Consider the following 144179-nt stretch of genomic DNA (forward strand, 5'->3'; position numbering starts at 1 on the left):
TAATGTATTATTGGATTCAGTTTGCTAATATTTTGTTGAGGATTTTTGCATCTATGTTCATCAGGGATATTGGCCTGTAGTTCTCTTTTTTAGTGGTGTCTTTATCTGGTTTTGGTATCAGGGTAATGCTGCCCTCACTGAGTCTGGAACCTTTCCTTCCTCTCTCCTATTTTTTGAAATATTTTGAGAAGAATAGGTATTAACTCTTCTTTGAATGTTTGGTAGGATTCACCTGCAGAGCCATCTGATTTTGTTTGAGTCTCTCTCTTTTTTTTTTCTTATGAGTCTGGCTAATGGACTATCAATTTTGTTTGTTGAGAGTTTTTAAATTATTGATTCAATACTGTTCTTGTAACTCGTCTGTTCAAATTTTCTATTTCTTCCTAATTCAGTTTTGGAAGGTTGTATGTTTCTGGGAATTTATCCATTTTCTGGGTTGTCCAATCTGTTGGCATATAGTTTTTTCTATGTTATGTTAATCACCATACATTACATCATCAATTTTTGATGTAGTGTTCCAAGATTCGTTGTTTGCATATAACACAGTGCTCCATGCAGAACGTGCCCTCTTTAATACCCATCAGCAGGCTAACCCATCCCCCTACCCCCCTCCCCTCTAGAACCCTCAGTTTTTTCCTCAGAGTCCATAGTCTCTCATGGTTCGTCTCCCCCTCCAATTTCCCCCGCTTCATTTTTCCCCTCCTGCTATCTTCTTCTTTTTTTTTTAACATAAAATGTATTATTTGTTTCAGAGGTACAGGTCTGTGATTCAACAGTCTTACACAATTCACAGTGCTCACCATAGCACATACCCTCCCCAATGTCTATCACCCAGCCACCCCATCCCTCCCACCCCCCCACCTCTCCAGCAACCCTCAGTTTGTTTCCTGAGATTAAGAATTCCTCATATCAGTGAGATCATATGATACATGTCTTTCTCTGATTGACTTATTTCGCTCAGCATAATACCCTCCAGTTCCATCCACGTCGTTGCAAATGGCAAGAGTTCATTCCTTTTGATGGCTGCATAATATTCCATCCTGTATATCTACCACATCTTCTTTATCCATTCATCTGTCGATGGACATCTTGGCTCTTTCCACAGTTTGGCTATTGTGGACATTGCTGCTATAAACATTGGGGTACACGTACCCCTTCGGATCCCTACATTTGTATCTTTGGGGTAAATACCCAGTAGTGCAATTGCTAGGTCATAGGGTAGCTCTATTTTCAACTTTTTGAAGAACCTCCGTACTGTTTTCCAGAGTGGCTGCACCAGCTTGCATTCCCACCAACAGTGTACGAGGGTTCCCCTTTCTCCACATCCCCACCAACATTTGTCGTTTCCTGACTTATTAATTTTAGCCATTCTGACTGGTATGAGGTGGTATCTCAGGTTTTGATTTGGATTTCCCTGATGCTAAGCGATGTTGAGCACTTTTTCATGTGTCTGTTGGCCATTTGGATGTCTTCTTTGGAAAAATGTCTGTTCATGTCTTCTGCCCATTTCTTGATTGGATCATTTGTTCTTTGGGTGTTGAGTTTAATAAGTTCTTTATAGATTTTGGATACTTGCCCTTTATTTGGTATATCATTTGCAAATATCTTCTCCCATTCTGTCAGTTGTCTTTTGGTTTTGTGGACTGTTTCTTTTGCTGTGCAAAAGCTTCTTATCTTGATGAAGTCCCAATAGTTCATTTTTGCCCTTGAACAAAGACAGTCTCTTCAACAAATGGTGTTGGGAAAATTGGACAGCCACATGCAGAAGAATGAAACTGGACCATTTCCTTACACCACACACAAAAATAGACTCCAAATGGTTGAAAGACCTAAATGTGAGACAGGAGTCCATCAAAATCCTAAGTAGAACACAGGCAGCAACCTCTTCGACCTCAGCCGCAGCAACTTCTTCCTAGAAACATCGTCAAAGGCAAGGGAAGGAAGGGCATATAGTTTTTCATAATATTCTCTTTGTAGAAAGATTGCAGATATCTCTCAGAGATTACAAATAATTATAGATTTTTATTTCATAATAGTCCTTTGTATTTGTGTTGGTTGTTACTTCTCCTCTTTAATTTCTGATTTTGAGTCTCTGTCTCTCTTTTTTTCTTATGAGTCTGGCTAATGGATTATCAGTTTTGTTAATCTTTCAAAGAACCAGTTTCTGGTTTCATTGATTTATTGTTTTTTAAGTCTCTATTTCATTTATTTCTGCTCTGATTTTTATTTCCCTCCTTCTATTGGCTTTGTGCTTTGTTTGTTCTTCTTTTTCTAGCTTCTTTAGGTGTAAGGTTAGGCTGTTATTTTGAGATTCTTCTTCCTTCCTGAGGTAAGCCTGTATTGCTATAATCTTCCATCTTAGAACAGCTTTTGCTGTATCCCAAAGATTTAGGACCTTTGGGTTTTCATTTTTGTTTGTCTCCAAGTATTTTTTTATTTTCTCTTTGATTTCTTGGTTGACCTATTCATTGTTTATTTAACCCCCATGCATTTATGTCCTATTCAGATTTTTTTCTTACAATTGATTTCTAGTTTTATACCATTGTGATTGGTAAAGACACATGATATGATTTCAGTCTTTTTGAATTTGTTGAGACTTGTTTTGTGGTCTAACATGTGATCTGTTCTGGACAATGTTCCACGTGTACTTTAAAAGAATGTATATTCCACTGCTGTTGGATGTAATGTTCTGAATATACCTATTAGATCCATCTGGTCCAGTTAATCATTAATTCCACTATTGTTAATTTTCTGTTTGGAAGATCTACCCATTAATGTAAATATGGTGTTAAAGTCCCATAGCATTATTGTATTACTATTAATTTCTTCCTTTATGTCTGTTAATAGTTGCTTTATGTATTTGAGTGTGCCCATGTTGGGTGCATATATTTATAATTATTATGTCTTTTGTTGGATTGTTCCCTTTATCATTTGTGTAGCACTGCTTTAGAGAATACAAAGAAAAAAAAGATACTGCCATTAAATTTAAGAGATTTATGAGCTAATGGAGCCAAATCTGCTAACAAATAATAATAATACAAGGTGTAAAATACAATATGTGCTCTAAAATAAGAACTAGTTTCTAGCACATGAACATATTTTCTGCAAACTTGACCTACCTATCTGAAATAGCCAATTATGCTACACACACACATGCACACACACACATGCATGCACATGCACACCATGTCCAAAGAAGTTATTTAATGTATACCAACTATTATTAAAACTTTTTTATTTGATAATCTCTCTCTCTCTCTCTATATATATATATATATATACATATATATGTAATTTTTCTCTTTTTTTTTTGTTTTGAAAGGTGCTTGTGAAATTTAGAAGGAAAAACTCCTCTCCTAGACATCATTATGAACAATTCTTAGTGAATGAAACTTCGGAAAACATTCAACTCAGTTACTAGTGTAGCTGCAGCTGGCCAACTAGAGACAGAGGCTATTGTTATTTCCATGTTAAATGGCTTGTTTCTCCCTCCAATGAGAACCATTACTCTTTATATGCTAATAGTAAAAACCATGCAGGAAATATTTTAATATTTTTAAATATGTAATGTAGTAGGTTCAAGCCAGATTATAGTGAAGTGGAGTAAAAATTCTTGACATTTGAGAGTTTATGGCCATTATCCTCCCCCATGCCTTTTTAAAATGAACTCTTTTCTTGTTCATTCCTTTTTCTGTCTTCCAAGGAAGGACTTCTGATGACAAATTGGTATGAGAGCTTCTGTGCTGTAGTCAGAAAAAAATGATGAAGCAGAGTGTGTAGATAAGAGTTTTGTGGAATCATGAGTTGCTAGATGTGGACTAGTCATCCATGTAAACATTGGTTGCTAATGTCGAAATGTTGGTTGGAAGGAGAGAGAAAAGGGAGCACCTGTGGTGTGTGATGGGAGTGTATGGGCAAGGAATACAAAGGGGAATTTTAAGACTTATTGCTGAGGACTATGTGTTTCCCTTCACAGAGTTGTTGAAATTATTTAACTTATTTAGAATTTACCATGAGTTGCATGAAATATGCTCTTTTGAGAACAACACCATGTGGGGAACAGTTTTATAACACAAACATTTTTTGTGTAAACTAGTAATAATTAACTAGTAACATTTTATTTTGTCCCTTTCCCCCCTCAAGGGTCTCAAAGAATGTTTCAAGCTGCATCTTTTGAGTCTGTCAGAGCTACCATGTTTTATGTTCTCTTTTTTTTTGTACTTTTCCTCCTTGTAATTATTTATTTATTTTGATTATTTATTTTATAACTGGAAATTTGTACCTCTTAATCCCCTTCACCTATTTTGCCCATTCCCCCTACCCTGTTCCCCTCTGGCAACTACCAGTGTGTTCTCCGTATTTATGAGTCCACATAAATCTAAGTGGTAAAATCATATGGTATTTGTCTTTCTCTGTCTGACTTATTTCACTTAGCATAATGGGTCCATTCATGTTGTCATAAATGGCAAGATTTCATTCCCTTTTATGACTGAGTGATATTCCAGTGTGTGTGTGTGTGTGTGTGTGTGTGTCTGTGTGTGTGTGTCTGTGTGTGTGTGTCTGTGTGTGTGTGTGTCTGTGTGTCTGTGTATACACCAAAGCTGCTTTATTAATTTATCTATCAGAGGACACTTAGCTTACTTCCATATCTTGGCTATTATAAATAGCGCTGCAATGAACATAGGAGTACAGATATCTTTTTGAATTAGTGTTTTTGTTTTCTTTGAGTAAATACGCAGCAGTGGAATTACTGGATAGTATGGTATTTGTATTTCTGAGTTTTGGGGGAAACTCCATACTGTTTTCCTTAGTGGCTGCACCAATTTACATTCCCACCAACAGTGCACAGGTTTCCCATTCTCCTTTATCCTTGCCAACACTTGTTATTTTTTGTCTTTTGGTACTAGCCATTTTGACAGGTGTGAGGTCATAGCTCATTGTGGTTTTGATTTGCATTTCCCTGATAATTAGTGAGGCTGAGCATCTTTTCATATGTCTGTCAGCCATCTGTATGTCTTTGGAAAAATATCTATTCAGGTCCTCTGCCCATTTTGAACTTAGATCATTAGGTTTTTTTGGTGTTGAATTGTATGAGCTCTTTATATATTTTGGATATTAATGCCTTAACAGATATATCATTTGCAAATGTCTTCTCCTATTCAGTAGGTTGCCTTTTTGTTTTGTTGATGGTTCCTTTGCTGTGCAAAAGCTTTTTATTTTGGTGTAGTCCCAATAATTTATGTTTGCTTTTGTTCCCTTGCTTGAAGAGACATAACTAGAAAAATGTCGTTAAGGCTGATATCAAAGAGACCACCGCCTACATTTTCTTTTAGGAGTTTTATGGTTTCAGGTCTCACATTTAGATCTTTAATTCATTTTGAGTTTATTTCTGTGTATGTTGTAAGAGAATGGTCTAGTTTTCATCTTTTGCATGTAGCTGTCCAGTTTTCCTAACACCCTTTACTGAAGAGCCTGTCTTTTCCCCCATTGTATATTCTTACCTCTTTTGTCACAGATTAATTGACAATACAAGTGTGAGTTTGTTTCTGGGTTCTCTATCCTGTTCCATTGATCTACGCATCTCTTTTTGTGCCAGTATCATGCAGTTTTGGTTACTACAGCCTTATAATATAGTTTTAAATCTAGGATTGTGATACCTTCAGTTTTATTCTTCTTTCTTAAGATTGCTTTGGCTATTTGGGGTCTTTTGTGGTTTCTACAAATTTTAGGATTATTCTAATTCTGTGAAAAATACTATTGGCATTTTGAAAGGGATGCTAAGTTTTCTTTTGATGAATACAAAACCAACATGGTTAATGTTGAAAGATTCCTGTGACTCATATTTGACATTTTATTTTGGCCATTATAACCTGATTAAATTAAAATCAAGGTATTTTCCTCTTCATAAGAACATATGGAATGAAGAAGAGATAAGTAACATTATCTTAGTTCTACAAATGGATGAATTTAGGTGTAAGAAACTAAATGCTTCCACTAGAGTCCCTTGGTGAATTGGGTCTCCTGATTAAATCGCAGAGCTGGAATGTACCTCCAGTATTTTTTTTTTTTTGTCCCTAAGAGAATGCCCAGATGACTTTGGCAACTAGATCAGCTATGGATGTAAGAATGAGGAAGAGACCAAATCAATCCCCTGATAGTCCAGCAGTCTCTTCATCCTAATATCCTGCTGTGACCACCAGGATGCTCCCCCAGAGACATCACTCTTGAGGAAAGGTCATTTGGGACTTTTTCTGCTTTGAAAAAGGCTTCACTTCACATATATCCCTGGATCCCAACTTCAACCTCTCCTCTCCCTTCACATTACCCTACATGAGTCATACCCTCGGCTACTTTAAGTTGGGCTGACATCTTGAAGAGATTTCAGACATTGAAATTTTAAAAAAAGGTTTTTATTTTGCTGTTTTGAGGAGCAAATACCCATGCAATTTTACCAGGACAAGAGTGGGACAGAAAGCAGACAGAGTACAAATTTTGCTTGAGTCCATTTGTTTTTTATTATGCTGTGAAAGAGAAAGCTTAAGATTATTCTTGATAACATATCCATGAATAAATGGGTCGGGGAAGAGTACTCTGAATCAGTCTTGTCATTAATAAGAGAAGAGGAGGATGCCAGCCTCTGAAACTCCCCGCCATGGGGAATAGATCCATTAGGTAGATATTGTCCCCCTCCCTGACAGCAAAACACAATTAATGTCATGGAGAAAGCTCAAGTGTGATTGGAGAGTGCACATTTTATAAAAAAAAAAAAAAAAAGCTGACTGTCTAAAACCTAAAATGTATGTATTTAATTTTCTCCAGAAATGGTTTGCAATCATCTTCCCTCATCACTGCATTTTTCAGAATGGAGAAAGTCATTGTGTTTGTGGTATATTTCAAGTTCTTAGAGTGACTGATAGCATTGCAACTTGGATGATTTGGGAAGGATTTTTATTCTCTTTAATATATTATTTTAATAAGTAAATTTAAAGCAGACTATTTCTCTAACTTAATTGCTTTTGTGACATTCTACTGAATCCCCACAGTTTATATAATAAGGCTGACTCCGTTGGAAGGGTGACCTGCCTGGCCAGAGAGAAGAGAAATCACTGTTGGGCCTAAACTTATTCCCAGTGTTGACTCATCTTCCCAGATGCATCAGCACAATCCTATTCACCTTGACATAGCAAGAATGAGACCATTGATCTGAGTCAGGGACTCTTCAAATTTCTGTTCCTAGTTCTTCCAAGGCAAGAATGCAAACTCAGCATCTGGCATATGGGTCATACCCTTTTTTAGGTCACAGAACTTTTGAGTATCTGATGAAAGCTGTGTTGAGTCAAGTCCTCTAAGATGGGATTAGTTGTGCAGGAGATTCACTGAGAGAGAGGTTCATGAGGGAATATGAGGGGGGAGGGCAGAACAGGGGAGGCTAGGAGAGCTGTCAGACTGAGGATATCTGATCTGACTCCCTGTAGAAGAGAAAGGAAGGGAAGGAAAGTTAGGTGGAAGTGTCTTAGACTTCAGTGCAGTTTTCAGACAGTTCAGCAAGGTTCTTCAGGAGTCCTTGAGCCGAAGTTGGCCTGTCATAGGAATCCTACATCTGCCAGGAACATGCCTGCCTTAGTATTCCTACCATACTCACTCACTGGCTGGGAGCCAATGGGCTGTGGGTCACTTTCACTCCTTACAGTCAGAGGTCTAAAAAGGGCATTCTTGTGGCTGCCTGTCTACTTCTTGTGCTGCACAGAACTACCTCACACAAATTCAGAGAACAGATCCTCCACCATGGACCTCTTTTCCTGAGGGGAAATCTCAGAAAAGGAGGCTTAGTGGGGCAAATTGTAACCCCCGTTGCTGCAGTTGGTCTTGGAGCTGCATATTAGAATTCATCATCTCTCTCCTCTACTATCCATTTTCAATTTCTCTCACCCTCAGTTATCATCTCCGTAGGTCTTACTGGCTTTACCTGATGGTATAATCAAAACATTCATTCCTGAGATATCTAAGCCTTTGGGAATCATACTCTTCTGAAGCTAGAATTGCTACACTTGCCCATTCATAGTTATAATTGGGTAAGAGCATACCAAGAGGTGCCCAAGTGTATCACTTGGGTAGCACACATATTCCTCCCTACTGTTATTATGTAAAAGCAGCCCTACTTCCTCCTGATAATCAGTGTCAGTTACTCTTGCCATGACTGTGACTCCTCTTCTTGCCTTCTGATCCTTGGACACAAGAAATCCAAAGTTTCCTGGTAGTAGCCATAGCTTAAAGTTTAGTGGAACCCTTTCTGCGTCCTCTGGCAAGAGTGTGTCCTCTTTGAAGACCATGACCACCAACCCTGTCATGCCCAGAGTTGATGGGACTAGAAGCAGAGTCCTCCAGTGGTACTTCCACCCCTTAGTCTCTGCATCCATGTATTCTTTTTTATTATTATTAATTTTTTTTTATTTTTAGAGAGTGGGGGAGAGGCAGAGGGAAAAGAAGAGAGAAACTCTAAGTGGATTCTGTGTGCTAAGTGTGGAGTCTGACACAGGGCTTGATCTCACCATCCTGAGATCACAACCTGAGCCAAAACCAAGAGTCAGATGCTTAACCAACTGCGCCACCCAGGTGCCACTGGATCCATGTATTCTTCCTACTGGGGACACAGCACCAGATAGAGGTCTCTGATTTAATATATACACTGTGTCCTGAAGGTCCCCCTTCTTTTAGAGTGTTGCCTCAAAACTGGCACTTTAGTTACTCATTTCAAAACCATTCCAGTGTTCTATGAGGCTGGCTGCTTCTGGATAATATGGTGCATGATATGACCAGTGGATCCCATGGTCATGGGCTCACTTCCACCCCACCTTTGCTGTAAAATGAGCCCCCTGGTCAGATGCTATGTTGCATGCTTGTGGATCAGGCCTTCCATAATCCCTTGGATAGTGCTACTGACTGAGGCTCTACAAGCAGGAAAGATGAACCCATACCCACCCTTCCGGGATGGGTTGACTTAACACCAAATGACCAAGGGAAGTGCCATACCTGGGAGTTCAGTATGGATCTCTGTTGCCAACAGGTTGGACATTCAGAGGCAGCAGTAACTAGATCAGCTTTGATAAGTGGGAATCCATGTTATTGGCCTGTATCTTGGTCACCATGGCCACTTCATAAATATGCCTATCATGCCAGTTCTGAAGTGGCTGATGACAGAGGCTAGCTGATGTCAACTAGCTGAGTCGTTTTGCCTCCTTGGTTGTTTGGTGCCTCTTCTGTGGTGTATGCTTTCTGGTGGACATTTACATGTGATGTAAATATCTTCACATTTTGTACCCACTCCTATATTTCTATCCACATTGCTCTACCCCAGAACTTCTTGTATCTGATCTTTGAGTCTTTCCTCCCAGGCCATTGGCCACTGCCCATGAATCTAAATATTCTTATCTCAGACCATCATTCCTTCCACACAAAATGGATGACCAGATGCACCATTTATTTTCCACCCATTGGGAAAATTTTTCCTCTCATTATTATTCAGGGATACTCCTAAACATAGTGTAATATAGCCGCCATCCATTTTCAGCTTTCACTCACACACTGAACCAAACTACCTATAAACCAAGCGAGAGCTTTATTCTCTTCCTTCAGCTGGTCATATGAGAACCCTCCCCCATATAGCTATAGGTTCAAGCCTTGGTGGGGCACTGGTACGACTCTTATGGGTGACATGGGTATCTGGGATGCCTGCTCATGCAGTTTACTTGTTTCCCCTCACCTTGCCCAGGTCCCATCCAGGATGTACCATTTCCATGTTATTAAGGACTGATGCTAGGCCTATCTGACTTTATAACTTGACAGTTCAGAAAAAACTCAGCTCAGTGGGTAGCTCCAGCTGCACAGTCACTTGGTACCTGTAGTCAAACATTTTGTCTCTTCTGGGGCCCAGTAACATATCAGGACTCGTTTCTCAAAAGGCATATCATTTTCTGCTGTGGATGGCCCTTGCTTCTGATTCCCAGGGCCTGCATTGCTTTTCTCCTGCTGGGGCTTGCCATAAGTTCCATACCATATCGTTTTCCACCACTGATATTTGTAACACCATAAAGTCTTTCCACTTGGGCTGTACAATCCAACAGACCGTATGGTGTTACAAAAACCTGGATCCTGCCGCAGAACCTTTTCCTGCTCTGGACGCTACTGAAAGCTGTCAGTCTTCCATGTCAGAGGAATATTCCTAGGAGTGTAATGTGCTATCTCCAGAACCCACAGAGGCCTCCCAGACGCTGTGCTTCTCTGTGGTAGGGGATATAAGATACAGCACTGTTTTTTACTTTGTAAAGAGTATTCCAGCATGCCCGTGACCCCTGGACTCCTCCACTGGGATAACCACCTGTGAAATCTTTAGCAATTAAGTCACTACTTTGTGCCAGGGACAATCTGTGCCCCACCTACCAACCAGGACAGTATCGTATTCACCTGAGGGCAGTGAATGACCAAGTTTTAATTGTATATCTTAGTGCCTATATTCTCAGACTCCTGGTACTACTTATGTAGTCCAGGCCTCATGAGAAGTAGATGCCACAATGGAACTAACCATATAAGAGATTTACTGGGGACTGTGACTGTGAGAGGAAATAGGGAGGGAAGCAGGGGGGCTGGAACCCTCAAAGCAGATCTGACTCTGGGTAAAAGGGAGAGAAGGGAGGAAGGTTGGGTCTTAGACTGCAGTGCAGTTCTGAAGGCATTCTGCAAAGCTGTCAGGGAGTCCTTGAGCCAGAGGTGCCATCAGAGAAGTCCCGCATCATTGGCTTGGAGCAGGCTGTGGGAAGCATGGCCTTGGCATCAACACAGTGATGGATTTCAGAGTACAGCAGCTGGGACCATCAGTCACTTATGGTCCTTGCAGTGGATTTGAGAGGTCCATTTTCATGGCTACCACAAAAGTTTTGTTACCCTTCACAGAAAAATACTCATATACGCATAGAAAAATGTGTGTAATTTTGTGGGGTTCATGGACCACTTCAAGTCCATTCGTTGGACCACATGGTTGGTTAAGAACACCCATTTACAGAATTTATTGCTGATCTCATTTAACAAGAGACTTCTGTAGGCCTTTTTTTTTCTGTCCTATCAGGATTCTTTTTTAATTATGTTTAATTAGACAACATACAGTACATCATTAGGTTTTGATATAGTGTTCAAGGATTCATTAGTTGCATATAACACCCAGTGCTCATCACAACATGTGCCCTCCTTAATGCCCATCATCCCCCCACCCCCTCCCTTCTGTAACCCTGTTTGTTTCCCAGAGTCCAGAGTCTCTCATGGTTTGTCTCCCTCTCTGATTTCTTCCCAGTTTTCCCTCACTTTCCCTATGGTTCTCTGAGCTACTCTCTATGTTCCACATAGGAATGAAACCATATGATAATTGCCTTTCTCTGCTTGACTTATTTCACTTAGCATAATCCCCTCCAGTTCCATCCATGTTGATGCAAATGGTAGGTATTCATCCTTTCTGATGGCTGAGTAATATTCCATTGTATATATGGACCACATCTTCTTTGTCCATTCGTCTGTTGAAGGGCATCTCGGCTCTTTCCACAGTTTGGCTCTTGTGGACATTGCTGCTACGAACATTGGGATGCCTGTGCCCCTTCTTTTCACTGTCCCATCAGGATCTTTTCAGTGACTGTAGGTTTGCTACTTAAAAGTGAATTAGAAAGATAAGCAACACATCTTCAAAAGACACTGTAATTTTCTTAAGGATGTATTATAGCCTCTTCATTAAAAAGGGAGGAGCCTATATCCTCTTAATATAAGGTACAGTACTAAATACATTATAGATAATCTGAATATGTTGGATGGGTAGCCAGTAAGGATCCCAGCCAAAATAGTCTCATTCTGGGGATAGTTTTAGCACTGGGATTGGGAAACAGCAAGAGGCTTTTCAATCTTGAATCTCTCTCGTTTCATAGTTTGGAAGAGCAGAAATTTGGTGAATCTACCAATTGCAGAAGATTCAGACTTTCATTCTAATAAAGAAGATGCCCAATTTCTGTAATCAAATCAAATGTTTTCAAAATGTAATTCCACTTTGGTAAGCAGTGTAGTTGAAGCAATGCAGTGGAATATATATACAAATCCAGACAAAAGATGACCTTGGGCAACTCATTTAATTGCTCTGCTTTGGATCCCCCTACCTTTTTTAGTGTTCAAAAATATAAATACATTTGTTTATTTATTTTTAATTGTAATTGAGATAAAGTTTATATACTTCAAAGTGTACAAATTTTAAAAGAATGGTTCAGTTCAGTACATAGGTTACATACACCTATGTAACCACCAATCAGATCAAAATATAGATCATTTTGAAAACCCCCAAGGCTCCCTCGTGCTCCTTGCCAGTCAGGACCCATTCATGTAAAAGTAACCACTCTTCTGACTTCTATAACCATATATTAACTTTGCCTATCCTTTAATTTTATGAGCTCCTTTTTGCCTGGGTTGACTCTGCATTATGTCCATGAGTTTCATCTATGTTTCATTTATTTTCATCGCTATGTAGTATTACATTGCATGAATATACTATCATTTACTGACCCATTTTACTATTGATGGGTATTAGGGTTGTTGCCAGTTTGGGGCTCTTATGAAAAAAGCTGCTACAGATTCTTGAACATGTCTTTTGATGGACATGAACACTCATTTCTCTTGAGTGCATATCCAAAAGTGAAATTGCTGGGTCATGGGACATATGTATGTTCGGCTTTGTTAGATATTTGTCAAATAGTTCTGTAATGTGGTTGCACCAGTTCGCCTTCCCATCAGCAAGGTGTGAGAGTTTTAGTTATTCCTTATCCTATCCTAGCCTCACAGACAATAGGTATTGTAATTCCTTTAAATTTTAGCCATTCTGGTAGAGATTCTCCACTTTTAAGTAAGACTAACTGGGCTATTACCTGGCAAGAAAAAGCCATGTCAGTGCTCTCAGAACCTCTTAGAGAGCTTGGCCTGATTTTACCCTGCTAGATGCACAGGGTTTTGATGTGGGTTTATTTTACTGACTACTTATTATGGTATTCTTGGTTCTTTGGAAGCAGACCTCTAGAAAGAACAGATTTACAATTCCAAAGGCCCTTAGAAAAGCCACTGGAAATGATTCCTGGAAACTGAAAGGCAAGTCTATGGCCCAAATTGAAGTGGGATGAGGGGGGAAATGGTCACCTCAGGGATCAGAGAAGTCATTTTCAGAGGAAGGAATGAACCCTGCATTTTATTACTGAGAATAACTGTCCACTCTTACTTAAATATGTATAGCTTCTTCTAAATGGCAATTAAAGGATTAATAATTTAATTATCAAAGAACTTGGACTTTGTTAGGTCAGAGAAACAGATGTTTACATCCATGAGGTTCTGCTGTTCTGAGCTTTTACTTATGAAAGAGGAAAGACAGGGAAACCATTAATAATTATAACTAAGGATTTTCCCTGCTTTATTCTACTCCTAGGCCCATGAGCAGGAAATGTTTGTTTAATCTATTAATGTGTAAATCAGGATTTGAAGACAAGAAATATAGATCCAGCACTTCCTTTAATCCTTTCCCTGATCTAGTGTTACTGTATAAAACTGCCTTGATTTGAATGTGGGGCTCTATTTCCAAGGTATCAAAATAATTAAAAATGAACAAGTGTTTATTCATTGCTTTCCTTGTGCTGGGTAAGGGGCTAGGGATCCTTGCATCTATTATCATAGTCATGCTTCACACTAAGTATCTTGCTTATGTTCTCATCCCTGTGTAGCTGAGAGATTATATGTTATTAACACTGCTTTTAAAATAGAATTACAGAGGCAAAGAGGCAAAGTGACCTGCTTTTCTATGTTTTACAATGATTTCAAATTCAAAGTGTTTATTCTTCTCCTTAACTTTTAGATTCAATTGTCAAACCCCATCCGTTTTCTCCGGGATCAAATCTTCTGTTTCCCCCAACAGCTACTCTAGTTCAGGTGGTAAAATAGTCATGAAACTAGTTTCTCAAATAAATCTACACAGTATCATCAGATCCATATCGATGAAAGAACTCTTTCATTATGTCCCTCTCTCATGTCAAACTGTTCAATGGCTCTCCAAAGCTGGTAGGAAAAATTCTAAACTTGGTACCTTATTGATGAAGGTGCGCCTCAGTTTTGCATTAACATACTTTTCCAAATACTTCGACAGACACACAAATTCGCCGTTTCTAAAAATTTGGACTACTCACTGACCATCAAATAAGAATTCTCATCTTATACATTCCCATCTCACACATTTGATCACAATCCTGTTGACTTGAATGCCTTTTTTTTTTTTTTTTGCCTAATCAAATGTGGTCAGTCCTTCAATGATGGAGTCATATCCATCTACTGACCTGAAGGGTTTCTTATCAGTCCTAAGTGAGGTATTTTCTCCCTTCTCTGAAGTCTTGTGGCATTTCACAGTTGTATTAAGCAGACAGAGAATTATTTATAGAGTAACAACAGAATGAAAGGTGGCACGGTCGATTTGAAAATATATACTTCTTGAACAGAAAGAGCTCAAAATGTGAGAGGACAATAAATATGGAAAATTTAATTAGAAAATTTAAGATATATTAGTAACATTTTTGAGCATGTGCTATGCAACAGACCATACACTGTTTTCCCTGAATTCGCACATTTATATCTGTAAGTAGGCACTATTTTTATCCTCTATTTACAGATGAGGAATATGAGGCTTAGAGATGTTATAGGACTTAGACAAGGTCATCCAGCTAGTAACAAGAGAGGTAGGATTCCAATAAGCCATATTCTTATCCCTTAGGCTATAGAGCACTTAAGATGTGTTCTCAAGGAGGAAGAAAGGGAGATTGGGGGAAATGACCCATTGAAAGACTAATAGATGAATTCAGAGAAGCAGAGGAGGGAAAGAATTAACAATGGAGAAATAAAAAGTTGGAGTGACACATGGGCCAATAAAATGGAGCTTAGGATTCTGGAGCTGGTTCTGTCAACATTTATCTTCCAGGGTCCTCCTTTTAGAAGCAGATCTGTTGTAGAGTCTTCAACGGTTCAAATTCAGTCAGATATTTAGTTTTCAGCTTTAAAGTTGTAGATATGCCATCTTACTGGTTTGTCAATAGTTGAGTAGACTTTAAGGACTAACTCATACCCACCAAATATCTAAGAGATCTATAGATAATCCAGATAACAGTATATTCATGTACAATGACACTATTTTACTATACATTCAACTCATAGCTGTCATCACAGAACACTCATAATGGATATGTCCTACCATTGGCTTCTCATTACATTTAGAATAAAAACCAAAATCCTTGTGTTGGCCTCAAAGGCCTACATGGGCTCACTCCTGCTGAGCTTCCCAGGCTTGTCTTGTGCTCCGCTCTCCCTTGCTCTTTACATTCTAGCTATAGCCATCTTCTTCCAGTTCTTTGAAGAAGCCAAGCCCTTTTTCTCCGCAGGGCCGAACCTGTATACTATCCCCTCTAGCTGGAATACTCTTATCCTCCATTTTTCACTTAATTATATGAGGATCAGAAATTAAATACCTTAATTTCTTTTACTGATTTTAGTTAAAGAAATGTAATTTTTACAATTATATTTAATGAAAAGCCTTGAGGGGAGATAATCTTATTAGCATAAGCACTTTGAGAATTAATTCAAAGTGTCATGATGACACTTTGTACAAGTCTCAGGAAGATAACAAAAAGAAGTCGGAGGACATTTGCATTCCAGTGACCATGTAAAAAGTCACTGTTGGAAAGTAGCCCATAGGGGCATAAATTTTTAAAAATAAAGATATGTGCTGTGTCTCTTGTTAATGGGATAAGATCTTCAGAGAGATGTTTTATGACAAGGATTGTAAATACCAAATGTCTAGTGTAACCACTTTTGCTCATTAAACTGTTATAGAAACTTATAGTTCACTAAAGTGACAAAATGTTTTTGTAATAAGAAACAGAATGGGCTCACTTAAGCAATAAATGAACTTACCAGCCCTAAAGTTCAACCTACAACTGTAGAAGAATTGGCATCTCCTCAGACAAATCTGACCCAAATCCAGTGAAAAGCTTGGGCACCGCCACGCCACCCCTCCCCCCCCCCAATTATTCTCACCAGTCAGGACTCAGTTTTAAGATGACTTTCTCTGAGAGGCTTGCTCTGGGCACTGTATTTAAAGCAGCACTGGTCAAATTTAGAAAATCACTTGGTCAAACTACAGAGGCCCAGGCCCTCCCTACTTTAATAAATCAGGGCCTCTGTATTCTCTATTAGCTCTCCAGGTCATTCTCATACTCACCAAAGCTTGAGAACTGATTCAAATGTGTATCCATCCTTTCATACCTTTGTTCCCTATTAGAGCATCCCATTTGTTTCCTTTAGCTCTATCACAATATCTATTTACACGCGGTTGGTTTTCTGTGTCTCCTGCTAGACGATAAGCACCATGTGGGCAGGGACCGTGTCCTTCTTGTCAATTACTCTATCTCCAGTGCTCAACCCAGTGTGTGGCACAAAGCTGGCACTCAAAACAATAGATGACTTGGTATGCACGGGATGAATAAAAAAATTTTTCAATGTGGATTTTATCCATAGTTAGTGCAGCCAAGACTTGCTTTATAGAAGTGAGTCATAAACTTTTTATTTTCCACCAGAATCTTTTTAGGGATGCTACTAATTACAGATAAAATCAGAGTACAGTCAGCTGCTGTGATTTAATCAGGTTTGAGTGTTCCAGAGTTCTTCCCACATGGCCTCCCTTGGATCCCTGGAGGCAGTATAGGACCTCGCTTCACAGTGGTTGGTCTCCGTACCAGCAGCATCAATGGATGGTACAAAAGGAATGGTGGGTAAAATTGCTGACACCTTAGCACAAATCAAAGCAGTAGAACCAAAAGTCATTTCATTCTTCACTAGCACATTCAGGCAGTGTTCTTAAAAGCCAGACTCACTTATGAATATCCTTGATGAAGCGGTAAATATCATTAATATTAAATTTCAACCCTTGAATACACGTCTCTTTAATATTCTGTGTAATGACATGAGACATAAGCATTACAAAATATTGTAATTGTCTTGAAGAAAAGCACCTGTGCAATTCCTTGTGTTGTGTGTTGAACTAGCTGCCTTTTGCATGGTACACCAGTTTTAATTAGGAAAAAAACAACTGACAAACTATGGTCATTAGGTCTTGGTATTTGGCAGATATCTAGAAAATGAACGAGGTAAACCTGTCACTTCAAGGAGACAAACCGACAGCATTTATTGCCGAAGATAAAATTTGAGCTTCCAAGAGAAAATTAGATTTGTATAAAACTTGTATCTGCTTTGCAATACTTAAAGATTTTTCTAATGAGAGAGGTGGTTATCTTAGTCCATTTGGGCTGCTGTAACAAACCACTACGCGCTGGGTAGCTTATAAGCAGGTATTTACTTCTCACAATCCCGGAGGTTGGGAAGTACAAGATGAAGGTGCTGGCAGATTCAATGTCTCGTGAGGGCCCACTTCCCAATTCATAAACGGCTGACTTCTAGCTGTGCCCTAATGGTAGAAAGGGCTAGGGAGCTCTGTGGGGTCTCTTTTTATAAGACACTAATTCCATTCATGAATGGAGAACCCTCATGACTTAAACACCTCCCAAAGGCTGCACCTCTCAATACCATAATCTTTGGGGGTTAGGATTTCAATATATGAAATTTGGGGGGACACATTCAGACCATACCAGTGGTGATATTAACAAATGTGATTTTTAAAATTTTATGTAATGTAATATGCCATCATTTGGGAAGATCTGTATAATTCAGTGAACTAATATTTTCCAAATGACCAATGTGGAATCACACATGGATAAAAAAATTATTCAAAGTGCAAGACAGGCATGAGGCTTAATGTAACAGTGTAGAAAAAAGTCCATTGATGCAGTTTCAGATTCCAAATTGCAATTAATCTTCAAGGAGTTGTCACTTGAGGAGTTTCAGTGTAACATCAAAGAATATCCATGATTATTTGAAAATGCTATTAAAATAGCCCTCCCTTTCCAACTACTTATCTGTGTGAGGCTGGATGTTCTTCCTATACTTCAAACCAACATAGCACCACAGATGGAATGCAGAAGTAGATATGAGAATTCAGCTGTCTTCTATTAAGGTGGGCACCAAAGACATGTCAGAAGTATAACACAGTGTCAACTATTTTATTCGTTAACTTTGTTTTGGAAAACAGAGTTACTTTTTATAAAAATATTTATGTTAACCCGTAATGGGTTTACTATTGATATTTTTAAATGAATCGATAAAAAATTATTTCTAAAATTTCTGTCTTAATTTCTACTGTGTATATGAGTACATATATCCCACATAAACAAAGGCTCTTTGAGATCTTTGTAATTTATGAGAGTGTAAAGAGGTCCTAGACCAAAATGTTCAAGAACTGCTGCCTTAACAGTTTTAAAACTTCTTTCTTTGAGGAGTTCTAGCCTCAGAGATAGATAAATCTTGATGAGTTCTTTCTAATCCCTTTCTCCTTTTATCAGCTAGACCCCAAGTCCAACAATTGCCAAATGTCTCTAGTTTAGTTCACATAAATGTACATTCCCATCATGTTTTCCTAAGCAAAGAGTTTAGTCACTTTGGTTAGATTTTTGAACTTGTTGGCATCAATGATTTGACTTGGCAAAGAGCCAGGTCGCTCACCTGGGTAACATTCACAAACCAGTTCCTAGAGAGACATAGCTCAACTGAAGCCTCATCTGGGTTCTGCCAACTTAAGAAGGCAAGCTCATTCCTTCCTTTTTTTTTTTTTTTTTTTTTTGGACACCAACTATTCTACTCAATATATTTCTGATGGTGGAATATAATTTTGTTATGAAGGGCCAAAGAAAAACATAAAGTACTAGAAATAACAGATCAAATAAAAAGAGGCTAGTATTTATTTAGCACCTGCTCTAAGCCAGATACTCTTATATATGTTACTTCATTTAATCCTCCCAACATACTATGAGGTGGGCATTATTATTCCCATTTTACAGATAAGGAGAGCAGAGAGATAGCTGTTATATAGCAGAGGAGATACGAAATCAGGGCCTCAGTAGCTCCAAAGACAGATTAATAGAAGATCTGGGTTGTATCAAATGCTTTATGGATGTGGGGATAAAAATACTTCAACTAAGTCTCTTGAATTGCCTCAGACCAATGATTCTCAAAGTGTGGTCCCTGGATCAGCAGCATCAGCATTTCTGGGAACTTGTTAAAAACACAGATTCTCAGGCCCCAATCCAGACCTGCTGAATAAGAAGCTTTGGGGGAAGTCAAGAAACAAACACAAAGGGCAGGCCAACTAAGTCTATTAAGATACTAAAATATTACAGAAATAAACCAGAAATATTGTGTCAGTTAACTCAGCTCTACTCTTCTGTGGGGAAAATGAATTGGTCTCCTAGTCCATACAGCTAATAAATTCCTTTTTAGGAATTTGTACATGTGGCAGGAAAATAATATTTGTCATGTATAATGTTCTGCTTCCTTCTAAGAAAGGCTGATCCTGGTAACCAGAGAAGTTTTTGCTTACTAAACACAAGCTCTTCACCATTTTCTAATGGCTTCTTAACTCCCTACTCCTCCCTTGATGCCCTGAAGGATGAGCAGTACGGTACAGACCTCTAAAAACTCTTATTTGGGGATTGTCTTAGATCAGATTCCCTACAAGCAGAGCCTGAGATGGGGATTCTTGTGCAAGTAACCTACTGAGAAAGCATTCTCAGGAGAAGGGGCACAGGTTAAGCAGCAGGCGAAGCTAACCAAAGATGTGTTCTTAAACAGATACTCACTTCAGCCTGATCCCATGGGGAGCTCTGGAGCATGAATTTTACCACAGTTGGTCCTATCTGGAGGGAAGGGAGCCAAGTCTTTGTACACCCCTCTCTCAGTCACTCACTGACTGTGGGCTGCTGGTGGGCGGATGAGGGTGAGTCTAATCTCCTGGGCTAAGTGCTTCCTGGTAGCTGTGGGTAGCACTTCAGGGCAGCTGTGAGCCATTAACAGACAACCCTGATGGCAGTTGGGGGATGGGCAAACCTAGCTAAAAGGGATCTGGATGGGGCACCAACAGTATCTACTACATCAATATTTTTTGGATCTCCGTTCATATTCCTGGGTATCTATATCCATGCCTGCCTTGGGTATGAACTCTCCTCTCTATCCCTTGGCCTCACAGACCCATAATCTTGGACCAGCCAGCTTTCTGTTCTCCACTCAGCCTATAAGGTAAATCAGGCCAAGTGGCTACATTTGTAGGATCCCAGATAGTTTGCAGAGGGTGTTGAATATGCATTATCCCTTATTTTCTGCATCCTTTCACAACTTTCACATCAGTATATGGTGTTCCCAGTTGTAGGAGTCTGATCATTGTGACTGAACTGGTTTTCCATTCTTTGATATAACCCTTTATATTTATCAAAAGACATCAATCCTACAAAATTGCTGAGTGGTGCCATGTCTCAAAATGTGCCTTAACCACCTCCATAATCTAGATGTTGATGAGAGATTTCAAAACAGAAAGGTGCCCCCCAAAAGTATATTCGGGATATACCTTCTCTGTATGTATTCTTTGTTCATTTTTATCACATGAGGAGACTTGCCTTGAAACTTTGGCATTGGACCAAGGGGTCCCTGCCATTTTAACTGAGGTTCTAGGGTCACTTGCTTGTGTAGGAGGTCTAACGTGGCATTGCCATGCTAATCTGTGCAGATATGCCTGGGGATTTTACTATAGGCAAATCATTAATGCAATATCCATTAGAAATATCTGACAATGAATTACTTTTCTAAAGTTCCTAGAAACTTATAATTGGGAAAAAACTGTTAATTCTTCTCCAACACTGAAATCATTGCAGTGTAATTACTTGATGTTTTACTTCCAATATTGCAATGAAGAAAGCCTGGAAGAAAGGAACTCTTTGGCTAATTATATTAAGTGGATAGGATCTATTATGTACACCAGAGACCCAAGGGTCATTGCTGGAGTTTTTGTTAATCTTTGTTGATGAAGTAGATACATAGGAAGGGTGATGAGGGAGGAAAGCATAAAAAGAAACAGGACATTAAAAATAGCTTTGGAAAAATTAAGGCTAAATCTTCCTTCCCTGTTTTCTTTATTCCTAATATTATAAATAATGTCTTCTTAAGATGAAAAGTTAGGAAAGCAAATAAATTCCTATGGTTTTGGGTTGAGAACGATATTAAATTGTGTGTATACAAAAAAGAAAACTTTGAGGATTTTTGAGGTAAAGTGACTACATTATGACAAGAAAATGATTAGAAGTTCTTTCTGATTGAGTGAAGAAAAGTATACCTTCCATTTGGTTCAGAGAGTAAGCAGTAAAGAGATATGTTTTTAATTGTGTTCTGTTTTTGGTAGTTTTTAAGTGCCATGCCATGGGCAACCATTTAGAAAGTGGAAGGATATTCAGGATTATGTCCTTTGTACGTAGGTAATTGGAGGGACAGCCTCCACAGTCTACATGGCACCTTCTGGTTCAATCATTCTATAGTCTCTACTGGAAGAAGTCTTTTAAACTCCATTATTTCTTTCTTAAGTGGTCCCAAGAAATTATCATAGACAAGAAAGTCAACTTTGATATGTACTAGAAAAACTGATTTTTCTCTTGCAACATTAGCAGCCTTTTTCCCCTCTAAAAATGTGTTTTATTGCATGTTCATCGCAAATCTATTTTGTAATTCATCTCTTACTCATTTAAGTCATAGGTATCTGCTAAAGAATATCTGTCAACCAGCCTGGAAACATTCTTCTAATAGTAGAGGTGAAACATAAAGATGGTTACTTTTTTTGTCCTCTGCAAAATACATTATTTTCTTAAAGTTCCACTTATGTTATTTAATATTTTAACTAAAAATGTTTAATTTGTATCATAATAATTCAACAATACAAATTTTGGTCACCCACAAAAGCATGTAGCTTTAATTACATTATAATAATCCAGTGATGCAAATTTTTATTATCCTGAACCAAAATCGTAGAGAAAGAATGGACTAAAATGTGGCAAGCAGTGGATTTATAGACACATTCAGCGTGTGGTGTGAGTAGATGCACAATAAGCACAAACATGAAAAAATTAAATTGCTCCTGCTGGAGAATTTGAACCTACGAAAATGCCGCTCTGTAACGGATCTTACGTTCCCAGCTAGGTTTCCATGGTTTTGCCACTTGTTCACAAAGGCTTCTTTAGGCTTTTGACATTGAGTGTTCATTACGGCGAAGAGATGTGTGCTCTTGAAAAATCCTCCTTCCCACATATGACTGGAAAAAAAACTTGAGTTTGGGCACAGTTATAGCTATTTTCTGAGAATTTCATCATTTACCTCCATAAGTGAATAGTCTGTGCACCTCATTTGCCTGAAAACTGTACTACATCAGCAAGATGGATCATTTGGCTTCCTTGTTGGTCCTGGGGGATATGAACACAGCCCACAGATCTACCAGCAGCTGACTGCTGGTAAATGTTTACTTATAAATTAGCACGGGTGATAATTTATTAAGGTAATAAGCATAGATTACATTTAATGGCTTAGACATTATGCATTATGAACACAGTATTTTATGTTTAGTTGAAGCAAATGTATATGATGATTAATATGATACCCAAATGTAACTCAGAAATTGTGCATTAGAGAGTTTAAACCAAGTCAAGCCATGTATTGTAGTACATCTGCACTTCAATTAAGGCCTTCAGGAAGGTTCCACAATGGCAAAGCAATAGCATTTCATTCACCTGTACTGTGTATCAGGATTTGTTTCTTAGATTCTCTTCTTCTTCCTCCATAAACTGACTCATTCGGTTACTGAAGAACATTATTTCTCTCTTGACAAACATCACTGCATCAAAACTTTGGTTTCTGAAGCTGAGGTGAATAATCTGTCAGCAGGGACACCATGACAGCCTGGGACGACACAACAAAGAAAGAGAGAGAAAGAAAGAAATGGGTAAACAGTAGCAAGAGTCTGCCTAGGGACTTAAGGAAGAGGAACTGGGTTGCCACTTTGAAGGCCTGTCATTAAAATGTGTTTTCCCAAGGAAATGACAAGGGGACAGTTCTGAATTAATATTTATTTTTATTTGGATAGAGGAAGGTCAGGAGGGATCAGGCTGACCCAAATAAATGCAGAAACCCCATGTTTACTTAGGCCTCATTCCAGGACTAGCGGGTGAGAGACATGAAATGAGATACCATGGTGGTAGCCATGACTGGATTTTCCAGTCATAAGTGAAACTTAGGTATTGGCTGGTTTTGGAGAAATATAGTCCCTCTCATCCTGATTTTATGCTGTGGTTTGGTCACTTGTAACCTAGAGAAGTTTAGAATCAATCGATGTAGAGTAAGAAAAGTAAATTATTTGGGCTAGTGAACAATGTCTATCTGAATCTGGGTCCTCATGAAGGAATATTTATAACCAAGAATATAGCTTCCCATTAGGCTGTCACCCACAAATGGTAATTTGCACTGTTACTATTCCCAACTTCCACAATGACAACAGTAAAAATATCAGAAACAACCACAACAAGTGCTTACTGAGTGCTTACTATGTGCCAGACTAAGTGCCTTATCATGTGTTGGTCACTTAAGAAATATTTGCCAGGCACTGTGCTAGGTGCTGCTAGGTAAGTTAGAGAGAAATGTCTATACATTATCTCATTTAATGCAATAAGCTTCTAAGATAACTTCTGTTATTATCATTTATAGATGGGAAAATCCTGGAAACAACAGATAGTACACAACTGGGTTTGGACTCAGGTTTCTCTGACTTCACCCTTAGGAGGTGGTTTTACTGCCTTACAGGTACTTACTGTCTCCTTTTGACCATAATGTATATGTGTCCCTAGCCTGTATCAGAAATGCAGGTCTTATATTTCATAGGTATTCATTGAATGTATTTATTGAACAGTTTACCATGTGTTGGGCCCTGTACTGAGTGCTTTATGTGCATCATACCACTTAATATCCTTCCCTACTTGTGTGAATTGCTGAGAGAGAGAAAATCCAGAGGAGGAAGGAGTAGGTATTTTCCTGAGTGGTGATAGTAGGGGATAGATCTGCATCTGCCTGTCCCTAAGACCTGAACCACTATGCTCAGATGACTCTTACTTCATTTAATCCTCATAAACTTATGAAGTTGTTCCTATTTTTATATCCATTATCGTATGAATAAACTGGACTTATACTTGCTCAAGATCACACAGAGAGCCAGATTTTAACTTGATTTCCAAAGTCTGTGTTCTAGAACCAATACCCTATATCGCCATTAGGCTACAAAAATGTTTTGAGCACATATTTAGGGTGTCATGCACCATACCGGGTATAACAAAGAACAATATAGACAAGATCGATGCTCTTATGAAGGAGTTTTCATTATAGTAGGGGGACAGGAAACAAACAAGAAAATATTAAATAGTGATAAGTGTCGTTAGAAAATAAAATAAAAAATGGAGGGGCACCTGGGTGCCTAAGTCAATTGGGCGTCTGCTTTTGGCTCAGGTCATGATCCTGGGCTCCTGGGATTGAGCCCTACGTCAGGCACCCTGCTCAGCAGGGAGTCTGCTTCTCCTTCTCTCTCTGACCTCCCCCCCCTGCTCATGCTCTTGCTTGCTCTCCCTCTCTCTGTCTCTCTCAAATGAATAAATAAAAAATCTTTAAATAAAATAAAATTTAAAATGGGATAAAGGAGCCTGGAGAACCTCTTAAGAGTGGGTGGCCAGGGAAGGCCTTGTTAAAGGAATGGCATTTGAGATCTGAATGACAAGAAGAAACTAGGAAGGCCAAACTCTGGGATAAGAACATCTCCCAGGTGAAATATTTTAGCTTCTTTATGGGTTTCTAGGATCACATCTCAGATTTTGTTTTATTTTTAATGGTCATTGCATGTGTCAAATTTATTTTCAAATGTTAAATCTTAGAAAGTCAACTTGGAGTAGAGTTGCCAGATTTGGTTAAATCAATAAATGCAGACAGTTAAATTGGCATTTCAGAAAGCAGTTTTTTAAAAAACCGTAAGTATGTTCCAAATATTGCATGGGACATACCTCTACTAAAAAATTATTTGTTGTTTATCTGAAATTCCAGTTTAACTGGGTATCTTGTATTTAATCTGGCACCCCTAACTTGGAGAGAAATAAAGGACTAAAATACTGTGAATTAGATTTGCAGTGGTCTTGTATTATCTAAGGATCATCCTGATAGCAGTGCTTTGAAGTATCAGCTCTTTTGCAGGGTCCCTTTAGGTTACTTTAGGTTCACAGTAAAAATTGTAGGCAAAGGAAGAAAGGTACTTGACATTTTATGAGTCCTACAACCTTACTAATTATTCAAAAATGCAAAAGCAACCTTTGTGGGGAGGAGAGGGTATATTTAAAAAACAAAACAAAGGGATCCAAAAGCCTGTGCACTATGGAGAGAATGATGTGATTACTAGAGTGTTCTGACAAGCACAGCTGGAATTCACCCAACATGGAGGCCTTGAAAAGCTCCTCTAAGTACTGAAAGAGTATGCATTTGCATTAAAAATGTTATATGCTTTTAGAACAAGCCCCACCCAATTTAGTTATATACTTGCCATCAGTCATTGTGGACATGTTAGAACTTGAGGCTAGATTATATTTTTCCTTTCTTTTTCCACGTGATTTTAAATGATATTGTGTGTGGAAGTCATTCTCTAAACAGTAGTCCTGTCTAGGAGAACATTGTGCAATTATCAAAATGTTCTATGTCTCTGCTGTCAAATACAAATAATGTAGCCACCAGCCAAGTGTGGCTATTGAGCACTTAAAATGTACTTAGTATGTCTGAGGAATTCACTTGTACATTGTATTATATTTTAATTAGTTTAAATTTAAATAGAAATAGCCACATGTGCCTAGTAGCTATTGCATTGGATAGGGAAGTTCTAGAGGAAAACAGATACTGTGACTTTAGAACATCCCAGATAAATCTATCTCAGTAGTGTTGAGCCTAAACGCCATTCTAAGTAAGCTACGTAAGAATCATTTCTTTGCACGTAAAATAGGAATTTAGACTAGACAATCTCTAGGGTCTCATCTCTCTTGAAAATGTCATATTCCTATGAATTGTACAGGCTGAGTGGGGACTGCATACTATTCATTTTTTTTTTAAATCACCAATGCCTGGCAGAGGGACTGGCACCCGGTAGATGCATAGTATATGATTGCCAACACGAACTTCACTCAGTGGGACCTCCAATCATCTAGCTCAGAGACATGAAGAGTGTAGCATGTGTGTCACCACCTCTCTTCCAGAACATAGGACTTCAGTAGCCTGTTCGTGAGATTGAGGACCTATAAAAAAAAATCATTTGCCATCTATATGGCTTGACCTGTTGATCTTATTTGTGAGGAAACCAGGACCAGAGAGTTAATACCTATCCAAGATGGCACAGCTGACTAGCATTAAAGACTATATAAAGTATATGAAGGAAGCAGTATGTAAAGAATGCAGCTAGGGTACAGGTCTCCTCACTCCCAGGCAAGTATTCTTTCTATTTTAGATGCTCTACCTTCATTTTAACATGGCTATGCCTCTTGTTTGCTTTAAAATATATTTTCCCCTAATAATAGTGGGCACTTCAGGAAGGTGGGGTATGGAGAGATGGTGGTAGGGCTTAGACAGATGGAAAATAGGTGGGCATAAGATTTCACTTTGTGTATGTACGTGTGTATGTGTATCTATCTATCTATGTATATATATGCATATATATATTTATCCTTGTAAGCATATCAACAATGTGAATACATGATGTATTTAATTTTTTAAAGTAAATTCAAGGGACGCCTGGGTGGCTCAGTGGGTTAAGCATCTGCCTTAGGCTCAGGTCATGATCCCAGGGTCCTGGGATCCGGCCCCACGTCGGGCTCCTTGCTCAGCTGGGAGTCTGCTTCTCCCTCTGCCTGCCACTCCCCCTGCTTGTGCTCTCTCTCTCTCTCTCTCTCTGACAATAAATAAAATCTTTAAAAAATAAAGTAAATTAAATTTAAAGATGTTGTTTAATAAGCTCTTCAAAAATTCGGAAGCACAGAGCATCTCCATAAACGATATTTTGGCAACATTTCTTTTAATTTTTCCCCACTGAATTTCTACAAAGGTCATATTTTAACAGATTCAGGTGATTTATCTTTGTAACTTCAATTGTCTTCTGAGAAAGAATAGAGCTTGAGGAAAATTTTTTGCCATGACTCTTCCTGAGGTATATGGTTGGAGAGCTTACATTTTCTTTTTTGTCATCTAGATCTTTGCAACTCAAAATGTGGTCTGCAGGACAGCAGCATCTGCATTATCTAGGTGCTTGTTAGAAATGCTGGCTCTTGGGCCCCATCTCAGGCCTACTGGGTCTGTACTTTTAACAAGATCCCTAGGTGATTCAAATAGACATTTGAAGCTTTAGAAGCACTGGGCTAGATAACGTGGCAGTTGCCATTTTGGCCAAAGCTAGTGTCCTGAGGTGGCAAGCTGGAAGGCACAGTAAAAAAAAAAAAACCCATCCCTCTTATTAGATATGACAAATTTAGTCCTGAAACGTAACTTTCCTTTGGAAAGGGAATCATGACTGGCTTTCAAGCAGCCATAGTGGAGCTCAAACCCTTGCTGGTCACTGTATTAGGTCAACAATGAAGATGATGTCAGTGATAATAATTGTAATAATATTTACAGTGTATTAGATACCATAGTAAAGGCTCTACATGTATTATTTTAATGCTCACAATAACCCTATCTATTCCCACTTAGATAAAATGTATTCCCATTAGATAAAAAAAAAATTACCAGAGTCTTTTCCAGCTCGTTTTTCTGTACTCCAGAAGTTGCAAGCTATAAACTACATTTCCCAGAAGCTAAGGTGCAGACATGCCACTCAAATGTATCTACTCAAGTCTTTGAGCCATAAGTGAACAATGTGCAGTGGAAGCCGTCCTCTGGGAGATTAGATCTGGTCTATTTGCAGGTGGGGGTATCTGGTTCAGCTGGGGCAGCAATAATGGAGTATCTGGCATTTAGTTTCAGGGGTCTTAGGTACCAGGCTTTGGGTAGCTGTGTCAGTGGTGTTTGGCTACTAAAGAACCACAGTGTTGTTGGGTGATTGTCCTGCCTATATTTCTGAATATGTGGTGTCCAAGAATGATTAGCTGTACCTTCTTTCTCCAGAGATTCTGGGCACTGCTAAATGTCTTTTAATAAATTCCTATATTATCTTTTTATCTTTCCTAGAGTGGACTCTGTTTGCCAGTAAGACTCCAGCTGGTACAAAAATTGAGATCAGTTAAATCAACTAAAAACGAAAAAACAGTGGTACTAAATTATGGCACTTGAATATCAGTTTTCTAGAGAAGAAGGTGATGTTTGGAATATTGTAACACACAGATGTGAGGTTAATATTTCCTAGAATAGCAGTGATGAAGGTGAAAGTTATGTTAAGGGGACAAGTATTTTTTAAGATTTGTTTTGTTGCAGTTCTCGAAATGTTCAATACCTAAAACGGATATATCTATAAGCCAAAGTCAAGTAGAGAACCAAAACAATGAGCTAGGTAAGTCATGAAAGGAAGAGAAGAGAAAGGAAATATGATTTCTTTGAACACTCATTTTGTGCCAGGCACTGAATTAGGGACCTCTATAAACATTAACAAGGGGATTGTAAAATAAGAATTGTACCATATAATGGTTGGCCGGCAATGGTGGCTGGTGTTCAGGCTGATCAAGAGCAGTCAGAATTTTTACTAAAATAGATATATTCGGAGGCACCTGGGTGTCTCAGTTGGTTGAGCACCCGACTCTTGATTTCAGCTCAGGTCATGATCTCAGGGTCATGAGATTGAGCCCAGCGTGAAGCCTGCTTGGGATTCTCTCTCTCCCTCTCCCTCTGCCCCTCCCCCCTGCTCTCTCTCTCTCTCTCTCTCTAAAAAATAATAATAGATATATTTGGAAGGAGATCAATTTTACACCATTAAAATGTAATATAAATGCTAATAAGCAATAATAATCTTTTATGAACTTTCTGGGAAAAAAATAGATGCCATATGAGCAAGTCATGTAGGTGGATAATCTCAGTTGCTTATTATTTACCAAAAGGTATGAATGACTAAGTTAGGGCCACAAAGAGAACCCCTTCTGAGCCTCCATTCCCCATTTCTTGCTTACCATGATTGTCCACTTCCTGTTTTCAGCCTCTGGGAACACTAGTGACTGTGGAGAATAAAACACTTCATCATCCACTTCTTCTGGCTTTCTGGGCAAGCAGTGTAAAAATGTCCAGTCAGAGGCAGCAACTTTAGCAGTCTAAAGAAGAGATGGGATGAGACTTTGTTTTGACTAGCGTACACAGCTATCACATTTGTCTTCTTCAATATTTAAACACACATATGGTGTGGAGTCAGAGACCAAATGCAAAGGGAGAGATGAGGCAGAGGGGTGGCTTAAATTCAAGGCACCAAAGGGAAACATAAATGGTACTTTCAACGTATGGAATTTTATAGCCATTTTTTTTTGATTCGGGAGATCATTACTCCAAATTAAACCACTAACTCAGTTTTCTGGTTCTCTGTCTAGAGGGATTGTGGACATTTCAGTAAAGAGCTCTATTGGTACAATATGTGGCTGATAGCAAAAGTCACCCATTATGCCCAATATATTTTAAAAGTCACTTTTATGGGATTATGTTATATTTTGAGCTTATCTCCAAGTTACGGTTTTTAACGGTTGAAGCACACTTCATCACTAATTAAAACACTTTTGAAAGAGAGCGTGCTGAGATAGGAGTACATTAAACAGGATTATGGGCACTATGCACCAGAGGTTTCCTTCTTAATGCAAAAGTCCTAACAGTTTTAATTTTCTCCAGCCATTAAGTCCTAAAAGCTACATTTTCCCATCCATTTCCATTGTTCACTTACAGAGTCAAAACTGCATTCCCTCATAATTTCTTACCTCAAAATGACTGCCTTTGTACTAAAATTTTGTTTTACTTCCCATACTTGTTCGAGGTTCAGAACCTTCTGAATTTCTAAAATAACGGCAAAGTAACATGGGAAAGGAATAACATTTGAGTCAGTCACACATCAGTGAGATGAATGTCCTTCAAGCTGCAGTCCCAGCACCACAAAAATGCATAAGGTCAGTCAAGGCAAGTACGAGATAAACCACAAGGAGTTTAGAATTTCTCCACGAACGTATTTGCCACATATATGACAAGCGATTAGCCATAATGTATAAACAATTCCTATGACCAATAATGGCAAAAAAATAGAAAATGGGCAAAGGATAGGATAGCATTTTATAGAAAAGCAGATGGAAGTGGCCAGTAAACATGAAAAGATGTTTAGCTTCATTAGTAATCAAGGAAATGCAAAATTTAAGAAGCATGAGATACAAATTTTAAAAATTAAAAATGCAAATAACAGAATAGAAAGAGTGTGGAGAGAGTATAAATTATCAATTCTTTTTGGATGGCTATTTAGCAGCATTTATCTATTTTAAAAAGTATATACCACTTTACCCAGAAATTATTTTTCCAGGGATCTATTCTCCAATAATACTTGCACAAGGAAATATGTATAAGGATCTTCATTGCAGCATTGTTTGTAATTGGGATCGTTGGAAATAAGCCTGATTTATCAACATAAAACATAGTCCACCCAGACTTCGGAATTTTATGCAACCATTTAAAGGAATGAAAAATATCTAAATAAATGGCCAAGAAAATCTAAGATTTGTTAAGTGGGAAATGTAAGTCAGAATAATATGTCTAATATGCCATTTATGAGCAATCAGGAGTTGTGTGTGTGTATGTGAAGGCATACATAAATACACGGAAAAGGTCTGCAAAGAGATGCATCAAATTGTTGAACAGTGGCTCCCTCTGGGAATAGTCACTGTTGAAGGGATGAAGGAAAGACACTTTCACTTTTTATTTTCCAAACTTCATTCTATTGACATGGATAAATAAGGAGCTTGTATTTATGTATTGCTTTATCAGTGAAATATCTATTGTGTTTGCTCAATCCCTTTCTCCACCGAAACAGACTAGCTGCTCTGCTGACAAAATCCCAATGTACACTTGCCTGGTAGAGTATTCCTCCAGAAGAGCCGTTCTCCAAGTGTGACCCCAGAGCAGCAGCATTGCAGTTCTTGGGTCCCACCTCTGACCTACTAATTCTGAACCCCAGGGGAGTGGGGTCCTGCCAGCTGTGTATTAACAGCTCCAGGCAATCCGGAGGCAGGCTCAACACTGAGAAGCATTGCTTCGGATCTTAAGGAAAGGCATCAGAGTAGATGGGATTCCCCTGGGAATGAATACCCTGGAAGCAGTAAGCAAAGCTAAACCGGACTTGAGAGTCCTTAACAACTAGAGGCAAGGACTAGCCTGAAGAACATAATTATGCAGCTTTTCTTAGAGGAGAAATCAGAAGAAACTGCATGCAACAAAAGTAGCACCGTCTCTAGACACACACAGAGCAAAGCACTCCCATGCCTCCATGCCTCCATTGCTGTGAGAGGGAAAAGCTTGCCTCTCCCTTCCGCCTGGGTTGCAAATTCCTGCATCCAGGACAAAAGTGTCTTTCCAAAGGACATAGCTAAGCTTCAGGAGGAGAGAAATCCCTGGAGGATGCAGTCAGCGAGTCCTTTATAAGGAAGGAAAGGACAGTCGGCTGTCCCCAAAGTGAACGAGTGATTAGATGGTTCGGCCCTGTATGGATGGAATTGATGAACCCTCAGAGAGGCATCAATTTGTACCTTCATTGTAACCTGGTAACCTTGGAAAGCCTGGAGCCGCTTTTTCTTCTCCTCTTCTTGTCCCATGCTTATCCACGTGTCTGTAATTAATACATTGCCTCCACGAGCCGCTTCCAGTGGATCATTCGTCAGCGACAGCTTGGTGCCGTTCTAGCATACACAAGCATGCCAGTTAAACCACTTCATGGGACCGAGAAAGGCCATTCTAAGTTTACATATAAGGAGCATACCTCCTTGGCATATTGCTCTGCCAACTTGGTCACACTGGGATCTGGTTCATAACCCTGCAGAGGGAAGAATTCAACTATTATTTAGGCAATTGTTTTGTGCTAGGCTGTCTTATATATGCATTATTTTACTCTCAACAGTATTCTCGCTGTCCTTCAAGTTGTAGCTCAGCCGCCTTCAGTAGAATACGATATTTATATCTAGAATTCCAAACCTTCATAGTGCTTTTGGGAATTTAGCAAGGTAACCAGCTGCCCCATCTTTCTCTTATTATCCTTGACCTCTTTAATTAGCCAGATAAACAGGGCGTGGTGCTTTTCAGCTCTCCGTAGTGCCTCTTCTCTTCCCTCTAATAGTGTAAGAGGATTATATTCATAATTCTACAAGCTGATGCAGTTTTGTCGCCATCTTTCCACGAGCTGTGTGGGTTTTTTGTTTTGTCTTGTTTTTGTTTTTAAGATTCATTTATTTTTTTTGTAACTTGTTTCTCTTTTTATTTTTTTATTAACATACAATGTATTATTTGTTTCAGGGGTACCCGTCTGTGATTCAACAGTCTTACACAGTTCACCACGCTCACCGTAGCACATACCCTCCCCAATGTCCATCACCCAGCCACCCATCCCTCCCACCCCACCCCCACTCCAGCAACCCTCAGATTGTTTCTTGAGATTAAGAGTCTGTTAGTTTTTTTTTAATGCTTTTTTTGTCTGGAATGCTTTGCTCCGCTCACTTCATGTGGATAATGCTTTCAGGTCTCAGCTCAAATGTCTCCTTCTCAGAAGAACCTTCCCCAAGCACCCCAGCTAAATACTCACAGGCCACGTGCCAGGGTTCTGAGTGCAGGGTGCGTGCTTTGAAATGGCATTTACACCACAAGTACGCTGGTTTTGCTCAAATGTATTTGTTTGGGATGGTTTGGTGAGAGCAGGGTCGGGGTTTGGGTGAAGCACGCCGGGTGCCTGGGACACAGGGTTTAAGCAGGCCTGTCAGAGTCTTTGCGAGCACAAATGGCACACCAGAAGAGCCTTGCTGGCTTGGCCTAGTCTCAACTCTAGGTGAGGGGACGTTAGGGGGCACTAAAGCCCCCCCTGAGCTATTCCAGACCCCCCGGTAGCCCCTCTGTCTCCCTCCTTACCCTCCAATCTGTGCCGTACACAGCAGCAAGGATTGTTTCCTCTGAAGCCTGCAATTTTTACCACGTGTTCCTTAAGTCGAAGCTGATTAAGAGTACCAAGTCTCCCCCCCACCCCGCCGCCCCGCCCGCCAACATTCCCTGTTTCTGTCTCTTTTAATTCTTCGCAACATCTTGCTGCAGGAAAGCCAATCTTAGTGTTACCGCCGTACGTGTCTTGCCCTTTTCTGCCATCTCAGCCTTTCACCCTTGAACACCTCCCCCTGTCGCCTCCTGGGCGTCTTCGTTGGAACATGTCAGCTCTTCTTTTGTCAAACCTCTAGCCCAGCCTCACCTCCGGACCCTCCATCTGGAGGTCTTGTCAGTCTACACACCACAGCTACTCTCACCTTCCTCTGTCCTTCTCATTTTCTTGAATTCTTAGCATTTATTATAAGTCGGGTTTTATAAATGCTCAGTGGAGCATTGTGGTGCTCCCTGTGATACGCCACTCATATCCCCACTTCGTGAAGAAAGGACTTATGCCCCCAGCTGCTGGGCGTGCTGCCAGAAGATGGCTTTCCGCCGCCAACCCTCTTTGGGCACTGCCTCAGCTGCAGAGAGAGCTGACTCATCCAAGGTTGCATCCCCTTCTGGGGCGACCTACATTCAATGACTGATTGACAGGAGGAGATAGAAACTTGACTCCCTCCTCCCAACTTGGAACAGCTCCAAATGGCCATCTCGGATCTAGAAGTCTCTGCAAGGTCAGACGAGGCTGTTGTTGGGCCTGAATTATGGCTCGGCTTCTTCCTCTGCCCACTCCTGCTTCCTTCCCTTCCCTTCCACAGATGTTGATCTCAAGGGCATGCCCTAATAAACATCCTGCACACCAAACTCTGTCTCAGAGTCTACTCCCAGTAACCTCATCCTGCCACAGGTATGTTCAGGTTCATTCATTTGAAACTGTGTCTATTTGCACACGAGTGTCTACTGTAGGTCCTTCTCTCCTTACAAAATTCTCGAAAGAAACTATGCATGACGCTGATGATGATGGCTGCAGACATTTTAGCACCCTCAAATAGCCATAAGTTCTGGAGCTTTTTTATCGGGATTTGGAGAAGGTAATTAATAAAGCTTTGCTAATTTAGTAACTAATGTTGTGACCATTCATACTACTAAACATAAATGAAGAGACTTGACCATTACCCCATGTGGCTCCTGCCCTGAAAATTTAGCCTTCCCTCTAGAAAGCAGGTTTTATACTCCCTACATATAATCATTCTTACAGAAGGAATCAATAAGTACTTCGAGAACCAACAGAGAGGTTTGGAAATTAGAAAATCACCCAACCTTGCATGCACTGGGCCATGACTGAGAATACAAAGAGAAATTCTTTACTCACAGCTCAGCTTTCAATACTAAATCACTCATTGGCTTTTACATAAATCTTAAAACCAGAGGAAGAAGGTGATTAACAAACCCAGTTCAGTCTAAATATTCACTTAGAACAATGTTAAAAAATCATTACCATCAATAGTTTATGGAGCAATTTTACAGTCAAGGACAAAATTATGTTTTCTTGAACATGTAAGTTATTCTCAGTTGAAGAATGGGGAAATAGATTAATTATGGCCTTGGAAACTTCAGGGCTTCTTAAATTTACAATAAATCTCCTGGCTTTATCTTGAAAGAAAATAGGCCTACTTACAGATTAACTGAACAACTTCTGCACTACCGCACTTTCCCAAAGACTTTTTAAAACTCTTACTCCCACTAAGATTTAACAAAGTTTTAGCACTCTCTGTCATTTAAATGAGTTTCTGCATAAGAACAATACTGAACCTACTTTGTAAGACTCAAACTTTTCCCTTTGGTGTTAATAAAACATCTCTGACACACCATAAAATGTTTAAATCCTATATTTTTCCAACAGAATAAAGCCTCTCCAGAAACATCTTCTAGCAGGGAACAGTTATTGTTAATAGATGTTTTCACTGTAAAAACCAAATACAATCATAGTTTGCATTAATACAGAGCCTTTCTTCAAACTGGATTTGTAGTGACAGTGTGCTAACTTTTCCCATAAAGTGAAGAAGAACCGCCTTAAGCACATGTCAGATCTGACCCTTCATTTCCATTTATGCTGAATGAAAGAGAATTATCTGCTGTAAGAGTTCTCTCTCTGAGTCCCCACAGTTTACTATAATAGGGTAGTTTCTGAATACATGCTATGGTCCGTGCCCGCCATTCCTTCTATGGCAAGCGTATTAGGTAGAATAGTATCCTCCCCAAAATTCATTCTCAGCCAGAACCTCAGAATGTAACCTTGCTTAGGAGGGTCTTCACAGATGTAATTAGTTAAGATGAGGTCACGCTGGAATAGGGTGGGCCTACATCAACATGACTGATGTCCTCTCGTGAAGAGGGACATTTGTATAAAGAAACACAGGCATAAAGGCAAGAACATGGAGGCAGAGACTGGAGGGATGTAGCCACAAGCCCAGGAAGCCTGGGGCTGTGGAGAGAGACAAGGAGGATCCTCTCCGAGAGGCTTCAGAGAGAGCGTGGGCCCGGCCACCATCTTGATTTTGGACTTCTAGTCTCCAGAACTATAAACAATATATTTCTGTTGTTCAAAGCCACCCAGTTTGTGGTACTTTGTTATGGCAGCCCTTGCAAACTAAGGCAGCAGGGCGCATTGACTCAAACTGGTTCAGCAAGAGCACTAGGGAAAAGCATTTTGTTTCCTTTTCCTTTGGCAGGGGGCAGCGGACAATGCCGGTGCTCTGCCCAGGTACCGTCCTAGGATTCCTTTTTATAGCTTTTGCTCCCTCTCCCCATTTCAGTGGGCTTTGAACAGCACTTGTAGCTCTTTCTCAGAAGACAGCCCTCTGGCTACCCAGCTGCTTTTCCTGCCAAAAGTGCCAGGGGATTTGCCACCCTCCCTCCCCTTGCTGCCCTTGACCAATGACTGGTTCAAAGGATGAAAGCCTACCTTCGGGGGCACGTGGGTGGCTTAGTTGGTTAAGCATCTGATTCTTGATTTTGGCTCAGGTCATGATCTCAGGGTCCTGAGATCGAGCCCTGCATCGGCTCTCAGTGTGGAGCCCGCTTGGGATTCTCTCTCAGCCCCTCCCCTCGCTCAAGCACTCTCTCTCTCTCTCTCTCTCTCTCTTTTTAATAAATAAAATCTTTAAGAAAAAAAAAAAAGAAAGCCCACCCTCCTTGCCTCAGGTTGAGACCACTCTGGGGCATAAGTTACACTCCTGAGCTCACCTGTGGGATCAGGCTGAAGCTTCCTTCTGTAGGATGGTGCCTGACATGGCACAAGCGTGACCAAATCATGCCGGCTTGCCTGAGAGTCTCCCAGTTTTAGCACCGATTGTCTGATGTTCCTGGAAATCCCTCCATCTTAGGCACACCGGGATGGTTGGTGACTATAAATGGCCCTCTTGCTTAGATTCTTCCCTTTCTCTGTCCTCCTATTCTCCTACAGGCCTTCCTTAGGAGTACTTCTTTAATAAATCACCTGTACACAAATCCTCATCAAATCCCTTGTGGGGAACCCAGCCCAAGACACTGGTGCGGGAAGGGGTGAAAAGCACATGAAAGCCTTGGGGATTTGGGTATTTCCTACTAGAGAAATTCAGCCATTAATCCACATTGTGTAATTCATGTTCCTGGTGACTGGCAAATAAACATCTCAAACTCAAGAAGCAGAAGCAGGGAGCCATTTTTAGGCCTGACATATTCGCCTCTGGATGTCTTAGCTTCTGAGTGAACCCTCCCACTCACTACTGAGATAACAGCAAACACATGCCTGGCCAGAAACACCCTAGTGCACAGTAATTGTGAATAGTCATCTCTTAATGAGAGGACCAATTCTATCTTTCACTTTGTTTCTGAAGCAGTCTCTGTTTAGGGGAGTTTTCCCTTTAAAGACTCCTGGTCGGATATTAGTAGCCAATCAGAAACATAATGGGGAAATATTCAGTAGTGATGGGGTATTTATTTTTTTGAATTTTATTTTATTATGTTGTTAGTCACCACACAGTACATCATTAGTTTGTGATGCAGTGTTCCATGAGTCCTTGTTTGTGCATAACACCCAGTGCTCCATGCAGTACGTGCCCTCCTTAATACCCATCACCGGGCCAACCCATCCCCCCACTCCCTCCCCTCTAGAACCCTCAGTTGGTTTCCCAGAGTCCATCATCTCTCATGGTTCATCTCCCCCTCTGATTCCCCCCCTTCATTCTTCCCTTCCTTCCCCTAATGTCCTCCATGCTGTTCCTTATGTTCCACAAATAAGAGAAACCCTATGATAATTGACTTTCTCTGCTTGACTTATTAGTGATGGGGTATTTAAAAGGTTCTGTGGGGATCCTTCAGGACTGGTTTGTGTATGAGTCTCTTGGAGGATTAATTTTTGTCCTCTAAAATGCCTATTTATTTTGTATGAGACTGGGGGTATCTTAACATAGGGCTTCTCTTTGGGGCATCTATATTTTTTTATTTGGGTGTATTTATTTGTCATTTTGTAGGTAAAATATAAACATGTTAAGAAATTCAAACCATATAAAAGGATATACCATGAAAATAAATTCTCCCTCCTATCTCTGTCCTTGAACCTCCCAGTTCCCCTTCTCAGAGGCAGCAACTATTACCAGTTTCTTACATATCAAAAGGGTTACTTTGGACCCATGAAAGAAGTCATGCCTCCTGTACATTCTGCGTGAAATTAGCAGCAGAGCAGGAACTATATAGGGGGCATTTTCACAGCCGCCTGGGACTCAGATTTAAGAAGCCGCAAGACTGCTGGAGTTGAGTTTGAAATATTAAGCTGGTGTAGATGCCATCACTGTGACCTTCACACTAGAGTGACATTTTTCTACTAAATTGCAGTATTAGAAAAATGACAACATTCTCTCCCTGCCTTGGGAATTCTATGCTGTCTGGATCTCATCGCTTTCTTCAGCCTGTGGTAGCTGTGCACAAGGATGCCAGTCGTCATAATGGCTGGTTTCAGGGCAGTCAGAGGGATAATTCAGAGGGGCTTTCAGGAAAGACTCACGGATGAGAGGCCTCAGCCAAGATGGGAAATGGGCACTCAAGAGGGAGATGGGCACTCCAGAGGCCACATGGCTGTAATAGTAAGGCTGGTAACATAGCTTTAGGTCTGTGGGCTCACCTGTGCTTTCCTGGAATGGAAGAGAGTTTGTTTTCGTTTAAGAGGGGCTTAGTCTCAAGGCAGGAAGTCCCCCTACCTTTGGAGTAGCTGCCTGAAGGTGCATCCCGAATTTTGCAGCACTCATCATGATGGAATGCAGAATGTTGTTCCCATCCCCAATCCAGCTGAGGGTGAGGCCTTTCAGAGAGCCATAGTGTTCCTAAGAGGCAAGGGAAGAGGAGTTACATCCAGGAGGAAATCCACTTATGTGAAATAATTATTAGGGCTAAAATAAAGGAAACAGTCTTCACCTCATTTTTAAAGCTTTGTTGGAATGAATAAACTACTAGGTTTTGGGTTTTGTTTTGGTTTGGTTTGGTTTTTTTTGCATTATACAGAGCAATTCAATACATGAATGCACAATCACAACCAATACCAAAACGACTTAATATCTTAAACCATGACATCATATGAACTCATACAGAGACTCAGTTTCACACATTTCAAATCTGAATCTTTGTTGTATTCATTCATTCATTCATTCATTCAACAAATTGAGTGCCGTCAATGTCCAGAGGCTTTCCTTGGCCCTGGAGAGAGAACAATGAAGAAAGGAGACCAAAAAAAAAAAAAAAAAAAAAAAGACTACCTTTATGGAGCTTACATTCATTGGTATTAGAATGGGGAAACAATGCATCTGGAACAGTGGAACATGGTGTCTATGTTCACATTTATATAAAGTTAAAAAACATGCCCATTAATATTCTTGATTGTTTACAGATATAGACATGTGTAGTTAAAGTATAAACGCATGCCTGGGAATTATAAATACGAACATCAGGATAATAATTTCTTTGTGGGGTAAAAGGAAATGGAATCAGGGAGAGTTACACAGTAGGCTTCAACTCTGTTTATAATATTTTATTTAAAAACAAAAAAATTCTAAAGTAAAATTTGACAAAACTATGTAATGGGCACAAGGGTGTTTACTTTTCTTGAACGGTCTGTAGGTTTCACAGATTTTATATATTCATAAAGATAATATTTTAAAAAGAGAAAGGCTAAGCAACTTTGAGATACAGAACTACTACATGGCAAACCTTGGATTTAAACCCAAGTCCGTCTGATTTAGATGCCATGTTCTTAATAAGCTGCTATCTATTCATTCAACTACTGTTTGAATATCTTCTGTATGAAGGCATCGCACCAGGTCCTGCAGGGGACAATATGGTGAATAGGAAATTTTATCGTCCTTCAACAAATTTGTAATCTAGTAATGATGAAGGCCCGGGGGGAAACATTAAATTATCTGGCATGTATGTAAAGCCACGCGTTCAGGCAGCCCCTTGGTATCTGACATTGCTGTATTGTCTTCTCTGCATGAATCTTATCCTCATCACCAAAGAGTTCCATTTCATTTTGAGCTTAACTTCACATTAATATGTGTGTGGCTTATTCAAATAAGGAGAAATATGGACCTATCCAGTTTTCCCTGTCTTCCCAGAACAGTCCACCGACACGGAAACCATGGTTGTCAGGATTCCTGGTGGCAAGACCATGCAGACTGGCTGTGGCAAACCAAATGAGATGAATATTTTCAAAGTTATTCAAGTTTCTAATTTAAGGGGACATGGCTAAATTTGCCTCAATTCTATAAATTCTACATGTTCTTAACTTCAGTCTCAAACAATTAGTTTATTAAAATGATAGAAAACGACCTCCTTCTCAGAAAGTGATTTGGTAGTTGACCATTTTGAATATTCAAAGCACACTCCACCAGTCTTCACTCCCAAGCCATAGAGCCAGATATATGTAGGGTTACAAAAAGCTTTTCCAATGTGTATGCACCAGCATTCTCTATTCATCCGTCGTGTTAAATATGTCACCAAAAAGCAAAATGATTGAGAAAAGAGGGGATGGGAGGGGTGCTAAAAGAGGTTGGGAATTGAGTTGTGAACAGAAGGATCTGATGATCTGTTTTTTAAATGCCCTGTCTCCCTTGGAGATCTAGTATTCACACATATGCTACAATTCTTTGCCAAAATGATATTTGAAAACAAAACACCAATACCATGATTTAAATCGTTCCATTTAGAGCTAGTCGGAAACAATTTGTTTATTTTGCTCTTGTGTAAGGCAAACAAATAAGCCAACCTGGAGCGTGAGGTAATCAGCCAGGATCTGGATAGGATGGTACAAATCTGACAGCCCATTGATGATTGGGATGGATGCTTCTTTAGCCAGGATATCTAGATCTGATTGTTTGTACACTCGAGCCAGCACTGCATCTGTCATGCTAGACAACACACTGCAGGAAACCAAGAAAAGATAATCTAAGTTAATTATGCTTAATAATTCCTTCTTTAAACATGATCTTAAACAGGAATAAATGCTAATAAATTAGAATTTTTACTAAGTTACAGCTACCTATCAACATGACAGATTTAAAAGCTAATATTATGGCGCCTGGGTGGCTCAGTTGGTTAAGCATCTGCCTTTGGCTCAGGTCATGATCCCCAGGGTCCTGGGATCCAGCCCCGCCTCAGGGCTCCCCGCTCAGCAGGGAGTCTGCTTCTCCCTTTCCCTCTGCGCCTCCCCCCATTCGTGCTCTCTCTCTCTCTCATACTGTCTCTCTCAAATAAAATCTAAAAAAAAATAAAAGCTAATATTAAACATGTGGTCATTATAGAAGCCAGATGTTGTTCCACCAATCTCATCCAAGGACCACTGATTTTACTACTTTTTACAGAGATAAGAAAACAATTGTGGGCCTAACAAGTTATGATGATGAATTATAATTGATAAGGGGCAGTTGGTAAACTTAAAAGGGACAAGACGAAAAACAAGGTATACAGAGAAACATTAATGACCCGGCATGTGGCTCGTTTTCTTTGACATCATCCCCCAGACATATATACACTGTCGATGTAAAATTGAAAGTACCCATGTGGCAGCCATGAAGGTACGCACACAGATTGCCGCAGCACCGGAGGAAACCTTCTGGGAGGAGTCCCATTAGCTGACAACTCCCAGCTGCTGCACTTTTGGGATACGCTGTAGGGTTTCCACTAAGGCCACACTCCCCCCACGCTATTCCCAGCCAATGGCTGAGCCCAGTGGGGGCACAAGAGCTGAGCGATTGTGCCTGACTTGGGACTGCTCCAATGGGCAGTCTTTGCTCTGAGGTCCCCCATTGGCCTGGCCAAGACTTTCCCAGAGCTGTGCTGCAGTCTCAGGTTCTTTTTACCCTCCTCCTTCCTCCCTCTTTTCCCTTTACCGGGATAGGACCCGCACTGTGGTCTGAAGGCTTTCCCTGCCTACTCCCGCTTCCTTCCTCCTTCATTCTTCACAGTTCTTTCGTCCTATAAACCTCTTGCATCTCTAATTCCATTGTGGAGTCTGCTTCTCCGTGAACTTGAATGACACAGCCCACAATAAACTCCTGTAGGGGCCAAGCCTGAGAAGGCATCCAGCCTTTGTCCCTGCACCCTGTATAGCTATCATCATCTCTGAGAAAGACAGAAAATGTTCAACATCGTTAACACAAAAATCCACCAAAAAAGCAACACGAACCAAATCATGGCTATGAATTCAAACAACACACAGAAAGATGGATGTTATTATTCTCATTTTATGGCTGAAGGACCTGAGACACAAAGAGATTAACTAACTTGCCCCAGATCACACAGCTAATTAAGTTGGAAGAGTTCATACTCAAACCAAAGTCAATTGAAGTCAAAAGTCCATGTTCTTGGGGCACCTGGGTGGCTCATTTGGTTGTGTCTGACTCTTGGTTTCTGCTCAGGTCATGATCTCAGGGTTGTGAGATTGAGCCCCACATCAGGCTCTGTTCTCCGTGGAGAGTCTGCTTGAAGATTTTCTCCCTCTGCCCTTCTCCCCACTCGTTCTCTCTCTCTCTCAAATAAATAAATCAATCTAAAGTCCATGTTCTTACCATTACAACACATTGCCTCAACTTTGCACATGAAAATATCTGGAAGGAAAGCCCGGGATCCAGACTTTAACTTTTTTCCATGCATCAGAGTGATGGTGGTTCCTCAGCTAAAGCTTCAGCCTTACAAGACTAACAAGGATAGCCTTTGGTTTAAAATCTTGGTTTCTTATTATTTAAAGGGAAACCTCTACAACAGAGGCTTCTAACCATTCCAGTTTTAAAGGATTCTTTTTAATGACAAAAAAATTTGGAAAGTCTCTCATGATAGAAGTTAGAGTAAATGTAATCGTGATTATAAACTATCTGGTTTGGGGTTCTTATTCTGGTTCTGTAACTTACTAGCTGTGTGACCTTGGAAATGTTATTTATGACTGAGTTTCTTCATCTTTAAAACCATAATAATAATATCTATCCTATTGAGTTGTGAGGATTTCATGAGATTACCTATTTACAGTGTACAGTACAATGCCTTATTCATAGCAAGAGATCAAAAAAGTAGTAGATATTATTACCATGTCAAAAGAAGCTGTAACTCAACACCAAAAAAAATCCCACAAATAATCCAATTAAAAAATCGGCAGAGGACCTGAATAGACATTTTTCCAAAGAAGATATACAGATGGCCAACAGACACATGAAAAGATGCTCAGCATCACTAATCATCAGGGGAATGCAAATCAAACCACAATGAGGTATCACTTTATACCTGTCCAAATGGCTAAAATCAAAAACAAAAACATGAGAAATAATAAGTTTTGGCAAGGATATGGAAAAAATAGAACGCTCATGCACGGTTGGTAGGAATGCAAGTTGTGCAACTACTGTGGAAAAGAGTATGAACATGCCTCAAAAAGTTAAAAATAGAATTACTATATGATCCAGTAATTCTACTATTGGGTACTCACCAAAGAAAGTGAAAACATTAATTCAAAAAGATATGTGCACCCCTCCATCTACTGCAGAGTTACTTACAATAGCCAAATTATGGAAGCAACCCAAGTGTCTACCAATAGATGAATGGATAAAGAAGATGTGATATGTAGATGTATATACACACACAATGGAATATTACTCAGCCATAAAAGGAATGAAATCTTGCCATTTGCAACAACATGGATGGATCTAGAGGTTATAATGCTAAGTGAAATAAGTCAGAGAAAGACAAATACCATATGATTTCACTCATATGTGGAATTTAAGAAACAAAACAAATGAACAACAACAACAAAAAGACAATAAAACAGACTCTTAACTATAGAGAACAAACTGGTGGCTGCCAGAAGGGGAGGTTGGTGGAGGGATGGGTGAAATAGAAAAAGGGGATAAGAGTACACTTATCTTGATGAGCACTGAGAAATGTATAGAATTGTTGAACCATTATACTGTACACCTGAGACTAATATAACACTATGTTAATTATATTTGAATAGAAAGATTTAAAATTTTTTTAAATGCATAAAAACTAAAGCTAGTATATATTCAGTAAGGTCTTCATAAATTTGTATTTTAATTATCATATATTTGGAAAATGAGTCCCTCTTATATATCTGAGATATATTATTTACCTCAATCTGTGGAAAACTGTTGGTGCTTATAAAATTCAAGAACCACTAAAAAAGCTCCTTGCCCCCAGGGATTAGAGAATCAAATACTGAAAACCATTTCCCTGTAACAATATCTTGTAGACTCAGATTTTTTTCAAATTTTCATAGATTTCTCATACCCATAGTTCCCAGATTTTCAGATTTCATGGATCAGCACAATTTCCCAAAAACACATGGAGATCGTAGGATTGCCAACGTTTTTTTTTTTAAACGATAAAATTTTATTCATTTATTTGACAGAGAGAGACACAGCGAGAGAGGAAACACAAGCAGGGGGAGTGGGAGAGGGAGAAGCAGGCTTCCCGCGGAGCAGGGAGCCCGATTCGGGGCTTGATCCCAGGACCCTGGGATCATGACCTGAGCCGAAGGCAGATGCTTAACGACTGAGCCACCCAGGCACCCCAGATTGCCAACTTTTTGCTTAGCAAATTAGGGGCATAAAACAACAAGCAATTATACACGTAGAATATGTTAATATCTTCATTTAATAAAAGAGAGGGCATTTTAACACCAAAAAAGGTATGAATGACCTAACCTGAAAGAATGCTCCTTGAAATTGAATTAAATTAGGTTATGAAATTCACTATATTATCTTTATGTTTCTTATTTGACCACTTCTGATGAAAATTTCCAGGGTGCCTGGGTGGTTCAGTCATTAAGTGTCTGCCTTGGGTTCAGGTCATGATCCCAGGGTCCTGGGATCAAGCCCTACATTGGGCTCCCTGTTCAGAGGGAAGCCTGCTTCTCCCTCTCCCACTCCCCCTGCTTGTGTTCCCTCTCTCGCTGTCTCTCTCTCTCTCTCTCTCTCTCTCTCTCTGTCAAATAAATAAATAAAATCTTAAAAAAAAAAAGAAAGAAAACTTCCTATGGCAGGGCATCAGTGGAGGGGTCAAGATTTGGAATCCAGTGCTCTTAACTATCTAAACACATTGTATATTGTAGCATGAAAGAGGTAAATGAAAGAGCCACTTTAGAGTTTCTCTTGCAAAACAAATGATGTTTGATGGATGTCTAAGACAGGGGTTTTCAAATGTTTGCTGCATATAAGAGTCACTTAGAGAGTTTTTAAAATTTTTGGTGCCCAGACCATAATCTCTATCAATTATTGTTAGAAAAACAGAATCTCTAGGGATAGGACCTAGGGATTAGTATTTTTTAAAAGCTTTCCAGGAGATTCCAATATGCATCCAAGGTTGACAACCAAAGCTAGCACCTCACTCCTCAGATCAACAGCATCACCATCACCTGGGAACTTGTTGGAACTGCAGAAAAGAAAGAGAGAGAGAGAGAGAAAGAAAAAGAAAGAAAGAAAAGAAAGAAAGAAAGAAAGAAAGAAAGAAAGAAAGAAAGAAAGAAAAGGAAGAAAGAAAAGAAAGAAAAGAAAGAAAAAGAAAGAGAAAGAGAGAGAGAGAACTGCAGAATCACAGGCCCCACCCAGAAACAAAAGAAAAAAAGAAAGAAAGAAAGAAAGAAAGAAAGAAAGAAAGAAAGAACGAACTGCAGAATCACAGGCCCCACCCAGATTTACTGAATCAGAAGCAGCATTTTAACAAGGTTTCTAGGTGATAATTTTCATGTTAAAGTTTGAGATGCCTAATAAAAACAGAATTGAGGCCACCATATTTTTAAAAGTACCATCCATTCTTTTCTTAGAACCCTAACCAGGCCAAAAAAAAAAAACTATCAAGAGATGGCAGCCCACAAAAACAGGATTTTGTCCATAATCTCTGGCAGGGAGTGCTTTCTAGTTCAACTGAAGGAAAAAGGCATCTGAAATCCTAAGAAGTGAATAATCCACTCCATTAAGGCCTCCCTCATTAGAATAACCAGGCCCTGAGCCATCTGATGACCTATGGCATTGTTTCCCAAACCTTGGTGTGTATCAGAACTAAATAAAGAACTAATAAACTACAGAGGCCCAAGCTCCTGAAATAGGGGAGAAGTCTGGGTCTTTGTACTATTACCAGGTTTCCCAGGTAACTCAGATAACCTTACAAACGTTGAGAACCACTGTTCTAAGGCAAAAGCTTTATGTTAAAAAAATTTTAAATCTTCTTCCTTTTCTTCAAGATCTTAATAAAAATTGCCTCCCCAGTACAGATATACTGATGCTTCATGGTATGGAATGCAGGCTTTTAACTCTATCATGACGAAGTCACTTAGATGAAGGTAGATATCCCACTAAGGTTTATAACTGTAATCATTTATCAATTCCCTATTTCAGAAGAATTGGTTATTTTTATGATACCTAAAATCCTATTAGAAAGATGTAGAGGAGTGTTTGACTGGAAAGGACTTCTTTAAATATGCATCCCTTCCTAAAGTGTGTACCAATAGGATAAAAAAATAAGCTGGATTAACCATTGCAGTTGACCTTCTAGAATCTCAGAAGGGAAGTCAGATTTTACTTCTATTGTAGCTTCTCAAATAATTTTAGGGAGCTAGAACCATGGGCCTCCAACCTCTTAGAGTTTCAAGAACTTTACAATGTATTGGTGAGTTTTGCTAGATTTAGTGTGTATTACATGTAAATGTTATCTTAACCTCATAGATAAGGAAACCAAGGCCTTGCAAACCCTGAAGTAATTAGAGCAAGATTAGGAAAGAATGCAGAAAGATGAGGCTGAAAGAGGGAGACATGAGGGGAGCAGTTGGAGAAGTCAATGCCCTATAGACATGAAGTTTTCAAGATGATTGAAAAAGGGCAGTTGTGGTTCCCTCCCTTGAACAATCCCAAGAGCTCTCAAAGCAAAGCAGCCAAAAGGCAAGCATACATTTACTTGCCCTGTTTATAATTGACAAATAGGCTTGGTATCCCAGGAAACTGTATGGTAGAGTCTTATGGGAGAGTACCTGGTCTGCTTTACTGAGGTTGCCCAACACCTCCTAAAACAGAGGCTCATGACCTTGACTACCCATTAGGATCACCGATGGAGGTATAACAATCCTGATGCCATATTCTACCCTTTGGAAAGTTAAAGCAGAAGATATGGTGGAGAATTCACATCAATATTTTTAAAGCTTACCAAGTTATTCCTATATGAAAACAAGTCTGAGAACCATTGTCCTCAAAAACAGAGAGAGGAGGTGGGAGGAGAGTGGGATATTCTGCTGTGGGATGGAACAATGGAGAGGAGGAAAGTCTTAGCAGTCGCTGAAATCCCATAGTATAAGAAAAGTAAGAACTAACAACATGATATGCTATACTGGAAAGAACAATTTCAAGTTCGTTTATACCTCTTATAAAAAGAGGTATTTTCGGGGCGCCTGGGTGGCTCAGTTGGTTGAGTGGCCGACTCTTGATTTCCACTCAGGTCACGATCTCGGGGTTGTGAAATTGAATTAAATTTCAATTTGAATTGAATCAATTTGATTTGATCAATCAATTTGAAATTTGATCAAGCCCTGCCTCAGGCTCCACGCATAGCCTGGAATCTGCTTGAGATTCTCTCTCTCTCCCTTTCCCCCTCCGTGCACTTGCCCTCTTTCTCTAAACAAATAAATAGATAAAATCTTGAAAAAAAAAAAGACATACTTTCCTTTCAGCTCAGTCGCTACCAGAAACAGTCCCATGGCAGCAGCAATAGCTATAATCTTTTCCCCTTCAACACTTCTAAGTATCCCTAGTGCCCAGAATTTCGTCTTAATATTGTTCTATTAAGAAAAAAAAAAGGGGGAACCAGAAACTATTACAGGATAGTCGATTCTATGTCCGTAGGCTGGACAAAATCAGTATAGGTCTATAACACCCTGTTGTTTCCAGGAAGTAAAAGCAATTTTAAAATGGTAGAGGCAGTGCTAAAAGGAAAAAAAAATCAACTTAAAGAAGCTCCTATTTGTCAAGTTGTGATCACTTATGGTAATAAAAATCATCAAATAAAACAAGTTGCATCTGTAAAAGTCCATCATGCTAATAAAGAGTTAATACAAAGAAAATGTACAAAAATATAATTGTAGTATCAGTGAAGAATGACTATTACCATGTACATTTGAATTTATTTACCAGGTAAGAAGGTGTTTATATATAACTATATATACAGATAGATCTTTTGTGGGTTCCTGTTAAGTATATTTCTTTTTTTATTATGTTCAGTTAGCCACTGTATAGTACATCATTAGTTTTTGATGTAGTGTTCAATGATTCATTAGTATATTTATGTTTATAAAGCATACATACCATTTTTAATGTGTGTAAATCACAAAGAATTACATTAACTTATAAGCCAAATTCCTAGAAATGGTAGAAACTGTAACATAAATGAGCAGATTCCATCAGCATTTGTGGTTTTATATAAAGTGAAGTAGAAAAGGAGTCTAGCAGTTAACTACCACCAGTTGCCATATACAGTTTCCAATTAGAAAGACGATACGACCGTTTATTCCAAAATAACTTCGTTAACTGTCCTGAAGAAGAATCTAAATTTTCAGACTCACCTTCCTGCCTCCCTGGGAATAAAACTTCTTGATGACCTGACTAATTATAAAACAATGCCATTAAGAAAGGCATATATTTTAAAATATCCAAACCAGGCCAGGTTAATATATCATGAAGAAATTGCAGTGGGTCTGCCAGAGATGGAAAACAAAGAAAATAAAACCTAAAGGATACCTTATCTTTTAATTTCTGTGAAAAGTCAGAATCTGTACGAAAAAACTAAAATCAGAATCCTATGGTAGACAGAGTCTTGCCCCACTCACACATGCCCATGTCCTCATACCCAGAACCTGCGATTAGGTTACCTTAGATGGCAAAAGGAATTTTGTAGATATGATTAAATTAAGGATCTTGAGACAGAGAGATTATCCTGGGGTGGGCCCAATATAATTACAAGGTCCTCATAAGAGAGAGGCAAGAGGTCAGAAAAGAGAGAAGATGCTAGCTAGCTGTGCTGCTGGCCTTGAAGATGGAGGAAGGCTGGAAAGGGTAAGGACTTGAATTCTCCCCTGGAGCCTCCAGAAGGAACGTAAACCTGTGGCCTCATTTTAGACATCTGACCTCCAGAAGTATAAGATAAAAATTTGTGTTGTTTGAAGTCACTTAGTGTGTGGTAATTTGTTAAGGCACCAATAGGAAACCAATATAGATCCATGATAAAAAGTGAAAGTGATGTGCTAAAAATATATTCAGCCTAGTGGCCAGCCGTGTGAGTTTAGTTCATCTTGAACTACCACAACCCAACCAAAACTGAGTGTTCAGCAATCCATTTAACCTGCATTCCCTACCCTCCTAGGATACTCTTTTTTTTTTTTTTCTTTCCAGTTTGGTAAAATTACAGAGATAAGTCCTGAAAAGGTATCAAAGTAGTCTTTTGTAGAATTCCTGACAAACCAGCAATGTAGAGAAGTTTCAATTCCAGGGCCATATAAGGATAAGAATAAAAGTAGGGATAAGAATGTAAAACAACATCTATGATATTTATAGCGTGGTACCCAGTTTTTGTTGTTAAAATATTAATCAGCTCTGTAATCAATGGGCTATTTTATCTGTATCTTTTCCTTTTTAAAATGTTCAGAGCATCCAAGGAAATCCAAAATGCTAGGCTTGTGGTTAAGTTAAATGTTTAAAAGCATTTGATTTAAGTTTGCAATTGGTGTTTAAACGATTGAGGAGACTTGTTTTGTTCATTTAATATGTATTTGATTTACTGGTTAAGTAGTATGTGACTGTTTAAAGCAGTTGTTCTGAAACTCGAACACACATCAGAATCACCAGGAGGGCTTGTTGGAACACAGTCGGTTGGGTTTCTGATTCAGTAGGTATGGGTTGGGGCCCCAAAGAACTTGCATTTCTAACAAACTCCCAGGTACTGCTTATGCACACTTTGAGCATAAGGGGACCACACTTTGAGAACCACCAAGGAATGTTAGCTATGTTATGTTTAAAGGAATGCCAAGTGCTTGATAAATCCATAAGATTATTATTTTGGACTGTCAACAACGTACAAAAAGTAGGGTCCATGGCTTTAGGCACAGAAAATCCCGTGGACATTCAAGCATCTATGGGCAAAAGGGAGTACGACGAAGCTTGATAGAAAATGCCACTTCCATCCTTCCACCACAGAAGCTGAAGGTGAAATAGAATTAATGACACAAGGGACAAAGGAACAGCTCCTAGATTGTTTTCACACTGGAATCACTTATGGAAACAAAGATAGTAAAGACCTTTACTTACTTGGTTCTATTATTTTGTCAATGATGCTGCTTTCTACTTAATGTTTAAAGTTGCTATAAATCATAAAGAAATTACCACTCTTATTTTTCTTCTTCCAGGTTACTAAAGATCTTTTTAAAAAACAAAAACAAAAACAAAAACAAACAAACAAAAAACCTTTTCACTGGAAACAATGACAAAGCTATAACTAGAGCTGGACTTACAGAGCCATTAACAGTAATCTGGGCTTTCTATGCCTCTCTATCAATTTGAAACCCCAGCTTTAAGCATTGTAAGAGCTGAGTTATATGTGCTACAGATGAAAGGCTGACAGGTTAAAATACTCTCTCTAGCTCTATAATGACTTGATTTTTATCTCTTTTCATTTCCATTGAATATATAGAGTTCTGTTTGCCATCTGGTGGATTCCTGCAACTTTGTAGACAATCTTGGGCCTCTGTCAACGATGGTAGCAAAACAGCTTTTGCAAAATCCAAATTACCCAAAGTTAAAGTTTCTTACACATATCAGTTTCCTCTGAATGTTCAATGGCCAATATTAGGGTTTATAAAAAACAATCCACAAGTTAAAACATTTATTCAACTTGATTTTACTTAAATGTTTAAAGTGTGGTCTATTCCCCCTACCCCTACCCCCATCAACTCTTTTCTGAGGCATAGGTCTTTAAATGGAAAGATGGTTCAGGAGATAAAATGTTAACATGGATTATTTCAGGATGATGGCAGTATTGGTGGTTCTATCTATATTTTTATATCTCTTTTAGTATTTTCTACCAAAAGGATGATTACTATAATAACCAGGGGAAAAAACCTCATATCATTCAAAAATGAACATTTCTTCCAAACACGATTTTGAAAGTAACTGAGAATGAATTAAGGCTTCTTAGAGCAATGGCTAATTCTTAGCCTTGGTAAAGAAATGTACAAGATGAGCCTGGAACAGTTTGCCATATCAAAAAGCAAGGGAGTTATCAAAGCCTGATAGAGTTATGTCAAAATGACCCAGTAGCCAACTTGAGGATGGATCACATTGGCCAAATATGGGGTAATTTGAGCAAAAATAAGAATAATAACTGCAATGAATTGAAGCCTTCGAATATATTAAAATACATGAGTTTATAAAGAGATGAAAGAAGAGAGGAACGTTGACGGGAGTCATAACAAGACCAATTTCAAGTTAATGTAGAAGAGAACTCTCAGGCAGTTTGTATAAATTCTCATCAGAACAGTCAGACTGCATAAAAATGAAACAAGATCGCACGGTATGTAGAGTGCCCTGATAGTGGATATTTTCATGCAAACTCGAGGACAATTTTGAAGAAATGGTGTGGAGGAGGCATGAAAAGGATGGCTGATCTAAATAACCCATAAAGACCTTTCTGACCTCGAATTTCTATTATTCTTTGCTATTTTTACCTTTGGTATAAGATAAAAACTTTTTTAGGAATTAATTCAAACCCCCAGAAGGCCAAAACAAAACAAAGCGAAACAAAGCAAAAAATACCGTAAGCAAAGTCCCCCATGGCCCCAGGAAGGCCTGATGCAGAGTCTGTGTGGTTGGGTGAACAGACACTAAAACAAAACAAACACCCCCAAAACAAAACAAGCAACAAAACAGAAAAGAAAACATCAATAGTGTCCTGGGCCAGATCTTAAGAGCAAACGTGGATACTGATGAGATGGACAATCATACAATAATCCTGATGCTGTTAGAAGTTGAATTGTTCCTAAACGTATTGGAACGTGGTGAATGTGTTGCAAAAGCCAAAAGCAAACGGAACTTGTATTCTCATGGGGCCCTGCCACGCATTCTTCCTTTTGTCTTTATCCTGCCTTGAATCAGATGGTGTGCCCCCTAAATTCCAGTTCGTTATCAGTGACACCTCCAGTCAGTTGAATAGCTGACTGGCAAGCAGTGGGAGGAATTTTTGGCTATGCATAATACCACTAAGAAATCTATAATTATTAAAAAATGGATAGTTCCCATTTTTATTTTTTATTGAAGCAGGCCAAGGCCTTAGAGGAGGCATAGACTTTATCCCCAAAGTAAATTGGTCAAGGAATAAACTGGTTAACTGAGTCTCCCTCCAGGATGGAGAATATTCCAGTGCTCTGATATCTCTCCCCAGGTTATAATTTTAGTTATATCAATATAAGAACAATGAGGAGACAAAATAATACCTTTGGCAAACGCAGATGGGCTCCTCTCAAATGGGCTGGTGTTGGAAGAAAGCCAGGGATGTTGAAAAATTGCCACGTGCAATTTATTCATGAAAGCTTCTACAATGGCCAGATTATTTGGACTTAGGTATTAGAGCCTAGTTTTGAGGACCTTAGGGATAAATGGGCAGGGCATAATGGCATTGAGAATGACCTCCTCAAAATGTGCTATAGGGATTTCAGTGTTGGGTCACTGTAAGCTGACTACGAGACCACAGTGATGTCTCGAATTAAATTAGAGCTTTACTGAGATTGAATCAGGCCATAATTTGGTTCCATCAATGTTGCTTGAATTTATTCTGTGCGCCTGTCCTTTATCACCATTATCTCATTCATCCTCGTGTAACTCATTGAGATACGTATTTGTATCTCCATTTTACAGCCGAGGAACCTGAGACTCAGAAGCAACTAGTCCAGTGTGGTATGAGTTGTGACTTAAACTGAAGCCCAACCTTGCTACAAAGCCCCTGCAGTTTACACTATGGGAAACTGCCTCTATAGTCTGAAGAGTCATAGTTCATGTTGTGAAGGACTGAATTTTGTTACCATTTACCCAAGAACATACAACAGCCATGCCTGCTAGCTTTTTGGTGACCTCTGTAAAGATTCATGGAGATACCATATTTCAATTTATAGATATATCAATTTATTAGTACCTAATTAGGTGCAATATTTTAAATCGTTTTAGTAAGAAGTCTAAGATTGCCTTTTTCAGTCTTAATATCACTTGTATATATACCTTCAATAAGAGTATTCCAGCTTTTTTAAAACATTCCTTTCAATATGATAGTGGTTCACTCCTTCTCTTGAGGACTGTGTCTCATCCACAAATCCCTCTATAACTTCCATTATTTGAGCTGTCAGAATGACTATGATCTGAAACCTTTCCATGCTGTTGCAGGGGCATGTGGATGTGTGATTGTGTAGTGGGTTGAATGGTGTCCCCTAAATTCATATCCACCTGGAAACTCAAAATATGACCTTGTTTGGAAACAGGGTCTTTGTAGAGGTAATGAATTAAGATGAGGTCATACTGGAGTAGGGTGGGCCCTACATCCGATAACCAATATCCTCATAAGAAGAGGAGGGGATACACGAGACATACAGAGAAGAAGGAACACCAACGATTGCCAGGAGCTATCAGAAGCTAGGCAGGGCAAGGAAGGATTCTACCCAGAGCCTTCAGAGACAGCATGGCTTTGCTGACACATTGATTCTGGACTTCTAGCCTCCAGAACTGTGAGCGAATAAATAATCTCTGTTGTTTTAAGCCACCAAGCTTGTGGTCATTTGTATGGCAGTCCTAAGAAATACAGTGGTTTCTGCTGATTTTCCTTTCTACTAGTTTTACATTGGTGGAACACATTTTAGCCATCACTACCATAAGTTAATTATGTCTAGAGGGAAAGTAGTTAGAGTGGAACAAGGTTACACTGTTTGGTTTTCTATGGAGCCTTTCATACACATCGTTCCTGAGGCTGCATCACTAGGTGCTGTATGAAAGTGAAGATGAGTGCAAAGTTATTATACCCCTTTCAACGGCGGACTCAGAGCATTAGGCACCAACAGCCATCATTACGGAAGACACAGAAAGCCTTGAACCTGGAGAGATAATGTCCCACTGCCGTTGCAAAGTTCCATCCAATTTTAAACTTACAAGGAATCCATGATCTCGGTCATGCTAAGGTGTCACTTCTGGGTGTCACATCTAAAAGGACAAGCCCAGAGTGAAGGCTTAGAGGTTAAGAGTGGGACTCTAACCCCAGTAGAGCCCCAGAGAATTGCCAAAATCTGAAAACACCCTCAAATCTGAAGCAAATTTAAATGAAAAAATATGTATTTTTTGTGTCTTATGATGTGTTAGGGGTGGAAAAGAATTGCTAAGAGAGACTTTTCAAAAGAGGGAAGTGAGCAATGGTTGATTCTGTCTGTTGGGAGCTTGGCCCTACAGGGATCCACACTGAACTGAGGAAACAGTTTAATTCCTGAGGCTCTCCTTCCGTGGATGCAATATATACTCCCTTACCAGTTAGAGTGTATCTAGGTAAAGGACATTTAGCAAAATCCAGAAGGGATGAGAACCCAGTGGTGCAAAACATGAGTTAACACAGCAGTCCTGAGATGGCTGTTTTTGAAAGACCTACTTACAGGGTTGGCCCTTGGCTGGCATCTGGGAACTTGGCCTTCTGGAGAGTTTCCACCATTCTTGGAAATAGTAAGGATGGCTCACTGCCTAGATTGTATAAATACTATGGATTATACCGAAAATTTCCCTTCCTTCTGGGAGTCTAGAATTTGGGTTTATGCTAGCCTGAGGGTGCCTATGTCACCAGCCCTCAATAAAAATCTTGGGCACTGAGTCTCTAATAAGCTTTCCTGATAGACAACATTTCACATGTGTTGACACAACTCATTGCTGGGGGGAATTAAGCATGTCCTGTGTGGCTCCACAGGGAGAGGACCCTTGGAAGCTTGTGCCTGGTCTCCCCTGAACTTGGCCCCATGCACCTTTTCCCTTCGCTGATTTTCCTTTGTATGTTTTTGTTTGTTTGTTTGTTTTGGTTTTTTTGGTAATGGACCTTACTCATTAGTATGACCATATGTCGTGTCCTGTGAGTGAGCCCTCCTAATGAATTCTTGAACCTGGGGGTGATCTTGGGGAACCCGACACACCAGCTCTTCCACAATATCAGCCAACAGCTCCATCTCAGGTCTCCCTTATTCCCCATTAGCACCCTCAGATTACACAATACTGAACTCAGACTTAGCTAAGGAGAATTTGCCCACAATATTTTGAAGAGTGGACAGGTTTATTCTTGTAGTCAAGAAAGTAAAGAGCAATACGTTTTATTTTGAATGTGTATTTAGGTACTTCTTGGTCTGATTTATCTTTCCTTTGGTGGCTAAGACAGGACCAACTTGTAAGAGTACTTTTTTAATTATCTGAAGATCTAAAATATGTTTACTTGCAAATTTTAAAACATTGCTTGCTGTCCTTCTCTTCCTGAATACATTAACCTTGTTCTTGCCTTAAGCTTTTGTACCAGCAGTTCTTTCTATCTGCGATGCATTTTCCCACAGGTTTGCATACCTGCCTCTGCCTTTTCAGTCAGTTCTCAACTGTCAGAGAGAGGCCTTTCCTGACCACGCTATCAAAAGTCAGCCCTACCCCACCCACAGATCACCCTGCTTTTTTGCTTCATGGTAGCACGTATCCCAACCTGCTCTTCTATTCATACTTTATTTCTTTGTTTAGTGAAAGCCCTCTTCCACTGAACTATAATTTCCACTCAAACAAGGATTTTGTTTGATTTGATCAGCGTTTTATTCTCAGTGCTAAAACAATTCCTGGAAGAAAAACTAGGCATTCAATAAATATTTTTGAATAAACGAATAATTAAATCATTTGACTAAATAATTAACACTTTGGAAATTGCACTTAACAGCTTTTAGGAGACTAGCCCAGTTTTGCCGCCTTTTTTTTTTTTTTTTTTTCCTGTTGCCACATTCACTGTATTCCCCGTTAGGTTCTCCTTTCACCAATGGGCAGTCACTGTTTTCATTCCACCAGGCCCCCAATGTAGCTAGACAGGCAGATGGAGAAGCAACACCATCAATCAGTGTGAGGTGTACACTATTCTCTTGATTTGAAAAGGCCAGCACTGTCATTTAAACATCATCCAATCTCTTTGCATCTTACAAAGTTGGACTTCCACAGAAAGCAAAGAGGCAATTGCTATGGATTATACGGTGCATATTGGCAGGGTAGATGTCATTAAGATTCACTTCCTTGCTTCTCCAGTTCAATTGCTTCTGTGAAAGGCAGTGGATTTCTCTTGTCTTCTTCAGTTTAGATTTATTGAATTTCTAAATCTCAGCCATATCTTGTTTGTCAGATATTTTGGCAAATTAAGCAGTAACAGGGTACATAGAAGAAAGTCAGATTCCACAGTAGCTACTGTGCCCCTCTTTCTGACATCCCCATTGCCCATTTCAGCCTCTTCTGTTATTGCACTATTCTTATTCTCCTTGTACCCTAAGGATTTCCTCCCTGCCCTTCCCGAACTGCACCTGTCCTCAAGGTTCAGCTTCCTGCAGTTCTCCCACAGGGAGATTCTGGAGCTCATTTTCTACCACTGGGCTTACAGTTCTATTTGTCCAGCTCTCAGCTTCACCCAAGGTCTGTCTCTGGTGGCTTGTGGACATTTGCATTGGAGGTTCAGCCTTTAATGCAACATGTATAATACCTAATCTAGCACCGGCTCTCCAAAGCAGAAACTCCTTTCATTTTTCTGCTTCTGCTAATGTGTCCACATATATTTTAAGAATAACAAATCTGAAATCATTTTGCCTCCACTATCAATGTACCCTTCACAATCGGTTATCATGAAACCATATACATATTTTATTAGCTGTCCCTTCTTTACCATTCCCTTCACTCACACACTACCATAGATTGACAGCACAACAGCCCAGGATCACTACACAGCCTTCTAATTCAGGGTTTCGCAAAGTGTGGTCCAGCCACCCAGGCAAAAGAATCATCTGAGGAGCTTGTTAAAATATAGATTCCTTAAAACGATCTGAGCTCTCACTGTAGAATTAGAATTTCTGAGTGTGGGGCCCAGAATTCTGCATTTTTCTGCATTGGGATACACCTCTGTGTAAGGACCACCACTTGATATCTAATACACTCACATGCACTGGAGAGTATAAATTGGACCTTAAGGATCAGAACGCCCTCATCTTATAGAAAAGTGAACTAAGGGAAGTTTTCAGAATGCCCTCATCTTATAGGAAATAAACCAGGGAAGTTTTCACCTATGAATCACAGTAGTAAGTGGCAAAGCTTGGACTAGATCTCAAGCTTTGTGATTTTCAATCCATGCCTGACTGATAGCCTTTTAAAGGCCTGTGTCAGGGCGCCTGGGTGGCTCAGTCACTTAAGCATCCAACTCTTGATTTTGGTTCAGGTTATGATCTCAGGGTTGTGAGATTGAACCTGGTGTCAGGCTCGGCGCTCAGCATGGAGCAGAGTCTGCTTGAGATCCTCCCCATCTGCCCATCCTCCTATTCTCTCTCTCTCTCTCTCTCAAATAAATAATTTTTTTTTTTAAAGAAAGGCCCGAATATAAGGTTGGCCTTTGGATGGCATCTGGGAACTTTGATTTGGGGAGGGTTTCCAGGACTGATAAGAGTGGCTCACTGTGCCCAAATTTTTTTTCTTATAAACAATATGGTTTAAAAGTGTACACCAGCTTTCCTTCTGAGAGTCTGGATTTGGGTATATGTCAAACAGAGGATGCTGTGTGATCAGCCTCCAATAAAAACCCTGGGTACTGAGTCTCTAAGAAGCTTCCCTGGTTGGTAACATTTCACAGGTGTTGTCACAACTCATTACTAAGGGAATTAAACGTGTCCTGAGTGACTCCACTGGGAAAGGACTCTTTAGAATCTTGCACCTGGTTTCCCTTGAACTTTGCTACATGTGCATTTTCCCTTCATTGATTGTGCTTATACTTTCACTGTAATAAATCATAGCTGTGAGTATTATGACTATATGCTGAGTCCATGAATCCTCCTAGCGAATCATCAAACATGGGGCTGGTCTTGGGGACTTCATGGCATGCAAGCCAATGCTTTCCATAAGGTATTTCACTGCCCCTCTTGTGGGCTATATATAACAGGTAGTAGGGGTAGTCAAAACAGCATCACCTTAAAGAAAAAAGCATGATCTAAATGCTGATTTAGCTGCTAAGCTCCATTACTTTTCTGAGTCGTGGTTTTGTCGTCTATAAAGCTGGGCCAATAATATATAATTTTTAAGGTTTTTACAAAGATTTAGAGATAATAGTACAAGAAACCCATCCTTTAGGGAGGAGCTATTATTTTTATTCAGAGTCTTTTGGATAAGATGGAACGATCAGAATGAATTCTATGGATCCACTTTTCTGTAGCCATATATCTATGTAGCAGTGGAACTAATTATATAGACTAAAAGGTTCCAATTATGTTAGAACTTGTGAGCAGATTGTTTTTCTCAGGGTCTGTGTAGAGCTCCTCTAACTAAGGACTTGAAGTGGGAATTGTTGTGTGGACAGCAAGCACAGCAAAGAACACGTTTATACTCATTCTCAGCTTTCAACCCATGCTTGGTTATTTGTCTCTTGCTTTTGGGTCCCACTCCACTGATTTCTGGGTCCTGACCTCTTTCTGGCTGCCAATATGCACTCCTTAACTCTTTATTGGATGCTCAGCTATTTCTCCAACTTTATCCTTTTCCAACCACTACTTCACACAGGATTCATTCACCATCGTTCTCTTGGTTCTATATGGAGGATCCCTACTGAAACTTCTCTCCTGGATGTGCCCCTGGCTTCATCCCTTAACCAGCCTGTAATATTTGCATTTGAGTAAAGTATAGTTTACTTTTGTGGAAGCAGAATTAGTAGGCAAATATAATCCCAGTCAGTGGCAGCATAGTTGGAAAAAAAATTCATTTATGTTTATTTATTCTTTTAGTTCCATGCATCCAGAAGATGAACGCCACACTTCTTAATACTAACATTGTCCCATCTGAAATAATGTCACTAAAAGACTTAAAGATGAGTTATTTCAAATCTCTTTAGCAATTCAAATGGGATAGATTCTTTAGTATATACTAGAGCAGGTGCCATAAAAAGTAGTGTTGCAAGGAATTACTGATGGCACATCATTTTCAGGAAAAAAAAAGTCATTAGTCTTTGATATCAAGGGCAAAATAGTTAAACAAAGACATTTGCTTTGTATTTCTCAACCAAACATGATATAATGGTGATATAATGATATAACGGTGACAGCATTGCATGGGGGAATCAGGGGGCCTATGTTTCAGTCTTTATAATATAATCATTAAGAGGCTTTTCCTACTTCTACTTTTATCTGAGTAGGGGTGAGCTACTAGTACTTGCCAATAGAATGGGAGCGGATGTGATTGTGTCACTTCTCTGCTAAGATGAGTTTGAAGCAAGTATCCCATCTCCATCCTCTCTTCCCTTAGGTCCTGATGGGATGTTAACACGCAGAACAACCTTGGAGGCCACATGCTGAAAATGGTAGAGCCATTCTCATTCAGAGTCCCTGAAGGGCCACATAAATAATTAATCCTTCCCTCTTACCAATCAGGAATATCCACACTATGTTAGCCACTGACATTTATTTTATTTTATTTTATTATGTTATATTAATTACCATACAACATCATTAGTTTTTGATGTAGTGTTCCATGATTCATTGTTTGCATATAACACCCAATGCTGACATTTTGAGATTTTGTTATAATAGCTAGTACATTCCTAATTAAGTTGTTTCACCTCTTTATGCCAATCTATTTGGGTTGTTATAGGATTAAATGAGTTAGAACAATGCCTAACACATAATAAATGCTCAATAAATGTTAGCTGTTAATAGTATTACCTGCTCTGGGATGCTAACTAAGTTATGAGTCATTGACCATGTCAGTTTCCCTGGACATCTATTTCTTCAACTGTCAAATATGAGTTATACTTGACACTTTCTAGGTTTCCCTAAGTTTGAAATTTTATAATCAGAAACCTCTTCAAATTGCTAAGAAAAAAATTATCTTAACACATAGAAAGTGACCAGAGGATGAGGGGAGAAGCATTCAGAACATCAGGTAAAGAGAGAAAGGAGGAAACAGAACAATACAAAGGATGCTGAGAGGGAGGAAAAAAAAGCCTTATTTAAAGAGAAGCATATTTTCTTTTTGAAATTCATCACTTCTGAAATAAGCTTTGAAGAGAAGATTTACAAACCGGGCTGTGTCCGTGAGACTTTCATTCACACCCAAATGAATATCTTGTGTGGTAAGAAAACAAGGGTGTCCTCCCAGAAGTGCAAAGCCTACAATAAAAGAAAAAGGGGGGAAAAAAAGCAGTTTGAAAAAAAAGAACTAATGTAGAAAACAAAATTATGAGGAATTGACAGCATCTCAATTGAAAAGTCAAACTCTTTAAAGCTCTGTAACATCTCTGCTAGGGAATTCCCAGGCAAAGCAAAATGAGGAACTGAGAGAGGTAGATGAAATTTTCTGTACACTCAACTCTCTTTCAGATGTGTGCCCATTTCTCCACCCTATTGTTCAGAACCTGGCAATAATGGGGCATTGTTTCCTTTTAGAGGCCATGCCTGGTTTTGGTTCTTTAAAATATATGATGATATTCATCCCAGAAAATGGAAAAATAAACTGTAGTGTGGGATATCATGAATTACAGTGGAATACTACTCAGTAATAAAGAGGAATGAGCTACTAATACATACAACATGGATGAATCTCACAAACAGTATGCTAGATGAAAGAAGCTACATACAAAAGAGTAGATAATGTATAATTCCATTTATATGAAGTTCTGGAACAGGCAAAACTACCAGAGAGTGGCAGAAATTAAAAGAGCAGTTGCTTCTGGAGAGGGTGGGTAGCTGGGAAGGAACACTGGTGAACTTTCTAGGGTAATGGGAATGTTTTATACCTTGATAGAGTTTGTAGGCCAAAAAAAAAGGAAAATAAAGTAAGTAGTTCCTTCTGAAATGGAATGAAATAATTATATTCTACATATCTTACACAGTTTAAGAGTGTTCTCTTAAATATGCCCAGACCAAATGGTTTTTAGCTAGAGGGTACTATGTTCTGACTCTAGCAATGACTATTCACAGAGCACTACCATGTGCTGGCACTTTATAAACATTCTTCCATTGAAACTTTCACTCTACCAAAAGCACAGTAGATATTACTATATAAGAATTTTATAAGTCAAACAGAGAAAGACATGTATCATATGATCTCACTGATATGAGGAATACTTAATCTCAGGAAACAAACTGAGGGTTGCTGGCGCGGTGGGGGGTGGGAGGGATGGGGTGGCTGGGTGATAGACATTGGGGAGGATATATGCTATGGTGAGCACCATGAATTGTGCAAGACTGTTGAATCACAGACCTGTACCTCTGAAACAAATAATACATTATATGTTAAAAAAAAAAAAAAGAAGATAGCAGGAAGGGAAAAATGAAGGGGGGAAATCAGAGGGGGAGATGAACCATGAGAGACTATGGACTCTGAGAAACAAACTGGGGGTTCTAGAGGGGAGGGGGTGGGCGGATGGGTTAGCCCGGTGATGGGTATTAAAGAGGGCACGTACCGAATGGAGCACTGGGTGTTATACGCAAACAACGAATCATGGAACACTACATCAAAAACTAATGGTGTAATGTATGGTGATTAACATAACATAATAAAATAAAATTTAAAAAAAGAATTTTATAGACAAGGGTTCTGAGAGTCAAGAGTTTAAAACCTTGTTCAAGATTGTTTTTAAGAACTTATAGCCCTAGGGCTTGCCACAGGGGAGCCAACCCCTGAGCCAACTTCCATTGGAATTTGCAAAGACAGGACAATATAGTGAAATTATACTCAGTCATTTTCATCTGGAAAATCAAACAATTTGCCTAGAGCCCTGAGATCCCTCGCAGATGTGATGTGCTACATCCCAGGTAGAGTCAGAGAACATGAAACACACTAACGATTCTACTTGCAATGGGTCTTGTAGTAAAGAGTCTGACTCCATTTATGATGTTTAACTGCTACCAGTTTTCAAGCCAACCATCACACTCCCTTATCCTTCTGCCCTATATCTGGGCAAGCTGGTAAGAAAGTGCACATGCTTCCTCCTTTGGCACTAGCAGGAGGTTCAAACTAAACAAGGCCTGCCCTGTGCATGGGAAGATTCACCCCAGCCTCACCTCCTACCCACACTAAAAGCCCAGGCCAGTATCATTTCTCCTCTCTCTAATGCCACTTTGAGACCAGCGTGGGAGAGAGTCCTACCCTACCCAGGAAGCCACATTATGTGAGTAACAAACCTTTTCATACTCTCCTGGTGCATGTGTGGCATCCTCACCATCGACACTCAAACCAAATTTTGGTGGAAGGCACATTTCGTCTCTGTGGAGTGATCACAATCGCCCCTGACATCACAGCATAGTTCTGAAATTTATTCATTCATTCTAAAAAAAAATGTGCCTGGTGATATTCTAGGCACTGGGGAAAGCATTATAAACAACAGGGTACAAGTCCCTGCTTACCCAGAACTGACGTTCCAATGGGGAGAGCCAAATAATAAACTGAGCGAGTAAATCAAGTATGTTGTATGGTAGATGTTGATAAGTGCCTTAAGACAAATAGAGCAGGGAGGGGAGATTGGGAATGTAGGGAATATGAGCTGTAATCTGGATGTGGTCAAAGAAGCCACACTGAAACATACCAGACAGTGGAAAGAGCACGTTCTGAGGTCCTTGGAAAGGCGCCTGACTGGTGGGTTCAAGGCACAAGAAGATTGGTAGAGAAGGTACAGAGTGTGTGAGGACAGTAGTAGGAGGTGAGGTTGCAGAAGGAAGGTAGAGAGGAAACAACAACTTTGACTTTTGTCTGATTAAGACAGAAAGCCATTGGAGGATGAGAGCACAAGACTCACATGATGGACTTATGTTTTAATATAACATCTATAGTGGGGCAAGGGCAGAAGCAGGGAGACCAGTCCCTAGACCCGTTTGCAAAACTCTGGGTGACAGTTGATAGCTTGGACCAGGATGGTGGCAGCTGAAATGATGAGAAAGTGATTGGATTCTTGATATATTTGGAAAGTAGAGCCAGCACTCAGCAGATGACCTTGCTTCATGTGTCACCGAAAAATGGTAGCGGTCAGAGAACTTCCAGATTCCACCACCCATTTCCCCACCTGCCAGGATCTGTACCTATATATTCTGCTTTCCTTCTTCTTAAGCATAGATGATCTTTTCATGCCCTATGTATGTACTAGAAGCCGTGCTTCCTTGCATACTCAAGAACATTGCTCTAGCAATTCTTTCCTTTCTCCCTTACATTACCTTCATCGTGAATAGGCTAGTCTCATTTTTTCACTCATCGATAAAAAACAGATGCACATTTTCTCTTGTCCCTCTTTCCCCTGCTATGTACCCCTTTAACTCTTTGCTCGCTTTGCAGCAAAACTTTTTCTTTCTCTCTTCGGTGCCTCTTTTCTCATATCCCCATAACGCTTTGCACGCAGCACCCCCCCCCACAATACTGCACCATAACTCCTCTCACCAGTTACCAATGACACAGCTAATGGCCATTTCAGTTCTCAGTATTCTTGAATTACCAGCATTTAACAAATTTGTTCACCACCTTCTCCTTGATAAACTTTCTTCACACACTGCCCAGGATACCACACCTTCTTGCTTTTACATCTAGCTGCTCCTTCTCAATCTCCATTGCTGGTTTCTTCTCTTTTCCTTGACCCCTTAATGTTGAGATCCCCCAGGGCCAGTCCTTGGTCTTCTTCTCTCCATCTATACTCAATCCCCCTCTAATCATATCGAGTCTCATAGCCTGAAATACCATCTATATGCTGATGACTCCCAAATATCTCTAGGGTAAATCTCACTGCCTTCTCAACATCTTTGCTCGTGTATCTAACAGACATCTTAAACTCAATACTTCCCAAACTGAACCTTGAACTTCCCCTCTATCCTGCTCTACCTGGTCCATCCTGTTCACAGTTGCTCAGGCAGAAACCTTGAAGTCATCCTTCACATCTCTTCTCTTACCCAGTACATCAGAAATCTTGATGGCTGTCCCTTCAAAACATATCCAGAATGTGTCCCTCTCACCCCTTCCACTGCTACCACTCTGGCCCTTGCCTCCATGTATTATAGCTACCTACTGATGGATTTCACTGATTCTGTCTTGTCTCCACCCCCAACCCCTGCAGTTTATTTTCAACAGAGCAGTCCAAGAGAGCCTTTTAAAATGCAAGTTAGAGGTGCCTGGGTGGCTCACTCGGTTAAGCATCTGCCTTCTGCTCAGGTCATGATCCCAGGGTCCTAGGATCGAGCCCCGTGTTGGGATCCCTGCTCAGTGGAGAGCCTGCCTCTCCCTCTCCCTCTGCCCCTCACTCCTGCTCGTGCTCTCTCTCGCGCGCGCGCACTCTCGCTCTCACTCTCTATCTCAAATAAATAAAATCTTCAAAAAAGTAAAAAAATTAAAAAATAAAATGCAAGTTAGATCATGTCCCTCTGTTCAAAACCTTCCAAAGATTCTTCATTTCACTCAGAGTAAGAGCCAAATCCAAATAATGGAGTACGTGTTTTGCCCCCAGTTGCAGGAACATTCTTCTCCTTGTTTCCAACATACTATATCATCCACTTATTTATTAGGTCTATTGTTTATTGTCTGTGTACCCACTGGAACATAAGCTCAACGAAGGCAGGAATTTTCCTCTCTTTTGTTCACTGATTTATCACTCTCAAGAACCTAGAATAAACACCGGTACGTAATAAGGACTCAACAAATACTTATGGAACTAATGTAGGAGGGATTTTGACTCTGGGGATGGGACCCGTTCTTTTCACTTGCAAACATCTCTTAATATTGTTAACAGAAAGAACAGAATTTTCTATTATGTGTGAAGTGAGCTGATGGAATTTCGTGATGATTATAATCACTAATCACTCTTGAGTATTTAATCTGTTTCTAAACAGGGAATATCACCTACACAAATGCGAATACTGCACATTCACCAAGAAAGTACTTATTGTGCATCTACTGTTTGCCTAGCACAGAAATGAATGTCACTGAGGGTTGGAAACTATGGAGGAAGGTTTCAAACAGTTTAAGACCTCCTGGCAGGTCTGCTCCAAGTCATACTCTTACTTCGACTAGAAGTCATTTTGCTATAACAATGCAGGATTAGGTTGCTGCCTTTTCACTTTCCTCTTTGTGCTACAAAGAAGATTCACATCAAGCCTGGACTTATGAGGTAGGGGTAGGGAGAGGGGTTATAGAAAATGTTAAGAAGTAGGCGTCCAAGGGGCGCCTGGGTGGCTCAGTCATTAAGCGTCTGCCTTCCACTCGGGTCATGATCCTGGGGTCCTGGGATCGAGCCCCTCATTGGGCTCCTTGCTCAGTGGGGAGCCTGCTTCTCCCTCTCCCACTTCCCCCTGCTTGTGCTCTCTCTCTCTCTCTCTCTCTCTCTCTCTCTCTCTCTCTCTCGCTGTCTCTCTGTCAAATAAATAAATAAAATCTTAAAAAAAAAAAAAAGAAGAAGTAGGAGTCCAAGCCTTCAGCAGTTCTTGAAGGAGATAAGACGGGGGGACATTGCCTCTGAGAAGGAATTTCTTCTGCAATTGTGGTCACTTGTCAGAAAGGAGCCTCAGCACAGAGAACCCCTCTCAAAATCAATAATAATAGGTTAACACCCCGACATCTAATAGTAAAACTTACGAGTCTCAGAGACAAAGAGAAAATCCTGAAAGCAGCTCGGGAGAAGAGATATGTAACCTACAATGGTAGAAACATTAGATTGGCAACAGACCTATCCACAGAGACCTGGCAGGCCAGAAAGGACTGGCAAGATATCTTCAGAGCACTAAACGAGAAAAATAGGCAGCCAAGAATACTATATCCAGCTAGGCTATCATTGAAAATAGAAGGAGAGATAAAAAGCTTCCAGAACAAACAAAAACTAAAGGAATTTGCAAACACGAAACCAGCCCTCCAAGAAATATTGAGAGGGGTCCTCTAAGCAAAGAGAGAACCTAAAAGCAGCAAAGAGCAGAAACGAACACAGACAACAGACAGTTAACAGTCACCTTACAGGTAATACAATGGCACTAAATTCATACCTTTCAATAGTTACCCTGAATGTAAATGGGCTCAATGCCCCAATCAAAAGACACAGGCTATCAGATTGGATTAAAAAACAAGACCCATCAATATGCTGTCTGCAAGAGACCCATTTTAGACCCAAAGACACCCCCAGATTGAAAGTGAGGGGGTGGAAAACCATTTACCATGCTAATGGACACCAAAAGAAAGCTGGGGTGGCAATCCTTATATCAGACAAACTAGATTTTAAAACAAAGACTGTAATAAGAGATGAGGAAGGACACTATATCCTACTTAAAGGGTCTATCCAACAAGAAGATCTAACAATTGTAAATATCTATGCCCCGAACATGGGAGCAGCCAATTATATAAGGCAATTAATAACAAAAGCAAAGAAACACATTGACAACAATACAATAATAGTGGGGGACTTTAACACCCCCCTGACTGAAATGGACAGATCATCTAAGCAAAAGATCAACAAGGAAATAAAGACTTTAAATGACACACTGGACCAAATGGACTTCACAGACATATTCAGAACATTCCATCCCAAAGCAACGGAATACACATTCTTCTCTAGTGCCCATGGAACGTTCTCCAGAATTGATCACATCCTAGGTCACAAATCAGGTCTCAATCGGTACCAAAAGATTGGGATCATTCCCTGCATATTTTCAGACCACAATGCTTTGAAACTAGAACTCAACCACAAGAGGAAAGTCGGAAAGAACTCAAATACATGGAGGCTAAAGAGCATCCTACTAAAGAATGAATGGGTCAACCAAGAAATTAAAGAAGAATTAAAAAAATTCATGGAAACCAATGAAAATGAAAACACAACTGTTCAAAATCTTTGGGATACAGCAAAGGCAGTCCTGAGAGGAAAGTATATAGCAATACAAGCCTTTCTCAAGAAACAAGAAAGGTCTCAAATACACAACCTAACCCTACACCTAAAGGAGCTGGAGAAAGAACAGCAAATAAAGCCTAAACCCAGCAGGAGAAGAGAAATCATAAAGATCAGAGCAGAAATCAATGAACTAGAAACCAAAAGAACAGTAGAACAGATCAACGAAACTAGGAGCTGGTTCTTTGAAAGAATTAACAAGATTGATAAACCCCTGGCCAGACTGATCAAAAAGAAAAGAGAAATGACCCAAATCAACAAAATCATGAATGAAAGAGGAGAGATCACAACCAACACCAAAGAAATACAAACAATTCTAAGAACATATTATGAGCAACTCTATGCCAGCAAATTAGATAACCTGGAAGAAATGGGTGCATTCCTAGAGATGTATCAACTACCAAAATTGAACCAGGAAGAAATAGAAAACCTGAACAGACCTATAACCACTAAGGAAATTGAAACAGTCATCAAAAATCTCCCAAGAAACAAAAGCCCAGGGCCAGACGGCTTCCCAGGGGAATTCTATCAGACATTTCAAGAAGAATTAATACCTATTCTCCTGAAACTGTTCCAAAAAATAGAAATGGAAGGGAAACTTCCAAACTCATTTTATGAGGCCAGCATTACCTTGATCCCAAAACCAGACAAAGACCCCATCAAAAAGAGAATTACAGACCAATATCCTTGATGAACATGGATGCAAAAATTCTCACCAAAATACTAGCCAATAGGATCCAACAGTACATTAAAAGAATTATTCACCATGACCAAGTGGGATTTATTCCTGGGCTGCAAGGCTGGTTCAACATCCGCAAATCAATCAACGTGATACAATACATTAAGAAAAGAAAGAGCAAGAATCATATGATCCTCTCAATAGATGCAGAAAAAGCATTTGACAAAGTACAACATCCATTCTTGATCAAAACTCTTCAGAGTATAGGGATAGAGGGTACATACCTCAATATCATAAAAGCCATCTATGAAAAACCTACAGCGAATATCATTCTCAATGGGGAAAGACTGAGAGCTTTTCCCCTAAGGTCAGGAACGCGGCAGGGATGTCCACTCTCACCACTGCTATTCAACATAGTATTAGAAGTCCTAGCCACAGCAATCAGACAACAAAAAGAAATCAAAGGCATCCAAATCGGCAAAGAGGAAGTCAAACTCTCACTCTTTGCAGATAATATGATACTGTATGTGGAAAACCCAAAAGACTCCACCCCAAAACTGCTAGAACTCATCCAGGAATTCAGTCAAGTAGCAGGATATAAAATCAATGCACAGAAATCAGTGGCATTCCTATACACCAACAACAAGACAGAAGAGAGACAAATCAAGGAGTCTATCCCATTTACAATTGCACCCAAAACCATTAGATACCTAGGAATAAATCTAACCAAAGAGGCAAAGGATCTGTACTCAGAAAACTATAAAATACTCATGAAAGAAATTGAAGAAGACACAAAGAAATGGAAAAACGTTCCATGCTCATGGATTGGGAGAATCAACATTGTGAAGATGTCAATGCTACCTAGAGCAATCTACACATTCAATGCAATCCCCATCAAAATACCATCCACTTTTTTCAAAGAAATGGAACAAATAATCTTAAAATTTGTATGGAACCAGAAGAGACCCAGAATAGCCAGAGGAATACTGAAAAAGAAAAGCAAAGCTGGCGGCATCACAATTCCGGACTTCCAGCTCTATTACAAAGCTGTCATCATCAAGACAGTTTGGTACTGGCACAAAAACAGACACATAGATCAATGGAACAGAATCGAGAGCCCAGAAATGGACCCTCAACTCTATGGTCAACTTATTTTTGACAAAGCAGGAAAGAATGTCCAATGGCAAAAAGACAGTCTCTTCAACAAATGGTGTTGGGAAAATTGGACAGCCACATGCAGAAGAATGAAACTGGACCATTTCCTTACACCACACACAAAAATAGACTCCAAATGGTTGAAAGACCTAAACGTGAGACAGGAGTCCATCCAAATCCTAAAGGAGAACACAGGTAGCAACCTTTTCGACCTTAGCCGCAGCAACTTCTTCCTAGAAACATCGCCAAAGGCACGGGAAGCCCGGGCAAAAATGAACTATTGGGATTTCATCAAGATCAAAAGCTTTTGCACAGCAAAAGAAACAGTCCACAAAACCAAAAGACAACCAACAGAATGGGAGAAAATATTTGCAAATGACATATCAGATAAAGGGCTAGTATCCAAAATCTATAAAGAACTTATCAAACTCAACCCCCAAAGAACAAATAATCCAATCAAGAAATGGGCAGAAGACATGAACAGACATTTCTCCAAAGAAGACATCCAAATGGCCAACAGGCACATGAAAAAGTGCTCAACATCGCTCGGCATCAGGGAAATCCAAATCAAAACCTCAATGAGATACCACCTCACACCCGTCAGAATGGCTAAAATTAACAAGTCAGGGAACGACAGATGTTGGCGGGGATGTGGAGAAAGGGGAACCCTTCTACACTGTTGGTGGGAATGCAAGCTGGTGCAACCACTCTGGAAAACAGTATGGAGGTTCCTCAAACAGTTGAAATTAGAGCTACCATTCGATCCAGCAATTGCACTACTGGGTATTTACCCCAAAGATACAAATGTAGGGACCCGAAGGGGTACGTGTACCCCAATGTTTATAGCAGCAATGTCCACAATAGCCAAACTGTGGAAAGAGCCAAGATGCCCATCGACAGATGAATGGATAAAGAAGATGTGGTATATATACACAATGGAATATTATGCAGCCATCAAAAGGAATGAGATCTTGCCATTTGCAACGACGTGGATGGAACTGGAGGGTGTTATGCTGAGTGAAATAAGTCAATCAGAGAAAGACATGTATCACATGACCTCACTGATATGAGGAATTCTTAATCTCAGGAAATAAACTGAGTGTTACTGGAGTGGTTGGGGGTGGGAGGGATGGGGTGGCTGGGTGATAGACATTGGGGAGGGTATGTGCTACGGTGAGCGCTGTGAATTGTGCAAGACTGTTGAATCACAGATCTGTACTTCTGAAACAAATAACGCAACATATTTTAAGAAAAAAGAAAAAGAAGAAGATAACAGGAGAGGAAGAAAAGGGGAGTATGTCAGAGGGGGAGACGAACCATGAAAAAAAAAAAAAAAAAAAAAAAAAATTGAGGGTTCTAGAGGGGAGGGGGGGAGGGGGATGGGTTATCCTGGTGATGGGTATTGAGGAGGGCACGTTCTGCATGGAGCACTGGGTGTTATGAACAAACAATGAATCATGGAACACTGCACCAAAAACTAATGATGTAATATATGGTGATTAACATAACAATAAAAAAGGAAAAAAAAAAAGAAAAAGAAAGGAGCCTCAGACCCCAGTTTAAAAGCACAGGTCAAGCATTTGCCAGCTTCTCAGACCTGGCTGGTGATAAGTGCTTCCGGAGAGTACCAGGGGTTCAGAGCCGCCTCCTGGAGCCGCCATTGCTGAGGAGAGGAGGGCAGAGGGGCAGGGCTCGCCTCTCTCTTCACCCTTCATCCAGAGAAGTCTGCTTTTATCTGTCATTTGTTTATGCATGCGTGTTGGATATTTTTTGAACAAAGGGTTTATTCTGTTAATATCTTAGTTTCTGCCTGAGAAAATAAGTGTACATCTGATTTTTCTCTTTTCCTCACAGATCCATGCAAGCTTTATTTCTATTTAAATAGAAGTCATGCACTGGAAATGTGAGGGCTCTGAGGGCTCTTGCTGGTAGAACTAAGGCCGTATGAGCCTCTCTGTGCTTCGCTTTCATACCTGCAGAATAGCATCACGATTTTTTATATTGTCACCTTTGTAAAGATGATGCATTTGAAATAGCTTGGAAAGCACCAGCTTCTCTGTCACCTTGAAAGTGAAATACCAAAGTTAAATAATGAAAAGAACCATCTCTTAGGATGCCTTGTGCATTTTTTCTATCCGCTACAGCACTTACCGAGATTAATAAATGTATCCTTCTATCTGCTCAATTAATTTGCAATAAAAGAATATAATCATCGGTAGACACATAGGAGAATTGCAGTTTGCCTGGCAGGCATACACACAAAATGGGGGAGGAATGAATGATCTACAACTACACACAGCGACGTCCGTACATCTCACAAACATAATGCCGAGCAAAAGAAACCACACAGAAAAGAGCATATGCTGAATGATTCCATCACAGGCAAAACTAACCTGCGATGTTAGAAACCAGGATCATGGTTACCCTTGGGTAGGGGGAGTAGCAACTAGAAGGAGATACAAGGGAGGTTTCTGGGCACTCCTAATGTCCTGTTTCTCTTTCTGGGTATCAATTACGAAGATGTGTTTACTGTAAGAATTCATTGAACTATGTGAGCTTCGGGATTTGTGCACTTTTCTGTAGGTATGTTACACTTTAATAAAAATATTACATGAACAATTCAGATGGCTTAAGTTAAGTGGCGAATTTTATTCTGTCCCCTGAGGTAAGTAGAAATACGGTTATATCTCAGCAACTCAGGCTGGGGATGGAATCCTCAAGGACTTTCCTATGAGGAGGCTGGCACAAATCTGAGGCAATCATAGACAGTTTTAATTACAACCTACTTTTATTCTAAATACCAAGGTAACAGGTTTTGATGGAAAATTGTGCCAAAGGACAACAAATAAGATGCACATGCGCATTATAGAAATGCTCTGCTATGGGTTTGGTTGAGGTTTACTGTTTCTGTAAGCATTAAAGCAACTACTTATTCTGACAGATTCTCCTCCTGTTGAGTTTGGCAGGATGCCATGTACAATTAGACTCATGGATATTTATTGAAGATAATGATGAAAACTCTGTGAACCATAACATTTTATGGTCAGATGTTGCTTTTCTCATGTATTTGTTGTTACAGTTTGCAATTTTGTGCCAGTTTCAGAGCGCTTCTAGATACAAAACCATCATCCAACAAAATGCTTAATGCCATCTGTAGAAACAATTTTACTGGAATAAAACATGACTATTACCTGTTCAAATTAAATTAGATCCTTAAAAAATACATTTAATCATAGCTTCCAATCCTGGGTCTGCCATTTATTAGCTATGTGTCTGTGGGCCATTTGCTGAACCCGTTTCAGCCTGTTTTCCTCAATTGTCTTGTCCTCATGGAATTGTCATAAGGATTAAGTGAGATAATCCCTGTAATTAATGTAGAGCACTTGGCACAGGGTCTGCACCCGAAGGCTTATTAAATCTTCACTCTTGGTTTTATTAATAGCTTAACTACCACATTATATGTGAATGGTAAAACTAATCACTTATTCAGGGATATTTGACATCAAAAATAGCATAGCATCTGAACAGAGAAAAGTTGCAGAAAACACCAACAACTAAGAAAAATTAATTTTAAAAACCTTAACATTGAGAAATGTCTATGTATTAATCCATTCTTCTGATGACTTCAAAAAAGAACACCTCTCTTAAGTACTAATGATAAAATAAAATTCTGCCCAACTCGTAGAAGGCTGGCATTGAAAAGGAGCAGAATGTGAGAATTACTGACTGGTTTATGCAATATTCATTTTTCCTCAAATGTCAACATGATTTCTTAAAGGAGCCATCTTTAAAGAGCAAAATGTTCTCATCTGTTTTCTTCCTGGGACTTAAAGACTAGGTGACACCTTATATGGTTCCCCTCACCCTCCTTTCTTCTCTCCAGGGGCAAGGGGAGTGCATTAGTAAGAACAGTGAACTTGAGATCTGTATCCTGGTGCTATTTCTATTACCAAGTCACTTAATCCCTCTGAACTTTATTTTGTTATATATTTGATGAACCTCATTACCGATTATTACAAGGCAAGAACTGCGTAAAATAGTTGTTTGCTTCCAAACCCTAGAAAGCTCTTATGGGGCGCCTGGGTGGCTCAGTTTGTTAAGCGTCTGACTCTTGATTTCGACTCAGGTCATGATCTCAGGGTTGTGAAATCGAGCCCCGCGTTGGGTTCTGCCCTGGATATGGAGCCTGCTTAAGATTCTCTCTCTGCCCCTCCTCTCTCTCTTTCCCTCTCTAAAATTAATTAATTAATTAATTAACCCTAGAAAGCTCTGATGCTTGTAGATAGGATGAAATATTTGAAGAGTCAACCAATGTGTTTTTGTTTGTGGTACCTCCTCTTTGATCCCATCCATTTGTCCATTTGGGCAGTCATGTTATTGATTCAAGGGAGATCTGACAGAGCAGAAATGCAGAGAAAAAGAAAAGAGGTGATATGTGGTTTATGAGTTTCAAAATGGACTCTTTGAAACGTAACAGAGATAATAGTTTGAGAAAAAAGAAATTTTGAGTTTCAATAGCTTACGATTCCAGACACAAACAGTAGATTTGAAAGAAATCTTGGATAGTCAGAGCCAGTTTTTTCTTCCTGCTTTCATCACCTAGCCTCCAATACTGGGAACTTAGAGCAGAAAAAGAGAAGCAAGAGAGAAGCAACAACAGAAATAGAAATTGATGGACCTTTGACACTGTACCCTGCTGTCTGCCCCCCAGGCCAACTACTGAAGGGTGGGAAGCATGATGGAAATTTCAGATGAGTCTGGGGAACCCCAGAGTTGATAACACCTGTGTGTCATTTTTAAGACAGAGCTCTAGGAGGCAACACATGTCATAGAACTCCCTGGCACTCAGCCTGAAGAAGGAAGGATAGAGAAAGACTTGCAGTATCTCTGTACCCATTATGACATGGAGAGCTGCCAAGGGTTGAGAGAGTCAAACCAAGAAACATTTCAGGTCTTGTGATCCAAGTGAAGCAAACTCCAGTGAATCGCAGACAGCCAAGGTCCAATGGGGATATAGAAGTCCCAGTGGACTCCAGTGTGGATATCTGATGATGATGTCCTGATTACCAATGCTCAGATTCCCATAGCCCTAGACATCTTCTTCACATACTCTCCAGGGCTTACCTATGACTGTGGGGAAAGGGAGAGGAGAGCCTACACTGACAAAGTAAACCCTGAAATGACTGAGGATGCCAAACATTGCAGAGATTCAGTTTCTACCATCCTGCAAAATTGGAGCAAGCAAGAAAAAATTCTTTACCTGTTAGGACACATTTCTTACCCACATGAGTTTGAGGGCTGAGAATTTGTGTCCACTCATATTTTGTACTGAACATGAAAAACTCTTTGGGACTTGTAATCAATTCTTCATGGAATTCCTAGAGATGACGCTAATCTTTCTGCTTACAGCTTCTTTGAGAACTGGGAAAGAAAACTCAGAGGCTCGCATTGCTCCTCCCAGGGACAGTGTTTTCCCTTTGTGCTTGCTAACAAGACGGACAAATTCCCCCACTGGGCAACTTCTCCCAAATCCTCACCCTCTGGCCCCCTCTTCAGCATAAGTGTGAGTTTGTCTGGGGACTCACCCGTTTCTGTGGACAGTCTTGTTCGAGTACTTCTTTTTTCAAAAATCATGCCTAAGGACTTCCCTTGTAATAAGGGCAAATACTGAAAATTAAGGACAAGAATACAATTAAAATGAAAAATATTTTATATCCGATATCAAAGATTATGTTTCAAAAATTATTCTTTACATTACCAGATGTAGAATAATTAATCACTGCTTCCAAATCAGCATTCAAAATATTACTTAAAAAGTCAATTTAAAGTGGTTTTTTTTTTTCATGTTCTATACAAATGGAGGAAGGGAACAGGAAAACTCCTACAGCTTATTGACTTGTAATTAGAAAATATTAGTTGCTCTGGGTTCAACCCGAACACTTGTTCCAAAGTATGTTAATATTTCCAACTGGAACCATCTTTTTACCTAAATCCAAGGAAACCCATATCAATGTTCAATGACCTTGAAGATGCTTGGTTCAGAAGTGTTTTCTCAGCTAGAAGCAATGCTACTCTGTCACAACATGGGGCATTAAGACTCCTAAAGATGAAGCCCCAACTACACTTTCATCGTACATCCTTGTGGGAGTGAAAAGGCTTTTTTTCTGGAAGTCATTTGGAAACAATCTGTAGAGTTTGGGTGTGGGGTGGGGCTTTTCTTCCTTCCTCTTCTCATAGACAGACTTCCCGATAGGATGAGTTCTGGAACGAATAGATTCCTGCCAGCTAACTTTCCTTACACACAAAGTATGAAGAATAGGCCTGGGGTAGTGGGGGACCTTTTCTCCTTATTTCAGGTCTTATATGGGAATGTCAACTCATAATAGCTGGAGACACTCCTGTTTTCTAAACTTGGAGAGCTAGTGAACTAGATAAGAGAACCAAGGTTGTGTAAAACTTCCTCAACCTGAAACCAGCTCTTTAAAGTGCTTTTGAACCAGCTTGGAACATGAAAATGCTTTCACAATTAAGCAGCCTAAATGAAGCTGCTGCATTAATTAAGTGTGTTTCAAACATAAATTGCTCAAAATGCAGAATAATGCTTACAGCTAAGCACCATATCCCATCTCTTCTCCTACTTGGTTACCACTTAATTGTTTCTTTGCTAATCTAAATTATTTTTAACACTGTCACATCACTATGAATTTTTGGACATTATCCTAATGATCATATACCTGATAGTTATTCACAATTGAAATTTTTTGCCAGAAAAAAAGTATCATCCTTATTTTTAACTTGATAGAAAATGCACAGAGAAAAGAATGAAGGTATAAAAATAAAATCTTTCCAGAGAAATGGTTCCTTAGGTTCTGATCCAATTAATAATGAATTTCAACATTCCACATGAAAGAAATGCAATGACTTGTCATTGAATAATGGATTCTTATGCTTTTTATATGTCTGTACACTCAGTGATAATCAATTACCTTGACTGTGTGATTTCATTACTTAGCTACTGTTTAGGAATTTTAATATATTTTCTTTCCCCTCCTTCTTCGGAAAGCTGTCTTTAAAAAGGCTGGTTGGTAGTATCAGAAAGTAAGATGAAAATGCTACATACCTCTCCTTTCTGTTTTATCCTATTTTTTAGATCTGCCGATAGCCATAACATATACTTAATTTCTTCTCCCGTAAAGTTCTTTAGAGTGAGAAGGTCACGACCCTTCAGCTGTACTTTATTTTGTAGTGGTTGTCCACATCTACAAAAAAGAAAAAAGAAAAAGAAAGAGAAATATATATTTAAGAAAAAAACCCCATGACCTATGGTGATTCATTGTTTTATTTTTGAAACAAAACATAGCAAATCACATGTAGCCTCATGTGTCTCTGCAAAGTGCTAATGCATTAAAATTGATATGGCTTTGGTTTACATTTTAGATATCCAATATTTTGGATGTTGAGAGAAAAGAAACATTTGAGGAAGGAGTTGAATTCTTATTTGCTGGGCTTTGCCACTTACTAACTGTGCAACTTCAGACAAGTTACCTAATCTCTCTCTGCACCTAAATTTCTCCCTCACCTAGAAAATGAGTATAATAATCTTATAGGGTTGTGAGGATGAAATGATTTAATGCATGGAAATCAGAAAATGCCTGGCATATAACAAGCATTCGATAAATTTTAGCTCTTTTATTGATTGATTATATGATTGATTATACAAACAGAATTTATAATGTCCATAAAATAGAAAACATTTTCATTCTTATTACCCTACCGCCCTTAAAATCTATTCTTGGAGATTTGTTCTCTACTTGTCCCTGGTCAAATACAATGGACCTTGTGGCTTTTCTAGTAACTTTCAGAAAATAAAATTAAAAACAATCCTCTGTGCTCACTTTATTCCTCCCCTAAGAGTCTCAGTAAAATAATGTGTAATAATAATAATGACTTTTTTTAACTTCAAGAAATGTACTGCAAGTTAACACCCTTTTTCCTTCCAGCTTATGCCTAATTCAAGCTGGCCCCCTCTAGAGGGAAGAGGTACCTTGAGCTGTTTTCTCTATTTCCCTGCCTTTAGTCCCTCCAAGTAAAGCCTAGGGAAGGCAAGGAGTTAAGGGTAAGACAAAGTCTGGTTCTGTTCTAGCAATCTAGCACTGGTATAGGTACTTGAGGCTGTCTCTCTTCTGGGGTGCTTTGGAGGGTCCTTCAGAGAACTCTGTCATCGCTGGGAATTTCTCACAGTAGTCCTTGGTGGTGGACAATTACATTTCTCGTGCCATCTGAGGGAACGCATCCAGACTCCTTTTGCAGAGATCTCCCCAACCTCCAGGAGGTCTCTTGGCCATCATGTGAAACAATACCATGCTAGGTCTCTTTCTCAGTCTGTATTGGTTCATGGGAAGCTCTTCATGCTCTTTGCTCTGGCAAGAGTCAGTTTCATTCCAGTATAGACTCTCCTCTTGTTCTGCCACCAAAACAGCTAGGCACACATGAAAAAGTGCTCAACATCGCTCGGCATCAGGGAAATCCAAATCAAAACCTCAATGAGATACCACCTCACACCAGTCAGAATGGCTAAAATTAACAAGTCAGGAAATGACAGATGTTGGCGGGGATGCGGAGAAAGGGGAACCCTCCTACACTGTTGGTGGGGATGCAAGCTGGTGCAGCCACTCTGGAAAACAGTATGGAGGTTCCTCAAAAAGTTGAAAATAGAGCTACCATACGATCCAGCAATTGCACTACTGGGTATTTACCCCAAAGATACAAATGTAGGGATCCAAAGGGGTACGTGCACCCTAATGTTTATAGCAGCAATGTCCACAATAGCCAAACTGTGGAAAGAGCCAAGATGTCCATTGACAGATGAATGGATAAAGAAGATGTGGTATATATACACGATGGAATATTATGCAGCCATCAAAAGGAATGAGATCTTGCCATTTGCAATGACATGGATGGAACTGGAGGGTGTTATGCTGAGTGAAATAAGTCTATCAGAGAAAGACGTGTGTCATATGACCTCACTAATATTAGGAATTCTTAATCTCAGGAAACAAACTGAGGGTTGCTGGAGAGGTGGGGGGTGGGAGGGATGGGGTGGCTGGGTGATAGACATTGGGGAGGGTATGTGCTATGGTGAGCGCTGTGAATTGTGCAAGGCTGTTGAATCACAGATCTGTACTTCTGAAACAAATAATGCAATATATGTTAAGAAAAAAAAAGAAGATAGCAGGAGGGGAAGAATGAAGGGGAGTAAATTGGAGGGGGAGACGAACCATGAGAGACGATGGACTCTGAAAAACAAACTGAGGGTTCTAGAGGGGAGGGGGGTGGGGGGAAGGGCTAGTCTGGTGATGGGTATTAAAGAGGGCACGTTCTGCGTGGAGCACTGGGTGTTATGCACAAACAATGACTCATGGAACACTACATCAAAAACTAATGATGTAATGTATGGTGATTAGCATAATAATAAAAAAATTTAAAGAAAAAAAAAACAGCTAGGCAACCTGTCCTTCTTACTCTAGATTTCCCAGGTATAGGCCTGGATTTGGTGTATGGTGTCCTCAAGCTGTCCTATTAAAGATAATCGATGCCATTGGAGCCACTTTCCCTAGGCTTGAGGTGAGGGGAGAGTACCTCTCCCTGTCATACACAGTGGTAACACTTTAAAAGTCCTCTTCTAATCTACAACCCATCTCTTAGTTTCTGCAGTCCACTTTAGAAGCTGGAAGTGGTCACCAGTGGGTTGCAAAACTAATTCTTATGTATCTCCTTTGTTCCTTTTTAAGTGGCATAGCATCTCACTTTGGAATGAGGGAAGAGTAACACCTATTGGGCCTGCACAGAAACTGAGATGGAAAGAGTCCCATTTTAACATTTGGTTACATTGTGATGACAATAATTATTATTTGGGGTAATCAGTATCTAAAATTGAAAATGTTTATTCTTTCATTTTCCCAGTGTTATCTCTATTTAACAATAATTATATTGTTTACAATTAGAAATTATGAATAATAAAGGGCAAATTGTGGTTCACCACAGGCACTAAACATTAATTTTACTAGAAGTAAAACAACTGTCACAAAATGATCATGCTTGAATTTCAGCCTAACAAAAGAGCTTGGACTACTTGAGATGAAGAGTAAATTCTTTGGTGGGATTTATGTATGTCTTGCAATGATGACAAGAGGATAGGTAGGAAAATCACAAATTCACTCAATTTGTTTTTCCAATGCATGATGTCAAATAACTTAGATAAAGGAATATTTCACTAAATATCCAACTTTCTGGCAGAGTTGATTGGTTCATTTAGTCTTTGATACATGAACAGATTTTTTTCAGTTGACTTTTTGTGACGTTAAGCCCTTCAGAGATTCTAGTTAGTAAACAAAGGAACTTCCATAAAGATCGAGGGTTTATGAGTTAGTTGGTTAATGGTTGACTGATTGATTTAATATAAGATACTAATGACAGGGGCGCCTGGGTGGCTCAGTTGGTTAAGTGGCTGCCTTCAGCTCAGGTCATGATCTTGGGGTCCTGGGATCAAGCCCCCTGTCAGGCACCCTGCTCAGTGGGGAGTCTGCTTCTCCCTCTCCCTCTGGCCCTCTCCCCTGCTCGCACTCTCACTTCCTCTCTCTCTTTCACGTGAATAAATAAAATATCTTTTAAGAAAAGATACTAATGATATTCAATTCCAATAGAAATTAGTGTTTTCAGCTAATATGTGGATCAGAATTTTGGTCAACATACCTGTTTCAAAGATGTACCATAGCCTTCAACTTTTATTTTTTTATTATTTTTAAAGTTTTTATTTAAATTTTTATTGACATACAGTGCAATATTGGTTTTAGAAATAGAATTCAGTGATTCATCACTTAAAACTTTTTTTTAAAGATTTTATTTATTTATTTGACAGAGAGAGAGAAAGAGAAAGCACAAGCAGGGGGAGTGGCAGGCAGAGGGAGAGGGAGAAGCAGACTCCCTGCTGAGCAGGGAGCCCGATGTGGGGCTCGATCCCAGGACCCTGGGATCATGACCTGATTCGAAGGCAGATGCCTAACCGACTGAGCCACCCAGGTGCCCCCATCACTTACAACTTTTTAAAAATATGTCATTCATCTACTCTCTAAATGGAAATTTCTTTAAAGCAGTGGTCCACAATTTATTTTTATTACAGACCCCTAACATTAAAACATTTTGGACATGGATCTACAATGTATGTTTACTTATTTATATAATATATGTGTTACTACCCTAATAGACTGTGTTATGTTTTGTAAACAAAACATTAGAAAATATAAAAGTTTAGACTGAGAAGAACCAAATATTTAAAAAATAAATTTGTAAATATACAAAAATATTTTGCTGGCTAAACAAGTTTCTGGAATAGACTTTCATTTTCTTCCTTCCACTTGAACCCTAGGAAAAATCTTACAAAACTGTGTCCAAGATTTGTATAATACTCTTCAGAAATTTGATAATTTAAAGACATGACATTTAGGCAGAAAATGTATTTTTACATATGTACTTTGGTTATGTGTTTGGTTCTGATAATGGTTAATTAGTGATAACATTAAGCAACACTTGGAATAAACAAGTACTGATATTGTAGAGAAGTAAACCCTTAGACTGATATTCTTGCATTTTTTACAGTCAACTGAATTTGGGGATCTGTAAACAGGTTTAACATATCTGAGTTGAAGTGGAGGCATGGCAGCTTAAACTTTCCCAATTCACATTTAGGGCATCTTTGCAAATAATTTTCTTTTTCTGGAATAAGGTCCAAGTAAGATAAAATCACAGGGGATAAACTCTCTTGACTCTGTATCTCAAATAAAACATTAATATTCTATGGCTTAAGACTTCCTCCAGTACCATTTTTAAAAGGGAAAAAGCTTTGCTGGAAAACCCTGCTCCCCAGGATTTGAGAAATTTTTTATTATGTTCAATTAGCCAACATATAATATTTGTGAAACATCACTATGGTTGTTGAACTCCCATCGGCAACAGGAGAAACCACTCATATGCTAATTTTGAGGAATTATTTTTTGCTGAGAGCTCAAGCTCATTCTCCTAGCAATTTTGGAGCCCAGAAAAGCAGAGTCATCAGGGCAACACTTAAGTGATTCAGTATCCTCCCACACTCTCAGCCCTTGCAGGGTTGTGTTGTATCTACTTCCTTCTAAACACAGGACTACAAGTTTCATTCAAGAGAATAGCATAGATCTTGGAATTGTGGTGGTGGTGGTGGTGTTGAATCTCAGAGAAAAAGAAAGGATGCATGGAACTTAATTTTTCTCCCCCTTCCCATGAGAGAAAGCAGGAAAATAATGGTGAAAGAGGAGACCCAACATCATCTTCAGCTACTTCAAAAAAGCTCCAACTTCCAGCTCTTATAAGCAGGAGACAGATTGGGAGAAGTAAAAGGTCTCTGGGTGTTTCTCAGATTTGTCCTTATACTCCAAGAAGTTGGGATTAGGGTTGGGTTTAGGGTTGGGTTAATGTTGTGCTGCTGGGATTGCACTGTGAGATGATGTTCTTGTTATTTCTCCATCGACAGATTCAAGTTTAAAGATAAAAGGAAGATACATCCTGCTTGAATCTTCCCATTTTGTCCAGACCTTCCATTTTAAAATTTATATAGCAAGAGAAACCGTATTTCAAATTATTTCTTTCAGACCACGAATCATCAGAAGAATACCTCTTTGTGAGTCCAATCTTCATAGGGCAGGTACTGATAATATCGCCTTCACTCTTGCCCTGGGATTGCGCCTCTAATAAGTATTAGCAGATAAGCTTTTTCTTTTCTTTTCTTTTCCTTTTTAAATACAGATCATTCTGGCTTTGCATGGTAGTGTGGGACTGTAAATGACCATTATATCCGCAACCGTGCAGAGCAACCTTAATAATAAGTTGGAAAAAAATCACAATTGTTCCGTGACTTTTAATTTTTTGTCAAGACATGAAACACTCTCATATTTTCAGTTATAAATGTGTAGGGAAATGAAAAAAATAGTAAAACAAATATATTTATTACACTGTAATTTAAAACGTTAGAAATATTGAGACTTAGAGTGTTTTATTTTTTGTAAAAACTGTCAAGAGTAGTTTGAACCGTGCATGCTGTCTTCTTATTATATAGCATATGTTACAGAGCAAACATCTTGTCTATGCTTTGGTGAATTGCCATACTTTCTAAATTTGGATCAACTTCCAACATTTTATCCTTTGCACTTTCAATATGTAAAATATCTCTGATAATTCCTTGAATGTCTAAGTGTTTTGCTGGTGTCACTTCCTCTGGAACATCTCTATACTTTATGTCACAACCATTCTCCTCATTTATGTCGGTAAGTTTGTCTTCACTCAATTCCTCTGACTGCATAGCTAGAGCCTCTCAAACAGTAGCAGGGTCAACAATCCCACCATCAGCTATTTCTTCTATAAATGCATTCCCATTTGATTCAAATGTAACTGCCAGTGTTATTTTTTATTTCTCTGCTGCACTTTGGTCTCTGTCAGACAATTCCTCCTTTCAGTTATTCATTTTTATAAAATGGCACATCAGTTTGTCACTGGGGAAAAAAGCAGCACAACTATACTCCTTGCTGTTTACGTAAACTGAATAACAGATGCACTGTGAGCAATCACCGAAACTTGATGTGATTGGTCACTGATCATGATGTGCAGCTGTTATTTACATAGTGATTTACATAGTGATTTGTATACAAAAGTGCCAACAATGAGGCTTTTACTTTATGCAACTACTCACAATTAATATACTATGGCAGCTGAAACTTGAACTGTGTACTTGAAAGACTGGTGTTATTTGACTCAACTGCACTAATTGAAATTCCTGCATGTTGGGACCTTGCAAAGGAAGGACTGCCTGTGCTCCAAATGCTTTCTCATTGTAGGACTCTTTCACATACCATTCTTTCTGTCCAGAACACTATTCCCTCAGCTCTCAGTGCTGGCTCCTTCTCATTCTTAGGCTTAAATACCACCTCCTGGGAGATTCCTTCCCTGACTGTACTAAGTAGTTTCTGTTTTGCCTTCATTTTGTTCATGATATTTACCACAATTCTTAAATATATATTTATGTGTCCATTTATATTACTTACGTTTTACCTTCCCCTTGAACTATATGGTCCATGATGGCAGGGATCCTGCCTGTTTTATTTATTAATATATACACAGTCCTTATTGTTATGTCGGATATAGTGGGTATTCAATAAATATTTCTTAGGTAAAAGGATGAATGAATGATATTATATCTCTGGGAAGAAGTAGAACAATTTGTATATGAATGAATTCAGCAGATTTCTGAGAATGAATTTAGAGAGGTTTGCCATGATGGATTTTCAATATCCTGATCAAACTCTGATGACAAAAAAAAAAAAAAAAGATACCAAGAGCTCCCAAAACAGAATTAATGTTAAGGGAAAAGCAAGTATGGGCTGTGGCCCAGGCTGAACACAAGGCTTGAGAGTCATGGAGGAAAACTGACTGTGGCCTAGTGTGTTGGTAAAGTTGAAATTCCCCAGGGCTCAACTATTCTCGGATAGTATTTACACTCCTGGGAACAATAGTTGGACACATGCTCGTGAAACAAGAGCATTATAACCTTGGATCTCAGGCACAGCAGTCTGAGTCAAGTGCAAAAACCTGGAAAACTGGTGAGAGGACCTGGTGGGACTTTTGCCCATAGCACCATGAGAGCCAAATCCAAAGTACAGTAACAGTGAACTATACCAATACTTTCGTTCCCTCTCTCCACGAGCCCCTCTTGTACAGAATAAGTCCCCAGGGTACTTGGGGACAAAAAGGGTAGAGAGGTAGATTCTGGAAATTTTTTAATTGCATCTCAATCAGTGAAGGGGATTCATACCATTGAAAAATCATTAGAGGAGTTACCACCTTTCTCGATTCTATTCAGGAGGTGGGGCAGGAAATGTTTGCATAGGAAAAATAGCTGTTTTTCATAGATATCAAGAACTAACCAGGAAAATTTATCACTGGAAGGAAAGCAAACACAATGGTTCAAGTTTAAGTTCCTATCCTGTTTACTGTCTCCTCATAGACCTCCTCTTGGCTCTGAAATGGAGCTGCCACACCTCTTTCCTAAGCTATTTAAAAATTTGAGAAAAGTAGAAGAGTTCCACAATTGTACCATGTTGAAATGGCTCTGTCACAGGCCCCCTTTTTTTCTGGTCTGTATCAAGCATTTCTTGCTTTCTGGTGATAAATCGATAACTCAAATGAGCCAGCTAACGCCACTGGCACAAATGGCTTCTAAGTTCTTATAGAGACCCCATGCCTCAGTTGGAAGCAGCCTACTCTGGTTCTGGAGCACCTGAACCAGGGCCAGAATTACTATTTTAGTGTTCCCATAAAATCCTTGGTTTTCTTATACTTCAGTGTGTCTCCTTGGTAAACCAGACCTAAACCACATTATCATTTTTCAGCCAACACACAATAGGGAGGATACAATATTGGAGAGAACAATGGGAACCATGTACAGATTTTCTGTCAAAACTGTCATTGCAGTCTGGCTAAAGTCAGAGCTTTTGAAAAAAGCAAGACTAGTTCCTTACATTAATTTTATCCCTTGAAAAAATAATTACATAGATTTCTCAACCCCAAATCACTGAATGCTAAGAAGTTAAGCCAAGGTAATAGTAGACCTTTGTGTTAGCTTTACCCAAATATCTTCCTAGCTAGAAAATGGAAGCATATTCTGTATTGGCAGAATAAAACCTTTCATTGCAAGAGTCTGTGTTTTCCAACTCTGGTAAATTGTTTGGAGCACAGGAGGAGATCTGGATGTGTTCCCTTGTATAATTGTATTTTGTTGGAAGAGAAAGTGCTTGATTCGAGTAAAATGTGGTCAATCAGAAACAGACTTTGCCAGAATAGGAAAAAATTCAGTGTTAAATGGTATTTTGATCCCCATGGAAAATTCGAGATGAAGACTTTATCTTCTGGAGGCATAAGAGGGAGACAGTGGGACTTATGGCTGAGATTTTTGTCTTTCTTTAATGTTGCAGATTGATGCAACCATTAAAGCATATTTTCTTGGTGTTTTCTTTTTTCCTTTACTGAGATATTTTGGCTGTATTTTTAAAAAGGAGATTGTGCAAGGGTAGAATGGCCAACTTGATCAGTTTGAAAAGATCAAAGTAATCAAAGCAACGGAGAAAAAGAGCAGTGGTTTTAATTATTCCAATTCTAGTCCTAGTTCAACTATGACCTTGCAAAGATCATTTTCCATCTTTGGCCCCAATTCCTCATCTGAAAAATTAAGAAAACTCAAAATCAGTGATCCATCTTGTCTTCGTCTTCCACAACATCCATGAAGTTTATAAACACAAGACTTCCCATGGGTCATACTGGAGCCATCTGAATTCTCAGTGACCTGCCTTTAATTTCATCCCTTTCTTGCCATCTCAAGAAGTCATACTGCAATGCGTGCAAGGGAGAGTGACTTTATTTTCACAAAACCCTTGAATCTCATTCTATACTGATTTGAAAAAATAAAGCACTAATTATCTCCAAATTTCTTTACTTCATTAACAACAATAACAATAGTCTGTTACTAAAAATTGACCTGCAACCTTTCTCACTGTTGCCGCATGCTCTTATGTGGTCTAAGTCACTGTTGTAACTGGGTGATTCGGTGGTTTCTAAGAAACCTGAGATCGTCAACCTTCTAAAATGGCACGACTTCCCATCATCTGAAAATTGAAGAGGGTTAGCTTTGTGCAGATACTATTAAAGGGCTGGAACCCCGAGACTGTTGAAAATCTGTATCTGTTTCTACTTCTTCTATCTCAGTTAAATCACTAAATTACTAAAAATAACAAACTAGAAATAGACTCAAATTTTACTGTTGGCCAAGGGAAACATCATGACCCGGTTCCATGCCTGATCTCAGACCTTGTCTAGTTTTCTGAAGTCAGGAAATATGTTTTTAAAAAGGCATTCATTTTCAGCTATGACAGAAGATGTGAATAATCAAAGAGGATTATTTTCTCTCCTCTAGGCAAGAGCATGGATGGCCTATAATTGCTTCATCTATGTATCCACGTGCATAGACATAGTATGTGTGTGGGATGAAGGGAGCATAATGAGTTATGTAAGCCCTTAAGAGAGGTCTGGAATGAAATACCTGAAAATGAGTCACCTCCACCCCAATCCATAACCTCCACAAAATTGGGTGGCTTAGCTCAATATTCTCTGAAGAAATTTCTATTTGTGAGATGAAATTGAACTGCACTTACAAATTGGTCTTCTCTGATAAAGAAAGAGATTTTTTTAGTGGTTTCTTTAAAAGCTATAAGTGGTTTCCCTAATAGGCAACAAATCATGGGACACTGTCTATTATCCAAACACCGCCAGGCTCTAGAGCCTTGTTTGTGAGATGAAAAACCTATGGATTGGGTGTTTTCGGCAGTCTTGGTGTCTGAGCCTATTGATTTTGGAGAAAAAAAGAAATAATAATTGACTAAAAATGATTGATTTGGGAGCCTGCCTGAATGGCTTCAGCCTCACTTAAGCTGTTATTTTTATCCTGTCCATGGCGATATGGCTGCTCACTTCAAAACTGTGCAGTCTCTATTTTGTGGCATTGCCACAACCTAACCACACATTTCTTATTATGCGCTAGTGTTAAGATCACGTGGTATGTTCTGTAGCGAGGTCTCTCCACCTTTCCCAAGAGATATGGGGGAAATAAAGAGCTTGAATCTCTGTGGAAGGCTGAAAATCAAAGTAAAATACAATACAGGCAGAGTGACAAGGAGCTTTTCTCTGTTGTTGGAGGTCATCAAAAGCCAGAGGTCTTACTGGAGATCAGCAATTCTGAGTTCATCTGGCTGGCAGGTAGCATAGCTAACTAAAATAGTTGGAAAAAAATACCCATGCCACATGAGAACGATACCATTTCAACATTATCCCATTTTCACAAGAGGCTTATGCTCTTAAGTTTCTAATGACATGGGTGATTCGAGGCTTTCATATTTTCAAATAGCAGATATAGATTCAGGCTGATTTAGCCATGCTTTTGCCTCAGCCCCCATTCGCTGTGAGAGATGGCTAGCCAAGACTCTGTGAATTACAGTCTGGCTATTGGATAGAGACGATAGAATAGTAGTAAATACCAAAGAAGCCCAAATATTTGGAAGTGGTTTTACTTGCAAAAATTGAACTTGTTGTCATTATTTTAAAAATCAATCATCACTGTAATTTTCAAAGAAGAGTATAAGTTTAAGCTCCAAGCTTTGGTTATTCATTCAGTTGATTATTTTCAGCTCAGTGATGATTCTTTGTTAAAGACCTGGGAATAAAATTTCATCATACTTTTATCTGATGTACCTCAGTGGGATGGAATAATAAAATAATGAACATTCGTCTGTCACTTTACAGTGTTCACACACATTATCTGATTATCAGTAGACTGTGACTTCGTGTGTCTGGTATGAAAGACCTTCCTAACCTTCTTTGCCACTGTATCTCCAAACCTTGCAGAGAGTGTGGCACAAAGTAGGTGTTCAATAAGTATTTATTAAATGAATCGTTGAACGACCTTGTGATGTAAGCAGAGCAGATACTACTCTTTTTCCCATTTTATAGGTGAAGCAACATTACAGAAAAGTTTAGTGACTTGCTCAAGGTCAATATAGCCAGCAAGTGGTGGTGCCAGGCTTTGAATCTAGTTTAGACTCCAAAACCTGAGCTTTCCTCCACATCCTTAGGTTATGTGGTCTAACTCTAGTACTAATCAGTAAACGCCATAATCTGTCTGGGCCTCACTGACTTTATCTGTAAAATAAGAGAAGGCTAATATTCTGTGGCTCTGCGATCCCATCTAGGTCTAATACTACAGGCTTAATTTACAGTATCATTTACAATGTCATCTGGCTTCCGAGAGTCTTCTCTTCACCAAAGAAATGATGCTCGTGGTAGAGTCCAGAGAACACAAAGCTGCCAGGTGGCCCCAGAGGAGGTACTCGGGGCCACTGTCACAGGTCTGCTTCCTAACAGTGGGAGAGAACTTCCAGACTAGAAGCTTCTCCCTTTAGGAAGTCAGTGGGGTTGTTTTGAGGTTGGTTGTAAAGAATCTCTGGGAAAATTGTATGTGATTGTTAACGTGCCATTACTCCAGAAGCTTTCTAGCAATGATGTGCACATTTCGTGGCCTTCCTTCCTTCCTTGGTTAACTTATTATCCCTGTCCCCTTCCCCACAGACACACTCCACACCACCTTCCACTGCACGTTCAGTAGCTGTAAGCAGAATGTCGCTTTTATAATGAATTCATTGGAAACAGCCTACATTCATATGCTACCAAGAATTTCAGGGACAGATTTCAAATATGGATTTTATTTAAAAAAAATGTCATTAGCCTCATCACACCTAAGACTCCTTTGCAGCAGCTTTGTAAATATTTATCCAATTGTTATTTGGAGTCTGGTTTTTTATTTTATAAAGAACTGATTAATCCCCACTCCCTAGAATGATAATTTTCCAGCAAACCCAAATACAAACTGAAGGCCCTGTGTAAATTAGTTCTAATTTTCTTCAGCCAGTAGCTCGCTTAAAATGTACACAAATGGGAGATGTCCAGAACATTTAGTCTGTTTTACCTGCCGAGGTTAACGTTCCCCCCCCACCGGCGCCCCACAAACAGCCTGCCATGAAATCTGATTACAGAGGACTGAGAAATGAAAGCTCAGCTGGAATTAGAGACAGCTGTCTCAAATAAGCGTGGAACCCGGCACTACACCCTGCAGAAAGAGGCCTTTTCAGGCTGCACTCCTTTGCAGAATAGAACTTCAGTTATCACCATGGTTCCTAAGTCAGACTCAAATCTCTGGCCATCACTTACCGAAAATTTCGAACCATGAAACTGTGACCATTTCTAAGAGCTGCATTGTTCAACAGGATCCTCAAGTTAAACAGCATCTTCTTTTGATAATGTAAAAGATGATTCTATGCTCTTGAAAAAGCCTCACCAAGGCAGACAGTGGGGTCCGCCTAAAAGCTAAGAACGATTTCAATTGTGGTGAGAGAGCAAAGGTAATATCACCCTTCAACTATCTAATCAAATTCCCCTGGTTAGCGATACTGCAGGGCAGGGTACAGGAACACCTGAACTTTAAGCCAAGCTCCACCACTGTGTGTGTGTGTGTGTGTGTGTGTGTGTGTGTGTGTGTGTGTGTGTGTGTGTGTGTGTTTAGAAGGAATCCTGATTCTTTTGGTGCCCAGACTCCTCATTTTTCATAATATATTTATGCTGTCACATGCTTGTATAAAGTCAATTGACAAGTACTCATTGAGCATATAATATATGCAGGGCATTGCAGTACTAGCTTCTGTGAAGATACACAGAAATAACCCTTTCAGAAAATGTGAATCATTAGTGCAAAACCCCAGAGGTAGACATGACAGCCCTGAGTATTTCCAGTGATATTACTTTTGTAACTCTAAGTCTCAGCTTTCCCACAAAAACAAATAGAAAGAAGTGCCCTGGAGCTATTTTTTGGTGGCAAGAAGCTGGAGTGGGGCTAGAGGTCTAATAAAAAGATCTCAGTCCTGTAGCTCCCATTGTGCCTCACACATAGCAGGTCTTCAGCAAGCAAGTAGTTGCCTATTAATTCTTGCAGGAACCCACAATCAGTAGACGTGCGGATGGAGTACCATATGTTCCTCCTCCCCTGGTAGCCTCTCCAAATCACTAAGGGGTCATCCAACACTTTACATTCATTCATTCATCCACAGTTGTAAGTCAGATATTATTCAAAATCTGTTCTGTGTCAGATACTGGACTAGGCTGGAATTTCAGTGAAGGAAGATGATCTCACTCTCACAGAGTTTACAGTTCAGTAAGGGTGATATGATTTGTAAATAAATATCCATAATACAGACCTATAGGAGAGGTCCAGATAAAGTGCTGCCATATCACAGGGAAGAGAAAGTACTCTAAGCTGGGAAGGGTAGGAGGCAGGGAAAGAGCGAAAGGGGTGGGGGCTGCCTCTTCTGATCAATTTATACAACTTTAGCAAACTCAGGTAAGCACATGCTAGAAGTTTACGCAATGAAAAAAAAAAAAAAAGAGAGAGAAAAAGGTGTTATTTAAAAATCAATAATGGCCACTACAAGGGCAGGGATGGTTGTGATGTCATAATTAATATCAGCAGGGAAATAAATCTTGATACTATTCCCCTCTACTTACAAAGAATGATGTGAAACAGAGAGGGAAAGACTGAAATGTCCAAACCTTTACTAAATCTTCTGTCCTGGAAAGAATATTCCAGGTAGAGGCAAGTGTTTGCAAGGGTACAGAGGTTAAGAAGGTAGAGAGCGAATGTTCCAAGTGGGAGAAGAGATGGCAGCTTTGTTGGAAAAGACCGTAAAGCATCTTTGAAGAGGCAAAAGAAGCCAGTTGTTGGATAGGTTTCCGAGAGTGAAATTGTTCTACGTAATACAAGGAAGGAAATTGGATGTTTGCAGTGAGATTCAGGGAAAAGAGTTCAAACGGCATGCTAATGTAAATCCTGTATCTTAGTCAAGTGTGCTACCTCCACAAACAACTCATGTTAGCAATGCTGGGGAAGAAATCAAGAAGTGTCTGAAAGGGGGCAGCACTTCTGAGATGCCAAAGCAACTCAGAAACCCTTGTAATTCTGTGGCGGTAGGAGCTCAGTCCCCCAGAGGGGACTAAGAAAACTGAAACCACCCATAACCCCAAGCGAGATCGGAAGAGAGAAGGCCTTCCGATCCCACAAGTGGGATGAGGTTAGAGGCAATTTCATTGACTCTCAAGAGGCAAAATATCCGGGTAACATGTGGGAAAGCACCTTACAGGATTTGACATTAGTCCTCAGAATTCATCCAGAGGCTTTTATTGACCCACACCATGACTCCTCTATTTCCACGTCGACCGCCTGGTTTGGCTCCCTACCTCGTTCCCTTTTGTTCACCCGGTCCTCCATTCACTCATTTTTCTCTTCCACCAACAACAGCTGTGCAGCTGCCACAGGCTGGTTCTCTCTACCAGGTTGGCTCTGAGGGATAGAGTGATAAACATGAATGATGAGTACTTTCCTACATGGAAATGGAGTCAACCATTTGGAATGACTCCAGAGGACAAATTTTGTCTCCATCCCCCGACCCCAGGCATTCTAACCAAGGGGGAGGGGCTTGTTCTCTGCTTCCTTGCATCAGGCCCCATGGGACCTCCAGCTTGGCTTGCTCTTCATCCAGCTTCCATCATCGGGGGGTGGGGCAGGGATTAGATGGGGTTCCTGGAGGAGGTGGCATTGATCCTTGATGAGTTGGGAAAGTGGAGTTGTCAAAAGTGGAGGGAGCTACAAAAGATATTACAGCAAAGGAAGGAACCTGTGAGTAGACCCAGAGGAAGGAATAAATAGGGTGTGTGGGGTAACAACTTTCACAGTGATGAATCCACCTCATCACTGACCGTTTAAATGAGGCCCCACTACCCCCCAGGAAATTATGAAAAACATAAAACCATGAGTGTCCATGTCCTGTTTGTATCCCCTTTACATTCCGTCTCCCCCTACGTACCTGCCACTTCTTAATGAGAGTACTCACAGCTGTCTGCCTCAAGACACTCCTCACCCCTGTGTGGCAACCATGAGGCATACTTTACACAATCCCTTAAAGGGCCCTGGTGGGACTGAGCATTGATTATCCACAGTAGTAACCCGCTCATCCGTGTACCCTGTATTAGCTACCATCCCTTCATTTTCTCCCTTCCCTTGTTCCCCCACCAGTGCTTCCTGGGATCATCTTCCAAATAAATCACTTGACCTCAAATTCCTTTCTCAATATCTGCTTCTGTGGGAATTCAATATTTGCCCAGATCTACCTTTTCAATAATTTTTCAGTGCTGTCTTGTGTTCTCTTCCCGCAGACCCTCTTATCTCTTATTTGGTACCTGGGCTTTCAGTGTCAACATCTTTGTTCCCTACACCATCTGGAACCCTCACTCTCAGACTGAGCCCTGGTTACCTTGAAACTGGTAGTGTGCTAGTTAATGTTTAATAGCCAGCTCTTCAAAAAAAAAGAAAAGAAAAAAAAGCTCTGATCTGTGGCATTGACCAATTTGTGTGGTGTATATGCTCCCACCATGGCCAGATTCAGGCTACCAAAGTGACATCACCGAACATGGAGTTGGGAAGAGAGGTGTAAGATTGGCTCTTGCAGGCCATTGTGAGCACACCACCACCTGTGACTCCCACTCAAAAAGGAGAACCCTCTCCTGAGTTTGAAAAGGGATATTGGAGCCAGATTGTTGAGGGCCTTGAAAGCCAAATTATGGGGTTAAGAATTTAATCTGTAGTCAAAAGAAGATTACTAAAGTTTTAGAGCTGGGGCAGACAGGTGGACATATGTTATTATCTGCATTGTCTTTTGAAAATATCAATCCAGCAGCATTGTGTAAGAAGTACGGTGGACAGAAAATTGAGGCAAAGAGACAAAGGTTATTGTGTTATAACAAGGACATGAGCACATACTGGGGATGTGGAAATAGAAAACAGGATGGATGCAAGAGAGATTTAGCGATTAGATTCCACCTATCAGAACAATTGATAGGATGTTGACAGAAGGGAGATGATAAGTTAATGAGACTCCAGAATTTCGAGTTTATCCTGTCACTTGACATTTTAGTCTAAAATTCCAAATAGCCAAATGTTACCATTGGGGATATAAAGAATGTTAGTTTCTTGACATTTAAAGCTTAGAAGCATCATGTATGAATTTGCAATATTCCTTTGAAATTGCTTACTGTTTCCCTAGTGAAGTCCAGGCATTGAAGGGCGAATCAATGTGATGTAAAGAATTGTGGGAAAGATGCTTGAAGATCAAATGTGACCTCTGGCTGAGTTGCTAACAGATAGTGAATTTGGCCAAATCACTTGGTTCCCTTAAGACCCTCAGAGTCCTCACCTGTCTAAATAAAGGTTTTACAAAGTGAGCTATTACACTACTTGGGAAGCTTTAACACGCTAACCAAACATGAGGTACAGTGTCTAAGAGCCTTGGCATAGCTATTGCCAAAGATCTATTGCAAATTTCAGCTCTGTACAAATAAGACATATGGTTGTTACTGCAGTGAGAAACTCTGTTTATTTCAGTGTTACTAATTACATAAATACTTTTTATAGCTGGTTGTCTGGAATCTTTAGGATCCTAAGAAACATAAGCTTTTGCATGCAGTATACACTTTAGTTACCGGCTCTATGGGATTGTTGCTGGCTCTCTATCTTACGCTAGATAAGAACAAAAAAATCGTGTATCCCTATCTAAGACCAGAAGCCATCCCGTGACCATGAGGAGAAACAACACCAGAGGCCATCCTGTGACGGTGAGGAGAAACAGCCTTAGAATGAAGTTGTGGTTGGCCAGAATGCAAGAAGGAAGGAATCTTGGTCATTTATGACATCACTGAGTTGCAAAATCAACCATCCTCATGACCCTCCCTACCACTAGACACCTTGTTATATAAAATAATACATGTCCTTTTTGTTTAAGTCACTTTGGATTGAGGTTTTTGTCACTTACAACCAAATACATGCTAACTAATACACAATTTGGCTTAGGTTTTTGAAGGTTTATTTCTCATATAACAACAGGAAAACAATAATGACCTTCAAAGATGTGGGTTTTAGTTCAGAACCTATCATTTATTTATTGAATGACCTTGGGCAAGTCAGTTTCCTATCTGCAAACAAAAACAATACTCTTTTTCTCTTCTTTTTTTGAAAAAGATTTATTTATTCATTTTAGAGAAAGAGAGAGCGTGAGAGAGCGTGAGCAGGAAGGGCAGAGGGAGAGAGAATCTCAAGCAGATTCCCCTCTGAGCAGAGAGCCCCATGTAGGGCTCAATCTCATGACCCTGAGATCACAAACTGAACAGAAACCAAGAGTCTGATGCTTAACCAACTGTGCCACCCAGGTGCCCCATCTTCATTTTTTGCAATTTTGATTAACTTTATTTTGATTAAATATTTTTATTTTGATTAAAAGAACATACTTAATATGTTGTGTAATTTAAAGTTTTTAAAAATTTCTTAATTAGCATACAGTAAATATGTAAATATGTAATACATATTTAGCATACTCATAGCATACAAAGAGCTATGAGTTGTAGCACATATGTAGATCCATGTAACCACTATCACAATCAGACACGGAACAGTTTCATCTCCCCCCCAAATTCCCCGTTAAATTCTTTTGTAGTCACCCCCTCCTCTCACCTCCAATCCCTGGCACACTGATCTTTTCTTTCTCTTCTACGCTTTTCCCATTTCCAGAATGTAACATAAATGGAATCATATAGTATGTAATCTTCTGACATTAGCTTCTTTCACTCAGTGTCTTATCTTTGAGATTCATTGTATTACTGTTTGTCACTAGTTTGTTCCTTTTTCTTGCTGAATAGTATTCCATTGTGTGTGTGTGTGTGTGTGTGTGTGTGTGTGTGTGTGTGTGTCATAGTTTGTTTATTCATTCCCCATTAAAGGACATTTAGGTTGTTTCCTGGTTTTAGAACTTATAAATAGAGCTGTCACAAACATTTGTATATAGGTTTTTGTGTGAGCATAAGTTTTATTTCTCTAGGGTAAATATTTAGGAGTAGAGTGGCTGGGTTATGTGGTAGGTATACATTTAACTTTTGAAGAAACTGCCAAAGTATTTTCCAGAGTGGCTATACCATTTTGCAGTTTCCCTAGTAATGCATGAGAGCTCCATTTGCCCTGGGTCCTTGGCAGCACTTGGTATTGTCCGTATTTTCCATTGTTGCCATCCAGATAGGTATGTAGTAGTTTCCAATTGTGGTTTTAGTTTGCATTTCCCTAAAGGCTTATGATGTTAAGCATCTTTCCATGTGCTTATTTGCCATCCATATATCTTCTTTGGTGAAGTGTCTGTCAAATGTTTTGCCTACTTAATTTTTTGCCCAGTTTTATTGGGAAATAATTGACATACATCACTGCATATGTTTAAGGCATACAGCATGATAGTTTGATTTATATATGTTGAGAAATGATCACCACAATAGGTTCAGCTAACATCCATCTTCTCATAAACATACACTAAAAAGAATAGAAAAAAAGGAAAAATTTTTCTCTTTGTGATGAGAACTATTACTTTCCTACATTTCATATAGCATGCCTAAATTTTTAATTGAGTCATTTGTTTTCTTACTGTTTAGTCTTGAGAATTCTTTATATATTCTTGATACAAATCTTTATTAGATATTCAATTTGCAAATATTTTCTTCCAGTCTGCAGCTTGTCTTTTCATTATCTTGATAGTGTCTTTTGCAGAACAAAAGTTTTAAATTTTGATCAAGTTCAACTTACCATTTTTTCTTTTTATGAACTATGCTGTCAAAGCTATATCCATGAGCTCTTTGCCTAAGCCAAGGTCACAAAGATTTTCTCCTATGTCTTCTGAAAGTTTTATAACCTTACAAATTACATTTAGATCTGCGATCCATTCTGAGTTAAGTTTTGTTGAGGTATGAAGTTTAGGTTGAGGGTTTGGCGGGGGGTGGGCATATAGGAATCCATTTTCCCTTTCCTTAAAAGCCCTGTTATGTCCTAGGTCATATCCAATTTGCTGAAGAATTCAAAAAATCCTTGTATGTTAATGTCCCTGGAGTGCTTTGTGAACTGTAAAGCTGTGTTCTATTGTAAGAACATATTTTGATGTGGCTTGGGTATGCATGGGAATTGACAATAGAAAATAAATTAGAATTATGATTGTGAAATAAATCACCCATCAGCTGGCTACCGTGTTTCTCTCTCATATATATATCACCCACAGAGCTCCTGCTTTACAGAGAATTTGAAAATTACTTTTTAATTAACAGATATTAATAGGACTTTGTCAAAATACTGATTCAGGGGTGTTTTCTTGCTGCATCACTGCTAAGTGTTTGTTCAAACATGCAGGCCCTAGGGGAAATTGTGAAATCAGTGAAGATTATCTCTGATCCCCTCTCCACCTTTTTTCCCACCATATCCTTTCAACTGAGGCATGTGAAGAAGGTAGACAGAGTCCTACATGAAATCCCAAATTCTGAACCAGAGCATGAAATGCTGATTATCAAATTCAAGTGTAGTCTCTTTTTTCTCTTGTCATAAAATCACATTTCCATTGAAGTCACTCTTCTGTTAATCATTTACTCTGGCAGTTGGTGATTTTAAGCAGGACCTTGAATTTTTCAGAGCTTAGATAAGGACAGAAATCTCAAGTTTTCCTACCTGGTGTTCTTTGTTTTGTGATCCGGTAAATTCTGGCCTTAGAAGGCAGTATTAGGAAATGCACACACAATTTATGAGGTAGGAAAAGGGCAAAAAAATGTGGTTAATGATCCAACCTTAGTGTCAGAGGCAGATGAGATGCAAAAGGTGAGGTTATCTTTTATGGGTGCCCTTTTATTTGCTTAAGCTCCCACCCAGAATCCTAGAGTCATCTCTTTCCCAATAGGCTGATTCCAATTCCTCCCCTGGGAAGCACAGAGGTCAACCTGTGCATAAAGGAGATTTATTAGCAAACCAAAGGCTATCAGGTATTAAGCAAACAGGGAAATCACAGAGGTTCAAAGTCCACCAAGGGCCTCAACAATTACACCTGATGCTCCCTAGGACGGCCAGATATTTCTAGAATTTGAGTGATGTGGGGGCCCTGTGAGGCTATTGGCATTGCTTCCTGCTGCCCAGCACTTGGTCTAGAAGCACTGTCCCAAAAGTAATATCCATGGCAATATTCTCACCTTGAGCCCAGGACACATTTCCTGGATGTCCTCAAAAATCACTGGTGAATGCCTTCCCCGCCCTGTTCTGGCTCTTGATGAAAGCTACAATCCTCTTTGTGGTTGGTCCCTCTCTTCAGACACTACCTGCAAAGTCCTCTTTATTTGTTCAAGATTGTTTTATTTGACCATATCTTCTAAGTAATTGTTTTATTTGACCATATCTTCTAAGCTCTGCTCTCACCTTAAGTGACTAGCTAAACACAGCCTTCTTTTAAGGCTGCTCTACTGGTAACATTTTGTGGCCTATAAAGATGGGACCTAACCAGGGTCCAGACGATAAACCATGAGAATCTTGTTTCTAAAGTGAGAGAGAAACAAGCCCTTTTCCTGGAGCTTTGTTGACTATTTGGAGTCTGGGTCATGGGGATTAGGCACTCACCATGACTGATTCCATCCTTCAGAATTCTTCAGCTGGAATTCAACATCCTTTCTTACAAAGAACCAAGGAGTTCCTGGATTCCCAGGTCATCCTCTATAGTTCCTCAGTGTATTACCATTAAGAAATAAGCAAATCATCTGGGAAGCCGTACAAAGAGAATTAATCCAGAGATTTCGGAGTCAGGCAATTACAGTTGAAGATCTATTTATTATGAGAAAATTCTTCATCTCTAAACCTGTTTTGTCCTCTGTTAACTGGTGGTACTATCTCATGACTTTGTTGTGAAGACGAACTGTGATTGATGGATACAGAGTACTGTAGTAGTACTCTACTGCACATGCTACTGTATATCGTACTGTGGTAGTCTACCTAGCTCCGTGTTCAGTAAATGTTAGCTTTTAGTAGTTACTGGCATCAGAACATGTGGTGAGAGCCCCCACCCCCTATCCCGGTTGTTGGTTTATTATAGTCACTTTCCTAGAAATAAAAGAGAGGTGCGCCCTACTTTTTTTTCCCACCATTGTCCTCTAAATTAATCAAAAATAAGAAAGAAATAAAACCAGTGTTTCTCAGTGAGGACCTATGATGTGTTTTCTTCTCTCTTTTCCTTTTCCCCCTCAATGTTGGGAAAACCAGGGACTTTGTTCTCCCTCAGCACTTCAACTAACTTTTCATGTTTTGAATCTTTTACTGCCTCATAGTATTTTCCTTCTGTAACCCTACCATGCTAACCAACCTATCCCATTTGAGAGGGAAATAAGAAGAAGTAATTAATGATTAAGTGCTTTGAAAATACAAAGGACTCTGTAAATGCCAACAGCCAGTGTTGCCTTCCAGTATAATGAAACAGTGTAATAAAAACAGATCATAAAATCTTTTTGCTATCCTGGCCACTACTCTTTTTGCCACTTAAAATTTATAATTATTGCTTGTTTGTGCAAAGCAATGAGGGACATGAAAACAGTCCAGTCGATTTTCCAAAGTAGGTGTCCCTAATCAATTGAACACAAAAAGTGTGGAGACATCAGCAATACATTTTGCAAAGAGAATAACACATCATGATCACCTTCAGTTTCCAATGATATGACTGACTCTTCCCCCACCTACAAGCTCTTTTTCTGCAAGGAATGTGCCATTCACATCTCAATTCTTATATGAGTTAGTTTATATCACTACCAGGTGTTTTATTTTCTTTTATTTATTTTCTTTTATTTATTTGAGAGACAGAGTGAGCAGGGGGGAGTGGGAGAGAGAGAAGCAGACTCCCCTTCAAGCAGGGAGCCCGATGTGGGGCTCCATCCCAGGACCCCGGGATCAGGACCTGAGCTGAAGGCAGACCCTTCACCGGCTGAGCCCCCCAGGTGCCCACTTGCAGGTGTTTTTGTGCACCATGCGTCATAACATCAGGACACTAGACACGGAGGATAAATAATCCAGGCAACCTTAGGTTAGGTAGGGGGCAAAGAGTAAATGCATTATTGAGTTTAGAAGAAACTGTTTGATAAACTTAAAGTGAAAGCTATTTGCTCGTTTTCCTATTGTAATTGCAAATGGGACAACATTTTGAACTTGCTAGGTATAACTGCCATACCTGGAAGGCCACCTATTTCTTTGTGTTTGGGGAAGGCTAGGAACTTCAGTATGATTCTACAAATGGCTGAGACATGGTGAAGGATCCAAAGATTTGGGTTTCCGTTAGAGGCTCTGGATAGATTCACCACCCAGGATTCAGGGTTGTTTTGGAACCCAACTCATATAAAAGTGTTTAACAATTTTGAAATTGATCACAATTTTCAGAACGTTCTGTGCTATTTTTTTCTTTTTCATCCCAACTCTACCCTTTCATTTAACAAATATTGGCACCTGACACTCTTCCTTAACTCTATTAAGCAAGTATAATTAAAAGTTATTTACGTTCAATTATTTGCTTATCTGCCTCTTTGTGCTTTCTCTTTTCATCAATACCAATTTTAGCTTCATTTAATCAAAGTGGTGAAATAATTAGATAGATAAGAGATTTAAAGTAAAGCTGATGTATCAACCTTGATAAGACCCTAAGGCCTCCTGGAATATTAACTTGCTTTATCACTGTTCTCCCTAAGGTTCACCTTGATTTTTACACACCTCTTGACTTGGATGGGGGATACTGGGGAAGCTATTAAAATCAACATGAAATGTCAAAAGGCAAGTACCGTTAGAATGCTTCAATATCTAATGTCATAGGAGGAATTCCACAAATACTATGACTTGCTGATATATGTAGAAGTTTCATAGACAATGAGAAACTGGGTCAAACTGACTGTTTAGAACTACTCATTAGAAAAAAGAAAAGATTTTAGGCTATGCATTTATTAAACGTTTAATGTAAGGAAAGTATCTTCCTTACTAGATTCTTGAGAGTTCTGAGATCATGGAATGTTAGACATAGATGGACCCTGAATATCTTAATTCAACTCTCTTCTCCAGAGGACCAGGGAAATACAGTGACTTACTCAAAGTCAGGTAAAGGAGGGAGAAAGAGAGAAAAAGCAAGTGAGAGAGCAAGAAATAGAAAGTGGCTTCTCGACTGTTAGGGAAAGCTCTTTCCTTTACTGATTGACAGAAAAGGAGGGGTCTTCTCTGCCCAGCATTTGAAACCCCCTCTAGTTCTCGTTGTGCGAATCTTAGTGTAGAGTCTTAGTGTAAAACTCTTCCCTCCCTCCCTCCACCCCCTGAAAAGCCAGGTCATGCACACATAATCAATCCAGCAGACATTCCCACCTGGGGCTTTGAACCTTGAAGGACCAAAAGAAAAAGCCAGGGAGATGAGATTTATAATGCTATAATCTACCAGCATTTCTGGCTGTGTCCAGTGGCTAATACCCTCTTGCCATGGTGACTAGGCCCAGTGGTGGCTGTGGACTACAGCGAAGTCAGCAGCAACATCCTCCCCCAATCTCTGGCTGCCTTGCCTCCCTAGTCTCCCCACTTTGCCCAAGCTATTCCTCTCCAGACAGGCCCTCTGTTAATTCTATGGGTTCCCTGATGATTTCCTACTAATCCTCTTCTCCACTCCCCTGCAAGAACTCTGGCCGATTCAGAAATTGGTACCACAAAGTGAGCTGCAGGCAACTGACCCTCGGGGAAAAGTGATAAAATCAGGGTTGGTTGACTGACATTAAAACCTCCCCTTAGAAATACAGTGGCAAAACAGCCAATTAAACAATTGCTTATGGTCACCTGGAGTGCTGGTTGAGAGCACAATTTAAGGAGAAGCATATGAAGGGTATGAGGAGATCAGTGATAGCCAATAAGGTGGCTGCTTCTTAATGGTGAAAAAAGTCACCTGCCTCAGCAGATCTGAGGTGGTCAAGGATAAACTCAGACTTTGGTTTGATCCTGTGTGCTGATGAATTACAGTATCAGTGGTATTCACAGCCCTGGTTTCAGAGGTGCATATTGTGGCATTATCTGGGTTAGACGGAAAGCTAGAAAATTCACATGGAAATATATGAGAGGATTTAAAGAACCCTTCATTCTCATTGACTCTCCCTTGCCAGCTCAAGAAATCTCTCCTACCTTGTCTAATGACCCTGTTCTTCCCTTGATTGAAGATGCATTTTTACTGAAGGGAGTTACCTTGTAAGATGAAGGCAGTTCTCCTCATCCTCCCCCACCAATTCCCAAGATTGTCAGATCTCATCATAATTCTGGGAGGGGGATGGCAATGATAAAGTCAGAAGCCAAGGAGGGCAAAGAACTCCTGGATTTCTAGTTTATACTGAAAAAACTCTGAAAGGGTGTATGAGAATAGAGTAAAAGGTTGCTTGATCAAGGATGAGAGATGTAATTTTGGGTTGGTCTGGATCCAACAGTTCAAGATTCACTGTAGATTGGGTAGCTATACTGAGTCCAAGGAGTAAAGAAGGGAAATGCTCCTAGTGGGCAAAACTTCAAGTAGAGTACCTTGACTGGTATTTAACCTGGAGGAAGAGAAGCCCCGAGGCATGGATCTATAGGAATTCACAAGCAGTTGTTAATGGTTTGGCCAGATGATTAGAGACACGGAAGGGACAAGATTAAAGACTAAAGACAAGTGTTTCCTATATGAATAGCAGCTGAAAAACACCAACATTGTATTGAAAGAAATATATGTTCAATGAAGTTTAGGTATTAACAACCCAAGACGTTTAGGTGTTCTATCAGGAAAACACTGATTAGGGCATTTTATTGGGTGGGCTAATATATATATATATATATATTTTTTTGGCTGCCCAGCATTTGAACCCCGAATTAGACTTAAAAATCTTATTCCCACTCTCTTATGTAAGGATCTAGAGACATAAAGGGAACTTCCTAAGATTGGGAAATGGGGGAAGGAAGGAAATGACAAAGAGAGAGAGAGAGAGAGAGAGAGAGAGAGAGAGAGAACAAGCAGAGAACTAGAAATAAAAACCAAATCTCTGTACTCTTGCTGATAGCCTTACTGTTGCAGATTAATAAAGGATATCTAGGAGGTCATTTGTTAATGGAGATTTGTCTTTTTTTTAAAGAGGAGAAAGAATTGTCTTGTTGTTGAGCTCTTTCCAAATTTCTAGAAATCCCCAAATGTGTGAGTTTTGAAAGAAAGCAGCAGCCCAATTCCCATCAAGGAAGCCAAAGGAAGCAATGTTCCCCGTCTTCTCTTCCCTTGGCAAAGAAGGTGAACTAGTAGGTGAACTAGCCCCAGCCAATTGGATGCTTCCACCCAGGACTTTGCTCTCAAGAATGTGGCCAAAAAACGAAGGGACAATGAGATTAGAAGCATGGTGAAAGCAGTGGCTTTGTCTAGCAGTGGTGTCCTAGCCAGATTCCTCCTGCTGGGTAGCTTTCCTTGATCTATGCCCCCTTTTTTTTTCAAGCTCCATTCTCCAGTCTTCCCACTGATTCTATGCATTAGTTGATAACCTCAAGTGCTAGATATCAACCAGGAAAGTTGATATGCATGGGCTACATCAATGAGCTCCCTTTTCTTCTAGCTTCTGGTTGAGCTGGAGAATAGAGGGAGGGAGTAGAGTAAAGTCAAAAGATTTATCCTTCTGGTTTCTCATGAGGTCACCTTGGGTTGGCTGTTCCTCAACAGAAATTCACTGTTCCTCCCAAGGTGGCCTACTCTACACAACTCTCTCTCCTTCTAAGTTCTAATAAGCTCACCATCTCTTCGTCTTTTGGGGCCAAAGCTGTCAGCCCTGGGTCCTTGCACTGTGCCTTGTGGTTGCCCCAACCCCCTCCCAACACTTTGAAATGAGTTCCTTTGTAAATAAACCCTTCTCCAATTATCCTAATAAGAGGGTGTCATCTGTTTGTCAGAAACCTGACTGATATGCCTTCATTTTCCGGTTAACTTTGTGCCAAAGAAACCCAACAGACTTAGCATTCTGACAGGAGGATAAAAGAAGGAGCAAAAGCCCAGAGTTGGGGTCAAGGGTGAAATTTTCAGTGAATGGTAATAAATGAGACTGAATATAGCCAAGGGACTCTGTTAGGAAAAAGTCACCCATGGAAAGGCATAGATAAAAATAGCTCAAAATCCACTTAGAGTCTTCAAACCTGACCCCTAATCATAAAGGGCAATGGCTAACAGTTGATTGTAAAAGGAAGCTTCTGTTCATAGACATACAATTGCTGAATAGTTGGGCCATTCATTTTTAAGTGTCTGGACAGTCATTAAGTCCTCCCTCCCTCTCTCCCAAGTCCTATGGTGTTTTACACAAAGGAAAATGCACATAGGTTCTTCCACATGTCTCCTCTACAGTTTTCTTCACTGTCAGAGAGACACAGCTGCACCATGTTTGGAACAATGCAGCATGAAAAAGCTATTAATCTAGCTCCATCTAGATGCACCAAGCCTAACTGCAGGGCTGCCTCCAGCTTCATTATTAGAGTATGTACTAAGTAATGAAGTTCTACAAACACGGACCGTGAAACAAAAACTGGGAATTAAAGTTATGGAAGAAAATAAACAACATGTGAAGAGCCTGCTGAAAGCCAGGCCTCACAGATTTTGTACCTATAATCTCATTTAAACCATACAGTCTTGCAAATTAGTATTCTCCTGATTTAACAGGTGAAGAATCAGAGGCAAAGAGTAAGCAACTTTCCCAGATTACTCACATAACAAGTGGTAAAGCCACAACTCAGAGCCATGCTATTCAAAGCCTATTTTTGAAATTGAGGCATGTATCCCCCAGGAGATCCTCAAGACAATCCATTTTGGTGGAGCGAAGCCAATGTTAGAACTTTTAGTTATTTTAATTTTTATCAGATTATCTGAAATCTTTGTGTGCATGTTTTATAATATATGTAATATATTCATACAGTAGTATATCCAGACAAATATGTAAATGCAAGTGTATTGCTTCTACTGGGTATTTTCCTTGATCTTTGTCTTTATTTTTTCTGAGCCTTATCCCTCAAACTACTCACTGATTCTCTACACCAGCTGATAGTCTCAAGTACTAGGTATGAAAACCGATTTGCATGGGCCACATCAATGAGCTCTTATATCATCTGACTTTTTGTTGGTTATAAGTGATGTGTAATCCAAAAAATTTGAAGACCCCTGCTCTGTGCTCTTTCAAAAGGCAGTATAGTGTAGTTGTTGGGAGCATAGGTTCTGGAACCAGGCTGCATGTGTTCAAACCTCAGCTACCACGTTTTAGCTGAGAGACGCTGGATAACTTAACTCCTCTGTACCTCAGTTTTCTCTTATACAATATGCGGATTTAATAATTAATACATAGAGTGCTTAGACCAATATCTGGCAAAATAAGAATATAATAATATAAGCCATTATCACATTACATGATCCTTCAAAGTCATCATCCAGGAAAGTACCTTGTCATAAAACTACTGCGGTATTTCCCTTATAGCTCTTCTTTGGTACCTCGCTCCTGAGTTAGTCTGTGAGCCACCTGAGATCATCAGACCCATTTCCTAATAGTCACCTTTATTTATTGCCCCAAAGGATATTTTTCTTCTTGAAATTTTTTTTATACTTTACATCAACTGAAGTTTCAAGTTATTTTTCAAAACAAATCTATTTTCTAAAATCTAATACAAATGCAAAGATTAAGGACTTACATTTCTGTAGCTTTTTACAGAAACATACCTCAAGCTCTGGAGTTTCTTCCGAGATGGTCAAAGCACGTTCTCAACAATTTCAGTGGTGCTAGACTAAGTGACCTCCCGAAGAAGGGGAAATGTCTCATTTGGATGTCTTTTATGTCTAGCAAAAGTAATGGTCATTTCACTGCAAAAAAATTAACCATTTTATTAGAGCATGGTGTAATATAGGGGGTCTAATCATCAGTGTCAAATAAAACTAAGTTTGATTCCTGGTTCAGTATTTGCTAATAGAATCACTTACAGATCATTAACATCTGTAAAGTGATTTAAAAATTCCTTGCTGCAGTTTCAGAGTGGGAGATGAGCTCAGTGGGGTGGAGAGCCAGATGATGTAGATTACTGTTACTATGGCTTTTATTTTCAGTGAGCAGGGAAGCCATTAGAGGGTCTTGAGAAAGAGGAAGGCATGTCATGCTCTTAAAAGAATCCCTCTGAGGGGCGCCTGGGTGGCTCAGTCATTAAGCGTCTGCCTTCGGCTCAGGTCATGATCCCAGGGTCCTGGGATCGAGCCCCGCATCGGGCTTCCTGCTCCACAGGGGGCCTGCTTCTCCCTCTCCCTCTCCCACTCTCCCTGCTTGTGTTCCCTCTCTCGCTGTCTCTCTCTGTCAAATAAATAAAATCTTTAAAAAAAAAAAAAAGAATCCTTCTGACTGTTAAGATGGAAGCAGGGACACCAATTAAGAAGTGATGGCAATGGTCCAGGTGATGGTGTTTTGGGACTGGGAGGTGATAGTGGAGGTAATGAGACATAATGAGCTTGCAGGTATTATATATATATATATATATATACACACACATATATATTCTTTTATTTTATTCTCTATAATATATATATTCTTTTATTTGAGCATAGTTGACATACAAGTTACATTAGTTTCAGGTGGATTTGACAAGTTTATACATTATGCTATGCTCACCATGAGTGTAGCTCCCATCTGTCCCATTACATCGCTGTTACAATACCATTGACTGTATTCCCTATGCTGTGCCTTTTATTCCCATGACTTATTCATTCCATGACTGGAAGCTTGTACCTCCCACTCCCTTTCACACATTTTGCTCATCCCCCTATCACCTGTCCCTCTGGCAACCATTAGTCTGTTCTCTGTATTTATAGGTCTGATTCTGCTTTATTGTTTGTTTATTCATTTGTCCTGTTTTTTAGATTCCATATATGAGTGAAATCATATGGTACTTGTCTCTCTTAGTCTGAAAATTAAAAATATGATCCAATAATTTCACTACTGGGTATTTACCCAAAGAACATGAAAACACTATTCAAAAAGATATATACATCCCTATGTTTATTGCAGCATTATTTACAATAGCCAAGATATGGAAGCAACCTAAGTGTTCATCGATAGTTGAATGGATAAAGAAGATACCACACACACACACACACACACACACACAGGAATATTATGCAGCCATAAAAATGATGAGATTTGGCCATTTGTGACAACATGGATGGAACTAGAGGGTATCATCCTAATCTTGCAGATATATTTTGAAGCTAGATCTTTCTGAACATATATTTAAAGAGATAATGTAGGTAAAAGGCCTCAATCAGGTATGTGGTATACAATAAAACCAGTAAAGAGACACAATCATTACTACTTTATATGGTCAAAACTTGTACAATTATCACTAGATGGCCAGTTTGTTCAGGATTGGTATGAACTAAGATCTTATAATATATTTTTTCCTTCCTGACATATTTTCATTTTTCCTCAATAGGCAGATAGCATGGTCCTGAGAACTAGGGTTCTGTAGCCAGACAGATATGGGTTCAAATCTTGGCTCCATCTCTTACTAACTGTTTGACCTAGAGCAAGTTACTCAACCTCTCTGTACCTCAATGTCTTTATCTGTAAAACGAGGAGACCCAATAAAATATACCCCAGAGAGTTATGTGAGAATTCACTAAGTTAATGTACGTAAAGTACTTAGAACTGTGCCTGCCACATAGTAAATGCTCATGAAATGTTAGCTCTTTATGATTGACAACTTCTATTAGTTGTTTGATTTCTTATTTTTCATTTTGAACCCTTTTGTTTTGATTGAAAAAGCAAATTGTGTTAACTGTAAAAAAATTAAACCCATACAGATATGTATGACTTAGAAATTAGAAGGACTCTTAATTCCACACCCTAGAGGGAACTACTATTAAACAGTGTAGTAAACGTTGCTCCAGATTTTTACCTATGTGTTTATCACACCTATCCATATATGCATATATGTTAATTTACTTTTTATGAAATGGGAAAATACTCTGCATATTATTTTACAATGTGTTTTGATCACTTAAAATTTGATCTTAGATATTTTTTCCATTTAGGTTCACATAAAACTATTATATTGATTTTTGTGATTATATAGTATCCCCTTGTATGGAAGCCCAATAATGTATTCATTCAGTAGCTTAGTGAAGTCATTTAGTTGTCTTTATTTTTCTTTTTCACTGTAACAAACAATGCTACAGTAACATCCTTGCCCATATTCTTGGTGTAAATTTCTATATTTCTGTAGGAAAAAGTTCTGAAAGAACTTATCTATAGAAATGGTTACAATGAGTAACAATGATATACCTTTTTTAAAAAAAATATAATCTATATTGCCAAATGACCTTTTGAAAAGATCATATTTTTTTCTGAATTTCTAAAAACTGTGAATAAATGTGCTTATTTTCCTACTAACCATATCCTGACAATCTTTTTAATCTTTGCCAGTTTAGTAGGAAAAATAAATATAAGTTTTATGGTTTTATTTGCACTTTTAATAGTAGAGTTCATTGTCTTTTCAAATGTTTAAAGTTTAATTTTTTTTGTACATATTCCCTATTTTTTCTGCATTGATTTTTTTTTTTTTGGTTGGGTTCTTTTTATTTATTTTTTCCTTTTCTCTTCTTTAAGTTCTGGAAAAAGCAAGCCATAGGCTGGGAGAAAATATTCACAATACATAAAACTGAAAACAAACACTAAGTATCTACTCAAAAGAAGTTTGAGCATTTGTCCACACACACACACACACACACACACACAAACCCATGAATAGCCATAGCAGCTTTATGAGTGCCCTAAACTGGAAAGGACCTAAAGGTCCATCAACAGGTAAATGGATAAATAAATTAAGGTATGTCCATAAAAAGGAACAAATTACTGATAAACACAACAATGTGAAATCATTTCAAAAACACTATGCTGAGTAAAAGAAACTAGACATGAAATTATACAAAAGACAATACTAAGCTATGACTGGTGAAAAATCAGAATGGGTTTTTTTTTTTCTAGGAGAGGGAAATGGGAGGGAGAGGGGGAAATGTTTACCTGGCTTAGGGTGATGGTCACATGGTGTAATGGTATAAACCTCTGCCAAAGCTCATCAAAGTATACACTTAAATGGGTGCGTTTATTTTATTTCAGTTATGTCCAATCAAGTTGACTTAAAAAGAAAAAATTGTTTTCTTATTTTTTTAAGATTTTATGTATTTGAGAGAAAGAGAGAGTGCGAGAGAGAGCACAAGCAGGGGGAGCGGCAGAGGGAAAGGGAGAAACAGGCTCCTCACTGAGCAGGGAGCCCGATGTGGGACTCGATCCCAGGACTCTGGGATCATGACCTGAGCCAAAGGCAGATGCTTAACGGACTGAGCCACCCAGGGACCCCTACAAATGTTCTGTTTTTCATGTTTAAATTATTTTCAATAAAATAGCTTCATATAGTGCCTATCACTTTGTAATTTTATTTTTCTCAACATTAAATTTTTTTGAGAATTCTTCATGTCCATACATGTAGAATTGGTTCATTTGTTACAACTGCTATACAATATTCATTCCTGTGTGAATAAACAGTCTTTCCATTCCTCTACTGATGGACATGTAGGTTATTTCCACTTTTTTCTAGGATAAACAACGCTGCTGTGAACAACTTCATGTATGACTCTTTGGGCACAGTTACCTGTTCAGCTTTATTTTGTTTTGGCAAATTATTTAAATAATGGGATTGTAATAATTTGCATTCTCACTAGCAAGCTTCCTGTATTCCTAAATACTCAAACACACTTAAAGTCAATAATGTTATTATTTTTGCCAATAATATGAGTATAAAACGTTATCTCATGATTCCTTATTTTGCATTTTTGTTATTTCCAATGAGATTAAATATCTTTTTATATGTTTATTGGCCATTTGGATTTTTATCTCTGTGAATGCAATATCCTTTGATTATTTTGTATTTCTTATATTTTTGTCTTTTTTTATTGACTCATTAGTATTCTATACGTATTCTGAATACAGATCCTTTATCCAACAAATTCTCTATAGTCACATTTACCAGCCTGTTTGTTTATTGCTTCAATAAAGTACTTTTTAGGCTTTTCTGTGAGTTAAACTCTTGCTACATAAAGTGTGATCCATGGACCAGGAGCATCAGCATCAGCTGGGAATTTGTTAAAAATGCAGATTCTTAGGGCCCACCCGAGATCTGCTAAATCAGAATCTGAATTTTAACAAGACCACTAGATTTTTATGTGCATTAAAGATTTTTTAAATACTGGATTAAGTGATTAAGAAAGTGCAAATTTTCTTCCCTGGGGTAATAGCATAGTAGTCCCCACCTGCTTTCTGCTGCTTTTTTATAAATGAAATTCCTTGGCTTTGGACCTGTATGTCCTCAGTTCATATATCCTGGAGTTGTACCACAAAATTTCAGAAATCAAAGAAGCTATTAGAATCTGATTTATTGATCTCAGGGTCATGAGATTGAGCCCTGCATCAGGCTCCACGCTCAGCACAGAGTCTGCTTAAGATTCTCTCTCCCTCTGCCTCTGCCTGCCCCCCAATGTGCACATGTGCTCTCTTTCAGATAAATAAATCTTAAATATATATTAAAAAAAGAATCTGATTTGTAAGTCTGGATGTTTATGGGATTTTGTAGTGGGGTTTTCAAAGTGGAGATACACCTGTTTTTCTGATTCCCAAGAAAGAAACAGTGTTGGCAACTGCATTGTAATGCAATTCAAAATGCAAGCCTTGGAGGTTTTGTTGAATGCTGCCAAGAAAGGAACTAGTTCAGCCAGGAAGCATAAGCCATCAAATGTCTTCCTTGTTTGTACATGCCTCTATTTTTAAGTTGACACAGAATGCTCCAGAAATGAATAACAACTAGAATTAATAGGGGAAACTGCCCAGAGTTGTGCATGTCATCAGACATGTGATGACTCCTCTATATCAACATGATTTTCTGAGGTTGGCCAGCTAGGAAGGGGAGCACACGCGGTGAAAGCACAGGACTGCAGCTGAGAGTCATGAAATTATACCTTAGAACTTCCTGCTTTCTCCAGCATGAGGGAAGTGACTCCACAGGTTAAGACCATCTGGCTATGGGGGTGTGGTGGAGATATGTACTCCTTCCTGAACGTCACGGATGCTCTCCCCTTTCCCCGCCTGCCCGTAGTATGCAGGGGCATAGAACACTGGATCTGGCCAAGGGGTGGTAAGAAGCAGAAACGTGTTACCTCTGGCCTGAAACATTTCATTTCCTGCTTCCTCTCTCTCTAGACCTGCTACGGCAAGCAAAGAGGTCAGGAGTCACAAATGGTGCAGCTACAAGATCGCTGAACCTCCATCAGTGGTCCCAGCCCCTGAGTGATCAGGTAAAGCAGATCCCGCCCCCCCACTGACCCATGTTGGACATGTAGCATGAGTGAAGGACAAAACACTTTTGTTTGTGTTAAGCCACTGAGATTTGAGTGTTGCTTGCAATGTAGCATAGCCTGGGTTATGTGGATACAGTAAGCCTAGCTGACTCTGCCTTATTCATGAGAGCCCAGGCACCACACCGTAAGTTCCATGTGCATGATCTAGTACCTCACCTTCCGGGAAAGACAATAGTATTATATATTATATGACATATGCGATATGTATCTGTATCATATATATCAATTTTATGTAGATACCATCTTATGTATATGTATTTATACATATATGTATAAATACAGCCTCAGAGGGGAGGCTGCTTCTCCCTCCCCCCTCTTACGTATTGTGCAAGGAGGTTTTCTTCCTTTCCTCTTGTTATGCTAAAAGTAGTGTCTTCCCTTCTAGCTAAGACTAGTCCCTCCACAGGCGATCTGGATACCATCTCTTCCTCCCTTATAGTATTGGTTATTGCTTCACTCTCCTGAATCTGTGTTTTCTCTCCTATTTGCTTTGCCCCTCACCATTCTCAAGTCTCTCCAAACTTAAGAGAAGCCCTCCATCCACCTCTTTTCCCCCTCCAAATACTATCTCCTGTCCTCTCCTATCCCATTTCAGTCTCCTGGGTGTCCAAAGTGTTCACCCTCACTTGTTTCTCTCATCTTTTCCCACTCTCTACTCCAGTATTCTTTCTTCCTCCATCACTCTACCAAACACCTTTTTTCAGCACTAATGATATGCATTAAGAAATTCAGGGGGCAGTTTCCACCTTACTTCATTTCTCAGCATCACGTGACACAACTGACCACACCCTCCTGTTGAAACCCTATTCTGTCGGCTCTTTCTCTGAGGCTCCTCTCTGCTTTCGAGCTTCATCATCTCTTGTTGGGCCATTTAATGTTGGCCTTCAGCATGACTCACCCTAGCCTCTCTTTCCTTTTCATTCTATAGTCCCTTTCCAGTCTTTCACCTAGAAGTCTTTCCCGAGGCTACCTAGACCCAGGCACCCCCAAATATGTCTCTCCATCTGGGGCTCCTACTTGCCAACTGGCTGCTCAGCTCAGCATCTCCACTTTGATGCCTTAGTGTGCTCAAAGCTGAACTGTAATGTACTCTCCACCCCGCCTACCCAACTCCACCCTTCCTTCTCTTTCCTCGGTGTTCCCCATCTTAGTGAATGGCACCACCCTTCCCCTATTTGCTTATGTTGGAAACCCGGGAGTAGAGCTGCATCAATACCTTCTGGAACACTCAGCAGCAAAACGTGCTTTCTCTTTTTGAAATTAAAAAAAAACAAAACAAAACTTGGGGCGCCTGGGTGGCTCAGCTGGTTAAGCGTCTGCCTTCGGCTAAGGTCATGATCCCGGGGTCCTGGGATCGAACCCCACATTGGGCTCCCTGCTCAGTGGGGAGGCTGCTTCTCCCTCCTCAGTGGGGAGGCTGCTTCTCCCTCCCCCCTCCTCCCCTGTTCCTACTCTCTAGCTCCCTCTCTGTCTCAAATAAATAAATAAAATCTTTAAAAAAAAAACTAAACATAGCATAACTAAAGGAAGTCTTTAAAAATTCTTACTTTCCCATAGTGACTATTATGATGCTTTCACGAAGAATATCTTATTTTTCCCAAAATAATTTAGGGCCCTTCTTTGCTGTTGTTCTAAGAGCTATTTGGTAGTCCTGCAGTGCCTAAGAGTCAATAGTCAGATACCATTTCTTATTGATTCTACCTCCTAAGACATTTTCAAGTCGGCCTTCTCCAGATCTGCCAATACACCATATTCTAAGCCACAGTGACTGGTTGTTGGTATATCTGCAATAGCCCCTGAACCCTCCTCCTTGCTCCAATTATTCCCCACAAATCAGCCGGGAAATACACATAGCTGATCCTGTCACTCCACTGCCTAAAACCCCTCAATGGCTTCGCATTGTCCTTAGGGTGAAATCTCAGATCCTTAACAGGCCCACAACCCTGCCACTTTGCCATGAGCTGGTGTTACCTCTTTGAGCTCCTGGAAAGAGCTCTGTTCTTTATGAGCCTTTGCCCACGACTTACTTTCTGCCCAGAGCTCTGTCACCTCTCCCAGCTTCTCCTGCTTCAGTTCTTAGATTTAATGATGTTTCTTCAGATAAGCATTTCTTAACATGTCACACCATGTCAGTGCTCTCCATTAAACACTTTCTTTGTACCCCCCACTTTGCTTTGTAAGTAAATGATTATTTGTGTATTGCCTCATTTAATCTCTCCTTCCAGTTTTAATCAAACTCCCTGAGAAAGTCAATAACATGCTCTCCTACACACAAGGTCCTTGAATCCAGCTTTGATTCCAGAGCTCGTGCCCACAACTACCACATGTATCTACATTTCCTCATCCTGGAAGTTGGCTTTTTGCCTCTTTGTTTTATGGTGTATGGGAAACTAAAGTTTGTAGAAAAATCTCTCTGGACGAATCCTAAAGCAATGGTGCTCTGCTGTTGGTGAATCTCTTTGTGCATTTCCTGTCAGTAGCGGATGGCACACCTCAGCCTTCTGGGGGAGGACAGAGGGAGACATTCAAAGCTGTCGACAGGTTGGGCTGGCTAAACTAGACCCCAGCTCTCCTCCACTGTATGATCAACACATCCATGAGGGAGCAACATGAACCACCTTACAGGACTGAGGTAAGACTCATTCATTCGTTAAAGATTTAATGAGCATCTAGTATTTGGAAGGTCTCGGGTTACACGCTGGGAATACAAATGTGTTTTGGATGTTTAGCAGAGTCCCTATTTCATTTAGTTAGAGACGGTCACTTATTACTAGTATTATTACAGTTATGTGTCGACGTTTGCCTGTGTCACACAGCCTGAGTGACAGAGCATGTGATATTTGTGACGACTGTCACTATTCTTACCGGGTCCCCTGCGGGGCCTAGATAAACCGCCAACATCAGCGCGCGGGCTCAGAAGCATCACTGCGGGGCGGGGGCGCCCCTCCCCTCCCGGCCACCAGAGGGCGCGCGGCCTCTACCGCCCCGCCTGCTGCGTCTGCGCCTGCGCCTGCGCCGTGCCGGCCGCCCAGCCCTCCGCTCCCCTCCCCTGGCGCCAGCCCCGCCTCGCGCCCGAACGTTCCGCCTCCGTTGCCCCTAGCGGCTGTTTGTTGACTTCCGGGGACGCGGTAGTAGCCGATGTCCGGGGTGTCGCTATGGGGGCCTGGGGGGCTTCCGCGGCCCGCGTCGGGACTAAGCCGCTGCCATAGGCCCCACCGAATCGCCCCTGCCACCTTTCCAGTTCAGGTGCAGGCTCCCCGCACCGCCCTCGGCATGGAGGAACCCGAGGAGGTGGTGCCCGGTGAGTCGCGTCCGCGGGGGTGGCGGCGGGCCGGGAGGGAGGGTCCGCGGGCGGGCGGGCGGCCAGGTCCCGCCTCCGGGCCGCCCCGTCGAGGGAAAGGCCCGGGCGGCGGCCGCGGGACTTGGTCTGGAGCTCGGGCCGCGCCTCCGCGAAAGCTGGAGAGGAGCGGAAAGGAAGGCGGGGGGAAACACGGGGAAGGGGGTGCTTGTGTTTTCTTCTCTTTCTTTTAAAATAAGCTTCCGATGAGTTTCTCGAACGTGGGGGTAGTTTTTACCTCCCTATAAACTTCCCCAAAGTACCTCCCTCGAGGTCCCCAGGACCCAGTTAAGTATTGAATGCAGTAAAGAGTGGGTGACTAGAGGGCGTGGGGTAAAAGAGGAAGGGGGGAAACAACTTAGAGAAAGGGGGTGCGGAGGGAGCCATTAACGAGTGCTCTAACAAGACTTTTTCCCTGAGCTCCAGAAATACAATTGACATTGTGACGCCGTACCACAAGTATAGTGTGACAGACGTAGACGTTTCATGAAGTGGTGCTTACTCTAACCACTTGGTATGCTCTCAGATCTTTTTTATAGTACATTCCTTTAAGAATGATAATCGTGACCCACTAAATTGATTTTCTGACCCACTAATGGATCAAGACCAACAGTTGGAGAAAAACACTGGATTACAGCAGAATCAAGTGTGTGTGTGTGTACATATATATATATATTTAGCGTTTTCCGCCATGCTCTTGGCTCTAACATGATTAGATTCCTGACCTCCTGGAGTCCAGTGAGAGATACTAGAAAGTAAACCAAATGACAGTACCATTTCACAATAGATACCAGGTGACAGAGCAGAGCCACCAAACCCTGGCTTGGGGCAGGCTATCTGGGAAGCCAGAATAGAACAAAACAAAATTATTCATTCTAGAAAAACCCAGTGTGTTCTAGAACCTGGCCTCTTCAATTTCAATTATCAGTTTGAATTGACACGCCTCACAATTGTTCTCAAAGGGTTTTTCACAGTGGCTAGTCCCCTGTACATTATCATTTATTATTAATACTTATGTTCCCTATGTTTATGGTACCCATTAGTTTCTTTCTGTGTGATTATTCTCCTTGAGATTTCCTCAAAAGCTGGATCTGGCCTTGTGTGTGTGTGTGTGTGTGTTTAAATGGTTATTGAAAACTGGTAGGGATTTTGGTCTCTCTCTAAAATGGTACTGAACCAAAATAGTCTGTGAATACTACTCAGATCAGGTAGTATTTAATGACTTAATTTAAGAGGATGTTAAATCTCAACATCCTATATCGACATGATGCTAATGGTGAAACTCAATACTGTCCTATTCCCATGTGTGGGGAAAAGCCTTCAATCGGGCTAGACCAGGGGGTGTTAACCAGTGTTAATGGGGCACAGATTTTATCAGTCAGCTCATTCCAGGGAGCAGATGGTCCACCTGGGGACAGCAGGACTTTTAGTAACGCGTTGAGAACTGCCCTCCTTTTTTTTTACTTTCCACCGGTAAATAACACATATTTAGTAGATTTCATAAATAAAACCGGAATAAAGTCTGAGGAGTGAGACTGAAGGTAGAAGGAGGATGTCAACAGTGCTAGAGTGGAAGCAGAGCTGCCACAAGACCAGGAATCTGTATAGATAAGTTACTGAACAAAATAGTAACAGACGACATAGTAAAAGTTGAAAAATGGATACTGTCGTGTATTTGCAGGTTCGGGTGCTGTGTTTACATTTGGAAAAACTAAATTTGCTGAAAATATTCCCAGCAAATTTTGGTTTAAAAATGATATACCTACATTTCTTTCATGTGGAGATGAACATACTGCTATTGTTACAGGTTAGTACTGAAATCCTAAGTGAGGATGGTAATCCTTAGAGAATCCTAAATATTATAGATGTGCTGTGTTTCAAACATGTTGAATATACTTTCCTTTACCAGAATAATGTTTTTTCTTTCTTTTATCAGAGAATTCTTGACAATTTGATTCATCAAGAGAGTGTTTTAAATTTTGAATCTCCTTGGTATATTTAAATATGATTTTGTATACACACTACTTTCTTGGAATAAATTTATTTTAATATATCTATATGATCAAAAGTGGTTACTGCATAGGGCGCCTGGGTGGCTCAGTTGGTTAAGCGACTGCCTTCGGCTCAGGTCATGATCCCGGAGTCCCGGGATCGGGTCCCACATCGGGCTCCCTGCTCAGTAAGGGAGCCTGCTTCTCCCTCTGACCCTCCCCCCTCTCATGTACTCTCTCTCTCTCTCATTCTCTCTGTCTCAAATAAATAAATAAATAAAATCTTTAAAAAAAAAAAAGTGGTTACTGCATAATCTTAGAAACTTTTTTTTTTAAGATTGTATTTATTTATTTGACAGAGAGACACAGCGAGAGAGGGAACACAAGCAGGGAGAGTGAGGGAGGCAGAGGCAGGCTTCCCGCGGAGCAGGGAGCCCAATGCGGGGCTCGATCCCAGGACCCTGGGATCATGATCTGAGCCGAAGGCAGACGCTTAACGACTGAGCCACCCAGGCGCCCCTCTTAGAAACTTTTTTACACCTAACAGAATCTGGTAACCCTTAGATGAACAGTGAAAACAATTCATTTAAATCTGTTTGTAAGCTTGTAACCTGTTTCAACACGGAAAAGCAATACAACTTTTAAGTGTAGCTTTTTTATTGCTTTGTGATGACTTCATCTCACATGACTTTGTTGAAAATGCTTCAGTTTCTTATGTCTTTTTCCTTCCCACCAGGAAATAATAAACTTTACATGTTTGGCAGTAACAACTGGGGCCAGTTAGGATTAGGATCAAAGTCAACTGTCAACAAGCCAACGTGTGTCAAAGGTTTGGGGTCTTTTCTTCTTTGTTGCTTTAAATACTTACACTATATAAAGTACTTTTATATTGATTGTGATGTTCTTTAATATCATATTGGGAATAATAAAGCCTTTAGTTCTTTAGTTTCCATTCTTTACCTATTATTGGTGTTTAACTTTATTTATTTTATTTATTTATTTTTTAAGATTTTATTTATTTTTTTGGCAGAGAGAGACACAGCGAGAGAGGGAACACAAGCAGGGGGAGTGGGAGAGGGAGAAGCAGGCTCCCCACTGAGCAGAGAGTCTGATGTGGGGCTCCATCCCAGGACCCTGGGATCATGACCTGAGCCGAAGGCAGACGCTTAACGACTGAGCCACCCAGGCGCCCCTTAACTTTATTTTTTATATGATAATCAGAACTACTTTTATATATTAGGGTCTAAAAATCACATTGCTTTTTAAACCCAAAGAACACGAAGTAATGATTCTTCGGTATTGCACTTGAATATCCTTTTACTTTGCCTGTTTGTTAATCTGCTTAAATATTACTGTTATTGTATATACAAAGAACAACCAATACAATATATAAGAATTTTGAGCTTTGTCTCATTTGTTAGAGTTGTGGGCATCATGGTTCTATGTAGTTGTTAGTTTTATGAATTACACTTTACCCTGCTGCATATAGTGAGTAGATGTACTGAATGAGTCATCGGGACTAGGGGTTGATTAGTACTAGTGTCCTTACAAGAACAGGGCAAAATATTTTAAATCAGGACTGTCCCAGAAAATATGGAATGTATAATACCTTTACAAAGCTTTCTTAGCATTATGTGTAAAGCTTCTGTTGGGTCGTTACCTGTGAACATCAACTAAGCTTGAGTGGTGATGGAGATTCTTTGGGATGTGCCAAGAGCAGTATTCTTAATCTTCTTAGCTAAATTTTTAATTTCAGCTCAAAATGTCATTGTAATTTAGCATATCCATGCTACTTATAGTAATGTTATGGAATTTTCAAAGTATTCTACTTGGTCAAAAAGTGTTTATTGAGCACAATCTACTATAAACCCTAGGTTGGTTGGTTGGTTGGTTGGTTGTTTTTTTTTTTTTAACCCTGGGTTTATTCACATGATCTTTACTCTCAAATATCTAATAGATGAAGTAACAGGATTGTCTAGACTGTGATCTTTGACACCAGGGACTCTGTCTTAGTGATCTTTGCAGCCTCTATGCTAAGCACTTAGGAGGGGTTCTGTAAATCTTTTTTGAACATGTAAATGAATGAGTGAAGAGCTTTACCATAGGTTATGTCTATGAATATTGGACTTGTAGTGTTTCATTGTGTGAGGTAGAAGGTGAACTTGACAGTGGTGATAGCAGATTAGGGAATAGATCAGGTTGGTGAGGAGGCAGCATAACAGTGCCACGGATCTCAGTACATATTCATTACCTGTGGAGATTTGAAAAATATATAGCAGACCTACTGACTCACATTCTCCAGGGGTGGGGCTGAGCTATCTGTATTTTTCTCAAAGCTCCACTGGTTATTATGATGCACAGCTAGTCCTGAAAACTTTTGGCTTATTTGTTAAGAACATCAACTTTGGAGTCTGACGGGCCTGGGTTTAAATCTCGTTTCTACTGCTTAGTTACCATTTGACCTGTGTTATTTATCATTTTTGTAACCATAAAATCTTTTAATTGTCATTTTTTTTTTGTATTTTTAGCTTTAAAACCTGAAAAAGTGAAATTTGCTGCCTGTGGACGGAACCACACCCTAGTTTCAACAGGTGTAGTATTCAATCTGTATGACTTCCTTCCCAATTTGAGGACAGAGTTCTCATTTGTGGCTTTGTAAAATTAATAGAAATGGTACCTTGGCAATAATAAGGTTAGGATTTTTAAAAATGTAAATGGTTAGCACACTTGTTTGCCTTTGAAAATACGTAGATAAATGTTAAGTGGCTGCAGAAAATCTTTTCTTGGATTATGTCAAGGGGAAGCCCATCCTTACCTATGTGCACACCTCAGGGGCCGCTTGCTCCTGATCTTGCTCTTTCCTCTTTTCTGAGGGTGAGTGGAAGCCACCCCCAAAAGGCTATTGATGTGAGCACAATTCCAATCAACATCCAAATGGGCTGTGTATGTCTGTGTGTAGAAACTAACAAGGTGATTCTAAAGTTTATATGAAAAAGCACAGGACCTAGAATAGCCAAAACAGTTTTGGAAAGAACAAAACCGGAGGGCTAACACTACTGATTTCAAGGCCTCTAAGGCCACAGTAATCAAGACACTGGGCTCTTTGCAAAAAGAGAGACAAAGATTATCAGAACAAAACAGAGTCCAGAAGTAGACCCACACATATCTGCCCAACTAATGTTTGGCAAAAGTGCCAAGGCAATTCAATGGAAAGAGGGTAGTCTTTTCAACAGATGCTGCTGGAGCAAATGGACATCCAGGCGCTGATCACCGAGCAGCCTGTCCTACCTCCTTCTCCCCCATAGCCTCTTCTGTGTTCAGGTTATTCTCACCGCCTCCGGCTCCTCCTCAGCCCTTTCCCCTCATTCATACTTTTTCCTTGCCAAAATTCCTTTCTTTTACTCAGATTCTTATCTTTTAAGATCCAGTATAAGTCTTCTTCCATGGAGCTTTCCGTGCCTATTCAGCTTCGACTCATGTCATGCTCTGAACTGCTTTAGTCTTCCACCAACTATGGTTCACGCAATATGTGTTAAATCACGTGGCCTTGTGGTATGTTCCATTGGAAAGCTAGTCTTGGTTCCTCAGCTGGGTGTCATCTTTTCTAATATAATAATCTAACTTTAAATTTTTACTGATTCAGGCTGATTTTACCCTCAGTTTCCCCTATAATTTAGTGAGGCTTTAACTTCATGTGCATTTGTATGACAGATACAACTAATTTTTAATATGGGTATGTTTTTAAAAATCTTCATTACTTTTGAGCTTACTGGCAATTTTTATTATCTGGGCATGATACACTTTATATTTAATTAATAAAGTAATTAACACACATTTACGTAGTGTGTACAAGCAAGTGCCGTTCTAAGAATTTTATAAATGTCAGCTAATTTGATCTTTAAAGACAACTCTGTGAAGTAGGCAGTATTCTTATCCCCATTTTGCAGATGAGGAAAATGAGCCGCTGAGAAGTACAGCTTGCCCTAGGTCGCACGGCTGATGAGGGGCAAGCCAGCATTTGCACCCAGGAAATCTGGCTCTCCAGTTCTCTCTCCTAAACCCAATACTATACTGCCTTCCTATTTAGCTAGAAGATTAAAATACACATAGAATTTTCATGTTTCTAATGATATTCTTTTTGGATTTGCCTCATTTTACTCGTTACATATTATATCTTTAATGGGTATGGAAGTTAAAATTAATGAACCACATCTCTTTTAAAATAGTTTGATTTGGATTATAAACTAATTTGGAAATTACTTTCCTCTTTTTGTTCTGATTTAATAAAGTGCTGCATTAGCAAGAAAATACATTCCACACATTCTGTGCATTTCAATTGCTACTTAAGCTCTAAACCGATTTAGAAGATCTCACAAACATGTATATAACCTTGCTTGTTTTGCTTGATTTTTGATACCGAATTAAAGTTGTTCACCGGATGGTAGGATAATGTCAGCTTTCAGCTTTTTTCACTGTTAACAGGGGAAATATCTGGTACTTGGCCTGTCTCGTAAAGATGGTGACTGTAGTATATTGATGTTTCTTTCCTTTTCCATGTGCAGAAGGAGGCAAAGTATACGCAGCTGGAGGAAATAATGAAGGACAGCTGGGACTTGGTGACACTGACGAGAGAAACTCTTTTCATCTAATTAGCTTTTTTACTTCCCAGCGTAAGATTAAGCAGCTCTCTGCTGGATCCAATACTTCAGCTGCACTAACTGGTGAGACTTTGTTCCACTTCAGGCTGGGAACCATCCCTTTCCTTTAGACCAGGATATACCAACTGAATCACCTGACCCCAGCATTGCTGTTTCGTTTTCTTTCATTAACTATGTGTTTATGAAGGCATAAAAATTGAAGTTTGATTCATGACCTAGAGTCCAGTTTTGTGCTTATTTAGAGTGAGATGTAAACACGCACGTAGCTGCCATGCTTCCATCTACTCCTGTAGATATTAAAGCGTCATCGTGTGTTCTGAATGTTATATTTGCAGCCGTAATGAAGCTGCTATCAGAAACATAGAAGTCTATTAGATATGTGTTATCAGAATATGGTCTGGGGGTGCCTGGCAGGCTCAGTCAGAAGAGCACGTGACTCTTGATCTTGGAGGGTTGTGAGTTTGAGCCCCACCGTGGGTATAGAGATTACTTAAGTAAACTTTAAAAAATAAAATCAAATACGGTCTGTATTGGTCATGGCATCTCTCTGCCCTCCCTCTCAAAGCCCATATGAGAAATGTCTTTAAAATGGGAGCCAAGATACACGCGGTGTCTGTGAAGAAGCTGCCAGTGGGCTTCTCCGCCCCAGGGGGGGAGCTGTGTGGCCCCCAGCGCCGCTCCGGCTGCCGGGAGGGCTGGAGTCACACCTGCAGCACCGTGCCCGCGGTACCATCCACCGCCCACTTAGCCTCTCAACGTCCTTGTGGTTCCTATTTTCAGTTTTCCTTTGATTTGCCTTATTATTAAACCACTTCAAAGATTTGAAAATTTTAAATTCATTAAAGGACGTAAGTCTTGATAATTTCTAAAGTATTTTGCCTAGCTTCACTTTTTCTTCCACTGAAACCCTAATCAGAAAGAATACACGCTAATGCATTTGGGAGATGCTCTATGTGCTCGGATATCTCCTTAATCTCTGAAGCCATGGTATGTGTTTTCAGTTGTAAGAAAAAAAAAAAGTGAAATGCATTTCTTTTTCTTTTTTGCCTTTCTTTAAAACTTCGTTTTTATAGTGTTCTCAAGAGCAAGGTCCTCCAGGCCCTTTTGACCTGGGACTTGCCCAGGAAATGTCCAGTGTGGCTCATGCTGTCGTTCAGTTCAGTTGCAGGCTGACTGCTTGAAAAGAAGAAACATTTGCTGTTCAGAGACAGTAGACTAAGAAAAGGTTAAGTTGAGATAAAAATATGGACATGATTTGCATCATGTTATCCTCTGTCCTTTATCATCATAGAAGCCTTTCATAGTAGAAATTGAACTCTTATGCAGCTAGCTGGTGTGAATGTCTTAGTAGCACTTTCCTCTCAAGACACGTAGTTTTTCTAAGTTAAAAAATAAATGCTGTGTTGGAAATATAACAACTTGATAGCCTTGCTACCTCTTAAAACCTTTTTTTCCTCCTTGTGTTTTCTTTATAGAGGATGGAGAGCTTTTTATGTGGGGTGACAATTCTGAAGGGCAGATTGGTTTAAAAAATATGACTAATGTGTGTGTCCCTCAACAAGTGACTGTCGGAAAACCTATCTCTTGGATCTCTTGTGGATATTACCATTCAGCTTTTGTAACAAGTAAGACAACATTTTGGATTCATCATGTTACCTCGTATTTCTAAGTGTTTACTCAGTTAATGATAAAATCTAACATTCTGCAGTTCTGTAGAAATAATGCCATGGCAGTCTATGTAATGAAATAATTGTCCATTTTGGGTCACAATGTCTCTCCATTTTAGTAATGACAGTTTATAATTCAAAAGTCACTCTGAGATGTTAACTTTTTTAGTGACTATTAGAAAAAATTAGAAAAGCAAAATGTGTATGTCAGAAACTTCTAAACTTTGGTTCTCAAACTTCTTGAATTCCTTGGCATTGGAAATGAGATCTGTGGGGCCACTTTCCCTGGGGTGCCCTTGCCTCTGTACTTAGACCTACTCTACTCTTGTCCTGCTAATTAGCTTTTATTGTTTCAGTAAGGGAGTCATAGACTTTCACTGTGAGAGCAGGGATGTAGAGTGGATGGAAAAGGAAGATTGCTCAGTATGAGATAGGATTTCCTTTGCTGGAACTTTCCTTAGCATCCCCGATCTCTCCCTTTCTGGGGCTCCCTGGCAAACCTTTTCTGCCTTAGTTAAATATTTGAAATGTTATAGTCTGTATCTACACAGGGAGTGATAGCAGTATGAGCATTCCATCTTATTGTTGGTTTTTCTAACAGCAAAAACACCTAGAGGAAATAGTTTTGTGGGCCCTCTTAGATATCTCTAAATCTTTGTTTTACATTCTGTGCACCTCAGATTCAGATTTAGAAAGTGCTGATCGACCCATTCCCGTGGCGCTCAGATTTCCCAATGAATTGGTAGCACCATGGTACCAAGAGAGGGCGAACTCCCGACTCAGCTGGCATTGGTCGCCACTATATCAGCTTGTATCTTGAGCAAACTAATAATAAATATCGTCAAATGAGGGAGTAAGTGAATGAACAATTCATTGTGTTCCTTGGGGCAATGCTACCTACCAACTTATTGGCAACTTTGTGGCTCCTGGGGTTGGTGTAGTCTGTGCTCACTTGGTTTATGAGACAAAGAAACAAACAAAAAAAAAACACAGATGGAAAAACAAATAAAAGTCCAAGCAAAAGCATCGTCTTCTATTTAGATTTTAATAAAATTGCCAAATTCAGTTTTATGACCAAACTCTGCTTTAGCCGGTAGGAAAATAAGGAATTGCTCATTGTGGCCAACAGGCGTTGCATTGAGCTTTTTGGTTTTGTTTATATTTATGCCTTTTATTTTTTTTAAAAAACAGCTTTATTGGGTGGAATTTAAGAAACAAGACAAACGAGCAAAGGTAAAAAAAAGACAAATTAAGAAACAGACTCTTAACTATAGAGAACAATCTGTTGGGGGGGGTAGGAGGGCTGGGTGAAACAGGTGAAGGGGATTAAGGAGTGCACTTGTGATGAGCACCAGGTGCTGTATGGACGCGCTGAATCACTATATGCTACACCTGAAACTAATATTAACACTGTCAACTGGAATTAACATTTTAAAAATTTTAAAAAAAGTCAAAGAACATACACACACAAAACCAGCTTTATTGACATCTAGCTCACATACCATACAGTTCACCCATGGTAAGGTGTGAGGAGCAGCAGGAATTTATAGACAAAAGTGGAAAGAAACTCATCTGGACTTAGTAACTCCTTTCATGTAAGAGCAATGGGAAAAAGAGGAAGGGATCCGACAGAGCACTTCTGTGCTCGTGTTTGCTAAATCCTTTATAGAAAACTGTGGTTGAGAAAATTTCATTTTCTGTGCAGATCAATCCAGAAAATCGGTAGAGCTGGGTTTGTAGTATTTGACCAAGTTTTAAGTGGTGCATACTATGTGTGTTGGATGTCCCACAACTTCCCCAAGTTCTGTTTTGCTAGAAGGACTCTCAAGCTGTTGAAGCTCAACGGCTCAGCTCGACGGCTAAGATTTATTACAGCAAGGATACAGAGCAAACACAGCTGGAAGGAGATATGTGTCCTCCAGAGAAGTCTAGCATACACTTCCTAGTCCTTACTCTTTGCTGCACAGGACGTGCTTTGAACTACAGGGATGTGTGTGTAATGTCCATGCCCAGAGAAGCCCACTCTATCCTCAGGATCTGTGGCTTTTACGTGGGCGTGCTGATTGTGTAGGCATACCTTGCTAGCAACTAGTCACGGCAACTGAAACTCCGATCCCTCAACAATGAAACCAAGTGTACATTATCAATGTTGATGGTTGTTCAGAGCAACCCTAAGAACCCAAGCTGTCATAATTTGTTGTTCAGGTCACAAAACAAAATCATCAATCACTAACATAACACTCCAAGGGCCACATTCCCAGGGGTTGGTCAATGGTCAATGATGGTTCTCTTGGAGACATGCAAATAATAACCAGATATACTGTGTTACCTCTCTCCTCACATGAATGGTGATGTTTTGTGTCAGATTAGGTTATATATCTACAAAGGTGTTTAAATTCCTGCCTTATAGGACTCAGTTCAGTTCATAGAAATGAATTCTAAAAAGTTCCTGCTTTCAAGAAGCTCATAGTCATAGTGTGATAAGTATAATAAGAGAAGCAAGTTAGTGTTAGTATGGACGAGACAGTGATTAAACGTCACGAGTTCCTTGATAAGAGAATCTTTCTGGAGGAAGTGCCATCTGAGCAAAATCTGCTATCTTAAGGCTCACTCAACATATTTCCTTCACACACAAATGCATTTTCTAAAACAAGTTTCATAAAAGCAGTTATTCATTTAACAAGTATTCATTGAGTATTTCATATTCCAGACACTGCTAGGTTCTTGGAATACCAACGTGAACAAGACAAAGTCCATGTCTTAATGGGGGCTTAATGTCTAGTCATTTTGCTTTACTATAAAAGGAAATAGAAGAAATAAGATGGTCTCTGTGTGAAACAGCTAAAATCGTTTTCTAGTTCATTAGTAGCGATGGTCATGAATTCATAAAGACTTTGGATTAGCATAATCAAGGAGAAAAGAAAATCTTAGCTTTATTTCCTTACCATACAGTAAAAATATCTCAAGAAAGGGTAAATTGATCAAGTTGTCATTTTCTAAATTTTTTATTGAACATGAGAATGTGTACCCCAAAGACTAGTATTTTGTCCATAATTATGTCATCCTTGTCATTGTTCTTTTCCTTCCTTTTCCTTCAATAGCGGAGGGAGAACTGTACACATTTGGAGAACCGGAGTGTGGGAAGCTAGGTCTTCCCAATCAGCTGCTGGTCAATCACAGAATGCCCCAGCCGGTGCCTGGAATTCCCGAGAAGGTGGTCCAAGTAGCTTGTGGTGGAGAGCACACCGTGGTTCTCACAGGTACATGTGGATCCTGCTGCTCTGTTCCCTGCTTTCTGGGGTGGCTAATAATTAAAAAAAAAAATTACACTCATTTTCTTCTATTGTGATAAAAACACTTAACATCTGATCCACTCTCTTCACAGATTTTTAAGTCTATAGTACAGTATTGTTATCTACAGGCACAGTGTTGTACAGCAGATCTCTAGACCTTACCTTGCATAGCTGAAACTTTATACCCATTGATTAGCGGCAGCCCTTTCCCCCTCTCAGCCCCTGGCAGCCACCACCCCAGTCTGTGCTTCTGTGAGCTTGACTTTATTAGATACCTCATACAAGATGGCCTCACATCTTTTTTCATTAAGATCCCCATGTTCGATTTCCATAGTTAAAACACATCTTTGGCCTATGGAAGAAAATTGTAAGTAGGAAAAAATGAATCTTGTGGAACTGTTTTTGCTAACATAATGGACTGGCAGCAGATAACGTTGTTTTTAGCTTGTTTTCAAGGACAAACTGCCGTGTGTGTGTGTGTGTGTGTGTGTGTGTGTGTGTGTGTGTGTGTATTCTATATTTATCTAAAATTGATATCACTTTTCCTGAAATACCTTCTTTTCCCTGTTCATGCTGTTGTCTATATGTCATTGATAATTCTTTTCTTTGTGATATTCACAGTGTAAAACTTGGTAATTTCTTTGTGATTTTTTTTATGTTATATTATAGTAATTCAACAAAAAGTGTTAAGATTTTGAATTACAGATTATTTAAAGAAAGTTAGAACCTTAATAGCAATGTCAGTTTTGCCTTCTGAATTTTATATTTGGTATGACATGTCATTTTTCAGGATTCCAGTCAATATGGTAGAATATACATACTCCTTGATAATATGCCTACTAAATTGCTGTCTCCAAATTTGTTCAACATTAGATTTATTTGAGTAGCATACAGGTAATACAGCTAGTGAATTATTATATTTTTTTGGTCAAAAAGAAATTAACAGTTTCTGAAGTCACCACTTAATCTTCAGTAGCCCAAAGTTAGCAGTGTTGTAGGCAAATTTTGAATAATATCCAATTCTCAGATGATATGCTTACTGTTGCAGGGTGATTGAGCGATATTTTATCTTTAGATTTTCCTCTCTCAGATTGCTTTTCCTTGACTTTTTGTTCTAGTCCAAGTCATGCTTGTTAAGCGGTGGTTTCCCAGAATTACAATTCCCAGATGGAATCTGTTTCCAAGTTAGAAATGATTTTTTTTCAAGGCCTCCATTCTATATTTGGAAATAATTCTGAGGTTTAAGATTTCTTTGATTTTTCTGCTAACAAAATGAATTTCCATATATTTTTAAGAAGATTTATTTTAGGAATTTTAAACTTAGAAATTAATCTATAAATTATCTGAAAATGTATTCTCTAGGCAGAAATTCAACTTATTCCTTATGTGTTCTGTAATTTCTCTAGTTTAAACATTATAGAATTTATTAGGTGATTGAAGGTTATTCTAAAGCACACAAATGTTGATTATGTAAAAATAACACCATTCAACTATATATTATAAAATATCATTACATAAAATGAGCACCCAGATAATCCATGATACTTTTAATTTTACTTAAAATTTTAAAATGCCCTGAAGTATGATATTTTCTTGCAATATTATAGACATTTAGCTTTCTGTGGACTTAATTTTGAGGTTAAAAACTATGTTGCCAGAAATTATTCTCTCTAGATTTTTGTAGACTTTGGGATCTCACATACCAGTAAAGTTTTTGTATTTTAAGTTTTTAATTTTGTGACAATATGAAGACCAGCAGATGGTTGCGATCTTCTGATGTGCATTTGGCTAAATACGGCATTGCAGAAAAAATGCAACCTTTTCACCATTGTATCATAAATAAGGGGGCATTTCAAAACAAAAATTAAAAAGCTCTCAATTTTATTGTAAAAGACACCCTCTTTTATATATTTCCATACAGATTTCCATTTTATATTTTCCATACAGATAAGTGAGTTAGATTCACTTATCTGTATGGAAAATTTACTGCTTCACCTATTTTTCAAATTTCTCCATGGACCTGTGCAAGCTTTATTATGTGCCAGCCCTGGTGAGAAACCTGTGTTCCGGAGTACAGTGTAGACAGAAATAGTCCTAACTGATGAAGAAACAGACCTGAAGCACATATTGATTATCAGTTTGACTAAGGACTAAATTGAATACCTAAGAGTTATAGAATACTTTGAAGACCTTAAAGGAAAGAATAGCTAACCATCTGTTCTAGACCATTCCCTTCACCAAAGGAAAGGGCTTGGATTAGATGATTCTATGGGGGCCCTCCCTAGCATTGTTTTTCCCCTTTTGTCTATAACTCTGATCTTAAAATCTGTTTGGGTACCATTCATTAAACTACTTTAAAGATAATTTAAATTAGTTCATTGCCAGTGAATTTATTTAAAACATAATACTCCACGTGACCGTAAGAGGTTAGAAAATAAAACTATTGGTTGTGGCGATGGTATGATTAGTTTCTACTTTGAATCAGGAAAACAGTGGACTGCTGAGAAAGTGCCAGCTTGGAACTTGGGGTACACTAAGTGAAGCAGAGTGATAGACGTAATCTGGAATGTCATCGCCAGCATTAGCAAAAGCTAAGAAAGTTATAAGATGGGGTCCACAACGAAGTCTGGATCCCAAGGGAAAATAAGAACTTATCTTAACTTCTCTAGATTATATTTGGACAAACTCGGGATCTCTACAGGGCAACAAGTTACTAGTCATGAAATCAAATGTATTCTGAGAAATCAGAATAATATTCGTATGAAGCCACCTACTAAAACCTGTTTTCCTAATAGAGTATCATTTGTCAACATCGAATTACATTGTTAAATGTTACAAAGATGATAAGACCAACAATTGGATGAGTTGTTATATGTAATGTCCTCAGGTTAAAAAAAAAAAAAAAAGTAGAAACTGTCATCACTGCTAATCAGCCAAGTACCTGAAAGCGAACCCAATAGGGTAAGGAGCAAAACTTCTGTCACTTGACTCCGGCTGCCTGAATGGCCTCACTTCACAGGCTATCTCCAACAGCCCACATAACCTAGAGTGATCAGCGGCCAGCTAGAGATGGACAGTTGTCTTCATTTACCCAGTGTTCTACTGTTAACCCGACATTCAGAACTGGTGACATGCCATGTGACTATTAATTAAACTAAGAGATGGTACTTTTTACATTAAAATAAGGATGTTTTGCCATAGCCTCAGTGTGGCTTCATATCCTTGACACAGCATATTTTCTTTAAGAGGTATTATCTCTCTGTCTTATTTATGAAGTATGCATTATTAGACAGGAAAAATGTGAAACCATATGACAGTAGATAGTTATGTGTTCATCAGGATCCTCCACTCTCAGAAATAAGATGAGTCGATTAGTTACTTTTTAGAAAAATGTTCTTACAACGGAATGTCCTAGTGTGTGTTCAAATCTGCCTGAATGCTTTCTCATGTAAGCCTCACAGCAACTCTATTAGAGAGGAATCATAACATCAGAGAATTTAGGTAACTGGCGTGCTGGCCACAGCCAGTAATAATGGAGGTTTGGACTCCTGCCTGAATCCAAAGCTCTTGCTCTTCCTCCTGTACGCAGAGAGGCGATGTGTGGGACTTTGGAGAAGGAGACCACGCTTCCTGACTCAGGGCCAGACAGAGTTGTGTGTCTAAAGGGACCCTTTCGTCACCACCCATTTATCCTGTTTTTGTGCTTTTCCATTTCTCGAAAACATATGAACTAATGTTTACTAAGTTATTGGAGGTCCTTCGGAGTCAAAAAATTATTAACATAAAGGAAAAGCTTTTGTCCCCCCTTTCATTATTGTTGCGCTTCCTAGTGAAGGAACTTGACCTGTGAGTAAATCAAGCATATCTACGGTGAGTTTCAATTCTCATGCAAATTCTCCTCTGAAATTGTTTTACAAAATAGATTATTCTGTTAAACTATTTTTGAGAAGTAAGGAGTTCTGTAGGAAACACTACTCTTTTTTAAGGCAATGAAAGGAATTAGCTTAATGACAATTGATGCTGTTTTTAAAGAGCTGAGTGGTAATTATTGGGACATGTTAGGTAGTTCACTGACTGATGTGTCTTTAGCAATTCTTTTTACGGTCATATGTGAAAGGTAAAATCAGGCCCATGCCATAACTTTTATAATCGTGTGCCTTGTCATTTTTCTCCTCCTTCGTCATTGAGAATGTATACCTCAGCATTAGGTATTCTTACATGGATGTTTCAGAGGCACTTAACTTTCATCACAAAAGTTTGACTGCAACAGTTTTCTAGATAACGATGGTGACAGCATCCGCTTCCCTGCAATCTTTTTCTTGTATTTGCTCATTCCCTTTCAGAGAAAGCCGTGTATACCTTTGGGCTGGGACAGTTTGGTCAGCTGGGTCTTGGTACCTTTCATTTTGAAACTTCGGTACCCAAAGTCGTTGAGCATATTAAGGATCAGAAAATAAGTTCTATTTCCTGTGGAGAAAATCACACAGCTCTGATAACAGGTACAGATGAGAATTTCCGTTACATATTTCTAGAATGGGGTATGTTTTACTACAAAATACAAACGGTGTGGAACGAATGTATCTAACGTAAGCAAAGGAATCAATAACGAGAAAATGGGAGTTCTTGTTTCATATGCCGAAGTTGCCAAAGTGTAAAGTTGTAAACTCTTTTTTAACATTTCAGTTCAATTTCAAATCAGTGTAAATGATCCAAAGATTTAGAACCTCAAAACAAGTCATTGCTCTCAGAGGTAATATCACAGTATTATACTTTGGCAGAAAGCTGGAATCTTTTTGAAATTGCATCAGTTTGAAGGCTCTTAACTCTGCTCAGGCCAGAGGGAAAAGTCTTACAGGAAAGAACTTTAAAACGTTCTCCATGTTCAGTGTGACACAGCTACATACAGGCTGAGTAAATGCCTATGAAGCTTTTGCCGCTAGGAGGCGTTTCCAGGAGTGACTCTGCTACTTTCGGCACAGTGATAGAAACGCGCGTCAAAGGCCACTAGGTGGATACCTGGCTCCTCTAGATCTTTTGCTTTGTAGTTTCTCCTTTATCCAGGGAGATACTGCTTTGGGCCTACTTCTCAACCTCAAAAACTAGGTGCTGCTAATATGGACCCGATAAAGATTCTCCCCTAGAAATAACTCACTTACCTGTAGGTAATTGATATACTCCACAATTGTAATTACTTTGGAACAAAAGCCCCTGTAATTTCACTATTTCTAGCCCACATTTCTATCTAAAAATGAAATTAAGCATTAAAAAGGCAGAAATCATACAGTATTTTGAAATAAGCCAGATACAGGTATTTCGACATTTGTTTCCTTTCTAAAAAAGCTACTGCTAAATGGAGCTCATCTAATGGTATCTAATTGGGGCAACTAGTAATCTGCAAATACAATGTATACTACCGTATACTGTTCCTTCTTCCCCAAAGAGCCTTTCAGAGAGATCTACCTGCCCATTTTCAAGTGTCAATGTCTTTGTTAATGTAGCGTGAAATAGAACTATATAGAATGTAAAGAATTATTATTCATTCATAGTCCCAGAAGAGTTGTTGATATGTATCCCTTACTGCAGGGTCCTAATGTCAATTTCGCTGTCCTTACTGCTGTTTTTCATCAACCCTAAATTGCCATTGATGGGAAACATGTACTTTTTATGGATCATCTAACACACAATTAGATTATTTGGTTCAACTTTCATACTACCTTTCCCCCTGATGAAAGAAGCGACAGCACAAATAATTGAACATTAACTTTGTTTGCTTTTTGCTCATAAAGCTTCATCAGGGGACAGGTTTTATGAATTTTGTTTCTTTCAGGACTAACAAGAGGTGTGTAGTGAGTTATTCTGTAAGTTCTTACTAGTTCCCCATTATGTAGCCAGTGGCTCAGGGTTTAAAAAAGCTTTCAAGAAAGTTCGAAGTACAATCAGGTAGCTTGGATCAGAGTTTATCTTTTCTGGCTAAAGATAATCAAGTTAAAACACAAAGCCTAAAAAACACTTTTGGTAAAAAAAAAAAAAAACAAGGGTCAAAAGAAGAGGAAGAAGAGAAAAGGATGATAAAGGAGTATATATAAAGAAAGGAAACAAGTAGCTAATAGTAAGAAATATAAGAGTCTAAATTTGGGGTTGAAATACTGGTTATTGTTTATTAGTAGGGCATTTATTTTCTGTATTTTTTTGAAGATTTTTTGAGAAAGAGAGTGAGCGAGAGAGAGAGAGAGAGAGCGAGCAAGCACACAAGCAGAAGGGGCAAAAGGAGAGGGAGAAAAAATCTGAAGCATACCCCGTGCGCTGAGCACAGAGCCCGACGCAGGGCTTAATCTCAGGACCCTGAGATCACCACCTGAGCTGAAACCAAGAGTCAGAGCTTAACTGACTGTGCCACCCAGTCGCCCCTCTGTATTAATTTTTGAACTTGACACTTTACTGAATTATTTTTTCTCCTCGTTTTTCCTTCAGTTCTCTTGGATTTTCTTAGTATGAGATTACTTTGCCATCTTAAACTAGAAGTTCCCAGATGTGATCTTATCATTTCCTGGCTTAAAACCATTCATTCAATTTATTGCCGTTAAGATAGAGTTCAGAAATTCTTAATATGAACCAACAGGGTCCTCTGTAGTGTGGTTCCTTCCTACCTCTTCAGACTCAACTCATACCACTGGCCCCTTTGTGCTCCAGGCACATCGGTTGCCTTTCAGTTTCTTGACTGTGTTATGTTTTCTCTTGATTCAAAGCCTTCATATGTGTTTTCTTGCAGCTTATACCCTAATCATCCTTCAGGTCTGTTTGAAAGCCTTCCTTAATCCCCAGACCAGAAGGAAATCCCCTTCTTCTGCACCCATCCTGGCCCCCTTTCCTTTCCTTCTGCTTCCATGGCACTTTCCACCCCTTGAGAGAGAGGGTGTTAAGGAGGGCTTGAGAAGAGGAGTGAAGGTTCAGAATAGCTGCTCTGGCAGTGGGCAAAAGGGTTAACTGGAGAGAAACAGCAAGACTACTTATCATTATCGTGGGCCATAGAGGGGCCCTCGCCATTGCTATAGGGACTAGTCAGCATGGTTGGTTTATGGCACTTCCCTCGGCAGCATTCCACAGCCCAGGAGCTGAATCAGTAAGAGAGACAGTTGGTTTGATCTAAGCTGGTAGTTTTCCACCAGCGGCCATTTTGTCGCCCAGGGACACACAACAGTGTCTGCATACGTTTTTGATTGTCCCAGCTACAGAGGCAGGGTGTTCTATGGACATTTAGTAGACAGAAGCCAAGGATGCTGGTAAACATCCTACGGTGTACCAGACAGACCCACACAACCGAGAATTATCTGGCACCAAATGTCAGGAATGCCAAGGTTGAGAAACCTGAGGGGGGAAAATAGATTGTATTGGAACACAGAGGGGGTCAGAATACAAAAAGCCCCTTCCCCTTGAGAAGATGGTGTGTATGAAGAGATGGCTCATGCTGGGTTGCTGCTGTTCCACATAGTGCCTCACATGACTGGGCTTCAAGTTCACAAACCACTGATGGCTTAGTGAGTTGTTCTCACAGTGTCTATTGCCTAACGTTATCTGCAGGACCACGGAGACCACAGAGTGTGTGGAAATATCAGTGGATCAGAGTAAACTCAGTGCAGCATTTGAGGGGGAAATCGTAATTGCAATATAAGTAAATATATTTGCCTATTTACAAATAGATGCATACAAGTGAGGCTTCTGTAAATCTCCTGTTTTGCATTCTAGATGTAGGTCTCATGTATACGTTTGGAGACGGCCGGCATGGGAAATTAGGACTTGGACTGGAGAATTTTACCAATCAGTTCATTCCCACTTTGTGCTCTGATTTTTTGAGGTTTATAGTTCAACTGGTAAGGACATCACATTTCCCTGTTTACATTTTCATATTCCTGTATATTTGAGTCTTGCAGTGTTTCATAGAAAATAGGCACTTTTATGTTTGTTGAAAGAATATCATGGCTTTATCTAATCAGTATACTCATTTCCTAAAAGCCAAATGTCAGACATCATGGCACTCAGAAAAGCTGTCCCTTTCCAGTCCTCCTCCTTTGAGCATCGTCCTGAGTTCTCGCCCTAATATTGACTCTCCTGCTTTGTTCCCCTGTGTCTCTTGAGAACCAGAACTGTGCCATGCCTGGAAGCTTGCTTGTCTGCTCCAGCAACCAGCAGAATGTCTGACAATCACCTATAAATAAAGACTTATTTAAAATAATAATTTCACATTATTATGAAAGAAATGTTCAGAGTATGCTATTCTTATAACCACCGTGTAGAACACTATAAAGTTGCTAAAAAAAAAAAAAAAATCTGTGTATTACAAATACCACACAATAGTTTTTTGGGCATTTTATTGAAAATCAGTTCTCTCTCAAAATCCTTTGAATGTTGGTTTCATTTTTCCTTGTTCCACCATAGTGCATGCTTACATTTTGCTCTAAGGACGTTTAAGCATTGAACTTCAGAAGTGTTCATGTAAAGAAAAAGGTTTGGAGGCATAATTATCCTGAGAGACTGATTTCTTCTTGGATCACTTTTTTCCAAGCAGAACTTCCCTGGGTAATTTTTTTCAAGGTGTTTGTGTTACTCTCAGATTAAAATAACACTGTCTAACTTGTGAGGAGAAACATAATGTGCCAGATAAATTGGAAGTAAAATGGTGTGTTAAACTTGTTCTAATTTTCAATTGTAGTGTTTAAAGAAGACATTATAATTCGTCTGTGTGTGTGTGTATCTGGGAGGAGGGGAGAGACACACTGACTACCTAGGAAGTCTACCATTAAGTAAATATTTTGTAGCTGAAAACTGTTGAAAACCCATTTGTGTTTGAAATCATTGTTGATTAAGCAACATGTGGTTTTGTGCTGCAGGTGGCTTGTGGTGGGTGCCACATGCTTGTTTTTGCCACTCCACGACTCGGTGGGACAGAAGAAATGGAGTTAGAAGAGATAAACGATTCTTACCTCCCTGCAGCACCTCCTCTGCCCCTCAGCGATCTGAGCTCAGGGAATGTACTGAACAGAACTCCGTCAGCACGTGTGCGGCGAAGAGAGAGGGTATAGAGTTGGGGCCAGTTCTGTATCATGGCACTGCAAAGAGAATGGGAAAAAAAATGCATTTTCTTTTTAAATCAAAGAAGGGTCTTTTGAGGTAGATTTACTAAATAAAATGGTTAGAGGTGCAGGCTTACGAACTTAAAGCAAATTCAGAGTTAAGCTGTTAAACACACAAATGAGAAAACTCAAATAATCATGGGTAACCTTGACTTAATAGAGAGAGTGGATACAAAGCCAAGATACCAAGCATCCTTTTAGAGGCCTATCTTCACACTTCAGGTTGAATGCTGAATTATTTTCTCAACTCCATATGGATTGACTTTTCCTTTGCTTTTTATCTTTTAGTTACACCTCATGAGCCATGGAAGGTTATACACTATAAACAATGAAATGTGGGAAACAGAGAAACAAGGACTTCAGTTTGAGATAGGGAATGTTCTTTCTCGTTTAAATTTAAAGGTTCTCATTCTGCTTTAAAATTATTATTTCAATGACACTTGTATTTAAAAAAAAAAAAACAAAAAGAAAATGCCAAATAGTTTTTAAAGGAGACATTCCTTTTTTAAAGAGTTGCTTTAAGTTCCAAAACATTCCCTTTGAAGTAAAAAAGGTTAAGTTTGGCTTTTTGTTATGAAAAAGTATATATGGAAAGACTGAGAAATAGCAGTATTTTGTAGTTAATTGTTTGTTTAGGTCTCGTGACTAATTTTTTTGTTTCCTAAGGAAAGCAGAGAGAATACACATACACTTTTCCCCATCGTGTGAAAAACAGACTTCTAATCTAACAATTTAGAGCAACTTAGATATAGAGATAACAAAACAAAACATTTTTGAGTCCTTGGGGATAATTTAAAAATGAATGTGGGGACAGTGGGCAACTTCGAAGTCTCTCTCTCAAATATTTTTAGCAACTGGGGGGTAGTTTCTGTCAATACTAAACATGTAACATCATCTAATAGTTTATTTAACCTGTTTATTTTAAAGGAGAAATCACCCGATTCTTTTCAAATGACACGAACTCTACCTGCAGTTGAAGGAACTTCTGTGCCACCAGTTTGCTTTTCCCCCAGGCCAGTTCCTGTCTATATGTCTGCAAGTAAATGGCCAGGGAAAATGATACTTGAAAAGGAGGACCCCATGCTGCCAGTGGAACCAGGTAACAGCTGATACTCTGCCTGCTCACAGGAAAAGTGTACTTTTTATTCCTATTGGTGTCATGTTTATCTTAGGATGTTCTTGCCAATTAACTTGTTTTCTTCCTAGTGGGAGGCTGACATCTCTTGTTTGAGTTCCAGTCCGGGAATGCTCTTACAAATACAAAGCCTCACCAGTGACCCCAAAAATCCCATGTAACAATAGCAGCATATTTTTATAGAGCAACGTCTAACATACGTAGTACCTTCTCTTACATTACCTCCTTTAAACCCTGAAGCAGTTCCATGAAATAGGTGGGAGTTCTAAACTCTTCATTTGGATAGATGAGAGAAGCAAGGCCTGGAGAGACTGAGTGACTTGGCCAAGGTTACTCAAGTTATAAATGAAGAGAGCCGGATTTGAATGTGAATCTCCTGAACCTATGTGAAGTCTTGCATTTAGGCAGTATACCATAGTGGTCAAGAACACGGGGTATGGGGGCGCCTGGGTGGCTCAGTTGGTTAAGCGTCTAACTCTTGATTTCGGCTCAGCTCGTGACCTCAGCGTTGTGGGATCGAGCCCCGCCCAGCGTGGAGCCCTCTTAAGATTCTCTCTCACCCTCTCCCTACCCTCCCCCCCCACTTGCATGCATGTTCTCTCTCTTTCAAGAAAAAGAAAAGAAAAAAGAAAAAAAAAAGCATGGGGTATGGAGTTAAACTGATCCGGGGTCAGATGCCAGCTCTGACATTTATTAACCGTGTGCCTTACTTTGGGGAAGTTACTTAATTTCTCTAACCCTCAGTTTTCCTATCTTTGAAATGAGTTTAATAATACTTCTTTAGAGTGATTGAGATTAAATGAGATAGGGTATATAAAATACTTAGCATTGAGCCTAGCACCTCCAGGAAGCTCTTTATAAGTTATAGTCGTGGTTATTATTAACACTTCTTCCTCACTGCTTTTTAGATACACATTATATTTTAAATTGTAATGCCAGCTCTTTTGTTATTATACACCTCTTTTTTTAAAAAAAGATTTTTATTTATTCATTTGACAGAGAGACAGCGATAGAGGGAAGAGAAGCAGGGGGAGTGGGAGAGGGAGAAGCAGGCTTCCCGCGGAGCAGGGAGCCCACATCGGGCACTCGATCCCAGGACCCTGGGATCACGACCCGAGCTGAAGGCAGACGGTTAACGACTGAGCCACCCAGGCACCCCTATTATACACCTCTTGTAAATAATTTTGTTTATAGGCATTTATGTATCTTAGGAGTGTGTATATGTTACCAAAGGGCATATGCTTGAATGGTAGGGGCAGGGCAAGAAGCCAGGATCAAGAGATCAGAGTAAACAGTAGGTTTGGAATTAAGATGATTTGGGCACGTGGGATTAAGAACCACGACACAGGTCATTTTTAGTATCTTTGGGATCAAGAACCTAGGCAAAAGCTGAGGTAGTAAAAGCAGGAATTGGGGGCCATGGGCATAGATCTACAGCTAGGACCTTGATCATGAGCCAGTTTCTTAAACTGTATTTTTTTTTCCAAAGGTTTATTTTATTAGAGAGAGAGAGAGAGAGAGAGAGAGAACATGCATGTGGGGGGAGGGGCAGAGGGAGAGGATCTCAAGCATGCTCCATGCTGAGCTCAGAGCCCAGTCTCAGGACCCTGAGATCATGACCTGAGCCAAAATCGAGAGTCAGACACTTAACTGACTGAGCCACCCAGGCGCCCCTGATAATGAGCCAGTTTCTCGAATCTCACACAGAACTTTTGTATGCTTCATTTTGAGATAAGCATCACTGACACCCTTCAGGCCTGTACGCGGTAAAAGTGGAGTCTGACAACAGTGTGTACAAGGAAAAGAGAAGTTTATGGTTTGGGGGAAGTTGTTTCCCACTTCAAGAGATTTGAATGTGAACATATACAGAGTTTTGTAGCTAGAGCCAAAGGAAAAGCTATTCCTTATCTTTTTATGACTCTTTGCTAAAACTGTCTTAAAAGTATTCTGAAAGTTATATCTAACATACAACATGACTTTTTCTAAATTATTTGTAGACTTCAGTGTTTATCGTGGAGGGAGGAAGGTCAGGGAAGACCTTACTGAGAAGGTGACATTTAAGCTAAAACATAAAGGATAAGAAAGACAGCCACATGAAGAGAGAGGTTATGTGCATTCTAGGCAAACAAAATCATATAGGCAAAGACTTGGAGGCAGTTTATAAGAAAAGGAAAAAAGACTGTTGGAGCTAGAGAATGCGGGAAAAGGCTAGACGAGATGTTGGAGAAAAAGAGTAAAAAAGTTCATGATTTTATAGGCTGTGAGAAGCCTCTTTGATTTGAGTGCTCTTCTTAAGTGCAATAGGAAGTCATTAAAGGGTTTTAATCAGTGGAGTGATGTGCTCCAATCCAATTTACATTTTAAGATGTTCACTTTTGCCTCTGTGTGGACTGTAGGCAGGAAAGACCAAAGGTAGGAAGAATACTTAAGAGCCCTTTGCAAGAGATGATGGTGTGTGGTCCAGGATGTTTGCTGTGGAGCTGGAGAGAAGGGGGCAGATTGGGAGTGCATTTGAGACCTAGAACTAACTGAATTTACACATAGAGGTGAAGGAAAGGGAAGAATCAAGGATGATTCTTGGGCAAGAGGATGGTTGACAAGCTTGAGGAAAACAAAAATCGAGCTTGGGATACCTGCAAGACATCCAAGCAGAAATATGGAGCAGGCAGTTGAATATGCAAGCCTAAAGTTCGGAAGGGAGGTCTGAACTAGGGAGATACATTTGGAACCCAACAACACAGAGGTGGTATTTACAATCCATGGGACTTGGTGAAATCACCTGATAGATAACAGAGTAGCAAGACAGGAGAGCCCAGGAGTCAGCCTGAAGAACATCTTACATTTAGAGGGTAAGAGAGGAGGAGCCAGCAAAGAAGTTTTCCTCAGCCCCAGTCAGTAGTAGGGTCAGAGGAGGGAAATCAGGAGAGAGTAGGGTCATGAGTTCAAAGTACTGCTCAGAGGCCAAGGAGAAAGCTCAAAGAAGCATCCCATGGATTTGGCTTCGTGGAGAGGACCCGTGATTTGACAAGAGTAGCTTCAGGGGAAGATAAGAGCAGAAGCCAGAGGGCTAAGAGTTGAGGCTTGAATGGGAAATGAGGAAGTGAAGAGGAGCTAGGGTGTGTAGAGAATTCTTTTGCATATTTTGGTCATGAAGAGGAGCAGAGGAAAGGGCTGGCAACTAGAGGAGATGCGGGGTCAATGGGAAATAGTAGAGCATTTTTGTATGCTAATGGACATGGAGGGATGGGGCTGGCCTACAGAGCAGTTTTTGCATCCTATATTTCAACAGGAAAATTGAGGTAAATGTGTACAGTTGTTGGGGGGAAAGATAAGGCAGATCAGGTCTTGATGGCTTTTTTTCCTCAGTCAAGTGTAAGGCAAGGCCGTGAGCTTCAATGATTTCTCTATTTTCCAAACCTCCATTCTCTGCCCTCTCCAGTCTATCCCATTTAGCACTTTCTACGTCAGTCTTCCTCAGGTACAGCTTTAGTTCCCTTCTGCTCCAGGGGCTTCTGGGAATCCCTGATATTTGTGAAAATAAGTGTAAGTTTCCCCATGGAACTCCCGCCTGCTTTTGTAGCTTTATCTCTCATTACTTTTTCTTATAACCTTAATGCAGATCACAGGTCTGTAAAGTACGGCTCATGAGCCACATCTAGCCAGCCACTTGTTTTTGTAATTAAAGTTTTATTGGAATCCAGTCACGCGATTCCTTTATGTATTACCTATGGCTGCTTTGACATGACAGCGGCAGAGTTTGAGTCGTTAGGCTGGAGACTGTATATGGCCACAAAGCCTAAAATGTTTACTAGATGGCCTTTTACAGAGAAAGTTTCCCGACTCTTAATTTTGATCAAACTGAGCTCTTCACAGTCAGACTTAGTGGAGAAGGCTGTGAAGTCAAGACAGACCTGAGACCGACACTCGGCACTTCATTTATTCATTTGTGAAGTGGGGATACGCTACTTACCTCTCTTGTTGTCATGGAGGTAACTCGACACGTGTGAAAGCATGTGTTCCAGCACATGGTCAGCCTTCGGTAGAAGCCATTCTGCTGCTTCTGTTAGTGGGCCTCACTTTCTTCTCCGTCCACCTCCACCACTGCATCTCAGAATTCTACTCACTCTTCCCCACACCTCTTTAGTGAAACATTTCCTGATTCCCAACATTCAGGTGTGATTTCTCATGCCAGTATATCCTATATTTTATATTCCCTTCAGATGATAGGTTCACTAAGAATGAGCCGTTAATTAAGTTGATTATCTTGCATGTAGCACTTCACATGAAATAAACACAAACTGTTTATTTGCTTCTTTGAATTGAATGAATTTATAAGGCCGAGATCAGTGGGGACTAGCATTTTTAGCAAAGACTTCGTTCAGGAGCTCCTCTCAAATAAACATGTGGGTGCTAAATGGGGGTGTATTAATTGAGAAAAATGAAACATCAAGTAGAGCTCATAAGTTCTAGTTACCTGCTCAATGACCTAATAACCTGGCAGTTTTCCATGAAAGTTTCTAGGTGCTTGTACCAGTTACCTGATTTTTCACATAACAAGTGGCCTTAAAACTCATCTCACAGAGTTTGTGAGGGTCAAGAATCCAGGAGCAGCCTAGCCGAGGGGTTCTGGCTCAGAGCGTTTCATGCAGTTGCAGTCGTGCTTCAGATGGGGCTGTAGTCACCCGAAGGCTCCACTGGGGCTGAAGGATGCTCGTCCATGCCCACTCGCGGGTGGCCATTGGCAGGAGGTTTTACTTCCTCAGTGCATGGACTTCTCCCTAGGAATGGTCCTAGCATGGCTTCCCCCGGAGAAAGTGATGCAAGAAAGACAGAGGGGGGACCGAGATAGAAACTGCAATGACTTCACAATTATGGCTGCTTTGTTTTGTTGGCCATACGGAACAACCTGGTAAAATGTGGAAGGGAACGACACAAGGGGACCCATTTCAGGAGGATGTGGGTCACTGGGACCCTTTTTGGGGACTCACTGTTACAGTGCTTGATACCTAGGTAGTAGTTCTCCCAAAGGTATGGTGTTTGCCTGTTCATGTGAAGGAAGCAGTTGCTGTCTTATCAGCATGGAAGTCTTTGAACTTTCAGAAAGAGACTTTAAAACCTCTTATCACTGTGAATGAACTCTGTTCAATTCCCTTAACATGAGGTTAAAGGACTTTAGTAAAATTATGCCTGCACTTTATATTACAGCATAATTTATTGTCCAGTTGTCTTTCAATTTTCCATTGAAAGCTGGTTTTCTCTTTTCCCTTTTAATCAGATTCTTTTCAGGATAAAATGGCCAAAGGGAAAGAGACAGACAGTTCTTCAGCAGCAGATTCAGGAAGCCTTGGAGAAACTACTGATGTCTTAAATATGGTAATGGTTTTCTTATTTATCTATATAGATATGTTCGGATTTCAGTTCATCATGTATTTGTATATGTGTACATCCTGTGCTGTTCCTTGCATTAAAAAAGGTTTGGGCTTCATTTTGTTTGTTATTTCTATATGTTATATGTTTATTATTTTATTGAAGTATAGATTACCTACAATACAATTAATTTTGATCCTCGTATCATTAGTATGCAGTTGAGAGTAGATTATATTACTCTCTGAACTGTTTTGTTCATTTTATATATAAGGATGTATAAATATATAATCTCATATATAGTCTTTATTCTTTTTAGAACATATATTTTTTATTTATTGCAGACACATATGATGAGCCTGAATTCCAAAGAGAAGTCATTAAAATTATCACCAATTCAAAAACAAAAGGTATAATATAGAGAGTTATTCTCATTATGGTGGGTAAGAACAGTTCATATTTTTTCTTGAAAGTTTTCTGGAAAGAATACATGAAAGATAAGTATTCATTTACTTTAGATTTTAAAAGAGGATTACATTGTAGGTAGCCTCAACTTGGGTTTGTTCTGTTGGTATCTATTTCGGATATATGACAGGATTTCATTGCTGAAATTGGCTTTTTGGTGTCACTTAACAAGTCATAGTAGCCACATTTTCTTATCATCAAAGCAAAGGATTATTATGGCAGTTCATAAGTATTAGAAGAGGCTACTGTTGATCAGAATGGTTCTCGGACTTGGGTTGAGTATGACTTTTGTTGAGTTACCGTGTTGTTCTCAAAGATGATAGCATCTTTTCTAGCTCTAAAATTTGGTGGTTTTAGTGAAAATATTTGATAATTGCTTTTCCAGTGTGTGGAATGGGCTTTAATCTATCATGGAATTGATAGCCTAAGAACAAAATTAAACATTTGGAAATTAATCAGAAACTATGCATGGGTGATAAAGAGAGACTTTTAATGAATAACCAGCGAATAGCAAGAGGAAGGAATAGTTGGTGGTTTTCACAACCCTGGAGAGAGAAAGGCCTGCCCTGAAATCCTTTGCTTCTCCTGGCTTTACGGACCAGACTTTATGGGGTGAAAGGAAGGAGGGGTTTGGGGATTAGAAAAGTAAGTTGGAGAAATATGAATTGAAGGAAGAAGGCTTCTAGACAATATTTAATTTGTTTCCAGTGCCTTTGCCACATTATTAAGCTAAAAATCCTTAAAGTCACCGAAATGCAAGAGAGTCTTGCTGAATTATAAAAATTTAGTGCCAGCCTTTGTTAGTCTTACGTCTGTTTTACTGAGAGGCATGGTGAGTAACAGCATTCCTTTTGAATATGGGAGAACTGTTGTCCTAGCCCAGTGTGGAAGCTCAGCAAAGGTTGACTGACTTTATTGACTGACTACACTTCCAAGCACACATCTTTCCTGTGTCTCTCCTGCCTCTTCTCTTAGACCCGGGGCTCTGCCTCTTCTGAACTATTTGATTATGCTAGGGAAATAAAGACACATACATTTAAAAATCATTTCTGGCAACCGGGCCTCTCTGCCTCTCTTTAGGGCTCTTGAAAGAATTGTGACTTTTTAAAGAATAGGATCTAGAACAAACAGAAGGAAAGCACTTTCTTTTAAACTGATAATGTATTTTATACTTCACATAGTCCTTTTAAGTAGAGGCCCAACCAGACTTATTTTAGTGAATGAAAAAAAGATTTATTATAGTATTTCCATATATTGATGTTTAACTTGTGCTGTTTTAATTTTTGTGGGTTTTTTTTTTTTTTTTGGCAAAAAAATGACCTCTTCCTAAGCCTAGCACTCACGGCAATTTGTAACACTTGATTTAGTGAGGTTTTACTCTCCAGAGACGCAAATTCATCAAATATTTGAATTCATTAGCTTCTAGAATTTAGGTCAACAATTTGATTTTTGCCTTATTTTGTCCAGCAGGAAATGAATTTCATATTCTTAATGTATCATTCAAATTGCAGTGTTTAATTTCATAGTTTTTATAAAAATCTTAACATTTTACCCTAGATATTTTTTCCACATGGTGGTTGGTTTCATGTATGCAAGTTTATGATAATTAAAGAATGTAATAGATAAAAGGAAGAGGGTCAAAAATTTGAAAACTCAAAGATTTGTTTTGAAAAGAAACATATTATTTAGTATGCTGATGAAAAGATTTCATTTCAGATTTTTCTTGTAGAAGTAAGCTATTCATTTTTTCCAATGTTTAACAATGTCATATTTTCTTTAATTCTGTGAATTTCATGGAATTAAAAGACCAATCAAAATTTGACAATTAAAATAACAGGGAAGGTGGGGAAGAAAAGGAAACTGAACCCGACTGCATGCAAGAGAAGTGTGTACATTTTTTTTTTTTACCAGTATTTTGCACAATCATCAGTCTGGAAAGGTATTCTATTTAAGACTTGATTCAGATTAAGAAAAGGGGTAGAGAAGACATACTGATGGTCCTTTGTGAGTAGTGGCAACGTGAGAGCAGGTAGTGAGCATGTACGAGTTAGATGCAGACACGTGTGCCACAGCAGCATCGAGTGTGCCGCAGACTTAGAGAGTGGCAGAAGTTATCTCCAGTGAAAGCCAAATCTGAGCAAAACGTCTGGTAAAACTGGACATTTTTATTCTGCTAGCGAAACTTAAGAGTAATGCAAAATCTTGGCAGTGTTTTGTAGTAGATAAGTTACCTTTGTCAACTAATAGTAGTATGACGATTACTTCAAAAATTTACAGAAACAAGAAACAATTGAGAAACCGAAGCAGCGTACAGCTCACTCTGGAAATGATGATAGTGGAGGATTTGCAAGTGACGAGATGTCTAAAACAGTGAAAGAGGGGAAAGCCTATAAACAACTTTTGGCCAAAGGAATGTACATGATGCCAGCAGCTGTGACTATGGAAGCATTTTCAGATGAGGACGTAGGTAATGACCCAGGCCAGCCTGGGCCTTGGGCTGACACCCGTGCAGGGCGTGTGCCAAGAGAGCTATTTAGACGTGAAAGTAAGCGCTGTATTTATCCGCCTGACGGTAAGGCCATAGCAAAGGCAAGTGATGGAGGCCAGAGGCAGAAGGATCCAGACGCAAAAGAAACGGTGTGTGAGAAGGAAACTGAGCTGGTGGAAATGGCAGATCTGGAGGCTAGGAGACGAAGCGAAGAGAATTTAAGAAATCTTAATATGTTCTTTGATGACTTACCAAATAGAGATGTGATTTTTGACAGCGAAAGAGAATCTATAGAGGAGCCAGACAGTTACCTGGAAGGTGAAAGCGCAAGTCAGCAAGGTACCGCTGACAGCTTCGAGCAGGCCGAGTCAGTAGAAGTCAGTAGTGGAGAGGAGGGTGACGAAGTGGAAGCTGACCCAAACCTGTGGTATAGCAGGACGTTTTTCGAGCGAGGACATGAGGAAGAGGCTGAATACAGAATATCCAAATTCATGGCAAAGTATGATTTTAAGTGTGACCGCTTGTCAGAGATCCCCGAAGAGCAGGAAGGAGCGGAGGAGTCAGAAGGAAGTGGAATAGAGCAGCGAGAGGTAAAGGCAAGTGAGGCCAATGTGAAGTTGCCTGCAAGAAAACGGGAGGAGGAAATAGAGATCCTGTCAGACGTCCTGACAGACGTCCTGACGGACAGAGCAGAGGTGAGTGAAGGCAAGGGAAAGGCAGGAGGTGGAGGTGAGGGAATCCAGCGGGAGGGAAATTCAGGAGTGGAACAGAGGCAAAGTGAGGAGGAAGACAAGGGAGG

At 39.7% G+C, this 144179-nt stretch overlaps 2 protein-coding genes across 5 annotated transcripts in view; one reads left to right on the forward strand and one right to left on the reverse strand.

The window, feature by feature from the left end:
- Positions 1-21399: 21399 nt before the first annotated feature.
- Positions 21400-88868, reverse strand: OTC (ornithine transcarbamylase). Its single transcript, XM_025857789.2, has 10 exons — positions 88649-88868; positions 75879-76017; positions 74344-74425; positions 60106-60193; positions 40496-40649; positions 38439-38561; positions 32057-32110; positions 31827-31976; positions 29235-29372; positions 21400-22977 (listed from the first exon to the last, which is right to left on the reverse strand). The coding sequence occupies exons 1-10, from the start codon at positions 88723-88725 to the stop codon at positions 22918-22920; spliced, it is 1065 nt and encodes a 354-aa protein (XP_025713574.1). The 5' UTR covers positions 88726-88868; the 3' UTR covers positions 21400-22917.
- Positions 88869-112787: 23919 nt separating this feature from the next.
- Positions 112788-144179, forward strand: part of RPGR (retinitis pigmentosa GTPase regulator) — an 85562-nt gene continuing 54170 nt past the window's right edge. For 2 of the 4 annotated variants that reach the window (XM_025857629.2, XM_025857627.2), the window contains exons 1-14: positions 112789-113155; positions 114873-114998; positions 115919-116011; positions 117711-117773; positions 119745-119903; positions 121316-121465; positions 124609-124767; positions 129144-129299; positions 132544-132668; positions 133686-133871; positions 134856-135027; positions 140339-140436; positions 140772-140837; positions 143170-144075. In XM_025857629.2, coding sequence (XP_025713414.1) covers positions 112993-113155; positions 114873-114998; positions 115919-116011; positions 117711-117773; positions 119745-119903; positions 121316-121465; positions 124609-124767; positions 129144-129299; positions 132544-132668; positions 133686-133871; positions 134856-135027; positions 140339-140436; positions 140772-140837; positions 143170-144075 — 2622 coding nt within the window. In that variant the 5' untranslated portion in view covers positions 112789-112992. Of the gene's footprint in view, positions 113156-114872; positions 114999-115918; positions 116012-117710; positions 117774-119744; positions 119904-121315; positions 121466-124608; positions 124768-129143; positions 129300-132543; positions 132669-133685; positions 133872-134855; positions 135028-140338; positions 140437-140771; positions 140838-143169; positions 144076-144179 lie in introns of all 4 variants that reach the window. The other 2 variants (XM_073901923.1, XM_073901925.1) reach the window with 2 other exon arrangements.

The sequence above is a fragment of the Callorhinus ursinus genome, unplaced genomic scaffold (assembly GCF_003265705.2).
Source record: "Callorhinus ursinus isolate GAN/ISIS: 27379988/994484 unplaced genomic scaffold, GSC_fseal_2.0 scaffold16, whole genome shotgun sequence".
Classification (NCBI taxonomy): Eukaryota; Metazoa; Chordata; class Mammalia; order Carnivora; family Otariidae; genus Callorhinus; species Callorhinus ursinus.

Bases quoted from the DNA above. Each gene is read 5' to 3' on its own strand.
- OTC (XM_025857789.2), bottom strand. From the start codon at position 88,725: ATGCTGTTTAACTTGAGGATCCTGTTGAACAATGCAGCTCTTAGAAAT. The intron at 32,111-38,438 runs GTAGGGGGACTT...TTCCCTCTGCAG, and splicing joins TTCAGGCAGCTACTCCAAAG to GGTTATGAACCAGATCCCAG. The intron at 22,978-29,234 runs GTAAGCAAGAAA...GTGTCGTCCCAG, and splicing joins ACAGGAAGTGGACAATCATG to GCTGTCATGGTGTCCCTGCT.